Below are 144,179 nucleotides of genomic sequence, written 5' to 3'. Positions count from 1 at the left end.
TGACCAGATGTTGGCTCCGTATTTAGTTTCCCGACGCACCAGACGCTGGTATAAGAAGGTGTCTGTATATTTAATTCAATTGGCTCTGTACAATAGTTTTGTTCTCTACAGTAAGGCTGGGAGAACTGGATCCTTCCTCAAATTTCAGGAAGAGATCATCGCGAACCTCCTGTATCCAGGAGGTTCCGTGGCCCCATCCACCAGTGTAGTTCGCCGTCTACACGAGCGACACTTCCCCAGTGTCGTTCCTGGTACCTCAAACCGACCGCCACCCCGAAAAAAATGTCGTGTCTGTAGCAGGAGTGGAATAAGGCGTGACACCCGCTATTTCTGTCCTGACTGTCTGGACCACCCTGCCCTATGCTTTGGAGAGTGTTTCCGGAAGTACCACTCACAGGTACACTATTAGCATAGGGATCATCTCACCAGGATAGGCACACAGGGCTATTAGGGCCCATTCACTCACAGCTGCTGCAAACCTCTCCTTTCACCTGGGACAAAGTGCATAACGCACTTCGCCACATCTTTGGGCGATTTGCGCTTTGCACATTGACCCATGGGGAAGGAGAGGTTTGTTCTATAAAGGTAAAAAAACAAAAAAAAAAAAAAAAAAAAAACACCAGTAAGCAAACACGTTAATGTTTAGTTCAAAAAGTTAAAGTTACATGTTCTGTTCCAAAGTTAATAAAATTATTGCGTTGTGGCCTGGTTTTTTTTTTTTTTTTTTTTTGTCTTTTTACCTTCCAGGTGGACCAACCGATCTACTAGCTGCAGCACCGATGTGCATTCTGACAGAAGCATTGCGCTGCTGTCAGATTACACGCAAGTCGTGATTTTCTCCTCTGCAGTGACAGATACGTTTGCCGAGGCATACGAGCTGAGGAGGAGGCGGCGTTCCTATGCTTTGGCAAACACTTTGTATATATATAAAAAAAAATAAAAAAATCCCGGCAATGATTTATTCATCCACATCGATTGATGCGAATGGAGAAATCTGGTTTGCCAGGGCATACGAGCTAAGTGGGTATGGATGTAGGGCGGAGCTCCTATGTCCTGGCAGACGCCTTTCCCCTCCATTTTTTTTTTTGGGCAGAGATTTTTTCATCCACATTGATCAATGCGAATGAAGAAATCTGTGCCGTTCATTTTTTTCTTTCAGCCCAGAGGCTGAACGGAAAAAAAAATCTCATTACCTGTATGCTCAATATAAGGAGAATAGCAGAAACTCCTAATGCTGGCAATACATGTAATGATTGCGGAGACCCTCAAATGCTAGGGCAGTACAAACACCTCACAACTGACCCAATTTTGGAAAGAAGACACCCCAAGGTATTTGCTGAGGGGCATATTGAGTCCATGAAAGATTTAAATTTTTGTCCTAAGTTAGCGGAAATTGAGACTTTGTGAGAAAAAACAAAAAAAAAAAAATTTCCGCTAACTTATGCGAAAAAAAAAAAATTCTATGAACTTGCCAGGCCCCTCATTGGATACCTTGGGGTGTCTTCTTTCCAAAGTGGGGTCACATGTGGGGTATTTATACTGCCCTGGATTTTTAGGGGCCCTAAAGCGTGAGAAGAAGTCTGGGATCCAAATGTCTAAAAATGCCCTCCTAAAAGGAATGTGGGCACTTTTGCGCATCTAGGCTGCAAAAAAGTGTCACACATCTGGTATCGCCGTACTCAGGAGAAGTTGGGGAATGTGTTTTGGGGTGTCACTTTACATATACCCATGCTGGGTGAGATAAATATCTTGGTCAAATGCTAACTTTGTATAAAAAAATGGGAAAAGTTGTCTTTTGCCAAGATATTTCTCTCACCCAGCATGGGTATATGTAAAATGACACCCCAAAACACATTCCCCAACTTCTCCTGAGTACGGCGATACCAGATGTGTGACACTTTTTTGATGCCAAGGTGGGCAAAGGGGCACATATTCCAAAGTGCACCTTTCGGATTTCACCGGTCATTTTTTACACATTTTGATTGCAAAGTTCTTCTCACACATTAGGGCCCCTAAATTGCCAGGGCAGTATAACTACGCCACAAGTGACCCCATTTTGGAAAGAAGACACCCCAAGGTATTCTGTGAGGGGCATGGTGAGTTCCTAGAATTTTTTATTTTTGGTCACAAGTTAGCGGAATATGAGACTTTGTAAGAAAAAAAAAAAAAATCATCATCATTTTCCGCTAACTTGTGACAAAAAATAAAAAGTTCTATGAACTCACTATGCCCATCAGCGAATACCTTAGGGTGTCTACTTTCCGAAATGGGGTCATTTGTGGGGTGTTTGTGCTGTCTGGGCATTGTAGAACCTCAGGAATCATGACAGGTGCTCAGAAAATCAGAGCTGTTTCAAAAAGCGGAAATTCACATTTTTGTACCATAGTTTGTAAACGCTATAACTTTTACCCAAACCATTTTTTTTTTTTGCCCAAACATTTTTTTTTTATCAAAGACATGTAGAACAATAAATTTGGCGAAAAATTTATATATGGATGTCGTTTTTTTTGCAAAATTTTACAGCTGAAAGTGAAAAATGTCATTTTTTTGCAAAAAATCGTTACATTTTGATTAATAACAAAAAAAGTAAAAATGTCAGCAGCAATAAAATACCACCAAATGAAAGCTCCATTAGTGAGAAGAAAAGGAGGTAAAATTCATTTGGGTGGTAAGTTGCATGACCGAGCGATAAACGGTGAAAGGAGTGTAGTGCCGAAGTGTAAAAAGTGCTCTGGTCATGAAGGGGGTTTCACCTAGCGGGGCTGAAGTGGTTAAACCACGTTATTTTCAATATATTTCAAAAAGACCCCACTTATTGTAGAGAATAGGACGATTTATAAAACTGGTGTAAAGTAGAACTGGCTTAGTTTCCCATAGCAACCAATCAGATTCCACCTTTTATTTCTCACAGGTTCTTTGGAAAATGAAAGGTGGAATCTGATTGGTTGCTATGGGCAACTACGCCAGTTCTACTTTACACCAGTTTTATAAATCTCCCCCAGTATGTTTTAGAAGAGTTAACGGGTAATACGGCATTCCCTCAAGTTCAACTATTGAATGGTTCTAGGGTGCCCGTTGTAAGTAAAAAAATATAACCTTAATGAGACCATAACTCTTTGAAAAACAAGAAATTGGTTCCAAAATGTCACCTAAAATAAGAAAAAAAAAATGAGGATAATGGAAAGTAAGCAGATAACTAATACAAATAAGGAAAAGTAATTACATATAAATGTCAGACAACTGCTGGAAACTGTCAATCACTTTCTGTGCTGAGGATAGGAGTTTCCTCAGGGTCTTTTATCTCACACAGTGTACCAAAAAAATACATTTAAGCCATCATCAAAAGGAGCAGCTCATCCTGGCACATGTAAAGAGCTGTGCAGTACACATGGTATAGATAGATACTCCCCCCCCCCCCCCCCCACCTTCCAAGACCCATAACTCACCTATACAGCACTGATATATTCTGCAATGCTTTACAGACAATACCATTCGCTGTCCCCAGTGGAGAGTAGACCACTATTACTATGAGCTAAAAATGACATGACAACCTTCTTCTTCCGGTCAGTATGATTTTGATGATACCAAATGTATATACAGTAATTTTAATTTTGTTTTACCGCTTTTAAAAAAAACATAAAAACCTTTGAAAAAATAATTTTCTTGGCATTGCCATATTCGGATGCTAAGAACTTGTTTTATGTTTTTGTCTACATAGCAGTGTCAGGGCTTGATGTTTGCAGGGCGAGCTCTAATTTTTATTTGTGCAAATTTGTGGTACATATCACTTTATGATTTTTTGGGAGGGGCACGGTGACCAATAATGGCGAATAACAATCACTGCACAGGAAAAATATTTCTATATGTTAATAGTGCAGACATTTTCAGACATATATTTATTTGTATATGTAAATGGGTGATTTGAATTTTTAATATGTTTGTCCCTTTAAGTTGTGGTAGATTTACCGTATGCACTGGTATCGAGAGGCAGGTGGTGGTAAGGCAAGTAGGAGGGGGTTGGCTGCACGGGGATATGCTGGGGCAGGTGTCCTGTTATATTACAAGGGGATTCTCACTATTTTAAAGCTATTGATATTCATGTAAAGTGATTTAATACATAGCTGACTTTTTTTTTTTTGTAATTCTCATTTTTATTCTGAAAAAACACAATAATACAATGAAGTGGTCGGGTACATAGCTGACTTTTTAACGCAATAATTAAAGCCTACATTTAGTTTCATAACCGAAATATATTAATACAACCCACAAACAGCCAAACAGCATATACATCTCAAGCAGGAAATGCTTTGCAGATTTACCATAGTTTCTGAGTTGCTGAATTTAAGTTTTAGAATATAATTTTTCTGTTGAATTCAATATGCCATAAATGTGTTTAGTGAGAGACTGCCTTGTATTCAGTTTTCTTAGAAGGCTTCAGGTGCCATAACTGTTACACCTTAACAACTTAAGCTCAGCCTCAGCAACCCAAGAGCTGCAGCATTTCCTGTTTGCAATAGCTGTATACTCTCTGCGGCTTACATTGTTATATTTAGTTCTGAAACTACATGTGGGATGCATAAAGCTAAATATTAGTTCTCAGTCACGTTACTGAACATGGACAGATTCTGGGTGTTCATTGACATGTCCACCGAAATAACTTGAACAAACTGGCAGAGGCAATTGATTTAACCTGAACAGATATATAGCTCTGAAATGCAGTTTGAGATAAAGTTAGAGATAGAAAATTGGCAATATGATTTCAAATGCATTTTTCCATTTGTCACGAGGTAATACGCTGTACCGAAAAAAAAAGTATTAGGCAGCTCCTCTTAAACACTGAATTCAGGTGTTCCATTCAATCCCGTTGCCACAGGTGTATAAAATCCAGCCCCTAGTCTGCATTTACAAACATTTGCGAAAGAATGGATAGTTCTAAAGAGCTCACTAAATTCCACTGTAACAGGTATGGCACAGTTGCTATAAGTCAGTTCATGACATTTCTTCCCTCTTAGACATTCAACGATGAGCTGGAGTCATATTATTGCAAAGTGGAACTGTTTAGGAACCACAACAACTCAGTAGACCATGTAGAGTTACAGAGTGTGCTCACATGGTGCTGAATAGCCTAGTGCAGGGCTGGTCAAACTACAATTCCCACCATGCCCTGCTGTAGGCTAATAGCTGTAGGCTGCCTGGGCATGCTGGGAGTTGTAGTTTTGCAACAGCTGGAGAGCCGCAGGTTGGCCAGCCCTGCACTAGGCTATTCAGCACCATGTGAGCACACTCTGTAACTCTACATGGTCTACTGAGTTGTTGTGGTTCCTAAACATTTCCACTTTGCAATAATATGACTCCAGCTCATCGTTGAATGTCTAAGAGGGAAGAAATGTCATGAACTGACTTATGGCAACTGTGCCATACCTGTTACAGTGGAATTTAGTGATCTCTTTAGAACTATCCATTCTTTCGCAAATGTTTGTAAATGCAGACTAGGGGCTGGATTTTATACACCTGTGGCAACGGGATTGAATGGAACACCTGAATTCAGTGTTTAAGAGGAGCTGCCTAATCCTTTTTTTTTTCCCTGACGATCAAAGTGTTTAGCCTGTTGCTAACGCAATTTTTAAGCAGCCTCCCCTATTGTTGTTGTTTTTTCTTTTTTTCTTTCTTTTTTTCTTTTTAGAGATTTTTACATTAATAATTTACTAATAGTCCTATACCGTTGGCGCCTTTTGAGTGGGATATTCCTTGTCTAAAGGTCTTCCTAACCTCCTCCTTTATTGTTTTGTTTTACTTTTACTAGTGCCTGAATGCCACCAATATTCTGCTAACTCCATAATTGCAGAGTTCAAAACTTCTCTGGTATTATCAGCACAAAAACTGTGCACTAGGATCTTCATGGCATGAGTTTACATGGACGAGCAGCTGCATGCGAACCCTACATCATGAAATACAATGCCAAAAGTTGGATGGATTGGTGTAAAGAACGCTGACACTGGACACTAGACGCTTTTCTATCTGGCAGTCTGATGGGCAAGTCTGGGTTTGGAGAATGCCTGGAGAATGTTACCTGCCCGACTGCATTGTGTCAACTGTAAACTTTGGTGGAGGAGGGATAATGCTATAGGAAAAGAAAGAGAAATCTTATGCTTCAGCACACCAAGATAGTTTGGACAATTGTCAGATTTCAACTTTGTAGGAGCAGTTGGGGGAAGGCCCCTTTCTGTTCCAGCGTGACTGTTCCCCAGTCCATAAAGCAAGGTATGGTTGGGTGAGTTTGTTGTGGAAGAGTTTGGCTTACACAGAGCCCTGAGCTTAAACATCCTTGGTATGAAGTAGAGTGGAGATTGCGAGCCAGGTCTTCTCATTAGGGTTCAGCAAATTGGGTTCGGATTGCTGTACCCAAATCCAATTCATTTAAAAACGTTGTTAATAATATGGGCTCCGTGTTACTGGAAAATGTACAGTATGTCCTCCGCGGAGGTCTTTCCTTCGTTTCTGCAAATTTTGCGAGACCTACTTTGTTTCGCTTCTATCACATGTCAGTTCGTTTATTACCATAAACTACTGTATCAAAATACTAAGCCGAACTCATTAATAAATCCTAGTTCTGCTCCGTGTTTTGATGCAGTAATTTATGCCAATAAATGAACTGACATGTGATAGAAGCGACACAAAGAAAGTCTTGCGACATTTGCAGAATCTTCGGAAAGACCTCGTAGAGGAGATACATTTTACAGTAAGACATAGCCCATATTATTAAGGTAGTTTTTAAAAGAATCGGGTTCAGATACAGCAATCCGATCCAGATTTGCTCAACACTACTTCTTATTCATCATCAATGTCTGACCTCACAAATGCTCTTCTGGATGAATAGACAAAAATTCCCATAGACACCCTCCAAAATCTTGTAGAAAACCTTCACAGAACAGTAGAGGCAAAAGGTGGGGGGGGGGGGGGGTCATGTCACTTGTCTATGAAAACAGTGATCATTTCTGGGTGCTAAATAGGGAGTGAATAAAGATGAAGTATACAGGCCTACTGCCTTTCTTCCTAATTTCAACAACCAACAAGTAGCCCTTCATGTTGACATTTACCCAATATAATAAAGCAAAAAAACAGCAGTCTGTATGTGCAGCAACTTAGACAGAATACAGGCTTCCATAATTCTGCTGACAGACTATAGTTGAGAATATGATTTATCTGCAAACTTTCATATGCCAAATAGATCTATATCACTATGAAGATCTAGAGATTATCTGCAGTGACCGGGCCGCAGGGGCAACACGTGAGCTACGGTGGGCCGATGGGGGTAGTAGTTGGTTTACTGAGGGTTAGCAGAGCTCCCTGGGCCAGCGTGCAGTGAAGGGAAGGACAGCACCAATTCCTTCGGGGGACACTCTGTTGTCAAAGAATTCCCATCAGATGGTGGTTGAGGTGCCCCTGGTGGTGTGAGTTTTTGTTAAGGTGCCTTGGCGGCAGGGTCCTGGTGTTCGTGACGCCAGCACCGTAAGGTGCGTTAAGAGATGGTATAGAATAAGGAGAGAGTTGAACCAGAAGTTGAACCAACAAGAATTTTACTTGAAATATTTGCCTTGAGGTAGACAGCATCCATGCAAATAATGCCTTGGCACAGAATAAGGAGGAGCTGCAACTCCAAACAACAGGCACAGTGTGACAGTGGTGTGCAGGCTCCAACTCAATCTGAGAGAGGGGGTGATACTTTCCTTTCTTCCTTAACCCTTAGGCTACCAGCGCCGTACATGTACAGCACTGGTGCGATATGTAAACATGATGCCCACTCGCACGTGCAGCGGGCGTCATGGCCAGCAGATCTCTGCTATTTCATATAGCAGAGACCTGCGGCTAATTACTGTGACTGGCAATAATACTGATCACGGTAATTAAATGCTTTAGATGCCGTGATCAAGTGAGATCACGGCACCTAAATGCGCAAAAACCGAGATGCTTGCGCTTTCGGGCTTCCTGCCTATGCCCCGTGTGTCCTATCCAGGCATAGGTAGTTGCGCTGAATACTGTAAACCTTACTGAGTAGGCTAACAAGATTTAAACTGCAATTATTATTTTGGCCTTAAGAAATGAGCAATAGTGAGCAAAATAAGTTAATAATAAATTCCTGATAAACCCAAATAAATAAAAAAAATGTAATAAGCTCATATATGAGGCACATAATGATCACAACAAATCAAAAAAAGTAAAAATATATATAAAAAATATATAAAAGTTTAAATCACCCCTCTTTCCGTATAATTAAAAAATAAATACCTAAATAACAATAAATATAAACATCATGGGTATCACTGCAACCAAAAATGCCCATACTATTAAAATATAAAAAAATTGCAATATGGCGAATGGCGTAACAGAAAAAGGTTCAAAATAGCCGATTTGCCATTTTTTTCATTGCTTCTCTTACCCCAAAAAATGTAATAAAATGTGATAAAAAAAAGTCACGCATATTCCAAAATTGTATTAATTAAAAGTACAGATAGTTCTGCAAAAAATGAGCCCCTAAACAGCTCAGTAGACATAAGTATAAAAATGTTATGGGAGTCAGAATATGGTGATATATTTTTTTTTTCTCAGTTTAGCTTTATTTTTACACTATTTAGGCATAAAGAACCTATACATATGGAGTATCATTGTAATCATACTGACCAAGAGAATGATGGGCATGGGTCAGTTTTGAAATAAACAAAACGCTGTGGGAACAAAACACGCAAAACGATAGAGGGATTGCTGTTTTTTTTACAATTCCACCCTATTTTGAATTTTTTTATTGCTTCCCACAACATTTTATGCCATGATTAATGGTTGCATTAGAAAGTACAACTTGTTCCACAAAAAATAAGCCCTCATACAGCTATGTGACCGGAAAAATAAAAAAGTTATGGCTCACGGAAAATCGAGAAGAAAAATGAAAACGTAAAAACAAAAAAACATCCAGTAGCCAAAGGGTTAACTTGCTCTGACAACCCAGTACTTTGGATCTTCTATCACTAAGATTCGGCAACCAACAGGGCGGTCTCCCTAGCAGCAGGCATTAGTCTTCTGCTCCATTATTTGAACAGGTTGGTTCCGTAGATCCACTCACTTTCTGGCTAGTGGTTCTATAACACGGGATCCAATAAGTCCTGGGTCTGGCTTCTTACATAAATATCTGTTTCGCCCCCTGGAATGCGCCCAGGGCACAGAGCAGTATCTACATGCTCTCCTTTACTAACCTCTCAACTAACTTGCTGTGGCTGCCTTATACTATATAAATGATGTGATAGCTCCACCTAGTGATGACTGTGTGTAAATGCAGTTACCAGCCTGTTGTGAGGAGTTTGCAGCTATTACAGAGGAAATAGACAATGGCATAAGATGACATATACAAAGGTTTGAAGTGTCCCCTTTTAGAATATAGTGGGACACTGCACATCTACCAGCCATCTTCTAAATGGATATGCACTGATCCTGAAAAGGAAGTCCGCCTTGATAATGCTACAGTCATGGACGGCAGAGATTGAAGGGTAAACAGCGAGGATTGTCACTTTCTCCAAACCTGGCTGTAAAGCCAGAAGCTGCTCTGTGAATCAGAATAACATGCCCAGGGACATATTTATCCCACCACCACCATCACCACTGCAGCAATGCCAAAAGATATCGTTGCAGATTGAGGACCTGCAAGTCCCACCATCGAGAGACAGGGAGCAACATTAAAGGGGTTAATGGTTTGTTTTGACGCCATTCCAATTTCTCTTGTAGTATCAATAGTCACCTATCATATTTTCCACTTGCAAATAGCTTCTGTACCACTTTTCATGGACAGGTAATTCTTCTTGAAGTAACCTAGAGAGGCAAAACTCATTTATCCAGTCATATGTTAACATTTAAAGTGTCATTTAAAGCTTTTAAGACAAATATGACATAACGACATATCAAAAGTTTTGATCAGTGAGGGTGTAAGTCCTGAGACCACCACTAGTCAATGGAACAGGAAGAGAGAAGTCCTCACGTAACATTCTCTCTGTCTTCACTGCAGAAGACGGAATCAAGATAGACTTTCTATTGAGTCTATTTCCTGCAGCAAGGAGAGTGTTATGCAATGCTTCTCTCTCCTCATTTTAGTGACTGGTGATGGTCTCAGCACTTAAACCATAAGCAATATGTCACTATTAGGCCTCGTTCACACTTCAGTGTTTGGTCAGTGATTTCCATCAGTGATTTGTGAGCCAAAACCAGAAGTGGAGCCTCCACAGACATGAGGTAGAAGGGAAAGATCTGCTCCTGTTCTGTGTTTAGAGTTGTACCTGGTTTTGGCTCACAAATCACTGATGGAAATCACTGACTAAACACTGAAGTGTGAACGAGGCCTTAGTGTTGGGCGAGCATGCGCGGCCAAACACTAATTTTACTCAAGCATCGTGATGCTCGGCACATCGCGGTGTTCGTACGAATAACGCGTGTGTTCGAGTGCGATGCTCGAGTCTCCTCCCCGCACATTTGTTGCTACGCAGCCAATAATCGTGCAGGTAAGTTCTGCCATTCACTGTAATGCCGTAGCCATGTTGGCTACTGCCATTACAGTGATTGGCTGGCCGGAACGCGTCACCGTGTTCGGCTCAGTCTTAGTCAGGGAGAGCTGGAGAGCAGAAGGGAGGGATAGTGTAGGGAGTGAAATAGGAATATTTTAGCTTTTATACTTGTTATAGACCCAAAAGTCCTTTTAAGGACTATTGTTGTGTGTGGCAGCAATATATATTTTTAGCGCAACCTGCGCTAAATTGCTAAAAATTGTTAGAGACCCAAAAGTCCTTTTAAGGACCATAGTTGTATCTGGCAGCAATAAATATTTTTAGCACAACCTGCGCTAAGGAGCTTGCAATTGTTTGGCCACTGCAGACAGCAACATTATCTGCGCTACATCTCCTGTGTAACGTGTGCGCAGCCTAAAAATATCTGTGACATCCAGTGTACTTTTTCTGAAGACGGTGTCTGCTGCGGACAGTTACAGTACCTGCGCTAAATCTCCTGTATAACGTTTGCGTGTCCGAAATATTAGTGATATTCAGTCAAATTTTTTTGCTGCTGGTGGCAGCGACAGTACCTGCGCTATACCTCCTGTGCAGTGTGGATGGGCAGAAGAGAAGGAAGAGGATGAGGAGAATGAGAGTCATCCTCCTGATGAGGACAGCGAAGTCTTGTCTGTTGGGACTCTAGCACACATGGCTGACTTTATGTTAGGCTGCCTTTCCCGTGACCCTCGCGTTGTACGCTTTTTGGCCAACACCGATTACTGGTTGTTCACCCTTCTCGACCCCCGCTACAAAGAGAACTTCTCATCTCTCATCCCTGTGGTGGAGAGGACGAGCAAAATGGTGCAATACTAGAAGGTCCTTGTGGAAAAATTGCTCCAAAAATTTCCAGCTGACAACGCTGGCTGCAGAGTACGTATTTCCTTGGCCAACCGAGGAGGGGAGACGAGTTGAACACACAGCAGTTCCAACACAGGCAGGACAGCACTCTAGAAAGCCTGGGACAGTTTAATGACACCCCGCCAGCACCCTCACCCTGATGCGCAGCCTGGTGCCACAAGGAGGGAAACATTTTGGAAGATGGTGAAGGAGTACATGGCAGACCGTGTCAGCGTCCTCAGTGATCCCTGTGTGCCTTACAACTATTTGGTGTCCAAGCTGGATACGTGGCACAAACTGGCGCTCTACGCCTTGGAGGTGTTGGCCTGCCCCGCCACCAGCGTTTTGTCAGAGTGGGTATTTAGTGCTGCTGGTGGCATAATAACCGATAAGCACATCCGCCTGTCAACTGAAAATGCTGACAGGTTGACTCTTATAAAAATGAATAAGGCCTGGATTGCCCCTGACTTCTCTACTCCACCAGAGGAAAACAGCTGAACATAAGGCACTCTAAATGTGGCTTTTATGGTGTATTAAATACACTGTATTCCCATGCACCCCTTCCACCACTAAAATGGGTATAGGGTTCAATATCCCTTTTCTCCTCCTCCTCCTCCTCCATCATATCAACATGCTTTTTAGGCTGCCCTCGCTCCTAATGTTTTAGAGGGTCAGCTCAGCAGCGGGACCTCACCCATAATGTTTTAGAGGGTCACCAGCAGGCCCTCAACCATAATGTTTTTGAGGGTCTCCAGCAGGCCCTTAAAGGGGTTGTCCGGGTATAGAGCTGAACCCGGACATATCCCCATTTTCACCCAGGCAGCCCTGAACCCGAACAACCCCTTTAACCATAATGTTTTAGAGGATCAGCTCAGCAGCAGACCCTCACCCATAAATTTTTAGATGGTCAGCTCAGCAGCAGGCCCTCACACACAAAATTTTAAAGATGGTCAGCTCGGCAGCAGGCCCTCGCCCACACAATTTTTTAGATGGTCAGCTAGGCAGCAGGCCCTCGCGCACAATTTTTTTTAGATAGTCAGCTTGGCAGCAGAACCTTTGCAAACAATTTTTTTTAGATGGTCAGTTCGGCAGCAGGCCCTCGCCCACAAAATATTTTAGATGGTCAGCTCGGCAGCAGGCCCTCGCTCATAATGTTTTAGATGGTCAGCTCAGCAGCAGACCCTTACCCCTAATGTTTTAGATGGTCAGATCAGCAGCAGGCCCTCGCACCTAAAGTTTTAGAGGGTCACCAGCAGGCCCTTGCTCCTGTTTTGAGGGTCACCAGGATGTGTAATAAAGGGTGTTTTGGAGTGCCCTTTCCCTTAGTGCATTGGCTTTATGAGTGTAGGACTCCCACTACCTGAACAATTGTACCACAATGTGAATGATGCCCTCCTTTATGTGATATACAGATTGTATCGGAGTGCCTCTTCCTTGTCATTTTTGGCAGCACTTGCACTTTAAATACAAGTAAATATACAGGAAAGAATGTTTCCTTACAATTTTTCCTCTAAAATCGATTTTATCTTTGGTTTGGTGCATATTATTGTCAGTCTGTAAAAGTGGCGTACTACTCGGACAACATCATTCCCAGCAGTGACCTGGGAGTCCAAGATGCATCGAGACATCTTCCCCATGCTGTTTCCGAACCATTTCAGTGGTGTTTCCATCAATTTCTGACCTTTTACTATGAACCAGACCCCCCCCCCCCCCCTTTAGAGCAGGGGGTGCCTGGTTTAATGCTTGGGTTCTCCCATTGACTTCCATTGTGATAGGATGCTTAGTAGAGCACCCGAGCATTCCGACGTGTTCTACTCGAGCACCTGAGCATTTTGGTGCTCGACCAAACTAGTCACTATGACATATTAAGAGTTTTTTGAAAGCTCGGGGATACTTTAGGTTTTTGCAGATTCAGATCTTGCAGCATAACTTTACTCAAAACCTAAAAATTCTGGTGTTACTGAAATTAACACAAATATCACATAGTAACATAGTACATAAGGCCGAAAAAAGACATTTGTCCATCCAGTTCGGCCTGTTATCCTGCAAGTTGATCCAGAGGAAGGCAAAAAAAAACTGTGAGGTAGAAGCCAATTTTCCCCACTTTAGGGGAATAAAAAATTCCTTCCCGACTCCAATCAGGCAATCAGAATAACTCCCTGGATCAACGACCCCTCTCTAGTAGCTATAGCCTGTAATATTATTACGCTCCAGAAATACATCCAGGCCCCTCTTGAATTCCTTTATTGTACTCACCATCACCACCTCCTCAGGCAGAGAGTTCCATAGTCTCACTGCTCTTACCGTAAAGAATCCTCTTCTATGTTTGTGTACAAACCTTCTTTCCTCCAGACGCAGAGGATGTCCCCTCGTCACAGTCACAGTCCTGGGGATAAATAGATGTAGGGAGAGATCTCTGTACTGACCCCTGATATATTTATACATATTAATTAGATCTCCCCTCGCTCGTCTTTTTTCTAAAGTGAATAACCCTAATTTTGATAATCTTTCAGGGTACTGTAGTTGCCCCATTCCAGTTATTACTTTAGTTGCCCTCCTCTGGACCTTCTCCAGCTCTGCTATGTCTGCCTTGTTTACAGTTGCCCAGAACTGTACACAGTACTCCATGTGTGGTCTGACTAGCGATTTGTAAAGTGGTAGGACTATGTTCTTATCACGGGCATCTATGCCCCTTCTGATGCAACCGATTATCTTATTGGCCTTGGCAGCAGCTGCCTGACACTGGTTTTTGCAGCTTAGTTTGCAGTTTATTAAAATTCCTAGATCCTTTTCCATGTCAGTAAGAGAGAAAGAGTTTCTATGGCCATCCTCTGCCAGCTCATTATATGGATGGAGCGCTGTGGTTGGAGGTGATTTTGTTTTCCTGACTAGTAAAATGATTGCTGTGTAAAGAAAGAATTCCGTTTTTAAATAATGACCCTGCCAAGCCACCCTTTTGTCTGTCAAGACAAGTAAATCACAGGAGGCCAAACATCATCAGTAACCACAGGGACAGCTATAAGCACCTCTACAATGTAGAATACATCATATATCAGGTTCCTGGACCCTTGTTAGTGAGGCAGTAGAGACAATTAGAGACAATGTATATTTGTGTCAACTATGTTCAACCCTGAGTATACACTACTCACAAAAAGTTCACCAGCTCATCAAGGTCAAATCATAAGGGAACGTCTGCTGGAGACTGGGGTACCTCAAATGGCCTGCACTTTCTCCAGACTAGAATCCCATTGAAAAACCTATGGGACCAGCTAAGTTGCCATGTAATGGCTCGTAACTCTGTACCCCAGAACCTCAAAGACCTGAGGGTCGGCCTTCAAGAATATTGGGATGCCATGCCTCAGCAAACAAAAAGTCGACTTGTGAACAGCATGAGGAGTCCTTGTCAATCGCTAACTGATGCTCAAGGCCATGTGACAAGTTACTGAGACATTGACTTTTTTGTGGGGGTATACCCACCACTGGTGTTGGCTTTTGTTTCAATAAATAGTTTGAGATGAGAAAATCACCATTGCATTTTTCCTACTTTCATGATATAATATCACTGTAGAATGAACTTTTTACCTTTTTGTATAAATTTCACGATGGATGGGATTGCTCCTCAGCCTCATTCCTTCAGCCAATGATTTCCTGAGCAGCATTCACAGCCATTTCCTGATGTGCACCAGTACCGTCAGAATGGCAGAATGGATAGGAGAGGTGAGTATAAGTTCTTTCACTTTTTCCCACCATGTTCAGCCTAGAGAAAAGTTTTTTTGTGTGCTGGTATACCCCTTTAAAGGGGTTTTCTGGGAGTTCCATGTTAATGGGTTATCTTTGGGATAGGTCAACAATATCTGATCGGTGAGGGTTCGATTCCAGGCAACTACACTTAGCTGTTTGAAAAGGCCTACAGCCTCTTCCTAGGCCAGTGACATCATGAACATCAGTCACATAGCCTTTTTAAAGCTCAATCCCATTCAAGTTCCAAGCACAGCCGCTATACAAAGTACAGTGCTGTGCTTAGCCTGAGAAGGCCGTAGTCTTCGCTGGAGTGCCGCCGCCTCATCTGCAAACAGCTAGTCAGTGGTGGTGCTGTAAGATGGACCCACATCGACCAGATATTGATGACCTATCCTGAGCATAGGTCATTAAAAAGGTATTTTGGTTTCATGAAACTGATGACCTATCCTAAGTATATGAACAGTAAAGCCAACTAAAAAGATCACTGGAACCCACCCATGATCCAATAAAAGCAGTCCTTATTGAAGTGATAATAGAAAGGCCATAGATAAAACAAATTTTGGGGTCCTGCCCCTTCTTCAATTACAAAGGAAAATCCTATCCTCAGAATAGGTCATCAATAGCAGATTGCTGGAGATCTGACTCTTGGAATAGGTCTTCTTTAAGCAACCATATGGTGACTGTGTACAATTGTACCAGGGCTGTGCACATGGTCTTTAGACCTTAGGCTGCGGTTTTGCTGCATTGACATGTAGAACATTTTTCTTAGGGCTTGTTCACACGAACGTGCAGCATTTTGCGGTCCCTAAATCGCGGATATGCAAAACACGATCCTGCCTGTCTGCCTTCCGCAATTTGCGGAACGGAACTGACGGCCCTTTATAGAAATGCCTATACTTGTCCGCAAAATGGACAAGAATAGGACATGACTTGCGGGGCCATGGAACGGAGCAACGGATGCAGACAGCACATGGAGTGCTTTCCGCATGTTTTGCGGCCCCATTGAAGTGAATGGGTCCGCATCTAAGCTGCAAAAAATTTTTTTTATAAACCTCTGACATTACTGCCAAACCAGCATGCATTTATGTGTGTTTCTGTGGTGCAGTAGTTGTGCAGTTTTCTACCGGTACATGTGAAAATACAACCAGGAGTGTATCTATATTTATCTGTTGCATCTGGGTCCTGGTGTCTATGGCAGAATATCTCTTTGCTTCCCAGGCATCAGGACCCAGATGCAATTTTGTGCTTTTCTCCTGTCCCACTACAGTTTTCTTTCCTACTATACACAACATAAAACTATACACAAAAACGTCACGTTAAGGAAGCATCAACCATAAAGATAATCCAGTAATAAAACAGTAAGGTAGATGCTTCATAGCCATTTCTCTGCAGAATTATTTGAGATGTAATGCTTCATAGCCATTTCTCTGCAGAATTATTTGAGATGTAATCCATTTTTAAGACACTAGCCAGGTGGAGACACTCATTGGAACGTCTTTCGACAATTGGCAATGCGGTCAACATATCTTTTAAAGGGTGTAACGCACTTGACAAGCTCTAGTTATTGACAACTAGCTGATTGCAAAGTGTCCCCTTGACTGTTATTTTAGGGAAAAATTATAGTAACTGTTAAATTTGCCTGCAGAGCCACCACAGGGGAAATTAAACATTGCACAGTGCCCATTCAAATCAATGAGCTGTCTATCTGATGCAGAACAATACAGGTCCTCCAGATCAAGAAACTCTCTTTGTAAGCTCTCTCCACTCTAGCCAAGAGATGATGCTCCTGAAGAGGGACCCCCCTCTGCTCACTCTATGGATCATAGACTGAGGACTCAAATACAGGAAATACTAAGTCTTTTCCTCTTTATGAGTCCACTCATGGCTTTGTCTTAAAAAACTGAACATGGATACACAACCTTATGCAGGGCCGGCTCTATCATAAGGCAGCCCAAGCGCCTGCTTGAGGGCGCATAGAAGGGGGGGCGGAAAACAATTAACTTACCCCCCTGGTGTATTTAAATCTCATTTAGCATGTCTTTCAGAAAAGTTTCTACTGGGATTCGAACTCGCGACCTTTCACCTCGGAGGCAAGGAACTTACCCACACAGCAATGAGAGCTGTATAGCCAATTACTTAAAATATATATATATATATATAAGACTTCTACTGTCTACACCCAGCTCTGCTACATCCATACACAGTGTACTGGGGCAGCTATCATGTGTATGGATGTACACTAGGTATCAAAGTTATCTACAGTAGAAGTTTTTTTTCTAAGTAACTGGCTATACAGCTCTCATAGCTGTGTGGGTAAGTGCTTTGCCTCTGATGCAGAAGGTCATGGGTTTGAATCCCAGCATAAACTTTTCTGAAATACAGGCTAATTATCTTATTTAGCATAAGAACATGAGCACCAAATCTTCAACACTAGAGGCTGGTGGGAACACAGGCCGGAAGAGGCCTGCATCGCTGACATGGAGGTAAGTATAAAAGTTTTTAGTTTTTTTTTTAAATACCGGACTGTTACTTTACTGCCATGGGGGAGGGAGGGGGGCTATTGGCGCCATGATACTGGCACATGGAGGGGGGAGGAGAGAGGCACTTGATACTGGCACATTAGGAGGCAGGGGGAGAGGATGGCACTATGATATTAGCACATGGGGGGGCAAGAAATGGACATGAATCATTAGGGGCAGAAATGTGAAATGAAGGGGGGGGGGGCAAGAAATGAACATGAATCATGAAGGGTAGAAATGTGAAATGATGGGGGGGGGGGGGGCAAGAAATGGACATGAATCATGAGGGGCAGAAATGTGAAATGATGAATCGCTTGTGTTGACAAAAATCCTTGCACCGGCCCTGACCTTATGGAATCATCCAAGCAGGTCCTTCTGAAAGTGTTTCTGAAAACGGTTTCAGTTTTCTCCTTTCTTCTATGACTGCATGGACACTATCAATATTAATGATGATCAAGCACCAAAGTGTTCATGTGTTCGGGTGTTTGGTCCTAACACATCGCGATATTTGTGCTCTCGGCCGAGCACCCGAGTATAATGGAAGTCAATGGGAGGCGACCAGGCACCCCCTGCTCGGATGAGGGGAGGGTGCCTGGTTTATAGGAAAAGGTCTGAAAGTGATGGAAACACCTCTAAAATCGATCAGGAACAGCAGGGGGACCATGTCTGGATGCATCTTGGACACTAATGCCGCTGCTAGGAACCATGTTGCCACTTTTATAGACTGACAAAAAAAAGCCCAAAACTCCGCCCCCACAAAAAAAAATCCTTTTTAGAGGAAAAATTGTTAGGAAACATTCTTTCCTGTAGATTCAATTGTATATACAGTGTAAGCGCTGCCAAAAATTACAAGGAAAAAGAGATACAGCCTCTATATCACATAAAGGAGGGCCTCATTCACATGGTGCTACAATTGTTCAGGTAGTGGGACTCCTACACTCATACAGCCCATGCACTAAGTAAAAGGCCTGCCAAAAATTACAAGGAATAGGCACTCTAATGTACCTTTTATTACACATAAAGGAAGGCATCATACACTCCCTTTAAAAATGATTAATAATAGCCTGCTGCTGACCCTCAACAAACATTAGGAGCAAGGGCCTGCTGGTTACCCTCTAAAACATTACGGGTGAGGGCCTGCTGCTCAGCTGACCCTTTTAAACATTATGGCAAGCTGACCCTGGAAAACATTGGAGGTGAGGGCCTGAAGGTGAGCGAACCCCATAAAACATTGTAATGAGGGCCTACAGGTGAGCAGATCGTATGAAACATTGGAGGCGAGGGCCTACAGCTGAGCAGACCGTATGAAACATTGGAGATGAGGGCCTACAGCAAAGCGAACCCAATAAAAAATTGTAGTGAGGGCCTACAGCTGAGCAGAACCCATAAAACATTGAAGGTGAGGGCCTAAAGCTGAGCAGACTGTATGAAACATTGGAGGTGAGGGCCTACAGCTGAGCAGATCGTATGAAACATTGGAGGTGAGGGCCTACAGGTGAGCGAACCCCATAAAACATTTTAGTGAGGGCTTATAGCTGAGCAGACCGTATGAAACATTGGAGGTGAGGGCCTGAAGGTGAGCGAACCCCATAAAACATTGTAGTGAGGGCCTATAACTGAGCAGACTGTATGAAACATTGGAGGTGAGGGCCTGAAGGTAAGCAAACCCCATAAAACATTTTAGTAAGGGCCTACAGCTGAGCAGACATATGAAACATTGGAGGTGAGGGTCTACAGCTGAGCAGACCGTATGAAACATTGGAGGTGAGGGCCTACAGCTGAGCAGACCGTTTTAAACATTGGAGGTGAGGGTCTACAGGTGAGCAGACCATATGAAACATTGGAGGTGAGGGCCTACAGGTGAGCAAACCCCATAAAACATTGTAGTGAGGGCCTACAGCTGAACAGACCTATGAAACATTGGAGGTGAGGGCCTGAAGATGAGCAAACCCCATAAAACATTGTAGTGAGGGCCTACAGCTGAGCAGACCTATGAAACATTGGAGGTGAGGGCCTACAGCTAAGCAGACCGTATAAAAACATTGGAGGTGAGGGCCTACAGCTGAGCAGACCGTATGAAACATTGGAGGTGAGGGCCTGAAGATGAGCAAACCCCATAAAACATTGTAGTGAGGGCCTACAGCTGAGCAGACGTATGAAACATTGGAGGTGAGGGCCTACAGCTGAGCAGACCGTATGAAACATTGTAGTGAGGGTCTACAGCTGAGCAAACCTATGAAACATTGGAGGGGAGGGCCTACAGCTGAGCAGACCGTATGAAACTTTGGAGGTGAGGGGCTACAGTTGAGGGACCGTATGAAACATTGGAGGTGAGGGCCTGAAGGTGAGAAAACCCCATAAAACATTGTAGTGAGGGCCTACAGCTGAGCAGAACCCATAAAACATTGAAGGTGAGGGCCTAAAGCTGAGCAGACCATATGAAACATTGGAGGTGAGGGCCTACAGCTGAGCAGACCGTATGAAACATTGGAGGTGAGGGCCTACAGGTGAGCGAACCCCATAAAACATTTTAGTGAGGGCTTATAGCTGAGCAGACCGTATGAAACATTGGAGGTGAGGGCCTGAAGGTGAGCGAACCCCATAAAACATTGTAGTGAGGGCCTATAACTGAGCAGACTGTATGAAACATTGGAGGTGAGGGCCTGAACGTAAGCAAACCCCATAAAACATTTTAGTAGGGGCCTACAGCTGAGCAGACATATGAAACATTGGAGGTGAGGGCCTACAGCTGAGCAGACCGTATGAAACATTGGAGGTGAGGGCCTACAGCTGAGCAGACCGTTTTAAACATTAAAGGTGAGGGCCTACAGGTGAGCAGACCATATGAAACATTGGAGGTGAGGGCCTACAGGTGAGCAAACCCCATAAAACATTGTAGTGAGGGCCTACAGCTGAACAGACCTATGAAACATTGGAGGTGAGGGCCTGAAGATGAGCAAACCCCATAAAACATTGTAGTGAGGGCCTACAGCTGAGCAGACCTATGAAACATTGGAGGTGAGGGCCTACAGCTAAGCAGACCGTATAAAAACATTGGAGGTGAGGGCCTACAGCTGAGCAGACCGTATGAAACATTGGAGGTGAGGGCCTGAAGATGAGCAAACCCCATAAAACATTGTAGTGAGGGCCTGAAGATGAGCAGACAGATGAAACATTGGAGGTGAGGGCCTGAAGATGAGCAAACCCCATAAAACATTGTAGTGAGGGCCTACAGCTGAGCAGACGTATGAAACATTGGAGGTGAGGGCCTACAGCTGAGCAGACCGTATGAAACATTGTAGTGAGGGTCTACAGCTGAGCAAACCTATGAAACATTGGAGGGGAGGGCCTACAGCTGAGCAGACCGTATAAAACTTTGGAGGTGAGGGGCTACAGTTGAGGGACCATATGAACCATTGGAGGTGAGGGCCTGAAGGTGAGAAAACCCCATAAAACATTGTAGTGAGGGCCTACAGCTAAACAGATGTATGAAACATTGGAGGTGAGGGCCTACAGCTGAGCAGACCGTATGAAACATTGAGGTGAGTGCCTAAAGCTGAGCAGACCGAATGAAACATTGGAGGTGAGGGCCTACAGGTGAGCGAACCCCATAAAACATTGTAGTGAGGGCCTACAACTGAGCAGACCATATGAAACATTGGAGGTGAGGGCCTGAAGGTAAGCAAACCCCATAAAACATTTTAGTAAGGGCCTACAGCTAAGCAGACCATATGAAACATTGGAGGTGAGGGCCTACAGCTGAGCAGACCGTATTAAAAATTGGAGGTAAAGGCCTACAGGTGAGCAGACCGTATGAAACATTGGAGGTGAGGGCCTACAGGTGAGCAAACCCCATAAAACATTGTAGTGAGGGCCTACAGCTGAACAGACCTATGAAACATTGGAGTTGAGGGCCTGAAGATGAGCAAACCCCATAAAACATTGCAGTGAGGGCCTACAGCTGAGCAGACCTATGAAACATTGGAGGTGAGGGCCTACAGCTAAGCAGACCGTATAAAAACATTGGAGGTGAGGGCCTACAGCTGAGCAGACCGTATGAAACATTGGAGGTGAGGGCCTGAAGATGAGCAAACCCCATAAAACATTGTAGTGAGGGCCTGAAGATGAGCAAACCCCATAAAACATTGTAGTGAGGGCCTACAGCTGAGCAGACAGATGAAACATTGGAGGTGAGGGCCTGAAGATGAGCAAACCCCATAAAACATTGTAGTGAGGGCCTACAGCTGAGCAGACGTATGAAACATTGGAGGTGAGGGCCTACAGCTGAGCAGACCGTATGAAACATTGTAGTGAGGGTCTACAGCTGAGCAAACCTATGAAACATTGGAGGGGAGGGCCTACAGCTGAGCAGACCGTATGAAACTTTGGAGGTGAGGGGGCTACAGTTGAGGGACCGTATGAAACATTGGAGGTGAGGGCCTGAAGGTGAGAAAACCCCATAAAACATTGTAGTGAGGGCCTACAGTTAAACAGATGTATGAAACATTGGAGGTGAGGGCCTACAGCTGAGCAGACCGTATGAAACATTGAGGTGAGTGCCTAAAGCTGAGCAGACCGAATGAAACATTGGAGGTGAGAGCCTACAGGTGAGCGAACCCCATAAAACATTGTAGTGAGGGCCTACAACTGAGCAGACCGTATGAAACATTGGAGGTGAGGGCCTGAAGGTGAGCGAACCCCATAAAACATTGTAGTGAGGGCCTATAACTGAGCAGACTGTATGAAACATTGGAGGTGAGGGCCTGAACGTAAGCAAACCCCATAAAACATTTTAGTAGGGGCCTACAGCTGAGCAGACATATGAAACATTGGAGGTGAGGGCCTACAGCTGAGCAGACCGTATGAAACATTGGAGGTGAGGGCCTACAGCTGAGCAGACCGTTTTAAACATTGGAGGTGAGGGCCTACAGGTGAGCAGACCATATGAAACATTGTAGTGAGGGCCTGAAGATGAGCAGACAGATGAAACATTGGAGGTGAGGGCCTGAAGATGAGCAAACCCCATAAAACATTGTAGTGAGGGACTACAGCTGAGCAGACATATGAAACATTGGAGGTGAGGGCCTACAGCTGAGCAGACCGTATAAAAACATTGGAGGTGAGGGCCTACAGCTGAGCAGACCGTATGAAACATTGGAGGTGAGGGCCTGAAGATGAGCAAACCCCATAAAACATTGTAGTGAGGGCCTGAAGATGAGCAGACAGATGAAACATTGGAGGTGAGGGCCTGAAGATGAGCAAACCCCATAAAACATTGTAGTGAGGGACTACAGCTGAGCAGACGTATGAAACATTGGAGGTGAGGGCCTACAGCTGAGCAGACCGTATGAAACATTGTAGTGAGGGTCTACAGCTGAGCAAACCTATGAAACATTGGAGGGGAGGGCCTACAGCTGAGCAGACCGTATGAAACTTTGGAGGTGAGGGGCTACAGTTGAGGGACCATATGAACCATTGGAGGTGAGGGCCTGAAGGTGAGAAAACCCCATAAAACATTGTAGTGAGGGCCTACAGCTAAACAGATGTATGAAACATTGGAGGTGAGGGTCTACAGCTGAGCAGACCGAATGAAACATTGGAGGTGAGGGCCTACAGGTGAGCGAACCCCATAAAACATTGTAGTGAGGGCCTACAACTGAGCAGACCATATGAAACATTGAAGGTGAGGGCCTGAAGGTAAGCAAACCCCATAAAACATTTTAGTAAGGGCCTACAGCTAAGCAGACCATATGAAACATTGGAGGTGAGGGCCTGCAGCTGAGCAGACCGTATTAAAAATTGGAGGTGAAGGCCTACAGGTGAGCAGACCGTATGAAACATTGGAGGTGAGGGCCTACAGGTGAGCAAACCCCATAAAACATTGTAGTGAGGGCCTACAGCTGAACAGACCTATGAAACATTGGAGTTGAGGGCCTGAAGATGAGCAAACCCCATAAAACATTGCAGTGAGGGCCTACAGCTGAGCAGACCTATGAAACATTGGAGGTGAGGGCCTACAGCTAAGCAGACCGTATAAAAACATTGGAGGTGAGGGCCTACAGCTGAGCAGACCGTATGAAACATTGGAGGTGAGGGCCTGAAGATGAGAAAACCCCATAAAACATTGTAGTGAGGGCCTGAAGATGAGCAAACCCCATAAAACATTGTAGTGAGGGCCTACAGCTGAGCAGACAGATGAAACATTGAAGGTGAGGGCCTGAAGATGAGCAAACCCCATAAAACATTGTAGTGAGGGCCTACAGCTGAGCAGACGTATGAAACATTGGAGGTGAGGGCCTACAGCTGAGCAGACCGTATGAAACATTGTAGTGAGGGTCTACAGCTGAGCAAACCTATGAAACATTGGAGGGGAGGGCCTACAGCTGAGCAGACCGTATGAAACTTTGGAGGTGAGGGGGCTACAGTTGAGGGACCGTATGAAACATTGGAGGTGAGGGCCTGAAGGTGAGAAAACCCCATAAAACATTGTAGTGAGGGCCTACAGTTAAACAGATGTATGAAACATTGGAGGTGAGGGCCTACAGCTGAGCAGACCGTATGAAACATTGAGGTGAGTGCCTAAAGCTGAGCAGACCGAATGAAACATTGGAGGTGAGAGCCTACAGGTGAGCGAACCCCATAAAACATTGTAGTGAGGGCCTACAACTGAGCAGACCGTATGAAACATTGGAGGTGAGGGCCTGAAGGTAAGCAAACCCCATAAAACATTTTAGTAAGGGCCTACAGCTAAGCAGACCATATGAAACATTGGAGGTGAGGGCCTACAGCTGAGCAGACCGTATTAAAAATTGGAGGTGAGGGCCTACAGGTGAGCAGACCGTATGAAACATTGGAGGCGAGGGCCTACAGGTGAGCAAACCCCATAAAACATTGTAGTGAGGGCCTACAGCTGAACAGACCTATGAAACATTGGAGGTGAGGGCCTGAAGGTGAGAAAACCCCATAAAACATTGTAGTGAGTGTCTACAGCTGAGCAGACCTATGAAACATTGGAGATGAGGGCCTACAGCTAAGCAGACCGTATAAAAAAAATTGGAGGTGAGGGCCTACAGCTGAGCAGACCGTATGAAACATTGGAGGTGAGGGCCTGAAGATGAGCAAACCCCATAAAACATTGTAGTGAGGGCCTACAGCTGAGCAGATGTATGAAACATTGGAAGTGAGGGCCTACAGCTGAGCAGACCGTATGAAAGATTGTAGTGAGGGCCTACAGCTGAGCAGACCTATGAAACATTGGAGGTGAGGGTCTACAGCTGAGCAGACCGTATGAAACTTTGGAGGTGAGGGGCTACAGTTGAGGGACTGTATGAAACATTGGAGGTGAGGGCCTGAAGGTGAGAAAACCCCATAAAACATTGCAGTGAGGGCCTACAGCTGAGCAGATGTATGAAACATTGGAAGTGAGGGCCTACAGCTGAGCAGACCGTATGAAAGATTGTAGTGAGTGCCTAAAGCTGAGCAGACCGAATGAAACATTGGAGGTGAGAGCCTACAGGTGAGCGAACCCCATAAAACATTGTAGTGAGGGCCTACAACTGAGCAGACCGTATGAAACATTGGAGGTGAGGGCCTGAAGGTAAGCAAACCCCATAAAACATTTTAGTAAGGGCCTACAGCTAAGCAGACCATATGAAACATTGGAGGTGAGGGCCTACAGCTGAGCAGACCGTATTAAAAATTGGAGGTGAGGGCCTACAGGTGAGCAGACCGTATGAAACATTGGAGGCGAGGGCCTACAGGTGAGCAAACCCCATAAAACATTGTAGTGAGGGCCTACAGCTGAACAGACCTATGAAACATTGGAGGTGAGGGCCTGAAGGTGAGCAAACCCCATAAAACATTGTAGTGAGTGTCTACAGCTGAGCAGACCTATGAAACATTGGAGATGAGGGCCTACAGCTAAGCAGACCGTATAAAAAAAATTGGAGGTGAGGGCCTACAGCTGAGCAGACCGTATGAAACATTGGAGGTGAGGGCCTGAAGATGAGCAAACCCCATAAAACATTGTAGTGAGGGCCTACAGCTGAGCAGATGTATGAAACATTGGAAGTGAGGGCCTACAGCTGAGCAGACCGTATGAAAGATTGTAGTGAGGGCCTACAGCTGAGCAGACCTATGAAACATTGGAGGTGAGGGTCTACAGCTGAGCAGACCGTATGAAACTTTGGAGGTGAGGGGCTACAGTTGAGGGACTGTATGAAACATTGGAGGTGAGGGCCTGAAGGTGAGAAAACCCCATAAAACATTGCAGTGAGGGCCTACAGCTGAGCAGATGTATGAAACATTGGAAGTGAGGGCCTACAGCTGAGCAGACCGTATGAAAGATTGTAGTGAGGGCCTACAGCTGAGCAGACCTATGAAACATTGGAGGTGAGGGTCTACAGCTGAGCAGACCGTATGAAACTTTGGAGGTGAGGGGCTACAGTTGAGGGACTGTATGAAACATTGGAGGTGAGGGCCTGAAGGTGAGAAAACCCCATAAAACATTGCAGTGAGGGCCTACAGCTGAGCAGATGTATGAAACATTGGAGGTGACTGCCTACAGCTGAGCATACCGTATGAAACATTGAGGTGAGTGCCTAAAGCTGAGCAGACCGCATGAAACATTGGAGGTGAGGGCCTACAGGTGCGCGAACCCCATAAAACATTGTAGTGAGGGTCTACAGCTGAGCAGACTGTATGAAACATTGGAGGTGAAGCCCTGAAGGTAAGCAAACCCCATGAAACATTGCAGTGAGGGCCTACAGATGAGCAGACCGTATGAAACATTGGAGTGAGGGCCTACAGGTGAGCAAACTGTATGAAACATTGTACTGAGGGCATATATACTGTATGGAACAGGAGGAGGAGGAGGAGTAAACAAGATTCAAACACATACCCTTTTTTGAAGGTGAAAGGGGTGCATCTGAATCTTGTGGATTGAGTACATTGTAAAGCATACATTTAAATTGTGTGTTTGTTCCTCATTAACTTAGCATTTCTCTGGTGGTGTGGAGAAGTCAGGGGCAATCCAGGCCTTGTTCATTTTTATCTGAGTCAGCCTGTCAGCATTGCCATCTGTTATGATGCCACCAGCAGCACTAAATACAGGCTCAGACAAAACGCTGGCAGCAGGGCAGGCCAACACCTCCAAGGAGTAGAGCGCAAGTTCGTGCCACGTGTCCAGCTTGGACACCCAGTAGTTCTAAGGCACTGAGGGATCATTTAGGACGCTGACACGGTCTGCTATGTATTCCTTCACCATTTTCCAAAACTTTTCCCTCCTTGTACCACTAGGCCGCGCTTCAGGGTGAGGTTGCTGGCGGGGAGTCATGAAAGTGTCCCATGCCTTGGAGAGTGTTGCCCTGCCTTTGTTGGAACTGCTGTGTGTTCCCATTGTCTCCCTTCCCCGGTTGACTAAGGAAGTACGGACTCTGCCTTCAGCGATGTCAGATGGAAAATTCCAGAGCAATTTCTCAACAAGTACCTTCTGGTATTGCACCATTTTACTCGTCCTTTCCACCACAGGAATGAGAGATGAGAAGTTTTCTTTGTAGCGGGGGTCGAGAAGGGTGAACACCCAGTAATCCGTGTTATCTAAAATGCGTAGAACGCAAGGGTCGCGGGTAAGGCAGCCTAACATGAATTCAGCCATGTGTGCCACAGTACCAACAGGTGAGATGTCGACATCAGGATGACTCTCCATCTCCTCCTCCTCCTCTTCGGCCCATCCACGCTGAACAGATGGAATTAAAGTTCCATGGGTACTAGCCTCAGTAGCAGAGGCAACAGTCTCCATCTCTTCCTCCTCCTCCTCTTCACGGTCCAATTCGTGCTGAGAAGACGAACTGTGGGTGGTCTAGGTATCACCTTGTGAGATGTCCTCCCCCAGTTCCTCATCTGTCACATTCAGAGCGTCGTCCTTAATTGTGAGCAGCGATCGTTTGAGTAGACACAGCAGTGGGATGGTTACGCTGATAATAGCGTTATCGCCACTAACCATCTGTGTGGATTCTTTAAAGTGCTGATTCAGTGAAATTTGTATATATATTGATTTTCACTTTTTCCCAATATATGGGATTGTAGCACTCACATGGTATAGAAATGCAATGCGCTGTGATAATTGGTTTCTAGCACAGACAAGAAAACTGTGTGCAGAATCTGTGAAATTTGTATATACAGGTCCTTCTCAAATAATTAGCATATTATGATAAAGTTCATTATTTTCTGTAATGTACTGATAAACATTAGACTTTCATATATTTTAGATTCATTACACACAACTGAAGTAGTTCAAGCCTTTTATTGTTTTAATATTGATGATTTTGGCATACAGCTCATGAAAACCCAAATTTCCTATCTAAAAAAATTTGCATATTTCATCCGACCAATAAAAGAAAAGTGTTTTTAATACAAAAAAAGTCAACCTTCAAATAATTATGTTCAGTTATGCACTCAATACTTGGTCGGGAATCCTTTTGCAGAAATGACTGCTTCAATGCGGCATGGCATGGAGGCAATCAGCCTGTGGCCCTGCTGAGGTGTTATGGAGGCCCAGGATGCTTCGATAGCGGCCTTAAGCTCATCCAGAGTGTTGGGTCTTGCGTCTCTCAACTTTCTCTTCCCAATAACCCACACATTCTCTATGGGGTTCAGGTCAGGAGAGTTGGCAGGCCAATTGAGCACAGTAATACCATGGTCAGTAAACCATTTACCAGTGGTTTTGGCACTGTGAGCAGGTGCCAGGTCGTGCTGAAAAATGAAATCTTCATCTCCATAAAGCTTTTCAGCAGATGGAAGCATGAAGTGCTCCAAAATCTGCTGATAGCTAGCTGCATTGACCCTGCCCTTGATAAAACACAGTGGACCAACACCAGCAGCTGACATGGCACCCCAGACCATCACTGACTGTGGGTACTTGACACTGGACTTCAGGCATTTTGGCATTTCCCTCTCCCCAGTCTTCCTCCAGACTCTGGCACCTTGATTTCCGAATGACATGCAACAGTCCAGTGCTGCTTCTCTGTAGCCCAGGTCAGGCGCTTCTGCCGCTGTTTCTGGTTCAAAAGTGGCTTGACCTGGGGAATGCGGCACCTGTAGCCCATTTCCTGCACACGCCTGTACACGGTGGCTCTGGATGTTTCTACTCCAGACTCAGTCCACTGCTTCCGCAGGTCCCCCAAGGTCTGGAATCGGTACTTGTCCACAATCTTCCTCAGGGTCCGGTCACCTCTTCTCGTTGTGCAGCGTTTTATGCCACACTTTCCTTCCCACAGACTTCCCACTGAGGTGCCTTGATACAGCACTCTGGGAACAGCCTATTCGTTCAGAAATTTCTTTCTGTGTCTTACCCTCTTGCTTGAGGGTGTCAATGATGGCCTTCTGGACAGCAGTCAGGTCGGCAGTCTTACCCATGATTGCGGTTTTGAGTAATGAACCAGGCTGGGAGTTTTTAAAAGCCTCAGGAATCTTTTGCAGGTGTTTAGAGTTAATTAGTTGATTCAGATGATTAGGTTAATAGCTCGTTTAGAGAACCTTTTCATGATATGCAAATTTTTTTAGATAGGAATTTTGGGTTTTCATGAGCTGTATGCCAAAATCATCAATATTAAAACAATAAAAGGCTTGAACTACTTCAGTTGGTGTGTAATGAATCTAAAATATATGAAAGTCTAATGTTTATCAGTACATTACAGAAAATAATGAACTTTATCACAATATGCTAATTTTTTTAAAAGGACCTGTATATAGATTTTTACTTTTTCCCAATAAAAAAACGGTTTCTAGCACAGACAAGAAAACTGTGTGCAGAATCAGTGAAATTTGTATATTTATTGATTTTCACTTTTTCCCAATATATGGGATTGAAGCACTCAGACGGTATAGAAATGCAATGCGCTGCGATAAAGGGGTTCTGCTGCAGACAAAAAAAAATGGGTGCTGTTTTCACTGATATTCTTCCTATCTATGCCTCTGATACACAGAAGGTATTGCACAGATGTCAGAAGTCACTGCAGATACCTTCTATTAAGATAGCCAATGAAGCAATTTTTTTTGTAAAAAAAAAGAAAGTGCAAATCTGTACTTTAAATTGCTGCCAACACACACAGTAGTCCTTAAAAGGACTTTTGGGTCTTTGAAACGTCTTGAGAAAGAGTAATTTGCTCACAATTTCCCTACACTGTTTGTCCCTTCCTAACAGCAGCTCTCCCTGACTCGCAATGAGCCGAACCCGCGCTATATAGCCCCCGATGACCTGTTCCGGCCAGCCAATCACTGTAATGCCAGTAGAAAACATGGCTAATGGCATTACAGTGATGGCAGTACTTACCAGCATGTTTATTGGCTGCTTAGAAGGCGCCAAACGTGCGGGGAGGAGACTCGAGCATGGCGCTCGAGCACATGTGGTACTCGGCCGAGCGCTCGGATCTGCCGAGCATAGCGATGCTCGAGCCGAACCGGTACTCGGCCGAGCGTAGTGATGCTCGAGCCGACCCGGTACTCAGCCGAGCATGCTTGCTCATCACTAATCAATATACGTAGATGAAGATAACATTTTTCTAATCTTCAGAAGTATTTAAAGTAATCTCAAGAGAGTTCTTCAGAGGAGAGCACTGGACTTGTGATAATCAGAGCATATGGTACTTAAATTCTTCCATGTAATCACAACTATATTTTGACTATTGCTCCTGATGAAAATGTAGGACAAGCTAGTAGTTATTTTACAGATGAGGATTTTCTAAGCTTGAGTACATATAAACATATGGCAACTGACATTTCTGTAATCCTCAGCAGAAGTAATGGTCACATCAAATTTCTTCTTTATATAACATTACAAAGAAAGCACTTTGTAATAGTATATGGACAGTGATGGTGATAATACACGTCAAACTCCTTCCACTCTCCATAATGATAATGGTCCCATGTAGGCACTCCATTCACACAATCCTTCTCCAAACTCAGTTGTGGTCCATTTACATTTGCTTCTTTAATTAAGCAGCAGGTGGTTTGACATAGAAGTTCATCTATAATCTATGTAATGAACTACGTAGGCACTCTATTCACATAACCCTTTTCCAAACTCAGTTGTGGTCCATTTATATTTGCTTCTTTTGACTTGCAAATCAGTTATGTTATTAAGCAGCAGGTGGTCTGACATTAAAGTTCATTTATAATCTATGTAATGAACTACAAGATTCAATTTTTGGTGTTTTGCAGCAGAAGATATTGTGTCCTTTCTTGGTAATGTCTGGTTAAAGCTGTTTTGGACCCTGCCATTTTCTTTAATATGTAGGTCTTTGGAGTGTCTTGAGTTTACTGTGAGGTCAGTGTCATGTAGTTCTGATGTACATTTCAAGAGAGATAAAAGACACCTGTAAAACTGAAATACAAAGATAAAGAAAATCAGGAAGATGAAAAACAACATCAAAAACATTAAACTGAGGTACAAAATGCTATGTGTGAGTTATATAAAGTGATGCAGTCAGCACACATTCATCGACTTGTGAGGCTTAGGGACAGTAGGAAAACATTCTCATTAGAAGACAAATCCTGGTTCGAGGAAACCACTTTTTACCAACCCAAAGGGTTCACCGAAAATAGGCTCATCACAGGAGGATCACAGGAAATCCCAGCAATCAGCTGTAATATGTAGGGGGCCTTGGTAACATTTCCTCGGCAATGCTACCACTGGAGAAATTGAGAAATTTGGCATTACTCAGTACCCATGGCTATGCTGTGTACTCCAGGGAGGGTAGTCTTTGTAGGTGCTCATTGCTGTGGATAATACATGAGAGTCCTGAACTGGGGGCCACTCTCTATTCATTAAAAGGGTATACTGGGAATAATTAACTATTAACTGAAGGCCCCTTGTCTACATTGCCTACTGAAAAATTCATACGTACAAGCTCCCTGATGCTCCGGTCCTGCAGGCTGGCTCTTTTCCCTCCATCTTCCAGTCCCCAGCTTGTTTTCTTCCAGCTTGGGCATGGACATGGCTACCTGAGTTGCTGACGCCAATGAAAGGATTCAGCATGGTGACATGTTGCTTGGGGAAATGTAACTTCTGAAGCCAGAGTTTTTTAACCTCTTGCCTACCGTCACATGACTTTATATGTCAGGCTCTTATCTGTAACTTGACAGCGTTGGGTTGCGTCGCGATCTGCTGGATCTCTGTGGCACTGCAGATTGCTGTGACCGCTCTGTCGTTAGACAGCTGCGGTCACAATGAGGAGCGCTGAGACCAGCAGAAGTGGTCTGGCTGCGTGGCATCCTTGTAGCACCATGCTGCAAGGATCCATTGCCATGTACAAGCCAGAGGGGAGTGCGCTTCTTGATGCGAGTGCTGGATGCAAGATGAGATGAGCAAATTTTTCCAAAAATTCAATTTTTTTTTTCAAGAAGTTTGCTTTGTACTGCATTAATTTGACACGAAGCACATTAAATTTGCTATATACCGGCCTACAGGTAGAGTGTATCTTGGTGTACATCATTGTGCATTGCAGCAACATGCATAGCTAGTTCTTTCTGGTAGTGAAACAGATACTGTGCTTCAGTATAGTAGGCAGGTCTCATATAGTATATGGACATGTTCATCGTCATGCAGGCCACCAACAGTCCTAGCGAACGCCTAGCTAAACCAAAACAAAAGCATACAGCAGTCTTTAGTAAAATGAAAGAAACACTGTGCAAGACCTGTGTCCCAACGAAGGCAGTGCCAATAAAGTAGTGGAGAAAAAAAAACATTCTTTTAAACCATGTTGTGGCAGTGCAAACAAATGCTTTTGACGCTCTTCTGTTAGCTGTAAAATGACTATGCGTCACTTTTAGGCTCAGTTCACACTTCACTTATTTGGTCAGTTACGGGTCAAAAACACAAAACAGGTGCAGATTTTTCCAGAATACCTTATCTGAGAGTAGGATTGACTCGTGATTTTGGCTCACCATACAGTAACTGCAGGAATTAACTGACCATATAAATGAAGTGTGAACTCAGCCTTACAGGTCAATGTTAGCATCAGGTATAATGTACTTAACCATGAAGTGGCCAAAGATTCTACTATAGAGTGAAAGAGTGAAGAGTCTCATTTTACACCATCTGCTGTTTTAGCCACTGATTCTACTAAAGTGGAAATAAGCTGTCTCATTTCCCTTTTTGCTAGGTGTCCACATTGATTGCTAGATAACCTATTCTGTTAGCCACTGATTCTACTATAGTGGGAAAACTGTCTCATTTTACACCATCTGCTGCTTCCACATAGATTAATAGATAACCTATTTTGTTAGCTACTGATACAAGAAGTGGCCCAGTCACAGAGTGGGGCGGGTGTCAGCAATAAGTTTGTGTTGATATCACTGTTTATTTTTCCCTTCTTTTGACCCGCGAGAAGAACAATCCCCCCAAAAAAATATCTTGTCTTTTGAGCATCCACCTTCACGTAGTCAGTATTTGGTCAGTAATTGATCAGTATTTGTGAGGCAAAAACATAAATGGATCTAAAACATAGTCGACATGTGAAGGAAATATTTGCATGTCTTCAGTGTTTTGGACCCACTCCTGCTTTTGGCCACCACCTGCTGGTTCAGGTTCTGCTCCATGTCCTGCTGCTGCTGGCTCATTTCTTCAGTAGGCAGGTAAAGAAATGTGCTCCTCAGAGATTCAAGACTGAAGTTGCTCCTCCAGCAGTCATGGCAGTGGTGCGTGTCCCCCTGGTCAGACCTTCGTGAGGGTGGGCAATGGCGCACATAGGCAGCAACCAAACGACTTCATAGGATGTCTTGATAGTAATTGAGTTTATCATACCTCTCAAAAGGTGAAAAAAGGCTCCCATTTTTACCCAGTAGCGAGGGTCTTACATTGTAGAGAGCCAGTCATCCCTCTAAATGGACATTTGTGCAAGGAAATCGGAGGATCTCCTTGTCTCCATCTCCACTGCATACTGCCATGGTCTTCCTCATCGCCCTCCAGCTCCTCATGCTTCTGCTGTTCCTCTCCTGTCACTTGTGCAGATAAACCACCTACTTCTGTATACAATTCTAGGTGTTAATGTCCTCCTCCTCGTCCTCATCCTGCTCCTTCTCTAGTTCAGCCCCTACAGGAGATGTAGGTGCTATGTCTTCTGTCCCCTAGCCAGACAGATTTATTAGCATCTGCTCCAGGACATGAAGAAGTGGAATGACATCATTCATCCTGTAGACCTGGCAACTGACAAATAAAGTGGCCTCTTCAAAGGGCCTGAGCAAACGGAAGGTGTCAAGCATCAGCTGCCACTGGCTAATGTCGAAGTTACATGGGGAGTACTTCTGTCTGCCTGCATCATCACCATTCTGCCTTTGCACCTCAAGTAGGGTGTGTTTTGCACGGTAATAGTGGCTGAAGTGCATGCACAGTTTCCTGGCCAATTGCAAGACATCTTGCAGTTGGGTGGAAGACTTCAGGAACCGGGTTACAAGCAGATTAAAGTCGTGCGTGCACCATGCAGGCCACATTAGTCAGACCTCCTGGACGCACCACTGACAGAATGTTCTTCCCGTTATCAGAGACCATGATTCCAATATTCAGTTGGTGATAAGACTGGCCAGGATCAAATTTTCTTGATGAAGAACATGGAGCAGTTCCTCCCCGGTGTGGCTTAGTTAGCCCAGGCTGGCCAGGTGCAGAACAGTGTGACACTGCCGTGCTCTGCATAGGTGGTATGCTGGAGGACCACTCAGTGCCTACTGTGCCTACAGTGGAGGTTGAGAACAAGTTGGAGGATGAGGAGGCAGAGGATGACATTGACACAGAAATCCCACAATTATGATGCGGAGGCAGCATTGCCATCACCTGGCCAAGTTGCTGGTGTGACTGGGCAGGAACCACATAAAGCCAGTGGACCATAAAGGACATATATTGTCCTTGACTATAGTTATAGATTCACACGTCGGTGATGCCATGAACTGTACCAGACACAGACAGAATTAAGGACAGAAAATATACTGCATATAAATTGAGGATGCTCACCGTCTTATTGGAGACTGGCAGTTCCCAAAAATTGCCAAATAAGTACAAAATGGCTGGCTCACAATATTCTGCAAGTATTTTTACTCATACATATAAATAAAAAAAACATTTAATCACACAATATACCAATAAATCATAAATCCCAAATTAAAATATATTCACAATAAGTTAATAGAACTGGTCCCTTTATAATGCGGAGCTCATGCATAAAAATAAAAAAATGAAAAATAAATCAAAAAGTGCGGTTATTCACTTGTGTTTGAGTGTGTGGTTCAAGGTTTGGTGATTTACTTTCAAGTAGTTCAATCATCTAATCTAGACAGACAAGGTAACATCCATATCTCTTATTGCGGTCTATTCACATCAATGCGATTTATCACTGTTAGTGCACGTTCATGTGTTAAGATTGTGCTATTAGTCACAATCGGCTTTTCAGATGGTTAGAATAATCCAAATTTGCTGATTATAATATATGGCTGTTAGTGTTCACATTTATATTCAACAATGTTGCGTGTTACTCACAACCTCCTGCAGATTATCAGCTGACTTTGGCTCCGTTCTCTCACTCAGCGCAAATGTCCCCTGTATCACTCACAACCTCCTGCGGATTACTAAAATTCCAAATAAAAATAAAATGTAAAACGGGGACCATTTTAAACCAATTCATATTCATGTCAAGATATAAAACATGGACCAGATCTTCCCATCGTGGTTTCAGGACCTGCATATATGCCAGCTGCGCTGCGTGAACCTTGATTGAATTCATGCAGATAACTCATAATTCACACAGTGCGTTTTTACAACTAAATATGTCACTGATAGAGTAAAATACAATAAAATAAAATTCAATATGGCCTCTTTCTTATAGCGTGTGAGATCTAATGGTTGGCAAGATAATACAAACTTGCCATATATTTTATAACTTATATGGCACTCTTTGCAAATTGGTTAATATCAGATAGTAATTTATATACATTTAACCTTCACATCATAGATCCCTCAGGTTCTGTATATCACACACTACGCTTTGTACATAACCTCATAAGAATTAATTTTTTTATGTGTTTTTATATAATATTTTTAAGTTTTATCCGACACCTTTCACATGGTGCGTTTTTTTTTATTATTAAATAACTTCCTATATCTCAATCTGCCAATTAACGAAATTAAGAAATATAAACCAAAAATTTTAATTTTAAATTAAAATTAAAAGTAAAAAACTGATGTGTATGGATACCTTCATGAAGGTGTCCATATAGATCATTTTTTTACTTTTAATTTTTAAATTTTTGTTTATATTTATTAATTTCGTTAATTGGCACTAAAGGCCATATATTATAATCTGCAAATTTGGATTATTCTAACCATCTGAAAAGCCGATTGTGACTAATAGCACAATCTTAACACATGAATGTGCACTAACAGATATAAATCGCATTAATGTGAATAGATGTAACGAGGGGCAGGCAGCACGTGCTTCCTTCTCGCAGCACCGCCGGCAACCAGCGCAAGGAGAGGAGCAAGGATGTAGCCCGCGTCCTCGTCTCCATGGCAGCAGGCGATCAGCAGGGGAGCCGAGCTCCGATAATGATGATCGGTGCTCGGCTGAGTTGGGCTGCTTTGAGTCACGTGACGCTGGCCACGTCATGTGACTCACCAGCCAGGCCGATTTAAAGAGGCAGCCTGCTGGCCACAAGTTGCCTGTGATTAAGGTCTTTTTACACTCCTGTATTCCTGGCATTGTGTTCCTGAATACTGACCTCGGCTCTGCTCGTTTGACCTCGCTTCTGTCCATCCCCTGTTGCTTGTCGTGTTCTCCTGGAACTGACTTATGGCTTGTTGCTCCCTTATACTGATTTGACTTCCTGGTATTTGACTTTGGCTAGTTTTACTTGCTTTGAGTTCTGTTTTTCCTGTCTTTTGTTTTCCCCTGCACTTACTTAAGTTAGGGACTGCCGTCCAGTTGCGCCCCATTACCTAGGATGGATCGTGCAAGTAGGTAGGGGCAGAGGCGTCAGTCAGGGGTGCACGCTTCCCTACCCCCGTTTGTGACAATAGACCGCAATAAGAGATATGGATGTTACCTTGTTTGTCTACATTAGATAACTGAACTATTTGAAAGTAAATCACCAAACCTTGAACCACACGCTCAAACACAAGCAAATAACTGCACTTTTTGATTTATTTTTTATTTTTATGCGTGAGCTCCGCATTATAAAGGGACCAGTTCTATTAACTTATTGTAAATATATTTTAATTGGGGATTTATGATTTATTGGTATATTGTGTGATTAGAGTTGAGCGAACACCTGGATGTTCGGGTTCGAGAAGTTCGGCCGAACATCCCGGAAATGTTCGGGTTCGGGATCCGAACCCGATCCGAACTTCGTCCCGAACCCGAACCCCATTGAAGTCAATGGGGACCCGAACTTTTCGGCACTAAAAAGGCTGTAAAACAGCCCAGGAAAGAGCTAGAGGGCTGCAAAAGGCAGCAACATGTAGGTAAATCCCCTGCAAACAAATGTGGATAGGGAAATGAATTAAAATAAAAATTAAATAAATAAAAATTAACCAAAATCAATTGGAGAGAGGTTCCATAGCAGAGAATCTGGCTTCCCGTCACCCACCACTGGAACAGTCCATTCTCAGATATTTAGGCCCCGGCACCCAGGCAGAGGAGAGAGGTCCCGTAACAGAGAATCTGTCTTCATGTCAGCAGAGAATTAGTCTGCATGTCATAGCAGAGAATGAGGCTTCACGTCAGCCACCACTGCAACAGTCCATTGGCATATATTTAGGCCCAGCACCCAGGCAGAGGAGGGAGGTCCCGTAACAGAGAATCTGTCTTCATGTCAGCAGAGAATTAGTCTGCATGTCATAGCAGAGAATGAGGCTTCACGTCAGCCACCACTGCAACAGTCCATTGGCATATATTTAGGCCCAGCACACACACAGGCAGAGGAGAGAGGTCCCGTAACAGAGAATCTGGCTTCATGTCAGCAGAGAATCAGTCTGCATGTCATAGCAGAGAATGAGGCTTCACGTCAGCCACCACTGCAACAGTCCATTGGCATATATTTAGGCCCAGCACACACACAGGCAGAGGAGAGAGGTCCCGTAACAGAGAATCTGGCTTCATGTCAGCAGAGAATCAGTCTGCATGTCATAGCAGAGAATGAGGCTTCACGTCAGCCACCACTGCAACAGTCCATTGGCATATATTTAGGCCCAGCACCCAGGCAGAGGAGGGAGGTCCCGTAACAGAGAATCTGTCTTCATGTCAGCAGAGAATTAGTCTGCATGTCATAGCAGAGAATGAGGCTTCACGTCAGCCACCACTGCAACAGTCCATTGGCATATATTTAGGCCCAGCACACACACAGGCAGAGGAGAGAGGTCCCGTAACAGAGAATCTGGCTTCATGTCAGCAGAGAATCAGTCTGCATGTCATAGCAGAGAATGAGGCTTCACGTCAGCCACCACTGCAACAGTCCATTGGCATATATTTAGGCCCAGCACACACACAGGCAGAGGAGAGAGGTCCCGTAACAGAGAATCTGGCTTCATGTCAGCAGAGAATCAGTCTGCATGTCATAGCAGAGAATGAGGCTTCACGTCAGCCACCACTGCAACAGTCCATTGGCATATATTTAGGCCCAGCACCCAGGCAGAGGAGGGAGGTCCCGTAACAGAGAATCTGTCTTCATGTCAGCAGAGAATTAGTCTGCATGTCATAGCAGAGAATGAGGCTTCACGTCAGCCACCACTGCAACAGTCCATTGGCATATATTTAGGCCCAGCACCCAGGCAGAGGAGGGAGGTCCCGTAACAGAGAATCTGTCTTCATGTCAGCAGAGAATTAGTCTGCATGTCATAGCAGAGAATGAGGCTTCACGTCAGCCACCACTGGAACAGTCCATTCTCAGATATTTAGGCCCCGGCACCCAGGCAGAGGAGAGAGGTCCCGTAACAGAGAATCTGTCTTCATGTCAGCAGAGAATTAGTCTGCATGTCATAGCAGAGAATGAGGCTTCACGTCAGCCACCACTGCAACAGTCCATTGGCATATATTTAGGCCCAGCACCCAGGCAGAGGAGAGAGGTCCCGTAACAGACAATCTGGCTTCATGTCAGCAGAGAATCAGTCTGCATGTCATAGCAGAGAATCAGGCTTCACGTCACCCACCACTGCAACAGTCCATTGTCATAAATTTAGGCCCAGCACTAGTGTTGAGCGGCATGTCCCATATTCGAATTCGCGAAATTTTGTGAATATTCGAAAGAATATTCGTAAAATATTCGCGATTATTCAAATTCGTTATTATTTCGCATATGCGATAATTCGAATTATCGCATAATACATATGCTATGCAAAATTCACATGTGCGCTAATGAAATCGCCTTACGAAGATTCGCAACTCAATTCAATCACTAATGTATGAATGCAATGCCCTTTGCCTCTGTTCTGGGACAAGTGTAGATATTCGCATGTGCGCTAATAAAATCGCCTTACGAAGATTCGCACCTCAATCACTTTCTAGGGAATGTGAGACTTTTGGGAATCAATCGAGATACAGTGGGGGGTGATGACAGTAGTTGACAGAGTACAGATCAATGTAATCTGTAAGGTGGAAAGTAAAATAAAAAATACGAATATTCGTAAATCGAATTTTACGAAGTTCTACGTATTCGCGAATATGGTGCTATACTATATGAATGCACAGGCCTTTGCCTCTCTGTTCTGGGGACAAGTGTAGATATTTGCATTTGCGTTAATAAAATCGCCTTACGAAGATTCGCAGCTCAATTCAATCACTAATGTATGAATGCAAAGCCCTTTGCCTCTGTTCTGGGACAAGTGTAGATATTCGCATGTGCGCTAATAAAATCGCCTTACGAAGATTCGCAACTCAATTCACTAATGTATGAATGCAAAGCCCTTTGCCTCTGTTCTGGGACGTGCCGATATTCGCATGTGCGCTAATAAAATCGCCTTACGAAGATTCGCAGCTCAATTCAATCACTAATGTATGAATGCAAAGCCCTTTGCCTCTGTTCTGGGACAAGTGTAGATATTCGCATGTGCGCTAATAAAATCGCCTTACGAAGATTCGCAACTCAATTCACTAATGTATGAATGCAAAGCCCTTTGCCTCTGTTCTGGGACGTGCCGATATTCGCATGTGCGCTAATAAAATCGCCTTACGAAGATTCGCGCCTCAATCACTTTCTAGGCAATGTGAGTAAGATCTGAGCTGTTGGACCTTTGGGAAACAATCAATTATATGTGTACTGTAATTTTGTGGGGGGGGGGGGGAAACAAAAAACGAATATTCGTTTTTACGAATATATAGCACTATATTCGAAATATTCGCGAAATCGCGAAGTTGCGATATTCGCGAAAAAAATTTGCTTTTCGAATATTCGCGCTCAACACTACCCAGCACCCAGGCAGAGGAGAGAGGTCCCGTAACAGAGAATCTGGCTTCATGTCAGCAGAGAATCAGTCTTCATATCATAGCAGAGAATCAGGCTTCACGTCACCCACCACTGTAAGAGTCAATTTTCATAAATTTAGGCCCAGAACCCAGGCAGAGGAGAAAGGTCCCGTAACAGACAATCTGGCTTCATGTCAGCAGAGAATCAGTCTTCATATCATAGCAGAGAATCAGGCTTCACGTCACCCACCACTGCAACAGTCAATTGTCATAAATTTAGGCCCAGCACCCAGGCAGAGGAGAGAGCTCCCGTAACAGAGGATCTGGCTTCATGTCAGCAGAGAATCAGTCTGCATGTCATAGCAGAGAATGAGGCTTCACGTCACCCACCACTGCAACAGTCCATTGGCATATATTTAGGCCTAGCACACAGGCAGAGCAGAGAGGTCCCGTAACAGACAATCTGGCTTCATGTCAGCAGAGAATCAGTCTGCATGTCATAGCAGAGAATGAGGCTTCACGTCACCCACCACTGCAACAGTCCATTGGCATATATTTAGGCCTAGCACACAGGCAGAGCAGAGAGGTCCCGTAACAGACAATCTGGCTTCATGTCAGCAGAGAATCAGTCTGCATGTCATAGCAGAGAATGAGGCTTCACGTCACCCACCACTGCAACAGTCCATTGGCATATATTTAGGCCTAGCACACAGGCAGAGCAGAGAGGTCCCGTAACAGACAATCTGGCTTCATGTCAGCAGAGAATCAGTCTGCATGTCATAGCAGAGAATGAGGCTTCACGTCACCCACCACTGCAACAGTCCATTGGCATATATTTAGGCCTAGCACACAGGCAGAGCAGAGAGGTCCCGTAACAGACAATCTGGCTTCATGACAGCAGAGAATTAGTCTGCATGTCATAGCAGAGAATGAGGCTTCACGTCAGCCACCACTGCAACAGTCCATTGGCATATATTTAGGCCCAGCACCCAGGCAGAGGAGAGAGGTCCCGTAACAGACAATCTGGCTTCATGTCAGCAGAGAATTAGTCTGCATGTCATAGCAGAGAATCAGGCTTCACGTCAGCCACCACTGCAACAGTCCATTGTCATAAATTTAGGCCCAGCACCCAGGCAGAGGAGAGAGGTCCCGTAACAGACAATCTGGCTTCATGTCAGCAGAGAATTAGTCTGCATGTCATAGCAGAGAATGAGGCTTCACGTCAGCCACCACTGCAACAGTCCATTGGCATATATTTAGGCCTAGCACACAGGCAGAGCAGAGAGGTCCCGTAACAGACAATCTGGCTTCATGACAGCAGAGAATCAGTCTGCATGTCATAGCAGAGAATCAGGCTTCACGTCAGCCACCACTGCAACAGTCCATTGTCATAAATTTAGGCCCAGAACCCAGGCAGAGGAGAAAGGTCCCGTAACAGACAATCTGGCTTCATGTCAGCAGAGAATCAGTCTTCATATCATAGCAGAGAATCAGGCTTCACGTCACCCACCACTGCAACAGTCAATTTTCATAAATTTAGGCCCAGAACCCAGGCAGAGGAGAAAGGTCCCGTAACAGACAATCTGGCTTCATGTCAGCAGAGAATCAGTCTTCATATCATAGCAGAGAATCAGGCTTCACGTCACCCACCACTGCAACAGTCAATTGTCATAAATTTAGGCCCAGCACCCAGGCAGAGGAGAGAGCTCCCGTAACAGAGGATCTGGCTTCATGTCAGCAGAGAATCAGTCTGCATGTCATAGCAGAGAATGAGGCTTCACGTCACCCACCACTGCAACAGTCCATTGGCATATATTTAGGCCTAGCACACAGGCAGAGGAGAGGTTCATTCAACTTTGGGTAGCCTCGCAATATAATGGTAAAATGAAAATAAAAATAGGATTGAATGAGGAAGTGCCCTGGAGTCCAATAATATATGGTTATGGGGAGGTAGTTAATGTCTAATCTGGACAAGGGACGGACAGGTCCTGTGGGATCCATGCCTGGTTCATTTTTATGAACGTCAGCTTGTCCACATTGGCTGTAGACAGGCGGCTGCGTTTGTCTGTAATGACGCCCCCTGCCGTGCTGAATACACGTTCAGACAAAACGCTGGCTGCCGGGCAGGCCAGCACCTCCAAGGCATAAAAGGCTAGCTCTGGCCACGTGGACAATTTAGAGACCCAGAAGTTGAATGGGGCCGAACCATCAGTCAGTACGTGGAGGGGTGTGCACACGTACTGTTCCACCATGTTAGTGAAATGTTGCCTCCTGCTAACACGTTGCGTATCAGGTGGTGGTGCAGTTAGCTGTGGCGTGTTGACAAAAGTTTTCCACATCTCTGCCATGCTAACCCTGCCCTCAGAGGAGCTGGCCGTGACACAGCTGCCTTGGCGACCTCTTGCTCCTCCTCTGCCTTGGCCTTGGGCTTCCACTTGTTCCCCTGTGACATTTGGGAATGCTCTCAGTAGCGCTGTCTACCAACGTGCGCTTGTACTCGCGCATCTTCCTATCACGCTCCAGTGCAGGAAGTAAGGTGGGCACATTGTCTTTGTAGCGTGGATCCAGCAGGGTGGCAACCCAGTAGTCCGCACAGGTTAAAATGTGGGCAACTCTGCTGTCGTTGCGCAGGCACTGCAGCATGTAGTCGCTCATGTGTGCCAGGCTGCCCAGGGTAAGGACAAGCTGTCCTCTGTGGGAGGCGTATCGTCATCGTCCTGCCTTTCCCCCCAGCCACGCACCAGTGATGGACCCGAGCTGCGTTGGGTGCCACCCCGCTGTGACCATGCTTCATCCTCATCCTCCTCCACCTCCTCCTCATCCTCGTCCTCCTCGTCCTCCAGTAGTGGGCCCTGGCTGGCCACATTTGTACCTGGCCTCTGCTGTTGCCAAAAACCTCCCTCTGAGTCACTTCGAAGAGACTGGCCTGAAAGTGCTAAAAATGACCCCTCTTCCTCCTCCTCCTCCTCCTCCTCCTGGGCCACCTCCTCTTCCATCATCGCCCTAAGTGTTTTCTCAAGGAGACATAGAAGTGGTATTGTAACGCTGATAACGGTGTCATCGCCACTGGCCATGTTGGTGGAGTACTCGAAACAGCGCAACAGGGCACACAGGTCTCGCATGGAGGCCCAGTCATTGGTGGTGAAGTGGTGCTGTTCTGTAGTGCGACTGACCCGTGCGTGCTGCAGCTGAAACTCCACTATGGCCTGCTGCTGCTCGCACAGTCTGTCCAGCATGTGCAAGGTGGAGTTCCACCTGGTGGGCACGTCGCATATGAGGCGGTGAGCGGGAAGGCCGAAGTTACGCTGTAGCGCAGACAGGCGAGCAGCAGGCAGGATGTGAACGCCGGAAGCGCGAACAGACGGCCCGCACTTTATGCAGCAGCTCTGACATGTCGGGGTAGTTGTGAATGAACTTCTGCACCACCAAATTCAGCACATGCGCCAAGCAAGGGATGTGCGTCAAATTGGCTAGTCCCAGAGCTGCAACGAGATTTCGCCCATTATCACACACCACCAGGCCGGGCTTGAGGCTCACCGGCAGCAACCACTCGTCGGTCTGTTGTTCTATACCCCGCCACAACTCCTGTGCGGTGTGGGGCCTGTCCCCCAAACATATGAGTTTCAGAATGGCCTGCTGACGTTTACCCCGGGCTGTGCTGAAGTTGGTGGTGAAGGTGTGTGGCTGACTGGATGAGCAGGTGGAAGAAGAGGAGGAGGAAGCCGAGAAGGAGGAGGTGGCAACAGGAGGCAAAGAATGTTGCCCTGCGATCCTTGGCGGCGGAAGGACGTGCGCCAAACAGCTCTCCGCCTGGGGCCCAGCTGCCACTACATTTACCCAGTGTGCAGTTAGGGAGATATAGCGTCCCTGGCCGTGCTTACTGGTCCACGTATCTGTGGTTAGGTGGACCTTGCTACAGATGGCGTTGCGCAGTGCACACTTGATTTTATCGGATACTTGGTTGTGCAGGGAAGGCACGGCTCTCTTGGAGAAGTAGTGCCGGCTGGGAACAACATACTGTGGGACAGCAAGCGACATGAGCTGTTTGAAGCTGTCTGTGTCCACCAGCCTAAATGACAGCATTTCATAGGCCAGTAGTTTAGAAATGCTGGCATTCAGGGCCAGGGATCGAGGGTGGCTAGGTGGGAATTTACGCTTTCTATCAAATGTTTGTGAGATGGAGAGCTGAACGCTGGCGTGTGACATGGTTGAGACGCTTGGTGACGGAGGTGGTGGTGGTGGTGTTGGTGGTACATCCCCTGTTTGCTGGGCGGCAGGTGCCAACGTTCCTCCAGAGGCGGAGGAAGAGGCCGAGGCGGCAGCAGCAGAATAGGCCGAGGCGGCAGCAGCAGAAGAGGTAGCAGGGGGAGCCTGAGTGACTTCCTTGGTTTTAAGGTGTTTACTCCACTGCAGTTCATGCTTTGCATGCAGGTGCCTGGTCATGCAGGTTGTGCTCAGGTTCAGAACGTTAATGCCTCGCTTCAGGCTCTGATGGCACAGCGTGCAAACCACTCGGGTCTTGTCGTCAGCACATTGTTTGAAGAAGTGCCATGCCAGGGAACTCCTTGAAGCTGCCTTTGGGGTGCTCGGTCCCAGATGGCGGCGGTCAGTAGCAGGCGGAGTCTCTTGGCGGCGGGTGTTCTGCTTTTGCCCACTGCTCCCTCTTTTGCTACGCTGTTGGCTCGGTCTCACCACTGCCTCTTCCTCCGAACTGTGAAAGTCAGTGGCACGACCTTCATTCCATGTGGGGTCTAGGACCTCATCGTCCCCTGCATCGTCTTCCACCCAGTCTTGATCCCTGACCTCCTGTTCAGTCTGCACACTGCAGAAAGACGCAGCAGTTGGCACCTGTGTTTCGTCATCATCAGAGACATGCTGAGGTGGTATTCCCATGTCCTCATCATCAGGAAACATAAGTGGTTGTGCGTCAGTGCATTCTATGTCTTTCACCGCTGGGGAAGGGCTAGGTGGATGCCCTTGGGAAACCCTGCCAGCGGAGTCTTCAAACAGCATAAGAGACTGCTGCATAACTTGAGGCTGAGACAGTTTCCCTGGTATGCATGGGGGTGATGTGACAGACTGATGGGGTTGGTTTTCAGGCGCCATCTGTGCGCTTTCTGCAGAAGACTGGGTGGGAGATAATGTGAACGTGCTGGATCCACTGTCGGCCACCCAATTGACTAATGCCTGTACCTGCTCAGGCCTTACCATCCTTAGAACGGCATTGGGCCCCACCATATATCGCTGTAAATTCTGGCGGCTACTGGGACCTGAGGTAGTTGGTACACTAGGACGTGTGGATGTGGCAGAACGGCCACGTCCTCTCCCAGCACCAGAGGGTCCACTAACACCACCACGACCATGTCCACGTCCGCGTCCCTTACTAGATGTTTTTCTCATTGTTATGGTTCACCACAACAACAAATATATTATTTGGCCCAATGTATTGTATTCAAATTCAGCGGGATATAAATTTGAGGCCTAGTATTTAGGCGCTGGGTGACCGGTATGGATTTAGTGACAGAATTAGACTTGGAAATGCACAGAAGCGTGTGTGTGAAGTTATTCTGAATGACCCAATGTGCACCTTGAATATTATATACCCTTTTAGGGATAGATTTCAAATAGCTCTGATATAGCAGGAACCACTAAATTATGAAATTGCTAAATTGGGAATTGTACTTCAACCCAGAACAAAAAATGTGCTTTGACGGACACTAAATAACTTTCCCAGCTACAACAGGACAGCGGTAACGAGAGATTTAGAGGGATATAAATTTGAGGCCTAGTATTTAGGCGCTGGGTGACCGGTATGGATTTAGTGACAGAATTAGACTTGGAAATGCACAGTAGCGGTGTGTGTGAAGTTATTCTGAATGACCCTATGTGCACCTTCAATATTATATACCCTTTTAGGGATAGATTTCAAATAGCTCTGATATAGCAGAAACCACTAAATTATGAAATTGCTAAATTGGGAATTGTACTTCAACCCAGAACAAAAAATGTGCTTTGACGGACACTAAATAACTTTCCCAGCACAACAGGACAGCGGTAACGAGAGATTTAGAGGGATATAAATTTGAGGCCTAGTATTTAGGCGCTGGGTGCACCGGTATGGATTTAGTGACAGAATTAGACTTGGAAATGCACAGTAGCGTGTGTGTGAAGTTATTCTGAATGACCCTATGTGCACCTTCAATATTATATACCCTTTTAGGGATAGATTTCAAATAGCTCTGATATAGCAGAAACCACTAAATTATGAAATTGCTAAATTGGGAATTGTACTTCAACCCAGAACAAAAAATGTGCTTTGACGGACACTAAATAACTTTCCCAGCTACAACAGGACAGCGGTAACGAGAGATTTAGAGGGATTATAAATTTGAGGCCTAGTATTTAGGCGCTGGGTGACAGGTATGGGTTTAGTGACAGAATTAGACTTGGAAATACACAGTAGCGGGTGTGTGTGAAGTTATTCTGAATGACCCTATGTGCACCTTCAATATTATATACCCTTTTAGGGATAGATTTCAAATAGCTCTGATATAGCAGAAACCACTAAATTATGAAATTGCTAAATTGGGAATTGTACTTCAACCCAGAACAAAAAATGTGCTTTGACGGACACTAAATATCTTGCCCAGCAACAACAGTACAGCGGTAACGAGAGATTTAGAGGGATTAAATTTGAGGCCTAGTATTTAGGCGCTGGGTGACAGGTATGGGTTTAGTGACAGAATTAGACTTGGAAATACACAGTAGCGGGTGTGTGTGAAGTTATTCTGAATGACCCTATGTGCACCTTCAATATTATATACCCTTTTAGGGATAGATTTCAAATAGCTCTGATATAGCAGAAACCACTAAATTATGAAATTGCTAAATTGGGAATTGTACTTCAACCCAGAACAAAAAATGTGCTTTGACGGACACTAAATAACTTTCCCAGCTACAACAGGACAGCGGTAACGAGAGATTTAGAGGGATTTAAATTTGAGGCCTAGTATTTAGGCGCTGGGTGACAGGTATGGGTTTAGTGACAGAATTAGACTTGGAAATACACAGTAGCGGGTGTGTGTGAAGTTATTCTGAATGACCCTATGTGCACCTTCAATATTATATACCCTTTTAGGGATAGATTTCAAATAGCTCTGATATAGCAGAAACCACTAAATTATGAAATTGCTAAATTGGGAATTGTACTTCAACCCAGAACAAAAAATGTGCTTTGACGGACACTAAATATCTTGCCCAGCAACAACAGTACAGCGGTAACGAGAGATTTAGAGGGATTAAATTTGAGGCCTAGTATTTAGGCGCTGGGTGACAGGTATGGATTTAGTGACAGAATTAGACTTGGAAATACACAGTAAGCGGTGTGTGTGAAGTTATTCTGAATGACCCAATGTGCACCTTCAATATTATATACCCTTTTAGGGATAGATTTCAAATAGCTCTGATATAGCAGAAACCACTAAATTATGAAATTGCTAAATTGGGAATTGTACTTCAACCCAGAACAAAAAATGTGCTTTGACGGACACTAAATATCTTGCCCAGCAACAACAGTACAGCGGTGGGTAACGAGAGATTTAGAGGGATTTAAATTTGAGGCCTAGTATTTAGGCGCTGGGTCACAGGTATGGATTTAGTGACAGAATTAGACTTGGAAATACACAGTAGCGGTGTGTGTGAAGTTATTCTGAATGACCCAATGTGCACCTTCAATATTATATACCCTTTTAGGGATAGATTTCAAATAGCTCTGATATAGCAGAAACCACTAAATTATGAAATTGCTAAATTGGGAATTGTACTTCAACCCAGAACAAAAAATGTGCTTTGACGGACACTAAATATCTTGCCCAGCAACAACAGTACAGCGGTAACGAGAGATTTAGAGGGATTTAAATTTGAGGCCTAGTATTTAGGCGCTGGGTGACAGGTATGGGTTTAGTGACAGAATTAGACTTGGAAATACACAGTAGCGGGTGTGTGTGAAGTTATTCTGAATGACCCTATGTGCACCTTCAATATTATATACCCTTTTAGGGATAGATTTCAAATAGCTCTGATATAGCAGGAACCACTAAATTATGAAATTGCTAAATTGGGAATTGTACTTCAACCCAGAACAAAAATGTGCTTTGACGGACACTAAATATCTTGCCCAGCAACAACAGTACAGCGGTAACGAGAGATTTAGAGGGATTAAATTTGAGGCCTAGTATTTAGGCGCTGGGTGACCGGTATGGTTTTAGTGACAGAATTAGACTTGGAAATACACAGTAGCGGGTGTGTGTGAAGTTACTCTGAATGACCCTATGTGCACCTTCAATATTATATACCCTTTTTGGGATAGATTTCAAAGAGCTCTAATATAGCAGGAACCACTAAATTATGAAATTGCTAAATTGGGAATTGTATTTCAACCCAGAACAAGAAATGTGCTTGAACGGACACTAAATAACTCGCCCAGCTACAGCACTAGGGACAGATTTAGCTGGATATAAATTTGAGGCCTAGTATTTAGGCGCTGGGTGACCGGTATGGATTTAGTGACAGAATTAGACTGGGATATGGCCAAAAAATGAACAGACTATTGCTGGTTAAATGCACTTGGTGTGACAGCTTCACCCTGATGTAGGCTTTAGCCAAAAAACAACCACACCATTGAGGGTTAAATGCACTTGGTGACAGGCGCAGCTTGCCCCTGATTTTGTATATGGCCAAAAAATGAACAGACTATTGCTGGTTAAATGCACTTGGTGTGACAGCTTCACCCTGATGTAGGCTTTAGCCAAAAAACAACCACACCATTGAGGGTTAAATGCACTTGGTCGCAGCTTGTGCTGGCGCACCACAAGACACAAAATGGCCGCCGATCACCCCAGAAAAATGAGACTGACAAACGGTCTGTGCAGCCTAAAAACAGTGAGCAATTGAGGATCAGCAGCTCAATGATCCACAGCTGCAGATCGATCAGTTAATCAAGTCCTTTGGAGGAGTTAATCTGCCTAATCTCGCCCTACTGTCGCAGCCGCAACCTCTCCCTACGCTAATCAGAGCAGAGTGACGGGCGGCGCTATGTGACTCCAGCTTAAATAGAGGCTGGGTCACATGGTGCTCTGGCCAATCACAGCCATGCCAATAGTAGGCATGGCTGTGATGGCCTCTTGGGGCAAGTAGTATGACGCTTGTTGATTGGCTGCTTTGCAGCCTTTCAAAAAGCGCCAAGAAAGCGTCACAAAAGCGCGAAGAAAGCGACGAACACCGAACCCGAACCCGGACTTTTACGAAAATGTCCGGGTTCGGGTCCGTGTCACGGACACCCCAAAATTCGGTACGAACCCGAACTATACAGTTCGAGTTCGCTCATCCCTATGTGTGATTAAATGTTTTTTATTTATATGTATGAGTAAAAATACTTGCAGAATATTGTGAGCCAGCCATTTTGTAGACATTTGATAATTTTTGGAAACTGGGGTTGGCCAGTGGGCCAGGCTCCAATAAGACGGTGAGCATCCTCAATTTATATTAATTTTTAGTTTTAAAGTGATTTACCCATAGAGGAAAGTCTCCCAGCTGTTTGCAAGTATAAATTTTAGGTAGTTTTTTTTTTTGCAATTATTGACTCAAATGGAAACGTACATATAAAAGATCAAATATGGATATTTGGAAATACATGGCAGAAAAAAAAAGAAAAAGGTTAAAAATTTCACTTTTATAAATGGAAATGGAGAGAACAATCCACAAAGAATAAATACACAAGATAAAGTATCAGAGACATTCAAAGAGCTGAAAAACAGCTATTTAAACAAATATGCTAACAATGGGAAACAATATTTTAAAGCAGGCATCACCCCACAAGGTTTAACCCTTTATAAAACACCTGCAAGTGACCTATGTAGGAATGAGTTTGATTCCCAATGGGAGTGTTTTTTCAAACTTCAGACCACAGCATTGGTCCAATTAGTGGTCCAGAGAAGACAACAATTGTTAAATGAAATAGAACAAAAATTCAGTCAAATTAAATTAACAATGAACACGTTCATAAATGAGATTTCTAAAGAAAATGATAGACACAAAGGAACACAACCACAGATACACACTAATTTTAATCTAGAGGCTAAAAATAAATATCAACCTTTATCGAGTCCTTTTTTAGGCAAGAAAATCTATGAGCAACACCAATACCCAAAAGGAAACAAGAAAAATTATACAAAAACACAGTCACAAATCACAATATACGCCAACACATGGGACCTCAAAAACACAAACTAAAGTAGGGACCCAATTTCACACACCATGGACTTTTTCCTTTCCCAAACCACCACTGAACCCTCACCCAACACATCAAACACTGGAAACACCGACACCAATGTTCGGACAAGTATCACTGAAACCAGCACTCAATCAACCAACACCAACTTCATTGCAAGTTATACAACCAATCCACTTCAGCAGAAAAAGAGAACACAAAGAGTAGGCGCTCATACAAGGCCCAAGCCACGAATTGGGGAAAAAATAACAGATAATATAATCAATTTAAGTTCAATTGTATTGACAGACAATCACAAAAAATTGCTCAACAAAGGTCATAAGTTTGCACCAAGCACTCAGTTGAATAAATTCGATACATATAATGGGTTGGAGAAGTAAATCAAGAAATTATGTTGCAAAAAATATTTTATAAAAAATGCAATAATGAGTAATAGTGGAATTGTATCAAGCTATCATCATGTAGATGTTAAATTAAAGTCTAAACCATACCCACGTTATGAAATTGGAAGAGAAATAGTTGCCTTCAGAGGAGCAGTAGAGTAGAGGTCATAAAGTAACAGCAAGAAATTTGACTAATACTGAGATGAAAATAATGTAGGAACTTCAATATAATCAGGAGATAACAATACGCCTGGCCGACAAATGAGGGGCTATTGCCATCAAAGATACAGTAAAGTATGAAGCAGAATGCCTGAGACAACTGGCATACACTAGTACTTATATTTTACTTGAAAAAGACCCTATGGAAGATTATCATAACGAATTGACAAATATGTGTGAAAAGGCCTATTATAGTGGAATACTTGACAAATCTAAGTTCGATTTTATTTTGGGGACCCCATGTACACTCCCAGTGTTTTACTGTATTCCTAAAGTCCACAAGGATCCTTTGAATCTCCCAGGGAGACTGTTTGTTTCCAGCATAGGGTCAGTTACATCCAATCGGTCCTAATATTTGGACAGATTTTTATAAGACACTATAGCAGTAATCAATTTACTGGGAAAAAAATGGTTTGTCAACCACACTGGATATTAGCAACATTGGATGTAAGTGCACTCTACACAAGTATTAACCACAAACAAGGTATTGAGGCTGTGTCAAAAATTCTCAGGCAAGCAAATAAGCTACCGACCAGAAAGACTTCATACTGGATGGGATTGATTTTGTATTGCGCCACAATTATTTTTATTGAACTCAAAATATTATTTGCAGATTACCGGTACTGCCATGGGCACCAGGTTTGCCCCCAGCTACTCTAATTTATTTATGGCGGCATGCGAACAGGATTACAAAAAACTGCCCGGGGCTGGGGGCAGACCTGGTGCTATTGCGTAGGTATATAGACGATATCTTTCTCATTTGGGAGGGTGGATCATGCCAACCAGTATAACCTAAAATTCACTCCCAATATTAATACCAAAACTGTGGAGTTTTTAGATCTAAGAATAGAGATGGAAGCTGAATCATTTAAATGTAGTACCTATCAAAAGGAGGTAGCAAAGAACAGTTTCATTTTAAAATCTAGTTGCCATCTGCCAAGATGGCTACTAAATGTGCCAAAAAGTCAATTTCGCCGTATGAAAAGAAATTGCACTAAAGTTGAGCAATTCGGAAAAAAAAAGAAGCAGAACAATTAACTACCCAGTTTCTGGAGAAAAATTATCCACCACATATACAGTACTGGATAAATCTCTAAATGAAGTAAAACACTTGGATAGAAACACATTTTTTTTACCCAAAATCTATAAAGGATAAAAGTACAAAGACAGATGATCTCAAATTGGTATTACTAATCATTTCAAAACACATCACAACACTAATCCATGTGGCTTAAGATTTATAGCACTTGAAACAGTCACTGAAAATTGGAGAGGAAGTAATTTTGTCTCCCAAATGTCCAGGTGCGAATCAAAGAAAATATAAGATTTTGGGTCTTTACCACCAAAGGGCCTTAACTCAGAATTGGAAATTTTGGGATTTTTGTAAGACAGGGTAGGGGTGTGAGACATATTGGCCATGGGTGTCATGTTCTGCGACCACACCCTCACCTCATACTTCAATGAAGGTATCCATATAGATCAGTTTTTTACTTTTTATTTTCATTTTTTATTTTTGTTTATAATTCTTAATATAGTTAATTGGCAGATTGAGATATAGAAAGTTATTTAATAATAAAAAACGCACCATGTGTCGGATAAAACGTAAAAATATTATATAAAAACACATTAAAAAAATTAATTACTATGAGGTTATGTACAAAGTGTAGTGCGTGATATACAAAACCTGAGGGATCTATGATGTCGTGTTCCTTTTAAAGGATAAAAGAGCTGTGATTGCTGGTGGATATTGAGACCGAGGAGCTAGAATTGGTTGGAATCGAGATAAAATCGTCTTGCGGATGTGTTGCTGTGTGTGAACTGTTCCTTACTGATAAAGTTCAAGCGCGGACCCTGAATTGCAGTTTATTTTGGTTAAGAAAGGAGAAGAGACCTACTTCTGTTGTTTGGGACTGCTGCTGATTGTGCGGCTTGGAAGACCACACAAAATATCCTTTGTTTTTTTCAAACTTGGCCAGGAGCATGTTCAGCTCCTGCGCAGTTGGATGAGTGCACGCATACTGTTGTTTCTTTCCAATTGCCTCAGTGATCGATTGCTGGCTAAACGCGTGACGGGGAGTAGGAGGAGCATCAAGAGCACTAGATGATGGGAAGGAAACACAGCTTCCTGCTGCTGAGTTGGTGGAGTCTTGACTACTGGAGAAGGGGTGTGGGCTGCTGGGAGATGCATCAGGCTGTACCACTACATTAGCGAAACAGTTTTCCCAGGCCACTTTATGGTGATGCTCCATGGGTTGATGCAGGGCCATGGTGCCAACATTGGCACCCTGACTGCTGTTCACCTTCTGCCTAGAGATCCTACATACGGCCACGCTGATGTCCTCAAGTGACTTGACGATAAATTCTCACACTGGCAAGTATAGCATTTTACCCCCACCACTCCATGCTGACTGCCTGCCACTGCCTTTATGAAGCCATGCCCCGCTAGTTGTTTCCAGACAGGTAAGCGCCTGAGTAGCATACGGTCCACCCTAAGCATGTTTGGCTCCAGATCTAACACTGCTGCCACCCGCTGGCTCACAGCCACGCTTGCACCCTGTTGGCTCAGCCCCACACTGCCACCCTGCCACTGTCTCAAGGGCAAGCGGCCACCATCACCCCCTGATGATGATGAAGCCCGCTCTTCACCCGGCTCCCACGTGCAATCGGCTACATCATCATCCACCATTGTCTGCTCGTCACTTATGTCACCCTCACCAGTCCCATGGCTGCGTTCCTGACCACTTGCAACACCTGTTCCCACGCAACTGTCATTGTCGCTACTTTCACGCCTATAGGAGGAAGCAGTGGACCTCTCCTCCAAATTTGGGCTGGCCAGTAGCTCCTGACTGTCATCAATAATATCTTCCTTGCTGAAAAGTGGAGCAGAGCTGGCGGCATATGTAACTTGCCTGGCTGAAGGAGCAACAAAGGAAAGAGGTAGGTTCTGGACAGATGAGGGCACAGAGCTTGTTCCTGGGCCATGCCAACTAAGTGTGGTGTCATTGGAACCGACCAACTCCTGGCTGTGGGTGTCTGATGTCAGCTGAGATGATGTTGAAGACCGAGGACAGCAGGATTTGTCGTTAAAACGTGACTGCTGGATGACAGTGGCAGCTCTGGCCTGTTGTTGTGGCTGCTGCTACCACTCCCCCCCCCCCCCCACACACTTCTTCTGCTTCTACTTTAGTGGCTCCAGCAATACTTTTGCCCCTGTCCGTTCCTTTGGACAGTAGAAGTAGACAGGTTATTCACCTCAATTTGACAATCAAGGCCTAAGAGAATTATTTATATCATAAACAAGGAGGACACCCCAATAACAGTAGAAGTAGACAGGTTATTCACCCCTTTTTCAGAATCAAGGCCTAATAGCATTGCTTATGTAATAAACAAGATGGACACCCCTCTAACAGTAGAACAAGACAGGTTATTCATCCCAATTTGAGAATCAAGGCCTAATAGAATTGCTTATCTTTTAAACAAGGTGGACACCACAATAACAGTAGAATTAGATGGCTTATTCACTCCAATTTGAGAATCCCCCCTTTTTCAGTCATAAAAAATAATAATAAATATATTAGTTTTAGCAATAGTATAGTGGAATTTGTGTGTGCAAATATACAAACATACACACATTGTTTCATCATTTTCACAGTTTCTCCTTAAATATTTTAAAAAAATATTATGCCTGTCATCTAATGGCACAAAAGAAATGTCTAAGGTGTTCCATGAAAAATAATATCAAATACATGTTGGTTGGCTCAGAAATGAATTAGTTATTTGCAGTTAGATTGGTCCATTGCTACAACTGAAACATTGGCCTAAAAAGGAAGGGGGATATACAATCCGGTAATGAAGTGGTTAAAGGTTTCTTGACTGCAGTAATTAGTTGGTTATTTCCTTTGTGCCTGATTCAGAGGTCAGTAATTTCCATCATGTGATATCCAGACCGCATTGCATAGCATGCCCACCCATTTAAGTAAATGGTTCTTGTCTGTTTTCAGTCGGAGGCTCATTCCTTCAATGGACGCGCCAATTAAATCATGCAGATGTCCAGATAACTCTGTTTTGGGGATGCAAATCAGAACAGCTGTCTGAATTCAGCCTTAGAACCCACAATAAATCTACCTTGCAAACAGTCCAGCTGTAGGGTATCTAAATCACAGAAGAATTAGAGGCATATCTGTTGCAAAAAAATAGTCTATATGCAATGTAAAATAATATACAATAATATAATATAGACAAATAAATATACAAATAAATATATCAATACATATATAAATAAAAAAAATGTGTAATAGCCTCAATAACCCTCCAATTTCTTACCTGTTTATTCATAAAAATATAAATTAGGGGATTAATAAAAGTGCTGCTCTTGGCAAGAATAGATGGTATGATGCTAATTGTGGGTGAAACTGCTCCAGGCTTTCCAAATGTTGTGATCAAGGACACTAATCCATATGGTAACCAGCAGAACAAATAACAAGTGATCATGCATACCACCATGAATAATAAATGGTGTTCCCTCTTCTGAGCTGTTGTTAGGTTAATCCTGCACATCTGCAAAAAAAAAGAAGACAAAAAAACTGTAAAGACAACTAAATCAAATGTGTAACCCCCAGAAATATAGTCATGCTGCCTTCAATTTCTGACAGAGTACCACCAGTGACAGGGAAAGTCCTAATTGTGTTACCAATACAGAGGAATTTTTACAGCTCTCAGTGAATTAATAAACCTTCCATAAGCTCCCTCTAGTGGCGGCTGAAGGTAGCCAAAATGTGATAATTGAACTATAAAGATGTTGTAAAGGAAACCATAAAGATGGGGCTCTGTACAAAAAAAAATGAGTACACTTCCTATAATCAAATTAATCTACATAGATGTCTGGATTTATCTTAATAAAAAGAGACAACTACTGCATCGCAGCAAGCTTAAAGTAGACCTAGAAATGTATAAAGTTATAACTGGGTGTTACCATGCTCCTTGTCAAAGAGTGTACAGGGGCACAACCCCAACTGGTAACATCCAATTGTCAAATTATTCCGAAATTTCTCGAAAGAATATCAGAGGAACTGCATAATTTACAGGTGCCAGATATCAGAAGAAGGGTGACCTCAGAAAATGCATACGTGAAGTCACCTTATATCCACTAAGATCTTAAAAACTTTCATGAACAATAGAGCTTTATGAGCAGCAGGATTAGAAGTGTTTTCTCCTTACAATTTTTTTTCTGGGTTATAGATGATCTATGCTTAGGATAAGTAATCGATCTCAAAATGGTGGGGTCCAACATCTGGCACTACCACCGATCAGCTGTACTCAGTGAGAACGGAGCTGGAAGCACAGCGCCATCAATTGTGTAGTGGCCATGCTGGGTTACTGCAGCTACGCTCCCATTCAGCCAGCTTTCACCACTAATGGATTTAAAGTGGTATTCCTAACCTGTGGATAGGGGATAGCTTGTTATAACCGGAATACCCATTTAATCCCTAAACACTTGTACATGGCTCCTGTTGACCAGAATAAAAGCCATATGCAAATGCATACATTTCCGATCCCTAGTATTAGAAGCTGGAAGTGTAAAAAGAATGGTGCTTAAATGGAGCCCCGGATACGAATACAAAGTCTATGTTATAGCATTTTACTGGTGTGTAGTACAGCGATTTCCCATGTAAGTTATAATGTTCTTAATTTTATAAGAAATTGAGTGTTATTACAAAAATCCATCTCTTTAAAAATAAATTATACCTTTGTGAAACCAATGTAAAAAAACAAACATCTTTTACTGCTGTGCAGGCCAGATGAAGGTAACGAAGGACAAGAGCTTGACGTACTTCACACATTTAAGTGTTAACGCCTGAGGATATTTCTGCCTCTGGAGGTGAGGAGCAGCACATCTGTGGGTTACCAGAGTGTGGAAACCATACTTCTGCCCCCTGCTGGCTGTTCAGTTCAATATAATTATTCACAAATAAAAGCACAGCATGCAACTTTGCTAATAATGTGTTTTGGAGCAATTTCCGAGAAATAAAATGCAGTGTAATCCAGTCCACAGATTTATATCATTTAATTAATCGTTTCACAAGTATATATAAAGTTTACTGACCGTAGAAATGAAAAGTTCTACAGCTTTCTGATACACTTTGTGTCAATGCATCAGCATTTTCAAGATATGTTTGCTGTCAGTGAATGAAAGCACTCTTCCTTACGTTCCCAGAATGCAACCCCCACATATTTAGTCCAGCTCTTAGGCTGGGTTCAGACCTGAGCGTTTCTGAGACGCGCGTTTTACGCGCGTTTTTATGTGTGAGTTTTTATGCGCGTTTTTTGCAATAGTAAACGCGCGTTTGACGCGCGTTTCTGTGATTGACTGCAGTGTTGTGCAATCAGCAAATATCCCTGTGTATATGAAGTTTGGCCAATCCTAGGGCATTGTAGGTGTGAAATTCCATGTGTGTTGGTAGAGTGTGTGGTTTGTAGTCATCATGGAATGCTATAGACGGCGACGTGTTGCGGCACTTGTTGCAGCTATCCACCTGGAACGCTTGAGGAGAAGGCGGGACAGCAGGCGACGTTTCTGGGTCCATCCTGTGATTGCGAATAGACAGGAGAGGGGCCAGTTCTGGGCACTGTATGCCAACCTCCGTGCCCATGAGGACAAGTTTTTGGACTACACCAGGATGTCCATCCACAGGTTAGTACGTATACGTGGTTGCAATGTTTTTGCAATGGTTAAGCTAAGTGTTTTGTGCTTTTTGTATAGTTAACCATGAACATTTTATTGTTTCCCAGCTTTGACGAGCTCCTGGTGCTGTTGTCTCCTCATTTGCAGTGTCAGGACACCTTCATGCGGGACTGCATCCCACCAGAGGAAAGACTGGTCATTACTTTGCGGTAAGCAGCCTATTGTGGCCATTTAAACCATTTGCAGTGTGTTGTGCCATGATCTGAGTTTCGCCCTGTTTCTCTTGCTGTTTGTGACGTATGAGTGTTTGTGCGGGGGGTATGTGATGTGTATGTTGTCAACGTGTGGCATAGATATCCCATACATGCATCATGTATCCACATTTGGCCATGTTTTACCCCTCACTTTCCAAAAATAGTCCAAACAGTTGTTTCAATTTTTTTAACTTTGGTGAATGTATTCACATCATACATTTCCAAATAAAATGTGTTTAAACTGTTTTACAAACAAAGGAGCAATGTAGTATAAATAACATCAAAATATTACAAGCATTTTTCTATATAAGTGCCCTTTTTGGCTACCAAACCCTTGAGCCGGAGAATTTCCCTCTTCTAAGTTTCTCAAAGGGTTTCATATTGCGGCCCAGAAAACTCTGCCTCGGGATCCCGCCGTGTCTCTCTGGCTCCGCGAGACTGATTGGCGGGTGGCATTTCAGTGGTGGTGATGGTGGAGGTGCTTGGGCCCGTGCTTGAAGAGGGATATGGGTATGATGTGTGTTGTGTCTGCCATGTCTCAAGAGGGTGTTGTATGTTACTTTGTGTGTATGTGTGTGCTGGGTATGTGTGAGGGTGTTGTTGTGCATGTTGGGGATGTAGTGGGCCATATTGTGGGCAATATTGTGGCCCATATTGTTGCCCATATTGTGCTGGCTGCTGTGGTGGCTGCTGTGGGGGCTGCTGTGGGGGCTGCTGTGGGGGCTGCTGTGGGGCACTGCTAGACGTTGCTAGCTCATAAGGAGGCAATACTTATCAATGGTGTTGGTCACCTCCTCCCTTACTTTTGTGACCAGATGTCTCGGCACATGTAGCATTTTCTCCTCTAGACTGAGGAGAAAATATGCATCGCTGCTAAGTTTTGGCACAGGATGTGCCAGGGCATCCAGGCAGCCGATTAGCCTGTCCTCCTGCCTCTCGGTTCTCCTCCTTTTATGTCGGGGCTGCCGACTTGCCTCTGGTACGGCTTGGACAGTCTGCATGGGGCTGACGAAAGTCGGAGTGTGGGGGGGGGGGGGGGGCTGGAGGACTCATTGGCCCCATAGATGGTCCGGGCTCACTGTCGATGATTGTGCCCTCGTCCTCTTCCTCATCAGCTTGCGCCTGGCTGTGTTCCCAGCTACTATCGGTGCTGTGAAGTGGAAAATATAGGTAAGTATGTTCCCCATATGAAATTGAATGTATGTAATGTCATACCACATCCTCTCCTCAATGTGTATGCCCTTGACTCACCTCCGCATTTCGGTGCACGGTATCAAAAATGACATTTGGGCTGCATGCACATAACTGGAGCGTGCGCCTGGGGACGATCCGCTCCTCTGCTCCTTTTGTTTGCGGCGATGGCGGATAAAGGCGTCTTTCAGGCTTTTCCATTTGCCTTTGATAGTGTTGACTATGAAAAACGAAATAAAAAGCATCCGTTCATGTCTCTTTATTTTCTTACATTTGTTTCAGGTATTTAGCTACCGGACAGTCATTGGCCAGTCTACACTTCGCCTTTCTCATTGGGAAGTCCACAGCCAGTATGATCATCCCTGAAACCTGCGTGGCAATTTGGGACGTCCTTCATCCTGCTGTGATGGCCCAACCACAGAAGGAGGACTGGCTGCAAATTGCGGATCAGTTTTTAGAATCCTGCAATTTCCCAAACTGTGTCGGCGCAATAGACGGCAAACACATCCGCTTTCAGAAGCCCATAAGGAGCGGGAGTCAATTTTTTAATTATAAAAAATATTTTTCATTTGTTCTTTTTGCGGTGTGTGATGCAAACTATTGCTTCAGATACATTGATGTGGGGTCCTACGGCAGCAGCAGTTTTCGGGCATTCTGCCTTTGGGCAAATGCTCAATAATAATGAGCTGGACCTCCCGGGGAACACCACACTGCCTGGGACCACTTTTCCGGCTATGCCCTTTGTTTTTGTGGCGGACGAGGCCTTTGCGCTGGGGGAGCATCTGATGAGGCCGTACTCCAGCCGGGGACTCTCCATTGCAAGGCGGGTATTTAATTACCGGCTGACAAGGGCACGCAGGGTGGTGGAGTGCGCCTTCGGGATTTTAGCTAACAAATGGCGCTTTCTCCATTCTCCCATTTATTTAAAATTGGAGACCGCTATCTCGGCCGTGAAGGCAGCGTGTGCTCTGCATAATTTTGTCCGTCTACGGGATGGCTTTAATTTAGAAGATTCCCTCAGCCATTCCTTTGAGAGTCATAATCAGAGCGGTGTGCGTGGGACCCGGCACGGTGCAGCTGTCCGGGACCACTTCAACGCATATTTTTTGACACCACATGGGGCGTTACCCTGGCAATTGGAAGCCATCTAAGTTTATGTTCATTTATATTTTTTGTCAGAAAAGAGTGTTTAGATATTATTTGATGTTCAAATTTGGTTGATTATTACTAGGGCTAAATGATAAATTTGGAAACGATCTTTTGTGCATTTGGTTTTTTTTAACCTATATAGTGCCCCTTGAGGATGCCCCTATAGTGGCCATCAATAGTCGCCCATTAACAAGGGTTATAAATATGGGCGAAATCATGTGTCCCATTTAAGTGGCCAATACTCGGCCAGTAGAATATAAGCCAAGGAGGGTGAAATAACGGATCCCATCAAGGTGCCCAATACTGGCACGTTAGAAACCGAAGCACCTAAAATATGCCTTGCCACCCATAGCCCACAAACAGTCTAATTCTAAAAAGTACACAATATCAATAACAACTTAGGATTCAAATCCCTCAACTCAAACTTAGGCCTACATTTCAAAATGCCACTACATTTGCGGATTGAAAGAGCGCAGTCTGGCACAAGATAGTGGAACCACTGCAAATTGAACATACTGGGCCATTGCATTGTACCAGAATGTGGGGGAGGGTGAACCAGGACAGTACTAAAAACTAAAGGGGCGAGGGGACACTATTACAACATGTAATGTGCACATCATTCTTTGTAAACTAAGGCCACTGAGTGCCCATATACAAGAACAGGGATGGCGATGCTGCGTCCCTCAAGCTGTTGCTAAAATCCCACTCCATGCATGCCTGCACAGGCTCCAGCAAGTAAAATACAGGCCAGCATTTGTGGAGGTGGCGTTTGACAACAGCTGGAGGGCTGCAGGTAGAGCTGGCCAGGGCTATTACATATAGTTGGTACACTGTAGTGTACAGGAGCGAAATGCCCGTCACTACAGAAGGGTCACTTGGGTATTGTCGTTCCCCCTGTATTTATGGGGAGGTTGGTATAGAATATCTTGTCAATGTCATGCTATGTATTTTCCTGTTACTGTGAAACGTGCATATGCAGGCCGGCTAGGGTGTCATTCCAGCTCTGAGTCACTAGAGGGAGCTAGGGAACCCTAGGTTATATAAGGCCCAGTCAGGAAGTAGTAGCAGGAGTCAGACAGTGGGAGCAGAGGTCAGAAATGATCCTGTGTCTGAGAGAAGGCCAGGCTATGGGCCTGTGAGAGCATAGCAGGCCTGAAGCCTGCCGACTAGGAGAGGGTAGTAAAGGCCCTGTAACCGGGTTCCGGATCCAAGGAGAAGGTTCCCCTCCTGAGTCATCATCCGGTTAGCTGAGACAGCATAAGCAAGTCACCAAGCCAAGACACAGAATACCACAGAGGCCGATCAGATAAAGCAAGAGGTACTCAAGATAACAGAGGAGGTACTAGATAAGGACAGCTTCAAGGGTACGCCAGATAAAGGGCATTAGACCTTGGAGAGAAAGTCACATGTGTCAGGACCAGTCAGGAATAGTGTGCAAGCCGCCTGTACTGCATCTCCTGCAATCAACACTCTGTATTAAACATTGCTAGTGACCGGCCATTCTGTAATCCCAAGAACCACCTGTATTCTTATGGAAAACCAACCTGTCTTTCATGGAACTGCGCTTCCAACTGCTGTCCATGTATTATACTCGACTGATATTCAGTAAAAGTTCCAGTTTTGGTTGGCTATCCTGTGCTTGCTTCATTCTTTCACCATATCCTACACGGCGTGTCACCGTTTAATTGACACTGGCGTCACGAACTTTTAATACCTGCCTGTTCCAGTATTTGACCAAAATTGAAGACGACAGTGGATCCCAGGTTAGTGGTCAATCTGCACTACAAAGCCCAGCATACACTACTGACCCCCTGGGACACTGCATCGCTCTTTTTGGCGTCACGAACAGGATCCGCATACTTCTACAGTGCAGAGAAGTGTGAACTGTGTGCTTTAACTATTCCACCACCGTATTGCGAAGACTGTAACCTTTATTTCTAAAATCTGTGGATTACAATTGTGCCTGGGAGGAATCAGAGACGCTGTACTGTGTTGCGCTACCCCCAGAGAGAAAATCGCATTTGTGGAGAGTGTTTTATTGGACTTTTCATCATCCTGCTTGCTGTCAGTGAATTGCGGCATCAGGACACTTAAAATGGCCGCCGACGCCATGAGGCTTTTTACTGCGCCATCAGGATGTGCAGAGGCGCGAATATTTGGCGCCGAAACCTTCCAAGAAGAAGGAGGAGACGATTGCCCTGGAGCGCCACCCACCTTGAGGAGTGACGACATGGCTGATTGCTTTGAAGAGTTACGCCTGGGAGGCGGGGCTCAGATGGAGATAGACTGGCCCAGTGCGTGGGAGGAGTCAGTGTCGACTCTGCACCCAGTGAGTGAAGAGATGGCGTATGCGGAAGAGCCGGAGTTCGATACCACGTGCACCGAGGCCTCGTGCGAGTGGGGCGCCACTCCTCCGGACTTTCCTGAGTTGGGGCCATGGGACCCTCTAGCCTGGACGGCCACCCCCTGGGCCCAGGCCATGGACTTAAGTATCACCCGACCTGAGTCCCCACCGATCCGTCGCCAGCACGCAGAATGGCCGGCTATTATGGAGGAGTTGAGAGCCGCGGTGGCGAAAAAGAACACCAGCCGGAAAAAGCGGTTTGAAGAGATGGCCAAGTCCATACAAGGAGACTCCTTCCCGGGTAAGCCCCAGCTGGAAAGGCGCCGCGGGATCGTGGTGTCCTTTGATAAAGAGAAAGGCTACGGGTTTATCCAGGAGTTGGGGACTGGCCGGGACTTCTATGTAAACCGGCGATCGGTGAAGCGGCACTATCTCCCGGAGCATCTCCATAATTTAACTGTGGGAGAGATCGTTGAGTACACCCCCGCCGAAAGTCTAAGGGGCCCCTACGCTACCGCAGTGACTCGCCCGAAGGCGCCGGCTGAGAACTGGGACTCTGAGAAAGAGAGGACAGAGCCAGTTGAGACAGAGAGAGAACACGTGGAACAGGCCCGAACCACCCATCTGCATGGCCAGGCGTACCTCAGTCCCGACGTTTTCTGGGAGCCCATCGTGCTGCAGGGGCTGGAAGAGCGATATCCCCCTCCGGATGCGGTGAGACGGGAGGAAGAGAAGGAGCGGCAAGACAGCTGCCGGCGGGCAGAGGAATGTGTTGAGGCCCGGCGTCAAGCAGCAGCTGCCATCGTTACCCCAGCGGTCACAGCCCCTGAACCTCCGGTAGCCCCGCTCACCTGCACGAAAGCTGAACTAGAGGCCCTACGCAAGAGGGTGTATTGGGTGGCGGACCTCGGCTGCGCAGGAGGCGTGCGGTGGTTCCCGTTTCCGAGGACGGAGGCCGAAATGGAGGCCGTGAAAGACAAGCCTCCCCCTCTAAAGATTGTCAGGGGTGACGGTTTCCAAATGTGGCCGGCCTTGCCAGAACAACTGCTGCAGGTTCCCTACGTTGACTCGTCATCCGAGGAAGAACATGACACTCGCCTGTGAGTACTCTTTCCCTCATGTCCATCTCCTTAAATGGCCGTTTAGTCCCTCCGGTTGGCAGAGCTGGTCAAGCTTGCTGCCAGTTACACACGGCCGGTGGCATCCTAGTTGAATGGTGTGCCACTGTATACCACTGCTTCCAGCTGCCCTTGTTATGTTTGGGACATCCGGTCTGCTGCTATTATCCCAGTTGTGCCTTAAAGTGTTGCACCATTTTACCCCTTTTTTACCCCCATTTCAGGTTGAAAAGACATTTTTATGTCAGCACTGTTTTAAAGGGTAAACAGGACTTGCCAGGATAACATGGCCCTGGTATTGTCAGAGTCCTGTATTGTCATTTTATATATGTGCTGCTGACAGTATTTAATAACCGGTTTCCTTATTCAAGTATATGTGCCCAGAGATGGACTTCCTATGTGCAAGCCTCTGAGAGGTTAATTTTATTATGGACTTATTTATTGTCATGGTCTATCCTGGTTCTTTCAACATCCGCTGTGCCAGGTCAGCGCCCCCGTTCCACTCACTATCCTGTGAAAAAGAGAACGACGCCCCTTGTCACCAGACTTCACCTTTGCCAATTGGGTCTGATAAGAGTGTAAATGACATATATGTATGCATGCATGTGTCTTCCTCTATTTCAGGTCATGATTCCAGTTGGGCGGGCCCTGATGGAGTACGAGGTCGTACTCAGCTTAAAGCAGCGGGGTATGTAGTGTACAGGAGCGAAATGCCCGTCACTACAGAAGGGTCACTTGGGTATTGTCGTTCCCCCTGTATTTATGGGGAGGTTGGTATAGAATATCTTGTCAATGTCATGCTATGTATTTTCCTGTTACTGTGAAACGTGCATATGCAGGCCGGCTAGGGTGTCATTCCAGCTCTGAGTCACTAGAGGGAGCTAGGGAACCCTAGGTTATATAAGGCCCAGTCAGGAAGTAGTAGCAGGAGTCAGACAGTGGGAGCAGAGGTCAGAAATGATCCTGTGTCTGAGAGAAGGCCAGGCTATGGGCCTGTGAGAGCATAGCAGGCCTGAAGCCTGCCGACTAGGAGAGGGTAGTAAAGGACCTGTAACCGGGTTCCGGATCCAAGGAAAAGGTTCCCCTCCTGAGTCATCATCCGGTTAGCTGAAGCAGCATAAGCAAGTCACCAACCAAGACACAGATGACCACAGAGGCCGATCAGATAAAGCAAGAGGTACTCAAGATAACAGAGGAGGTACTAGATAAGGACAGCTTCAAGGGTACGCCAGATAAAGGGCATTAGACCTTGGAAGGAAAGTCACATGTGTCAGGACCAGTCAGGAATAGTGTGCAAGCCGCCTGTACTGCATCTCCTGCAATCAACACTCTGTATTATACATTGCTAAGACCGGCCATTCTGTAATTCCCAAGAACCACCTGTATCTTTATGGAAAACCAACCGTCTTTCATGGAACTGTGCTCTACCTGTGTCCATGTATTATCCTGACTGATATTCAGTAAAAGTTCCAGTTTTTGTTGGCTATCCTGTGCTTGCTTCATTCTTTTACCATACCCTACACGGCGTGTCACCGTTTAATTGACACTGGCGTCACGAACTTTTAATACCTGCCTGTTCCAGTATTTGACCAAAATTGAAGACGACAGTGGATCCCAGGTTAGTGGTCAATCTGCACTACAAAGCCCAGCATACACTACTGACCCCCTGGGACACTGCAACACCACTGCACACAAGGAGTTTACTTTTCACATTACAACACACATGGAAATACCTTTTTCCTGTTTCACTGTCTTGGTTAAACTGCTCCAATCTGGCCAGATGCTTTTGCCAATATCCTCCCAGGCCTGCTGCCTGCTCCTCCTGTTTTTGTAGTTGGCATCCTGTGTGTCATACAGGCAGCGTTTTCCTTGCACCAGCCTGATGAGGTTCTCGGTGTCACAGAGAGACTCCTCCATGCTGGATTCTCTCCAAAACTGTGCTTTGCACCTGGTGTTGGGCCTTTTCCTGCATGTTGCAAAATCCAAGACGCGCGTTCGAACGCGCGTTTTATGTGTCAAAAACGCGCGAAAATCAAGCGTTGCGCGTTCCCATTGAAGTCTATGGGACAAAACGCGCGACAAACGCCCCAAAAAAAGCTCAAGAACTTGTTTATGCGTCGGGCGTTTTACAGCGCGTTCAAACGCGCAGTAAAACGCTCAAGTGTGAATCAGGTCCATAGGGAAGCATTGGTTTTCCAGTGTTGTGCGTTTTACAGCGCGTAGGAACGCGCTGTAAAACGCTCAGGTGTGAACCCAGCCTTAGGTCAGAAGTGGATACAGCTGTATCGAATTTAGGCAAAGCTCTGTGGGCTAAATACACTCATTGACAGAAATGTTGGTTTGCTGCAAAACTCAGCATGTATTTATGCCTCATGCAGATATTTAAATGATTAAAGGTTTCCTGAATTGTAAATACTGATCGTGGGGATCTGACACCATGGACCTCCGCTGATCAGCTGTTTGAGAAGGCACTGGCGCTCCTGTGAGAAGAGAAGACCTCCATGCTTACCATGCACAGCGCCGTACACCGTATAGTGGCTGTGCTTGGTATCGCGCTCAGCCCCATTCACTTCAATAAAAAAAAATTCAAACCCAGTTTAAGACAACTAAACTAAATGTCCACAAATGTGGGTCATTTTGTATAACCTCTTCAGATTTTGTCTAGCTAAAGGAAAGTTCACATCTCCATTTCATTTTCTGTTCTTCTGATCCATCAGAAGAAGTCAACAAAAAAACAAAAACAGGATCCTGTAAAAAAACGGATCCTTTTGCATCAGTTGGCATCTGCTTGAGCCATTTCCATCTGAGATAGTTTTTTTTAGATGGGAAAAAAAATACTGCATGCATTGCATCTAAAAAAAAAGGATGTCAGACGGAAATAGCTCAAACAGATGCCCACTCCTGTTTATTTTTTTGTTCTTCTGACAGATCCATTCAAGTCAATGGGGCTGAAAAAAAAAAAGAACGGATACGGAATGCATCCGTATGTCTTCCATATCCGTTTCGTTTTCGCAGAACCATCTATTGAAAATGTTATGCCCAGCCCAATTTTTCGATGTCATTACCGTACACTGTATATGCGATGATTCAGTTTTCATTTGCGATCCACAAAAAAACGGAAACCAAACGGAAAAATGGAACGGCAAAACGGAACGGAAACGGACACAACTACTGAAAGAAAAAACTGAAAAACTTTTAAAAAGGACTGCAAAACACTGAAAAGGCCATACGGTCGCGTGCAGGAGGCCTAACACACAGACATGTCTGCACCAGAACTAGACACACTAAAAAGGTTGCCTAGTCTGGTGACCCCCGCTACATTAGGTAACATGCTGATAGGTCAGAACTTAATATAGGGCCTCATGTACACGGCCGTTGTTGTGGTCCGCATCCGAGCCGCAGTTTTGCTCGGATGCGGACCAAGAATAGGCATTTCTACAATGGGCCACCCGTTCCGCAAATGGCGGCTTCCGTTTTTTGCGGATCTGCGGTTTGCGGACAGCAAAAAATGGAACGGTCGTGTGCATGAGGCCTAAATGAGAACAATTCCCCACATCTTAAAAGGAATGTCAACATGGAATAGTTCCAAGAACATGACAACTTCATCAATTCATGGTCCGTAAACTTCCCAAAATACCTTATTATCTGCGGAAAATCAACAATCCTAGATACATTACACCTACTCCAGATTTCAAAACATTTGTAGCATCCATACCATAAGAAAATCAGTGAAAATAATAATAAAATAAGAAATAAGTGAAATCACACAGTTTAATCAAACTTTGTAATTCGTTTCAAATGTATTATTTAGTAGAGATGATGAATCAGCTGATCACCATGGGCCTGCGTCCTGGCACCTAGGCAAACAGTGGCCGCTACAGGGGAAATGTAGTATTACATGGTGACCATTATGCTGAATTGTTGTCCATGCAATACAGTCAATGACCAGTGATGGCCAGTTCGCATTGTTCGCCCGCGAACATTTGCGGGCTGCCATCTCTTTTGACAAGTCCGGCGAGGCACAGGTAAGCCCTTACCTGTGCCGCGAGCCGGTCTGAAAACAAATGCGGTCACCGGGAGCAGGCAGTTCCGAGAACAGCCCGATGAAGGCCCCCGGTGGCTGTTCTCAGAACTGCCTGCTCCCGCTGACCGCACTTGTTTTCAGACCGGCTCGCGCACAGGTAGAGGTAAGGGCTTACCTGTGTCTCGCCAGACTTGTGAAAAAAGATGAGAACTGGCCATCACTGTCAATGACATTCATATACCCTAACAGGGGATATACACAGGGGTAGACTTAATGAAACAACTTATTTAATTACATCGCGGAACAATGACTTTTCTGCTGAGAGAAAAACATGTGATTTATACTAAAATGAGCGCGCTGATTCCAAATATGAACTCGGAATTTGCCTGACATGTCTAGATTTTAACCCCTTAAGGACCCTGCGATTTTCCATTTTTGCGTTTTTGTTTTTCACTCTCCGCCTTCCCATAGTGTTAACTTTTTTATTTTTCAATTCACAAAGCCTTATGAGGGCTTATTTTTTGCGGGACAAGTTGTAAATTCTAATGGCACAATTTACAGTTGCATACCATGTAGTAGGATACGGGGAAAAAATTCCAAATGGGGTAGAATTGGGAAAAAAACGCAATTCTGATAAAGGTTTATATTTTATTTTTTACACTGTATAATATGCAGAAAAATTGACCTGTTATCTTCATTCTCCAGGTCAGTACGGTTACAACGATACCACACTTGTATAAGTTTTCTTGCGCTTTAATACTGACATTTTTTTTAAAACCTTTGAGGAAAAAAAAATGTTTTTTTCATAACCATGTTCTGACCCCTATAACTTTTGTGTAGTTATGTGTATGGGGCACATAACTAATTTTTTGCAGGACGATATGTTCTTTTTAGTGATACCAATTTGAAGTGTGCACGACTTTTTGATCACTTGTTATAACAAAAAATGCGTAGTTGAAGTGACAAAAAATTGCAAATTTTTTGAACTTTTTTTAAGTCACCTTGGGTGGCAATAACTTGCAATCATTAGATTGCCTATTGTGTTCATTGATGTCTATATAAACACCATTGAACACTTAATTTGCACTATACCAATACAATGCTGCCACCTAGTGGCCTGTATTGGTATAGTCATCTAATAGGCACCGAAGCCTGCTACAGCCTATTAGATCAATGTAACAGGTTCCCCGATCTCAGCCAGGGAGCGCTGTTACCGGAGCGTAAGTGCGCGACTTCTGCTTCCGGACTGTGCAGATGCCGTGACCACAGCATCTGAAAGGGAAAATGTATGCAACCAGCCTTATGTCTGATCACATACATGTGCCGCAGGTCTCTGCTATTTAAAATAGCAGAAACCCGGTGGCTATGGCGCTAGGGTTGCCACCTTTCCCAACAAAAAGTACCAGGCAAGTTAAGCCACACCCAAAAGAGTGTGTGGTTGTGGGGGCATGGTTTAACATGGGTTGTGAAGTCGCTGTCATACTGTGGCTCCCCAGGAATATTAAAGCCCCATTAGCGCCCCCAGTAATAGTAATGCACCCATTAATAGTAATGCCCCATTAGTGCCCCCTCAGTAATAATAATGCCCCCATTAGTGTGCCCCAGTAAGAGTAATGGCCCTATTAGGGCTCCCCAGAATGAATAATGCCCCCTATTAGTGTCCCCCAGTAAGAATAATGCCCTCAGTAAGAGTAATGCCCCCATTAGTGCCACCTATTAAGAATAATGCACCCATTAGTGACCCCCAGTTCGAGTAAGGTGGCCCTCATCCCCAGGAACTGTCACTTGGGGCCGGCACACTGACTGTAGAGTGATGTGTGAGAGTCCGGCAACTTTCCTGGTCCCGGTAACGGAGACCGTGGGAGAGGGGAGGTGTCGTGGTAGGAAAGGAGTGCAGCAGAAGAGCTGGGGGCGGGAGGAGCGCAGGCCCGCAGCTCGTCTCATTGTTATCTGGCCAGATCTGGGAGTGAGAGCGGCTCAGTCGCCATGCTGTGGGGCGAGGGTTTGCTGCTCTCCTTCAGCAGTGTCTTCGTGCTCCTGCTCCTTACCACACGCAGCCCCCAGCTCTCCGGCTTCGAATCCATCCTGACCGGCAGCCTCGTCCTCTTCAGGTTCGAGCCGGTCCCGGAGTTCTGGCCGCTCACAGCTCGCCGCCGCTCACTCACCGCCAGCTGTCAGGACCGTGAGCGAGCAAGTCAGACAGTCTGCACTGCAGTTTGAAATTAATCCTGTGCCCGTGTCTGAGAAAGGCTTGTACCCGGGCAGAGGATTACAAACCCGGACTGTTCGGGTCATTCCCGTACAGGGGGTAACCCTATATGGCGCCTGCTGCACGTGCGAGCGGGCGCCATGCTTGGGGACCAGACTTCCGCCTTACATGTATGGTGGAGATCCATAAAGGGTTAAGTTATGCATGTAAAGCCTATTCAGTTATAATACTAATACATTATACTGGCGATATTCCAATGGACATGTGCAGACCTGTTCGGACGCACTCAGGCTGATGTCAGTAGTAAGTATATAAGGCAAGCTGGACAGATTTTGATAAAGTGATCTGTTATAGTGCTATCAGTTTTGAAACTTAAGATAGAAAAACGCAAATGTGTTAACGATCCAGACAATTTCTGCTACATATGGGATATGTGGCAAATACACTACTTATGATCAGCGCAAAAATCTGACAAAGCGAGTGCGTCTTGCAGCTTGGGATGCATTTGTGCTAGTAGTGCAGAACTTCCTTGGGAACAAACGAGCTGCAAACTATGCTGAATTAGTAGACAACATGCTTACAGCATATGAACAAAGTGACTGCCAAATGTCATTGAAAGTGCATTTCATACAGTACATTCCCATCTTGACTTTTTCCCACCCAATTTGGGACACGTAAGTGACGAACATGGTGAGCGGTTTCATAAAGATATTTTTACAATGGAGAACAGGTATCAAGGCCTCTGGAATCCCAACATGATGGGGGCTGCAATGGGAAAACATGACCGTTCACAAACGCAAAAGCAGATGCCTGAAGAACTTTTAACAGTACTGGGCCTTGGTCAAGTAAGACTTTTAAACTGAAAAACTAGACTTTTTGAAATGTTGTTATTCTAATGCATTTGCATACACTGTTTCAAACTTTAATGTAGATCAGGTAATTGTTGGAGTAAAACTCGTTCTGTTCAAATTTATTCAATACTTTCCAAGTGCTTAATTCATTTAGGCATACTTATACATAGCAAAATTTTGTGACGTGGTACAACAATTCTGACTTCAGATTTGTAATCCGCACACTCGATTAACTATAGGGCAAATGGTTTTTGCCTAGTAGCAGACGAAAAAAATATTGGGGTTGCGTGGTGTTATTTGCTTCCTTTTGAAAAGTAACCAAAAGTATGAATTTGGGTAATTACCGTAAATAAGCAAAGTGTAAAGAAACTTACCCCTCGGATTGTTCGAACAATGTGACCATAGCTAAATATCATGACGAGCAGGGGTAAGACCAGGCAGAATAGGAAGAGGCACACGATGTATGATACGTTGTTGTGTGATCTTGAGTGCCATACTACTGAACAGGTGGTACCTGAGCTTTCAAGTCCATAACTACTCCAGCCAAAAAGGGGAGGTGTCGTCCAGAAGAAAGAATAGAGCCAAGATCCAACAATACAAATCCAGGCATTTTTGTAGTTAGTGGCATCAACTTTTGTGTACTTCAGCACTGTAAGGTAGCGTTCATAGGATAACATGGAGAGAGAGACCAGGGAGACGATTCCTATAAAAAAAAACACAATAAAACTTATGAGGATAAAAGGAGAAATTTCATGATAATGCAGCTACTTAGCATTTACAGTAATGTTTATCTTCAATTTAATATTGTGGTTGCTAAGACCCTATTTTCTCTGATACATTTGGTTTCTACTTCAGACACAGAACACAATCCAGATCTCACGGCTAAGACTCCAGGATCTGCGTTTGAAACAGAAAATAGTATTAGCTCTAAACAGTTTATCCTCTGAGATGTAATATATCGGGTAAATAGAGACGAGGGAATTTTCGGGTCCAATTAAAAAGAATAAGCTATTTAGCGCCAAGACAGCAATAATAATGTCAGTGTCAGCTACAAATATGGCTAGGGGTAAACGGATGGCAGCCGGTGGTAACAAAAAGACTGTTTGATAGGTGTTGGGTTTGTTATGGTTTTTAAAGTAAATAATGGTTAAAAAATTATCAATTTTTGGGTGCAGATGTCTCCTTGTGTTTATATACAGAATATGCTTGCTGTTATTAAACATATAATAAGAATACCCGCTGGCCAAAGCATGCAATTATTTAACCATAAAGTGAGTCTCATACTTGCCCTTGGTCATATAGTTAAAGTCCTGTTTGCTGTTAGGTGATGCTGGCGGAGTTTGAATGTTCAACCTCCACCCTCAGACACGCGCAGCCACGACCAGCAGCTTGTGCGCACAAGGGGAAGCCCGGCAAGTAATCCTTGGGAACGGACCTTCAGTGTGACGTCACACGGTTCCACAGATGCCTCCTAGGTCCACACTTTCTGCCGGCGCGTTTTGGAATACACGTATTCATTCTTCTTGAGAAAGGCTCTATTGTTGATCTGAAACGCAGCTGTTACCAAATGGGTGAATAAAGGACTTACGCTTTCTTTTTAAGAGTGCTGCCCTCTTTTATTTTTTGTATTTTGGGTAATAGCGTACACCCCTTGGGCTTGCACCTGTTTGTTTTGTTTTAGTGCTAGTGCTGCCATTTTTTGTTATATATATAAAAACTCCTACACATTGAAATTGCAACAACACAACCTAAAAGACATAGAATTATGGAGATCACAGGATGGACTGACAACATGCTAATGATAGAAAAATGGAAGCTAAATATTCACAACATGCAGTTGGGCACACAAATGAGCAAGATCCAATGCTAGTATCTCCCTTTGAAATTGCTGACCCATGACGTCCCAGATGTACTTGATGGGAGATAAATCCAGAGACACTGCAGGCCATGGTAGCATGTTTAGACCAGGCAGGCTGCTCACAGTAGCACGAACAACCTACGGTCTGGTGGTGAATTGTTAAAAAACGGCTCCTGGGACACTTTGGAGAAATGGCTGCACCAAATTAATTTAATGCTGAGTTGTTAGTATGCCTGAAATGAAGACTAGAGGGGTGAAACAACAATACATTATACTACCCCACACCATAATCTCCGGAGTAGGACCGGTGTGAAGGCTTCTTCACGGCGTTGCCCATGTGGTGTACAGACCAATCTTTGGCTATTATTGCATCCGAGAGAAAAGCGGGACTCATGCTCCACTCCAGCATCTATTGCTGTCTTGCTGTGCATCATGATATCTTTTGAGAGCAGTGGCGTGAGGTTAATGGAACACCTGTAGCTGGACATCTGGCTTGTACTCCATCGTCATGCAAATGTCTTCTAATGGTTTGTGTAGACACTGTTTGCCACCCTAGGCTTGGGATGTGATGTCCAATTTCCTTTGCAGTACAGAATGGATCACTACACGCCATTCTTCTAATTAGATGATCTGTCCATGCAGAGGTTCACCTCTGTGGACCTCTTACTGTCATTCCACTTTGTCTTTGTTCTCCCAACCACTGGGAGATGCAATGTTAAACAGTGCTGACATCTTGGCCTAGACGTATAGCGATCTGCTGGAGTGATAAACCAAGGTCTCTCATTTAAAGGATTCTATCCCTCTTCATTTGTGACAAGTGGCAATAACTGGCATGTTGACGAACAGGAGGCATCGCACAATCATCCCACACCACTTGATGTGATTTTTGTAGGTTTCATGTGTCTAAAAAAGTTTTCTTTCAATCAGGCTTTTATGCTCCTCCCTCATGCCACCGATTTGAGTTATGTGATTGAAAATTTGCTTATCCGCAGATAAAACCTGCTACTTCTTCGATTTGATTAGCCTTATGGTTTGTCCTTGGTATTGCAATTTCAATGTTGAGGAGTATACATATTTATTGTCATCCAATGACAGGAAAAGTGGTTGGAGATCATTATATTTCCCTGAGATTCCTCTCATATGTGTACTAGGCTCCAGGAAAGCTGAGTATACTGTGCCAATCTGTAAAATTTCCTGGCCAGAAATCAGCTATGGTGACAAAGGTCAGGAGCTTCTTCAAGTCAATTTATAAAAGGTCATAGAGATCATGTTATAAGCCAGGACTAAGGAGAAAGGAAAGAAGAGATCAACCCATAAAGTAGGTGAGATTACACGTTCACACATGTGTATAGTTAAGATTCTACTGCTGATAAGAGATGTAGAGGCTGAGAGAACTAAAAGCCATAGTATTTTTTGCCAAGCAAGTGTGAATGTTGCCTTGCGGTTGTTGCATTTTTTTTTTTTTTTTTTTTTTACTTGTGCAGAAAACTTTGCAAGGCGAGAATTGTAGCTGGAACAGTGGCGTAACTACCGGGGAAGCAGGGGAAGCAGCTGCTTCGGGGCCCGGGCTGCCAAGGGGGCCCGGCGCCCCAGCAGCCTGTGTGACAGTTTATTTTCAAGTTAGTTAAATATCGTGTTTAGGGCCCCTTCACAGCAGCCGCTAGTGTGATCAAATTTTACTGTCTGCTAAAGTCTCCTGGTCTGGGATTCAAACCCACAACCTCCAATCTATTAGTGAATCAGTGGCAAAGCATTTACCCTCACAGCCATAAAGGCTGCATTACAACTGACTGGGGAAAAAAAAATAAAAAATACATCTATACACATGACAGCTGCCCAAACACACCTAGCACTGCTATATCTGTATATGACAGCTGTCCCTGCACACTCATCTCTGCTATATCTCTATATATGACAGCTGCCCCAGCAAACCCAGCTCTACTACATCTATACACATGACAGCTGCCAAAACACAGCCAGCTCTGCTACATCTATACACATGACAGCTGCCCCCAACACACCAGGCACTGCTATATCTCTATATGACAGCTGTCCCAGCACACTCAGCTCTGCTATATCTCTATATATGACAGCTGCCCCAGCAAACCCAGCTCTACTACATCTATACACATGACAGCTGCCGAAACACAGCCAGCTCTGCTACATCTATACACATGACAGCTGCCCCCAACACACCAGCACTGCTATATATCTATATGACAGCTGTCCCAGCACACTCAGCTCTGCTATATCTCTATATATGACAGCTGCCCCAGCAAACCCAGCTCTACTACATCTATACACATGACAGATGCCTAAACACACCCAGCTCTGCTACATCTATACACATGACAGCTGCACCAGCACACTCATTATTTTTTTTTAATACCCGACTGTTACTGCCATGGGGGAGCGGAAGGCACCTGATACTGGCACATGGGGGGGAGTGGGGTTGGCACCTGATACTGGCATGGGGGGGGGAGAGGCACCTGATACTGGCATGGGGGGGGGGGAGGGAGAGAGGCACTTGATACTGGCATGGGGGGGGGGGGAAGGGAGAGAGGCACTTGATACTGGCACTTTTTTTGTGGTGGTGGTGGGGGGGGAAGATGGCACTATGATACTGGGACATGGGGGGGGGGGAGGCACCTGATACTGGCTGGCACATGGGGAGGGGCGTCAATACCGGCGTTTCCAGCATCTCTCTCTCTTTGTGCTCCAACCAGTCTGAGATCTCCTTTTTGGATGTCTGCCTGAAGGTAAGGGATAAAGCCATCACCACTGATTTATACACGAAACCCACTGACAGAAACAGCTTACTTAGGTATATTAGCTTCCATCCCCCAGGCCTTATTCGATCCCTACCACAATCCCAGCTGATGAGGGTTAAACGGATCGTATCCGACCCATTAATATTGGACCACAGACTCCGCGAGATGTCATCTAAATTTTTGGCAAGGGGCTTTCCATCCTATATTCTTGACTCACACACCTTAAAAATAGCTGAGATCCCAAGAAACAATCTACTGACACCAAAGGCGCGTTCGAAATCTTCCGGCCAAAAACGTATCCCATGCGTCACCACATTCTCACACCAAAGTAGGGAGATCAAAAAAATCATCAATAAACACTGGCACATCCTTGCCGGTAATTTTCCCAATGTTTTCAAAGAAGTGCCACTCATGTCCTATAAAAGAGCAAAAAACATCAGAGATTTATTAGTTAAATCTGACATCGGGAGCAACAAGGGCTCCGGGATCCAGACCACCATCACTGGTTCACCTATTAGTGGCACGTACCCGTGCCTGTCATGTGCCCAATGCAGCAGCGTCACGAAAGGTCCCACCTTCACTCACCCTACATCAGGGAAGACGTTTAAGATTGTAGGCCACTTCTCGTGTCAGACAAACTTCGTGGTGTACCTCATCAAATGCCCATGCGGCCTCGGCTATGTTGGCCAGACCATTCAAAAAATCAAAGAACGAATCTGCCAACACAAATCGAACATCCGTACCAAAAAAACGGATGCCCCTCTTGTCGAACACTTTCTACAACACAAACACGCCATCAGCCAATTACGTTTCCAGGTAATTGACTGGATCCCTCCCCTTAGACGAGGGGGGGACCGCCAAGCGGTGCTCCAAGAGAGAGAGATGTCCTGGATCCGTCGGTTAAATACCCTACAACCGGTCGGGTTAAACAAGGATTATTTGTAAGCCAATTGTTTATTCAGTCCTTCATAATGTATCTTAAATCTGTTTTATGTGCTTCTATTACAGGACCAGAACTGTTCAGTAGCGGATGGTGACTTCCGCAAAGCACACTTTACGGTCCCAAGATACCTTTGCAGAGCATCTCAAGGGTGTAGTCAAGATTAGGGATGAGCGAACTCGAACTGTATAGTTCGGGTTCGTACCGAATTTTGGGGTGTCCGTGACACGGACCCGAACCCGGACATTTTCGTAAAAGTCCGGGTTCGGGTTCGGTGTTCGTCGCTTTCTTCGCGCTTTTGTGACGCTTTCTTGGCGCTTTTTGAAAGGCTGCAAAGCAGCCAATCAACAAGCGTCATACTACTTGCCCCAAGAGGCCATCACAGCCATGCCTACTATTGGCATGGCTGTGATTGGCCAGAGCACCATGTGACCCAGCCTCTATTTAAGCTGGAGTCACATAGCGCCGCCCGTCACTCTGCTCTGATTAGCGTAGGGAGAGGTTGCGGCTGCGACAGTAGGGCGAGATTAGGCAGATTAACTCCTCCAAAGGACTTGATTAACTGATCGATCTGCAGCTGTGGATCATTGAGCTGCTGATCCTCAATTGCTCACTGTTTTTAGGCTGCCCAGACCGTTTGTCAGTCACATTTTTCTGGGGTGATCGGCGGCCATTTTGTGTCTTGTGGTGCGCCAGCACAAGCTGCGACCAAGTGCATTTAACCCTCAATGGTGTGGTTGTTTTTTGGCTAAAGCCTACATCAGGGTGAAGCTGTCACACCAAGTGCATTTAACCAGCAATAGTCTGTTCATTTTTTGGCCATATACAAAATCAGGGGCAAGCTGCGCCTGTCACCAAGTGCATTTAACCCTCAATGGTGTGGTTGTTTTTTGGCTAAAGCCTACATCAGGGTGAAGCTGTCACACCAAGTGCATTTAACCAGCAATAGTCTGTTCATTTTTTGGCCATATACTAAATCAGGGGCAAGCTGCGCCTGTCACCAAGTGCATTTAACCCTCAATGGTGTGGTTGTTTTTTGGCTAAAGCCTACATCAGGGTGAAGCTGTCACACCAAGTGCATTTAACCAGCAATAGTCTGTTTATTTTTTGGCCATATCCCAGTCTAATTCTGTCACTAAATCCATACCGGTCACCCAGCGCCTAAATACTAGGCCTCAAATTTATATCCCGCTAAATCTCTCGTTACCGCTGTCCTGTTGTGGCTGGGAAAGTTATTTAGTGTCCGTCAAAGCACATTTTTTGTTCTGGGTTGAAATACAATTCCCAATTTAGCAATTTCATAATTTAGTCGTTTCTGCTATATCAGAGCTATTTGAAATCTATCCCTAAAAGGGTAGATCATATTGAAGGTGCACATAGGGTCATTCAGAATAACTTCACACACACGCTTCTGTGCATTTCCAAGTCTAATTCTGTCACTAAATCCATACCGGTCACCCAGCGCCTAAATACTAGGCCTCAAATTTATATCCCGCTGAATTTGAATACAATACATTGGGCCAAATAATATATTTGTTGTTGTGGTGAACCATAACAATGAGAAAAACATCTAGTAAGGGACGCGGACGTGGACATGGTCGTGGTGGTGTTAGTGGACCCTCTGGTGCTGGGAGAGGACGTGGCCGTTCTGCCACATCCACACGTCCTAGTGTACCAACTACCTCAGGTCCCAGTAGCCGCCAGAATTTACAGCGATATATGGTGGGGCCCAATGCCGTTCTAAGGATGGTAAGGCCTGAGCAGGTACAGGCATTAGTCAATTGGGTGGCCGACAGTGGATCCAGCACGTTCACATTATCTCCCACCCAGTCTTCTGCAGAAAGCGCACAGATGGCGCCTGAAAACCAACCCCATCAGTCTGTCACATCACCCCCATGCATACCAGGGAAACTGTCTCAGCCTCAAGTTATGCAGCAGTCTCTTATGCTGTTTGAAGACTCCGCTGGCAGGGTTTCCCAAGGGCATCCACCTAGCCCTTCCCCAGCGGTGAAAGACATAGAATGCACTGACGCACAACCACTTATGTTTCCTGATGATGAGGACATGGGAATACCACCTCAGCATGTCTCTGATGATGACGAAACACAGGTGCCAACTGCTGCGTCTTTCTGCAGTGTGCAGACTGAACAGGAGGTCAGGGATCAAGACTGGGTGGAAGACGATGCAGGGGACGATGAGGTCCTAGACCCCACATGGAATGAAGGTCGTGCCACTGACTTTCACAGTTCGGAGGAAGAGGCAGTGGTGAGACCGAGCCAACAGCGTAGCAAAAGAGGGAGCAGTGGGCAAAAGCAGAACACCCGCCGCCAAGAGACTCCGCCTGCTACTGACCGCCGCCATCTGGGACCGAGCACCCCAAAGGCAGCTTCAAGGAGTTCCCTGGCATGGCACTTCTTCAAACAATGTGCTGACGACAAGACCCGAGTGGTTTGCACGCTGTGCCATCAGAGCCTGAAGCGAGGCATTAACGTTCTGAACCTGAGCACAACCTGCATGACCAGGCACCTGCATGCAAAGCATGAACTGCAGTGGAGTAAACACCTTAAAACCAAGGAAGTCACTCAGGCTCCCCCTGCTACCTCTTCTGCTGCTGCCGCCTCGGCCTATTCTGCTGCTGCCGCCTCGGCCTCTTCCTCCGCCTCTGGAGGAACGTTGGCACCTGCCGCCCAGCAAACAGGGGATGTACCACCAACACCACCACCACCACCTCCGTCACCAAGCGTCTCAACCATGTCACACGCCAGCGTTCAGCTCTCCATCTCACAAACATTTGATAGAAAGCGTAAATTCCCACCTAGCCACCCTCGATCCCTGGCCCTGAATGCCAGCATTTCTAAACTACTGGCCTATGAAATGCTGTCATTTAGGCTGGTGGACACAGACAGCTTCAAACAGCTCATGTCGCTTGCTGTCCCACAGTATGTTGTTCCCAGCCGGCACTACTTCTCCAAGAGAGCCGTGCCTTCCCTGCACAACCAAGTATCCGATAAAATCAAGTGTGCACTGCGCAACGCCATCTGTGGCAAGGTCCACCTAACCACAGATACGTGGACCAGTAAGCACGGCCAGGGACGCTATATCTCCCTAACTGCACACTGGGTAAATGTAGTGGCAGCTGGGCCCCAGGCGGAGAGCTGTTTGGCGCACGTCCTTCCGCCGCCAAGGATCGCAGGGCAACATTCTTTGCCTCCTGTTGCCACCTCCTCCTTCTCGGCTTCCTCCTCCTCTTCTTCCACCTGCTCATCCAGTCAGCCACACACCTTCACCACCAACTTCAGCACAGCCCGGGGTAAACGTCAGCAGGCCATTCTGAAACTCATATGTTTGGGGGACAGGCCCCACACCGCACAGGAGTTGTGGCGGGGTATAGAACAACAGACCGACGAGTGGTTGCTGCCGGTGAGCCTCAAGCCCGGCCTGGTGGTGTGTGATAATGGGCGAAATCTCGTTGCAGCTCTGGGACTAGCCAATTTGACGCACATCCCTTGCTTGGCGCATGTGCTGAATTTGGTGGTGCAGAAGTTCATTCACAACTACCCCGACATGTCAGAGCTGCTGCATAAAGTGCGGGCCGTCTGTTCGCGCTTCCGGCGTTCACATCCTGCTGCTGCTCGCCTGTCTGCGCTACAGCGTAACTTCGGCCTTCCCGCTCACCGCCTCATATGCGACGTGCCCACCAGGTGGAACTCCACCTTGCACATGCTGGACAGACTGTGCGAGCAGCAGCAGGCCATAGTGGAGTTTCAGCTGCAGCACGCACGGGTCAGTCGCACTACAGAACAGCACCACTTCACCACCAATGACTGGGCCTCCATGCGAGACCTGTGTGCCCTGTTGCGCTGTTTCGAGTACTCCACCAACATGGCCAGTGGCGATGACACCGTTATCAGCGTTACAATACCACTTCTATGTCTCCTTGAGAAAACACTTAGGGCGATGATGGAAGAGGAGGTGGCCCAGGAGGAGGAGGAGGAGGAGGAGGAAGAGGGGTCATTTTTAGCACTTTCAGGCCAGTCTCTTCGAAGTGACTCAGAGGGAGGTTTTTGGCAACAGCAGAGGCCAGGTACAAATGTGGCCAGCCAGGGCCCACTACTGGAGGACGAGGAGGACGAGGATGAGGAGGAGGTGGAGGAGGATGAGGATGAAGCATGGTCACAGCGGGGTGGCACCCAACGCAGCTCGGGTCCATCACTGGTGCGTGGCTGGGGGGAAAGGCAGGACGATGACGATACGCCTCCCACAGAGGACAGCTTGTCCTTACCCCTGGGCAGCCTGGCACACATGAGCGACTACATGCTGCAGTGCCTGCGCAACGACAGCAGAGTTGCCCACATTTTAACCTGTGCGGACTACTGGGTTGCCACCCTGCTGGATCCACGCTACAAAGACAATGTGCCCACCTTACTTCCTGCACTGGAGCGTGATAGGAAGATGCGCGAGTACAAGCGCACGTTGGTAGACGCGCTACTGAGAGCATTCCCAAATGTCACAGGGGAACAAGTGGAAGCCCAAGGCCAAGGCAGAGGAGGAGCAAGAGGTCGCCAAGGCAGCTGTGTCACGGCCAGCTCCTCTGAGGGCAGGGTTAGCATGGCAGAGATGTGGAAAACTTTTGTCAACACGCCACAGCTAACTGCACCACCACCTGATACGCAACGTGTTAGCAGGAGGCAACATTTCACTAACATGGTGGAACAGTACGTGTGCACACCCCTCCACGTACTGACTGATGGTTCGGCCCCATTCAACTTCTGGGTCTCTAAATTGTCCACGTGGCCAGAGCTAGCCTTTTATGCCTTGGAGGTGCTGGCCTGCCCGGCAGCCAGCGTTTTGTCTGAACGTGTATTCAGCACGGCAGGCGGCGTCATTACAGACAAACGCAGCCGCCTGTCTACAGCCAATGTGGACAAGCTGACGTTCATAAAAATGAACCAGGCATGGATCCCACAGGACCTGTCCGTCCCTTGTCCAGATTAGACATTAACTACCTCCCCATAACCATATATTATTGGACTCCAGGGCACTTCCTCATTCAATCCTATTTTTATTTTCATTTTACCATTATATTGCGAGGCTACCCAAAGTTGAATGAACCTCTCCTCTGCCTGTGTGCTAGGCCTAAATATATGCCAATGGACTGTTGCAGTGGTGGCTGACGTGAAGCCTCATTCTCTGCTATGACATGCAGACTGATTCTCTGCTGACATGAAGCCAGATTGTCTGTTACGGGACCTCTCTGCTCTGCCTGTGTGCTAGGCCTAAATATATGCCAATGGACTGTTGCAGTGGTGGGTGACGTGAAGCCTCATTCTCTGCTATGACATGCAGACTGATTCTCTGCTGACATGAAGCCAGATTCTCTGTTACGGGACCTCTCTCCTCTGCCTGTGTGTGTGCTGGGCCTAAATATATGCCAATGGACTGTTGCAGTGGTGGCTGACGTGAAGCCTGATTCTCTGCTATGACATGCAGACTGATTCTCTGCTGACATAAAGCCAGATTGTCTGTTACGGGACCTCTCTCCTCTGCCTGTGTGTGTGCTGGGCCTAAATATATGCCAATGGACTGTTGCAGTGGTGGCTGACGTGAAGCCTCATTCTCTGCTATGACATGCAGACTAATTCTCTGCTGACATGAAGACAGATTCTCTGTTACGGGACCTCTCTCCTCTGCCTGGGTGCCGGGGCCTAAATATCTGAGAATGGACTGTTCCAGTGGTGGGTGACGGGAAGCCAGATTCTCTGCTATGGAACCTCTCTCCAATTGATTTTGGTTAATTTTTATTTATTTAATTTTTATTTTAATTCATTTCCCTATCCACATTTGTTTGCAGGGGATTTACCTACATGTTGCTGCCTTTTGCAGCCCTCTAGCTCTTTCCTGGGCTGTTTTACAGCCTTTTTAGTGCCGAAAAGTTCGGGTCCCCATTGACTTCAATGGGGTTCGGGTTCGGGACGAAGTTCGGATCGGGTTCGGATCCCGAACCCGAACATTTCCGGGATGTTCGGCCGAACTTCTCGAACCCGAACATCCAGGTGTTCGCTCAACTCTAGTCAAGATCTACCATCTCGTTGTCCAACCGTGCCCCACTATCTTGTGGTGCTATTTCCACCCATCTTCAGAACACGGTGCTACCTTGATTTTCTGTTCATGTTCATGTGTGGACGCGTGAGTGTTCATTCCTTCCAACCCGGCCCGATCTGCTTGGTTCCACGCTCTTCCCTCCGCGATGTAGCTTGGAGCTAAACAACCGGGCAAAACAATTAAGTGGGTATACCTGTGACAGTTCTCTGTCACCCAGTATGTCATGAATTGTACCTATTGGATTTAAATGTATCTTCTATGCAGACAGTCTGATGTTTTGTATCCTAATATTATATGGTCACATATGGGCTCATGACTTGGATGTCCTATGGATATGTACATATACCTCTGATTCAGACGATTACCGATCATCCACACAGGCACCCCTCTGGGCCGCCACCCCATAACTGGCCACGTATGATCTCATTTCACATATCTGAGCAGGGATATATATACATATATATAGATATGTACTTGATGCCTCTTGTCCTGATGCTATCTACAGGGACACTGTGCCTGCGCCCCAGCATCACCTTCCGACGCATGCAGGCACTTCCTAGTGGACATTCCCCCATCCCAACACCCATGCAGGCCAAGGGGTAGGGACATTACTTATTCTAGTTGTCCTAAATATCGCCCCCCTATTTGCGCAAGGCTATTTCACCACTCCGATTCCCTGTAGTTTCGACAGGGACAGTGCAATCATGTGACCAGGTCACATGACTACACATCCACGGTGACACGCACAGGACTACCGGAAGTGACATGCCGGAAGTGACATGCCGGAAGTGACATACCGGAAGTGACATACCGGAAGTGACGCATCGGCATACTCGCACTTCGGTATGCAATTTGCACTCCAGGCCCTGCTTCAACAACCAGGCCCGCCCATCCCTGGCATCACATGACTCCCACCCACCTACCACAACACACCAGGGTACTTTTAAAGATGGCGCACCCCATGTGCAAACAAGCGCCGGCTGTATACTTAGTGTGGTCCTCAGAGTGGTGAGTCCTTCTACCGATACCTGTATACCTTGATATTATGTCCTGGTTCTTGTATTCTAGATAGCCTTGTATCCTATAAGCCTGTTTTACCTCTGGACATTCCATTGTACAAAGGTTTATTATGCACTCCTAGGAGTTTATTCCCCTTATATCTCTACTATGCACTGTTTCATGTTGCCTCAGCCCTATTTGAGTGGTGTGACGCTTGGGACTAACCGGTGACAGCCCCTCTGCCGCAGGTGCGCCCCGACTGCCCCACCATGCAAATTTAACCATTTATATGTAGCTATATGGCTCGCTGCCATAAACAGGAAGTATGAATTTTTCTATGCAATTATAGATGTCTCCATGTATATGCTGTTGTGCTCTGGGGCAATCGTCTTTTTCCGATTGGCCACGGTGCACACCACGTACATAACCAGGAATCTTGTTTCTAGCACTTTAACACCCAGTGCTATTTTGTTAAATGGAACGCCCAGGAATATATATGGCATATGTGATGTTAACTATGCCCATTGGGCCCGCCTCCTTCGCATGTGATTCTTAGCAGTACAATCATGTATTTATGCTATCATGTATTTTTGATTTATATGATTATCATATGAATTTTTTGGTACATCTATGTACACTATTATGTATTTTTTTGATCACTGTATGAACCTTTTTTTGATCACTGTATGAACTTCTCTTTCTGTACATTATGTCTTGTTAGCCTGATGAAGGGCGATTTATTACGCCTGAAACGTTGCAACTGACAAAAAAAAACACCTATTCCGGCTGAAATAACATGAAATAAAATCATTTAATTATCACTAAAAAAAAGGAGTGCTGTCTAAATATTTGTGACACATGGGGAGGGGGGAGGGAGAGAGGCACTTGATATTGGCACTTTTTAGTGGGGGGGGGGAGATGGCACTATGATACTGGGACATGGGGGGGAGGAGCGAGGCACTTGATACTGGCATGTGGGGGGGGGGTGGCACTATGATACTGGCACATGGGGGGAGAGGCACTTAATACTGGCACTTTTTTGCGGGGGAGATGGCACTATGATACTGGCACATGGGGGGAAGAGAGAGGCACTTGATACTGGCACATGGGGGGTGGGAAGGAGAGAGGCACTTGATACTGGCACATGGGGGGAGATGGCACTATGATACTGGGACATGTGGGGGGGGGGAGGCACTTGATACTGGCACATTATTGGGGGGCATTATGAGGGACACTAGGCCGGCAGCCTATCAGAGGCCGGACACTGAGGGGCATCTACTGGGGCACTATATATGGGGCATTTTATACTGGTACATTTTGGGGGGCACTAGCAGGAAGGGGGGAGAGGAGCACTATGGGGGAATTTACTGGGGGCACTATATAGGGGTATTTTATACTGGCACTTTATGGGGGCACTATGGGGACATTAGCTCAACTGGGGGCATTACAAGGGTGTATTTTTTGCACTGTCACATTATAAGGAGAATTATTACTACTGGGGGGGGGGCATTATGGTGGGTTTTATTACTGCCCCATGGTATGACCCCCTAGTAGCAGCACCGGCCTCTCCCTGCTTTGCTATGCCTCTGCCCCTTCTCCAAATCCTTATTATAAAATCTTTCTCATTAGGATAAAACACAACATCAGCTCCGCCGAGCCCCCGGCCAAAGTGTGGAAGTGGCGTCCGAGATCCCCAAGGGCCGAGCCAAGTAACTGTAAGTGTTCATGTGGAGTATGTTTATGTTATGCACATATAGCCTACACTGTGCCCCACAATATACAGTATACCGCTACACTGTGCCCCACAATGTACAGTATACCTCTATACTGTGCCCCACAATGTACAGTATACCTCTATACTGTGCCCCACAATGTACAGTATACTGCTACACTGTGCCCCACAATATACAGTATACCTCTACACTGTGCCTCACAATATACAGTATACTGCTACTGTGCCACACAATATACAGTATACCTCTACACTGTGCCCCACAATATACAGTATACCGCTACACTGTGCCTCACAATATACAGTATACCTCTACACTGTGCCTCACAATATACCGCTACACTGTGCCACACAATATACAGTATACCGCTACACTGTGCCTCACAATATACCTCAACACTGTGCCACACAATATACAGTATACCGCTACACTGTGCCTCACAATATACCTCTACACTGTGCCACACAATATACAGTATACCTCTACACTGTGCCTCACAATATACCGCTACACTGTGCCTCACAATATACAGTATACCTCTACACTGTGCCTCACAATATACCGCTACACTGTGCCACACAATATACAGTATACCGCTACACTGTGCCTCACAATATACCTCAACACTGTGCCACACAATATACAGTATACCGCTACACTGTGCCTCACAATATACCTCTACACTGTGCCACACAATATACAGTATACCGCTACACTGTGCCACACAATATACAGTATACCTCTATACTGTGCCACACAATATACAGTATACCGCTACACTGTGCCAAAGGAGTGGGGTTTACACAGGAGGAGGGAGGTGCGAAGCGCGCTGAGGGGGGCCCTTACAAATATTTGCTGTGGGGCCCAGTCACTTCTAGTTACGCCCCTGAGCTGGAAGAAGTCCTTGGGCAACCTGGGCCAGATGGAGAAGATGGGGAAAGCAGTATTTTATTATTTTGTCCTTTCTGCAGCATAGTGCCCACTATATGATCACTGTACTTAGTGTCAGTATATTGGTAATATGCACATACAGTGGTAATTGGGGTATTCCTGCGGTGTTCTTTATTCAGCAACAGTATGGAAGTATAATATTATTCATTTACTGTATTATTATGGTATTATCCAGTAACAGTATAGTGGTGTTATCCAGTCATAGTATAGTAGTGTTATCCATTATGCTCTGGTGAAGTCATCCATTCACTGTATATTGGGGTTATCCAGTCAAATCATAGTGGTGTTTAATAATAGTATGGCAGTTGTATTTAGTCACATTATGGTGGTGTTATCCAGTCACAGTGTGGTAGTGTTATCCAGACATGGTATGGAGGTGTAATCCATCCACAGTATGAAGGTGTAATCCAGTCTTGGTATGGGGGTGTTATCCACTCACCGTATGGTGGTGTTATATAGGTGCAGCATTTATTACTATTTTTGGGTAGCAATAATCTCTTCTAGGTTCTAGATTGTGGGTAGAGCATAGTATCGCCCTGCAATTCCCAGTTACGCACATAAGTCTTGGGAGACACAGTCCAAGCCACTGAACCATGACCTGGCTGTGAGGTCTGTAGCAGTGCTTTGAGTCACACTTATATTTACCAATGATAAACATTTTTACTGCATCTCAGATGACCTGCATCTTTTTATTATAAAAACATGGCTAATTTCTTCCAAAAACAGGTTACGTATGGTATTGCAACTTAGCCCTATTCACTTCAAATGAGTTGTGCTGCAATACCTGATAGAACTCATGGACAGGTGTTGAACTATATGTTGAAGAAAGCAGACATGATTTTTTTTTTATTCTGTATAACCCATTAAAAAGTCCCTGGAGTGCAGACATGAGTGATGATCATACATTGCATTATACAGAAATCAGTTTTCATTTCCCCCAGGTCAATTTCCACAAGTGCTCAGGAGGCAGCACTATGTAATATTATATAATGGTCAAAATTACAGATAAACAAGTTGAAGATGAAATGATCTCCAAAAGGCATACAATTAAAGATGTCACATTCCCTTCATATTTTAAGCCAAAACTAATTTTTAATTTCATCTTTTACATAAAAAAAGGAACAAAAAATTAAAAGGGGCAGAAGCAAAAGTTTGGACACCCTGCATTGTTAGTACTAGTAGTACCCCCTTTGGCAAGTATCACAGCTTGTAAATGCCTGTTATAGCCAGCCAAGAGTCTTTCAATCCTTGTTTGAGGGATTTTCATCCATTCTTCCTTGCAAAAATCTTCCAGTTCTGTGAGATTCCTGGGCCGTCTTGCATATACTGCTCTTTTGAGGTCTGTCTATAGATTTTCAATAATGTTCAGGGGGACTGTGAGGGCCACTGTAAAACCTTCAGCTTCTGCCTTTTGAAGTAGTCTATTGTGGATTTTGAGATGTGTTTAGGATCCTTATCCATTTGTGTAAGCCATCCTCCTTCAACTTCAGCTTTTTTTTTTATAGTTGTTTTTTTGATTTCCTTCTACTTGTGAAATGTTACCTGTGCCATTGGCTGCAACACAACCCCAAAGCATGACTAATCGACCCCCATGCTTAATGGTTGGAGAGGTGTTCTTTTCATTAAATTCTGTGATTTTTTTGGGTGAAGATGAACAAGAGGTTATCTTCTGATGACTCTTCCATGAAGGCCATATTTGTACAGGTGTTGCTGAACAGTAGAACAATGTATCACAACTTCAGAGTCTGCTAAATCTTCCTAAAGGTCTTTTGCAGTCAATCAGGGGTGTATAAAGCTTTGAAATTTGCATAATTTAACCTTTCCTAATGATTGTGAGCAAGCCTTAACCATAACAGACTATTTAACCCTTTAAGGACCCATGACGTAGCTGTATGTCATGGGTTCAATCCCTAAACATGGCGCCCGCTCGCGTGTGCAGCGGGCCCCTTAGCTGCAGGGTCACTGCTATTTTAAATAGCAGAGACCCGCGGCACATGTATGCCATAAGGCTGATTTCATACATCTTACCTTTCAGATGCCGTGGTCAAATGTGACCACAGCATCTGCACAGACCAGAACAGCACTTCCGGTCCGGGGGGACCTGTTACCTCAATCTAATTGACCGAAACCTCAAGCCGACTTCAGAGTCAATTAGATGTATATATCAATACAGGCCACTAGGTGGCAGCCTTGTATTGATATAATGCAAATGAAGTCTTCAATGATGGCCATTTAGCCATCACTGAATACTATGGGCAATCGAATGATTGCCAGTTATTGTCCCCCAAGGTGACTTAGAAAAAGATGTAAAAAAATGTAAAAAGAAGTTTTTACAAATATAATTTTTTTTTAAAAAACTAAAAGTTCAAATCACCTCTCTTTCCTTAAAATAAAAATACTTAACCAATAAAAAAAATAAACATCATGGGAATTTCTGCATGCAAAAATGCCCATACTATTAAAACATAACAATATTAATGGCATACAGAAAATGGCGTAGCGGGGGGGAAAAATTAAAACAGCCAATTTGCCATTTTTTTATCACTTCAACTACCCAATAATGTTTTAATAAAAAGCGATCAAAAAGTTGCAGTCACTTAAAATTGGTATCACTGAAAAGAACAGATTGTCCCGCAAAAAATTTGCCCTCACACAGCCACGAAAAAGTTATAGGGGTCAAAATATAGTTATGAAAAAAACATTTTTTTTTCCTCAAAGGATTTAATATTTTTTTAAGTATTAAAACGCAAGACAAATTATACAAGTGTGGTATCATTGAAACCGTACTGACCTGGAGAATGAAGATTACAGGTCAATTTTACAGCATAGTATAAAAAAATAAAATAAAAACCTTGATCGGAATTACGTTTTTTCCCAATTCTACCCCATTTGGAATTTTTTTCCCGCTCCCTACTACATGGTATGCAAAAGTAAATGGTGCCATTAGAAAGTACAACTTGTCCTGCAAAAAATAAGCCCTCATAAGGCTATGTGAATGGAAAAGTAAAAAAGTTAGGACTATGGGAAGGCGGGGAGTGAAAAACTAAAATGCTAAAATGGAAAATTCCAGAGTCCTTAACCACCTCCCGACTGCATAACGCAGGGATGCGTCCTGCGGGCGGCCGGGTTACTCCTCCATCACGCATCAATGCGTCATCTCGCGAGAGGCGAAATGACGCGCATATCCGGCCCGCACATGCGCAGTGCGGGTTGGCAAAAGTCGCAGAAGGAGTTGGTCACCAGCCTGCCAGCCAATGATCAGCGCTGGCAGGTTGGTGACTTTTAAAATAACGAACCACCAGCCATATAACACATTATATTTATAAATATAATGTGTTAAATGGCTTCTGTGCTCTCTGCTGGGTCCTTTTCGTCGGTTGGTCCCAGCAGAGAGCACAGATCACAGTGAGTACACCAAGCACTACATATTTAGCCCCAGATCACCCCCCCCATCACCCCAATTAAACCCCTTGATCACCCTGTTAATCACTAGTGAAAGGGAAAAAAGTGATCAGTGTAAACTGTCCCTTTTTTTCCCACCAGTATTGACTGTTAGGTTTAGGTTAGTTTAGGCCCCTTTGGTAGGTAGTTAGCTTCAGTTAGCGCCCAGCCCACCGCATTGCAGTCACTGATTCGCTCATTAGCATATCGCTAATCAGCATTGGTACTTTATAGTATCTGTAAGTGATCAGAACTGATCACAGTCAGATCTATAATAGTATTAGTGTCACCTTAGCTCGCCCTCCAACCAAAAAGCAGTGTTTGCCCGATCAGGCCTGATTGGTCGCCCACACGTGCGTTCACCGACGCCCCGCCCCGCCGCAGTGACAATTTTTTAAAATCTTTTTTATCACTGCACAATCACTACACAAGCGCTGCGGCGATAAAAAAAATATCCGTTTTGATATTTTTTATCAATTGCAGCGGCTTCCTGTACTTCGTTAGCCTCCCATTTGTAAGACAGGCTTGCTTTTTTTCTTGGGTAGTTTCAGGGAATACCCCCTAAATTTAGTTGACCAAATGGCAAGGAAGGGGTATTCTTCTGAAGAGGCCTACAGTCTTCTGACCCAGTCAGATGAGGAATGGGAACCCTCATCTGACGAATCCAGCGGGTCAGAATACGAACCTGTAGAAAGCAGTGGCAGTCTGACCCAAAGTTCGGACGATGAGATTGAGGTCCCTGATACCACCAAGCGTACCCGGCCCAGTTTTGCTAGACCACAGGTTGCGCAGGATCCGCTTCAAGGGCAGCAGAGTGGGGCTGGCGCTGTCGGACTACGTGGTGAGGCATACACCAGCAGCGCAGCCCATCCTGGACCTAGTACCAACACTGCCGTAGAACATGGTGAAGTGGCGAGCACCAGAAGGGCAGTTGAAGCTGGTACGGTGGCACACGCAGTAGTTCCCCCATCGCAGCCACCGCACAGACAGGCCCGTAGACCCCCTAGAGTCCCTGAGGTGCTGGAAAACCCTGATTGGCAACCCCTCATCTTCAGCCGCACCAGTAGTTCCCCCTTTCACCGCCAAGTCTGAAGTTCGGGTTGAGACAGCTCAGATCGGATCGGCACTGGGGTTTTTTGAGCTGTTCTTCACTGCGGAGCTCTTTGACTTAGTCGTGGCATAAACAAACTGGTATGCAACTCAATTTATAGCCACCAACCCGGGAAGCTTTTATGCCCAGTCTTTCCAAGTTTCCCAATTTAAGACTTTTCTGGGCCTTCTCCTCAACATGGGCCTGACAAAAAAGCATGAATTGCGGTCATATTGGTCTACGGACCCAATTCATCACATGCCCATGTTCTCTGCTGCCATGTCCAGGACACGATTTGAGACCATCCTGCGTTTCCTGCACTCTAGTGATAACAGCACCTCTTGTCCCAGAGGCCACCCAGCTTTTGACCGGCTCCACAAAATTCGGCCCCTTATAGACCACTTTACCACCAAATTTGCAGATTTGTATACCCCTGAGCAAAACATCTGCATAGACAAGTCCCTGATACATTTTACCGGGCGCCTTGGCTTCAAACAATACACCCCAAGCAAGCGCGCCCGGTATGGGGTCAAATTGTATAAGCTCTGTGAAAGGGCCAAAGGCTATACGCACAAATTTCGTGTCTATGAGGGTAAAGATCAGAGCCTGGAGCCGGTCGGTTTCCCTGACTACCTGGGGAGCAGTGGGAAGACAGTCTGGGACTTGGTGTCACCCTTATTTGGCAAGGGGTACCACCTTTATATGGACAATTTCTACACAAGTGTGCCCCTCTTCAGGCATTTGTTTCTAGAACAGATTGGCTGCTGTGGCACCGCGCGACCTAGTCCCCGGGACTTCCCCAACAGCTCGTTACCACCTGTCTTGCAAAGGGGGAGAGGGCTGCCTTGTGTAACGAAGAACTGCTTGCGGTGAAATGGAGAGACAAGCGTGATGTTTACATGCTCTCCTCCATTCACGCAGACACGACAATCCAAATTGAACGGGCAACCAGTGTCATTGAAAAGCCTCTCTCGGTCCACGACTATAATTTGCTTATGGGAGGGGTGGACTTTAATGATCAGATGTTGGCTCCTTATTTACTCTCCCGCACCAGACGCTGGTATAAGAAGGTGTCTGTATACCTAATTCAATTGGCTATGTACAATAGTTTTGTTCTCTACAGTAAGGCTGGGAGAACAGGATCCTTCCTCAAATTTCAGGAAGAGATCATCGAGAACCTCCTGTATCCAGGAGGTTCCGTGGCCCCAACAATCAGTGTAGTGAGCCGTCTACACGAGCGACATTTCCCCAATGTCGTTGCTGGTACCTCAAACCAAGCGTCACCCCGAAAAAGATGTCGTGTCTGTAGCAGGAGTGGAATAAGGCGTGACACCCGCTATTTCTGTCCTGACAACCCTGCCCTATGCTTAGGGGAGTGTTTCCGGAAGTACCACACACAGGTACACTTAGTATAGGGATTGCGTGACACGGGACAGGCACACAGGGGTCTTAGGGCCCTTTCACACAGAGCTGCTGCAAACCTCTCCTTTCACCTGGGACAAAGTGAATAATGTACTTCGCCACATCTCTGGGCGATTTGCGCTTTGCACATTGTCCCATGGGGAAGGAGAGGTTTGTCCTCTAAAGGTAAAAAAAAAAAAAAAATCACAGGTAAGCAAAAAGGTTAATGTTCCAAAAGTTCAATGAAGGTTATAAAAGTTAATGTTCTGTTTCAAATGTTATATAAAGTTAATGCTAATAAATTTATTGCGTTGCTGCATGTTTTTTGTTTTTTTTTACCTTCTAGGTGGACCAAGCGATTAACCAGCTGCAGCACTGATGTGCATTCTGACAGAAGCATTGCACTGCTGTCAGATTACACAAAAGTCGGTGTATGCGGCGCTGAAAGACAAGATTTCTCCTCTGCAGTAAAAAAGATATGTTTGCCAAGGCTTATGAGCTGAGGGGCGGTGTTCATATGCTTTGGCAAACACTTTGTATATAAAAAATAAATAAAAAAATTCCGCCAATGATTTATTCATCCACATCGATTGATGTGAATGGAGAAATCGGGTTTGCCAGGGCATATGAGCTTGGATGTTGGGCGGAGTTCCTATGTCCTGGCAGACACATTTCCCCTCCTTTTTTTTTTTTTGCACATTTTTGGGCAGAGATTTTTTCATCCACATTGATCGAAGCGAATGAAGAAATCTGTGCCATTCATTTTTTCTTTCAGCCCAGAGGCTGAATGGAAAAAAAAAATCTCATTACCCGTATGCTCAATATAAGGAGAATAGCAGAAACTCCTAATGCTGGCCAAACATGTAATGATTGTGGATACCCTCAAATGCCAGGGCAGTACAAACACCCCACAAATAACCCCATTTTGGAAAGAAGACACCCCAAGGTATTCGCTGAGGAGCATATTGAGTCCATGAAAGATTAAACTTTTTGTCCCAAGTTAGCGGAAAGGGAGACTTTGTGAGAAAAAAAAAATCAATTTCCGCTAACTTGTGCCAAAAAAAAAACTTCTATGAACTCGCCATGCCCCTCACGGAATACCTTGGGGTGTCTTCTTTCCAAAATGGGGTCACATGTGGGGTATTTATACTGCCCTGGCATTTTAGGGGCCCTAAAGCGTGAGAAGAAGTCTGGAATCCAAATGTCTAAAAATGCCCTCCTAAAAGGTACTCATTTGAATTTGGGCCCCTTTGCGCACCTAGGCTGCAAAAAAATTTCACACATGTGGTATCGCCGTTATCAGGAGAAGTAGGGCAATGTGTTTTGGGGTATATTTTTACTTATACCCATGCTGGGTGAGAGAAATATCTCTGTAAAATGACAACTTTGTATAAAAAAAATGGGAAAAGTTGTCTTTTACAGAAATATTTCTCTCACCCAGCATGGGTATATGTAAAAATACACCCCAAAACACATTGCCCTACTTCTCCTGAGTATGGCGATACCACATCTGTGACACTTTTTTGCAGCCTAGGTGCGCAAAGGGGCCCAAATTCCAATGAGTACCTTTACGATTTCACAGGGCCTTTTTTACGCATTTGGATTCCAAACTACTTCTCACGCTTTAGGTCCCCTAAAATGCTAGGGCCGTATAAATTCCCCACAAGTCACCCCATTTTGGAAAGAAGACACCCCAAGGTATTTCGTGAGGGGCATGGCGAGTTCATGTAAAATTTTATTTTTTGACACAAGTTAGTGGAATATGAGACTTTGTAAGAAAAAAAGAAAAAAAATAAAAAAAAATCATTTTCCGCTAACTTGTGCCAGAAAAAAAAATATTCTAGGAACTCGCCATGGCCCTCACGGAATACCTTGGGGTGTCTTCTTTCCAAAATGGGGTCACTTGTGGAGTATTTAAAATACCCTGCCATTTTAGGGGCCCTAAAGCGTGAGAAGTAGTTTGAAATCCAAATGCGTAAAAAATGCCCTGTGAAATCCTAAAGATACTCATTGGAATTTGGGCCCCTTTGTGCACCTAGGCTGCAAAAAAGTGTCACACATGTGGTATCGCCGTACTCAGGAGAAGTAGGGCAATGTGTTTTGGGGTGTATTTTTACATATACTCATGCTGGGTGAGAGAAATAGCTCTGTAAAATGACAACTTTGTATAAAAAAAATGGGAAAAGTTGTAATTTTACAGAGATATTTATCTCACCCAGCATGGGTATATGTAAAAATACACCCCAAAACACATTGCCCTACTTCTTCTGAGTACGGCGATACCACATGTGTGACACTTTTTTGCAGCCTAGGTGCGTAAAGGGGCCCAAATTCCAATGAGTACTTTTAGGAATTCACAGGGCATTTTTACGCATTTGGATTCCAAACTACTTCTCACGCTTTAGGGCCCCTAAAATGCAAGGGCAGTATAAATACCACACAAGTGACCCACTTTTAGAAAGACACCCCAAGGTATTCCGTGAGCGGTATGGTGAGTTCATGTAAAATTTTATTTTTTTGTCACAAGTTAGTGGAATATGAGACTTTGTAAGAAGAAAAAAAATGCAATTTCCGCTAACTTGTGACAAAAAATAAAAACTTCCATGAACTCACTATGCCCATCAGCGAATACTTTAGGGTGTCGTAGGGTGTCTACTTTCCAAAATGGGGTCATTTGTGGGGTGTTTCTACTGTCTGGGCATTGTAGAACCTCAGGAAACATGACAGGTGCTCAGAAAGTCAAAGTGCGTAAATTAATTTTTTTGCACCATAGTTTGTAAACGCTATAACTTTTACCCAAACCAATAAATATACACTTATTGCATTTTTTTTTATCAAAGACATGTAGAACAATAAATTTAGATAAAAATGTATATAAAAATTTAGTTTTATTTGAAAAATTGTACAACAGAAAGTAAAAAAAATTAATTTTTTGCAAAAATTTCGGTCAATTTTGATTAATATCAAAAAAGTTAAAATGTCAGCAGCAATGAAATACCACCAAATGAAAGCTCTTTTAGTGAGTAGAAAAGGAGGTAGAATTCATTTGGGTGGTAAGTTGTATGACCGAGCAATGAACCGTGAAAGTAGTGTAGTGCAGAATTGTAAAAAGTGTTCTGGTCATTAAGGGGGTTTAAGCTAAGGGGGCTGAGGTGGTTAAGGGGTTAAGGTCTGACACCACTTATCTAAGCGCTCAAATCTCCTTAGTTTAGCATACTTTTGCAAGGTATTCCTTTCCTTTATTTGACTCTAAGGGCTCGTTCACACGAACTTTTTTTGCGTTCCGTTTACGGGCCGTTTTTTTTGTTCTGTATACGGTCCGTATACAGAACCATTCATTTTAATGGTTCCGCAAAAAAACTGAATGTACTCTGTATGCATTCCATTTCTGTATTTCCGTTTTTTCATTCCGTTCAAAGATAGAATATGTCCAATTATTGCCCACAAATCTTGTTCCGTGGCTCCATTTAAGTCAATGGGTCTGCAACAAAAACAGAACAGAATGTGTATGTCTTCCATATCTGTTCCGTTTTTGTGGAACCATCTATTGAAAATGTTATGCCAAGTCCAATTGTTTCTATGCAATTACTGTATACTGTATATGCCATACGGAAAAACGAAACAGAACCGGAAACACTACTGAAACAAAAAACTGAAAAACGGATCTGTGAAAAACGGACTGCAAAATACTGAAAAAGCCATACAGTCGTGTGAAAGAGGCCAAAGCCATATGGTCGTGTAAACAAGCCCTAAGGCCTCTTTCACATGGGCATCGTGTGTGAGGGCCGGACAAGATGCGAGTGCATTGTGGGAAAAGGTATGATTTTTCCACACGAGTGCAAAGCATTTTAATGCGTTTTGCATGCGCGTGAGAAACATCGGCATGTTTGGTACCCAGACCCGAACCCGGACTTCTTCACAGATCGGTGTTCTGTAGATTTTATTATTTTCCCCTATAACATGGTTATAAGGAAAAACAATAGCATTCTTAATGCAGAATGCTTAGTAAAATGTCCATTGAGGCGTTAAAAATAATAAACAAATTTAACTCACCTCATCCACTTGCATGTGATGGACCATGTGATGAGCGCAGTGATGTCATCAAAGGTCCTTTAGCCAGGTCCTGAAGAAAGTAGAAAGAGGAGGAGATCCGCTACGCGAGCAAGTAGATGGGGTGAGTTAAATTTGTTTATTATTTTTAACCACTCAATGGATATTTTACTAAGCATTCTTTATTAAGAATGCTATTATGTTCCCTTATAACCATGTTATAAGGGAAAATAATAAAGATCGGGTCCCCATCCCGATCGTCTCCTAGCAACCATGCATGAAAATCACACCGCCTCGGATGCTTGCGATTTTAACGCAGCCCCATTCACTTCTATGGGGCCTGCGTTGCGTGAAAAACGCACAATATAGAGCTTGCTGCGATTTTCACGCAACGCACAAGTGATGCGTGAAAATCACCGCTCATGTACACAGCCCCATTAAAGTGAATGGGTCCGGATTCAGTGCTGGTGCAATGTGTTCACCTTACGCATTGCACCCGCGCAGAATTCTCGCCAGTGTGAAAGGGGCCTTTTTCACACTACCATTTTTTTTTACGTTTACGGGCTGTTTTTTGTGTTCCGTATATGGCCCATATACAGAACCATTCATTTCAATGGTTCCACAAAAAAACGGAATGTACTCCGTATGCATTCCGTTTCCATATTTCTGTTTTTCCGTTCCTTTGAAAGATAGAAAATGTCCTATTATTGCCCGCAAATTACGGTCCGTGGCTCTATTCAAGTCAATGTGTCTGCAAAAAAAACGCAACACATACGGAAACGTATCCGTTCCGTTTTTGCGGAACCATCTATTGAACATTTTATGCCCAGCCTAATTTTTTCTATGTAAATACTGTATACTGTATATGCCATACAGAAAAACGGAACGGAAACACAACGGAGACAAAAAAAAACGGAACAACGGATCTGTAAAAAATGGACCGCAAAACACTGAAAAAGCCATATGGTCGCGTGAAGAGGCCTAAAATTGTTCAAAACCAAAACAATACACTGATATTGTCTAAAATGTTGAAAAGTGTGTTAACTTTATGCCTTTTTGAGATGATTTCATCTTCAACTTACTTAACTGTTCACAGCAACAGTAATATTGACCAGGGGTGCCGAAACTTGCATGTCACTGTATATACTTTTATGTTCCTATCCCAAACCCTCCCCTCTGATTGATAGTTTTAGCGGTCACCTCATTGGATGCCTAAGCTGTTATTTACAGCAGAGCGGATTCAGTACAACTATCCCATCGCACTGAACCTAAAAGGACCACTTGGTATTGCAGTGCCAAGGGGATTTACATTTTAGTCCTCTGCCATGCAACCTGCACTTCTGTCCATGGTATATGCACTGAGATTTCAGCCTGTATGGCGATAGTCTTGTTTAACGCTACAATGCTTAATCTACAAATGCATAATAAAAACAGAATTAGCAATGAATGACCAGTAGGTTGACCAGGTCAGGCATGTAATCCTTTATGGCATTTTTAGCTGATTCAGCTGCATTACATAACATTTTTAATAGATTTCAAGCTGAGAATATTTTCATATGATTTATGTAAGACTTCTCCCAACAGGATCCTGCTTTGTGCTCTGATACTGTAGTTTTTTTTACAATATAAACAGGCTTCACATGAGATATTACTTAGAAGTAGAACTTTAGTTTTTTTTATGCCTACACTTTATAGATTGTGAGAAATGAATTAATCAATTAAACACATGACAGTTTGTTAGGAATGTATATTGCAGGGATCAGCAACCTCTGGTGCTCCAGCTGTTGTGAAACTACAACTCCCAGCATGCTCCACTCACTTATATGGGAGTTCTGAGAACAGCCAAGCAAGTGTGCATGCTGGGAGTTGCAGTTTCACCACATCTGGAGTGCCGGAGGTTGCTGACCTCTGGTATATTGTCTATCGCCAAGCAAATAAATTAGAGATGAGTGAGCTTCTTGAAAAAAAAAATTTGATTTGACCCCAACTCGATCTTACATGAATCAAAAGTGAATTGCTCTGGATGTCTCCAAGGATTTTTTTTTTATCGTTCTTTTTTTTTTTTTCTAATTTTTGAACTCTCCCTCCCCCCTCCCTTTTAATCTCTTTAAAACAATGACAGCACTAGCAATTAATGTCAGAGTAACACTGACATACAACGCTATGGGTAAACACGGGGTTGACAGTGTTAACAAATGTGCTTAAAAATACACTGTACTGTGTTATTCTTTTTCATATTATAAACATTCCAAAAATTGTCAGATTTTGTGTAAACACACATAGTGTTATGGGAATTAAAATAGGGACTTGATAGGAACAATCATCCAAAAAATGATGCTTTAACGGGGATGAATGCTTATCAGAAGAACCAGTGGCTTGTTCTGCACAAGCCTGGAGAAAAAAATTCTCCCTTTAGGCCCCTTTCACACGGGCGAGATTTCCGTGCGGGTGCGATGCGTGAGTTGAACGCATTGCACCCGCACTGAATCCTGACCCATTCATTTCTATGGGGCTGTTCACATGAGCGGTGATTTTCACGCATCACTTATGCGTTGCGTGAAAATCGCAGCATGTTCTATATTCTGCGTTTTTCACGTAACGCAGGCCCCATAGAAATGAATGGGGTTGCGTGAAAATCGCAAGCATCCGCAAGCAAGTGCGGATGCGGTGCGATTTTCACGCATGGGTTCTAGGTGACAGTCTATTCACTGTATTATTTTCCCTTATAACATGGTTATAAGGGAAAATAATAGCATTCTGACTACAGAATGCTTAGTATAATGGTGCTGGGAGGGTTAAAAAAAATAAAAAAGTTAACTCACCTTATCCCCATGATCGCCTAGTTCCCGGTCGGTCTCTTCTTTAGCTGTGGCTAAAGGACCTTTGGTGATGTCAGATCACATGCTCCATCACCATGGTGATGGACCATGTGATTGGAGCATGTGATCTGACATCACCAAAGGTCATTCAGCCCAAGCCCACAGCTAAAGAAGAGACCGACCGGGAACTACACGATCATGGGGATAAGGTGAGTTAACGTTTTTTTTTTTTTTTAACCCTTCCAGCACTATTATACTAAGCATTCTGTATTCAGAATGCTATTATTTTCCCTTATAACCATGTTATAAGGGAAAATAATAGAATCTTCAGAACATCAATCCCAAGCCCGAACTTCTGTGAAGAAGTTCGGGTTTGGGTACCAAACATGCGCGATTTTTCTCACGCGAGTGCAAAACGCATTACAATGTTTTGCACTCGCGCGGAAAAATCGCGGGTGTTTCCGCAACGCACCCGCACATTTTTCCGCAACGCCCGTGTGAAAGGGGCCTTACAGTGTGGATGTGGAAATGGTAGAGTAATAGTAGCTCGTGTCTGCAATAGTAGCGGCAACAGAAGCAGCCTATTATGTAACGTACTGTCATGGTGAGGTTCACTGTGACAGTTTGGCTGTGTAGGCTGGCTGCATGCCCTCTCGCGTACTGGCTGCAGGTTGTCTCCTGTGTATGGTGTTTGCTTGGGGCTGCGTGCTGGCTGTGGTGTTTTATGGAACTGCTGCCATTGTATGTTTGCTTTCGCCGTGCCTGTTTCTCTGTGCAGTTCTTATCACTGTTGCTGTGCATGCTGGCTGCAGGCTCCCTCATGTACTGGCTGCAGGCTGACACCTGTATATGCTGGTTGCTTGGAACCGCATGCTGGCTGCGGTGTAGTGTGTGAACTTTGGCCTGTGTTTGTGGATTCCTGTGTCTGCATCTCTGTGTCTCATGTCTCTGGTGCAGTGCAGGCTGGCTGCATGCGCTTTGTGTACTGGCTGTGGGTATCCCTATGCATTCTGCGATGCGTGCTGGCTGCAGCCTTGTGTGTAAACATGGTCATGTATGGATGCATTTCTGTTGTGTCATGGGTTTTTTATGCTCTGGCGTACTGGCTACGGTGGACTCTGTGTATGCTGGTTGCCAGGGGCAATGTTCTGTACTGCAGCCTGTGTGTTCACTTCCCTGTTCATGCAGGCTCCCCTCCATGCTTGGTTCTAATAGGGTTAACTTCCCGTGGTGCGTTCCTAGGTGTGGCTTATCAGTTCCATCATTAAGCAGCTATATCTACCTATGACCTGTGGGGCTTGGGGGCAGTCTATCTTTTGTCCAGTGCCTTCTGGGTGTAGCCCCTTGCTGCTGACCCAGTTTTTTTTTCCTATCTGGCCTTGTTTGTGGTGTCACCTGTTAATGCATTGTTGCTGCTTTGTCTGATGTTGTTGGTACCTGTTCTGTGATGGTGTTTCATGTTATGTCCTTGACTGATCTGTACCTGTCCTGTATGATGTTTTTGCTATCCTTGTTTGTTCCTTGTTAGCCTAGCAGTGCCCTACTGCATCTGAAAGCCTAGCAGTGCTAAACTGCTTTTGATTGTAGTCCTGTCCCATGTCCTGCCTGGCAGTGCCTACTGCTTCTGATCCTTGTCTGTTCTTGTCTGACTGTAGTTCCTTTCTGCCTCTGTTTCTATTCCATGTTTGTCCTGCCTTCGTGAGAGGGCTCCTGGGTTCTCCGGAGCGAGGATCTCTTGTCTGTGTGGATCTCTTGTCTGCGTGGATCTCTAGTCTGTGTGAATCTCTAGTCTGTGTGCAGCTCTGCTTGAGACTGCTATGCTTCCATTCCGCTTAGGGTCCAAGCATCTGCTTTTGTGCTGGTTCCCATTCGTCTTGTTGTCTGTTCCATGTCCTGTGTTTGCTTGGGTTACAGTTTTGCTGTCTTTCCGCTGGTGGTTTCACCAGCCTGGTTCTCTGCAGGTAGTGGCCGAGTGTACCGGGATCTTCTTGGAGGTGCGACCAGGGAGCCCTCGGCCCAGTTTATCCCCATCACCAGGGGCTCTGTGAAGAACGGGGCTCACTGGCTCTCTGGATTTGCCAGTGCACTTGGCTCTGTGGTAGTGCTACCACTATTGCCTAACCTGCTTACTGTCATGTGCTTTTATTATACCTGTAATAAAGTTCTCTGTGGGTTCTTGGTCTGTTTTGCCTGTGTCCTGTTTGCATAATGTCCCGGAGGTCTGCGTTGGGCCTCCGGCACGTGACACGTACAAGGCATTAGATGTGTGCGTAGCTGTGTTGTAGAGTTGTAGTGGCGGCTGGTAGTGACAGTCGGGGTAATGGAAGTGGTGGCTGGTAGTGACAGTTGGGGTAATGGAAGTGGCGACTGGTAGCGATGGTTGGGGTAATGGAAGTGGCGGTAGGGGGATTAGCAGCAGGGAGTAGCAGCTGTGATAGTGACAGCAGCAGCAATTGTATGGTACAGTACATGATATTGTAGTCAGGCAGACAGTGTCAATGGCATGATTGAGCTGGCGATAAATAGCCACTGACAGCAATGGTAGATCTATTCATCAGTCTCAGCTGGTGGTGTTTGAAAATCCTCACAGATTCATGCCTCATTCATTTTGACAAAAGCAATGCTTTCTACACTGGTGAAGGACACTTTTGGCACAATACCCCATGTTGCACTGAAAATCAGTTCCAGCTACTGTTCCAATCTGTCTGCCCAGAAGTCCACGGAATCGGGGAACACGGAATGTGCTAGAGAAAGGCCAGAGTCCAGGTAGGACTGCACTGTGACCCCAAGGCATTGTGTAGAACTCCAATGTGACATTGAAATCATTCTGCTCTGACTAAGAGGAGGAATGAGCCATCCAGTCTAAAATCTCTTCCTCAATAATAATGTGGCACATATAGAAAGCAAGAAAGAACTGTGGCCTTCTACTACTACTACCTCTACTACTGCTGGCTGGATGGCTGCTACTGCTGTTTTCACCACTACAGCCACCCACATTTTGACTCTCAGATGATGAGGCATGAGTCTTTCATTTTTTACTCTTAGATTTACTAGTAATTTCATTATGAGGCATATAAATGAAAAGTCTGGGGTTTGGCACACAGAATATTAAATGTTACTAGTAGGGATGAGCGAACTCGAACTGTATAGTTCGGGTTCGTACCGAATTTTGGGGTGTCCGTGACACGGACCCGAACCCGGACATTTTCGTAAAAGTCCGGGTTCGGGTTCGGTGTTCGTCGCTTTCTTCGCGCTTTTGTGACGCTTTCTTGGCGCTTTTTGAAAGGCTGCAAAGCAGCCAATCAACAAGCGTCATACTACTTGCCCCAAGAGGCCATCACAGCCATGCCTACTATTGGCATGGCTGTGATTGGCCAGAGCACCATGTGACCCAGCCTCTATTTAAGCTGGAGTCACATAGCGCCGCCCGTCACTCTGCTCTGATTAGCGTAGGGAGAGGTTGCGGCTGCGACAGTAGGGCGAGATTAGGCAGATTAACTCCTCCAAAGGACTTGATTAACTGATCGATCTGCAGCTGTGGATCATTGAGCTGCTGATCCTCAATTGCTCACTGTTTTTAGGCTGCACAGACCGTTTGTCAGTCTCATTTTTCTGGGGTGATCGGCGGCCATTTTGTGTCTTGTGGTGCGCCAGCACAAGCTGCGACCAAGTGCATTTAACCCTCAATGGTGTGGTTGTTTTTTGGCTAAAGCCTACATCAGGGTGAAGCTGTCACACCAAGTGCATTTAACCAGCAATAGTCTGTTCATTTTTTGGCCATATACAAAATCAGGGGCAAGCTGCGCCTGTCACCAAGTGCATTTAACCCTCAATGGTGTGGTTGTTTTTTGGCTAAAGCCTACATCAGGGTGAAGCTGTCACACCAAGTGCATTTAACCAGCAATAGTCTGTTCATTTTTTGGCCATATACAAAATCAGGGGCAAGCTGCGCCTGTCACCAAGTGCATTTAACCCTCAATGGTGTGGTTGTTTTTTGGCTAAAGCCTACATCAGGGTGAAGCTGTCACACCAAGTGCATTTAACCAGCAATAGTCTGTTCATTTTTTGGCCATATACAAAATCAGGGGCAAGCTGCGCCTGTCACCAAGTGCATTTAACCCTCAATGGTGTGGTTGTTTTTTGGCTAAAGCCTACATCAGGGTGAAGCTGTCACACCAAGTGCATTTAACCAGCAATAGTCTGTTCATTTTTTGGCCATATCCCAGTCTAATTCTGTCACTAAATCCATACCGGTCACCCAGCGCCTAAATACTAGGCCTCAAATTTATATCCAGCTAAATCTGTCCCTAGTGCTGTAGCTGGGCGAGTTATTTAGTGTCCGTTCAAGCACATTTCTTGTTCTGGGTTGAAATACAATTCTCAATTTAGCAATTTCATAATTTAGTGGTTCCTGCTATATCAGAGCTCTTTGAAATCTATCCCAAAAAGGGTATATAATATTGAAGGTGCACATAGGGTCATTCAGAGTAACTTCACACACACCCGCTACTGTGTATTTCCAAGTCTAATTCTGTCACTAAATCCATACCGGTGACCCAGCGCCTAAATACTAGGCCTCAAATTTAATTCCCTCTAAATCTCTCGTTACCCACCGCTGTACTGTTGTTGCTGGGCAAGATATTTAGTGTCCGTCAAAGCACATTTTTTGTTCTGGGTTGAAGTACAATTCCCAATTTAGCAATTTCATAATTTAGTGGTTTCTGCTATATCAGAGCTATTTGAAATCTATCCCAAAAAGGGTATATAATATTGAAGGTGCACATAGGGTCATTCAGAATAACTTCACACACACCCGCTACTGTGTATTTCCAAGTCTAATTCTGTCACTAAACCCATACCTGTCACCCAGCGCCTAAATACTAGGCCTCAAATTTAAATCCCTCTAAATCTCTCGTTACCGTTGTCCTGTTGTAGCTGGGAAAGTTATTTAGTGTCCGTCAAAGCACATTTTTTGTTCTGGGTTGAAGTACAATTCCCAATTTAGCAATTTCATAATTTAGTGGTTTCTGCTATATCAGAGCTATTTGAAATCTATCCCAAAAAGGGTATATAATATTGAAGGTGCACATAGGGTCATTCAGAATAACTTCACACACACCCGCTACTGTGTATTTCCAAGTCTAATTCTGTCACTAAACCCATACCTGTCACCCAGCGCCTAAATACTAGGCCTCAAATTTAAATCCCTCTAAATCTCTCGTTACCGTTGTCCTGTTGTAGCTGGGAAAGTTATTTAGTGCCCGTCAAAGCACATTTTTTGTTCTGGGTTGAAGTACAATTCCCAATTTAGCAATTTCATAATTTAGTGGTTCCTGCTATATCAGAGCTATTTGAAATCTATCCCAAAAAGGGTATATAATATTGAAGGTGCACATAGGGTCATTCAGAATAACTTCACACACACCCGCTACTGTGTATTTCCAAGTCTAATTCTGTCACTAAATCCATACCGGTGACCCAGCGCCTAAATACTAGGCCTCAAATTTAATTCCCTCTAAATCTCTCGTTACCCACCGGTGTACTGTTGTTGCTGGGCAAGATATTTAGTGTCCGTCAAAGCACATTTTTTGTTCTGGGTTGAAGTACAATTCCCAATTTAGCAATTTCATAATTTAGTGGTTTCTGCTATATCAGAGCTATTTGAAATCTATCCCTAAAAGGGTATATAATATTGAAGGTGCACATAGGGTCATTCAGAATAACTTCACACACACCCGCTACTGTGTATTTCCAAGTCTAATTCTGTCACTAAACCCATACCTGTCACCCAGCGCCTAAATACTAGGCCTCAAATTTAAATCCCTCTAAATCTCTCGTTACCCACCACTGTACTGTTGTTGCTGGGCAAGATATTTAGTGTCCGTCAAAGCACATTTTTTGTTCTGGGTTGAAGTACAATTCCCAATTTAGCAATTTCATAATTTAGTGGTTTCTGCTATATCAGAGCTATTTGAAATCTATCCCTAAAAGGGTATATAATATTGAAGGTGCACATAGGGTCATTCAGAATAACTTCACACACACGCTTCTGTGCATTTCCAAGTCTAATTCTGTCACTAAATCCATACCGGTGACCCAGCGCCTAAATACTAGGCCTCAAATTTAAATCCCTCTAAATCTCTCGTTACCCACCGCTGTACTGTTGTTGCTGGGCAAGATATTTAGTGTCCGTCAAAGCACATTTTTTGTTCTGGGTTGAAGTACAATTCCCAATTTAGCAATTTCATAATTTAGTGGTTCCTGCTATATCAGAGCTATTTGAAATCTATCCCAAAAAGGGTATATAATATTGAAGGTGCACATTGGGTCATTCAGAATAACTTCACACACACCCGCTACTGTGTATTTTCAAGTCTAATTCTGTCACTAAACCCATACCTGTCACCCAGCGCCTAAATACTAGGCCTCAAATTTAAATCCCTCTAAATCTCTCGTTACCCACCGCTGTACTGTTGTTGGTGGGCAAGATATTTAGTGTCCGTCAAAGCACATTTTTTGTTCTGGGTTGAAGTACAATTCCCAATTTAGCAATTTCATAATTTAGTGGTTTCTGCTATATCAGAGCTATTTGAAATCTATCCCTAAAAGGGTATATAATATTGAAGGTGCACATAGGGTCATTCAGAATAACTTCACACACACGCTTCTGTGCATTTCCAAGTCTAATTCTGTCACTAAATCCATACCGGTGACCCAGCGCCTAAATACTAGGCCTCAAATTTATATCCCGCTGAATTTGAATACAATACATTGGGCCAAATAATATATTTGTTGTTGTGGTGAACCATAACAATGAGAAAAACATCTAGTAAGGGACGCGGACGTGGACATGGTCGTGGTGGTGTTAGTGGACCCTCTGGTGCTGGGAGAGGACGTGGCCGTTCTGCCACATCCACACGTCCTAGTGTACCAACTACCTCAGGTCCCAGTAGCCGCCAGAATTTACAGCGATATATGGTGGGGCCCAATGCCGTTCTAAGGATGGTAAGGCCTGAGCAGGTACAGGCATTAGTCAATTGGGTGGCCGACAGTGGATCCAGCACGTTCACATTATCTCCCACCCAGTCTTCTGCAGAAAGCGCACAGATGGCGCCTGAAAACCAACCCCATCAGTCTGTCACATCACCCCCATGCATACCAGGGAAACTGTCTCAGCCTCAAGTTATGCAGCAGTCTCTTATGCTGTTTGAAGACTCCGCTGGCAGGGTTTCCCAAGGGCATCCACCTAGCCCTTCCCCAGCGGTGAAAGACATAGAATGCACTGACGCACAACCACTTATGTTTCCTGATGATGAGGACATGGGAATACCACCTCAGCATGTCTCTGATGATGACGAAACACAGGTGCCAACTGCTGCGTCTTTCTGCAGTGTGCAGACTGAACAGGAGGTCAGGGATCAAGACTGGGTGGAAGACGATGCAGGGGACGATGAGGTCCTAGACCCCACATGGAATGAAGGTCGTGCCACTGACTTTCACAGTTCGGAGGAAGAGGCAGTGGTGAGACCGAGCCAACAGCGTAGCAAAAGAGGGAGCAGTGGGCAAAAGCAGAACACCCGCCGCCAAGAGACTCCGCCTGCTACTGACCGCCGCCATCTGGGACCGAGCACCCCAAAGGCAGCTTCAAGGAGTTCCCTGGCATGGCACTTCTTCAAACAATGTGCTGACGACAAGACCCGAGTGGTTTGCACGCTGTGCCATCAGAGCCTGAAGCGAGGCATTAACGTTCTGAACCTGAGCACAACCTGCATGACCAGGCACCTGCATGCAAAGCATGAACTGCAGTGGAGTAAACACCTTAAAACCAAGGAAGTCACTCAGGCTCCCCCTGCTACCTCTTCTGCTGCTGCCGCCTCGGCCTATTCTGCTGCTGCCGCCTCGGCCTCTTCCTCCGCCTCTGGAGGAACGTTGGCACCTGCCGCCCAGCAAACAGGGGATGTACCACCAACACCACCACCACCACCTCCGTCACCAAGCGTCTCAACCATGTCACACGCCAGCGTTCAGCTCTCCATCTCACAAACATTTGATAGAAAGCGTAAATTCCCACCTAGCCACCCTCGATCCCTGGCCCTGAATGCCAGCATTTCTAAACTACTGGCCTATGAAATGCTGTCATTTAGGCTGGTGGACACAGACAGCTTCAAACAGCTCATGTCGCTTGCTGTCCCACAGTATGTTGTTCCCAGCCGGCACTACTTCTCCAAGAGAGCCGTGCCTTCCCTGCACAACCAAGTATCCGATAAAATCAAGTGTGCACTGCGCAACGCCATCTGTAGCAAGGTCCACCTAACCACAGATACGTGGACCAGTAAGCACGGCCAGGGACGCTATATCTCCCTAACTGCACACTGGGTAAATGTAGTGGCAGCTGGGCCCCAGGCGGAGAGCTGTTTGGCGCACGTCCTGCCGCCGCCAAGGATCGCAGGGCAACATTCTTTGCCTCCTGTTGCCACCTCCTCCTTCTCGGCTTCCTCCTCCTCTTCTTCCACCTGCTCATCCAGTCAGCCACACACCTTCACCACCAACTTCAGCACAGCCCGGGGTAAACGTCAGCAGGCCATTCTGAAACTCATATGTTTGGGGGACAGGCCCCACACCGCACAGGAGTTGTGGCGGGGTATTGAACAACAGACCGACGAGTGGTTGCTGCCGGTGAGCCTCAAGCCCGGCCTGGTGGTGTGTGATAATGGGCGAAATCTCGTTGCAGCTCTGGGACTAGCCAATTTGACGCACATCCCTTGCTTGGCGCATGTGCTGAATTTGGTGGTGCAGAAGTTCATTCACAACTACCCCGACATGTCAGAGCTGCTGCATAAAGTGCGGGCCGTCTGTTCGCGCTTCCGGCGTTCACATCCTGCCGCTGCTCGCCTGTCTGCGCTACAGCGTAACTTCGGCCTTCCCGCTCACCGCCTCATATGCGACGTGCCCACCAGGTGGAACTCCACCTTGCACATGCTGGACAGACTGTGCGAGCAGCAGCAGGCCATAGTGGAGTTTCAGCTGCAGCACGCACGGGTCAGTCGCACTACAGAACAGCACCACTTCACCACCAATGACTGGGCCTCCATGCGAGACCTGTGTGCCCTGTTGCGCTGTTTCGAGTACTCCACCAACATGGCCAGTGGCGATGACACCGTTATCAGCGTTACAATACCACTTCTATGTCTCCTTGAGAAAACACTTAGGGCGATGATGGAACAGGAGGTGGCCCAGGAGGAGGAGGAGGAGGATGAGGAAGAGGGGTCATTTTTAGCACTTTCAGGCCAGTCTCTTCGAAGTGACTCAGAGGGAGGTTTTTTGCAACAGCAGAGGCCAGGTACAAATGTGGCCAGCCAGGGCCCACTACTGGAGGACGAGGAGGACGAGGATGAGGAGGAGGTGGAGGAGGATGAGGATGAAGCATGGTCACAGCGGGGTGGCACCCAACGCAGCTCGGGTCCATCACTGGTGCGTGGCTGGGGGGAAAGGCAGGACGATGACGATACGCCTCCCACAGAGGACAGCTTGTCCTTACCCCTGGGCAGCCTGGCACACATGAGCGACTACATGCTGCAGTGCCTGCGCAACGACAGCAGAGTTGCCCACATTTTAACCTGTGCGGACTACTGGGTTGCCACCCTGCTGGATCCACGCTACAAAGACAATGTGCCCACCTTACTTCCTGCACTGGAGCGTGATAGGAAGATGCGCGAGTACAAGCGCACGTTGGTAGACGCGCTACTGAGAGCATTCCCAAATGTCACAGGGGAACAAGTGGAAGCCCAAGGCCAAGGCAGAGGAGGAGCAAGAGGTCGCCAAGGCAGCTGTGTCACGGCCAGCTCCTCTGAGGGCAGGGTTAGCATGGCAGAGATGTGGAAAACTTTTGTCAACACGCCACAGCTAACTGCACCACCACCTGATACGCAACGTGTTAGCAGGAGGCAACATTTCACTAACATGGTGGAACAGTACGTGTGCACACCCCTCCACGTACTGACTGATGGTTCGGCCCCATTCAACTTCTGGGTCTCTAAATTGTCCACGTGGCCAGAGCTAGCCTTTTATGCCTTGGAGGTGCTGGCCTGCCCGGCAGCCAGCGTTTTGTCTGAACGTGTATTCAGCACGGCAGGGGGCGTCATTACAGACAAACGCAGCCGCCTGTCTACAGCCAATGTTGACAAGCTGACGTTCATAAAAATGAACCAGGCATGGATCCCACAGGACCTGTCCGTCCCTTGTCCAGATTAGACATTAACTACCTCCCCATAACCATATATTATTGGACTCCAGGGCACTTCCTCATTCAATCCTATTTTTATTTTCATTTTACCATTATATTGCGATGCTACCCAAAGTTGAATGAACCTCTCCTCTGCCTGTGTGCTAGGCCTAAATATATGCCAATGGACTGTTGCAGTGGTGGCTGACATGAAGCCTGATTCTCTGCTATGACATGCAGACTAATTCTCTGCTGACATGAAGCCAGATTGTCTGTTACGGGACCTCTCTCCTCTGCCTGGGTGCTGGGCCTAAATTTATGACCATGGACTGTTGCAGTGGTGGCTGACGTGAAGCCTGATTCTCTGCTATGACATGCAGACTGATTCTCTGCTGACATGAAGCCAGATCGTCTGTTACGGGACCTCTCTGCTCTGCCTGTGTGCTAGGCCTAAATATATGCCAATGGACTGTTGCAGTGGTGGGTGACGTGAAGCCTCATTCTCTGCTATGACATGCAGACTGATTCTCTGCTGACATGAAGCCAGATTGTCTGTTACGGGACCTCTCTGCTCTGCCTGTGTGCTAGGCCTAAATATATGCCAATGGACTGTTGCAGTGGTGGGTGACGTGAAGCCTCATTCTCTGCTATGACATGCAGACTGATTCTCTGCTGACATGAAGCCAGATCCTCTGTTACGGGAGCTCTCTCCTCTGCCTGGGTGCTGGGCCTAAATTTATGACAATTGACTGTTGCAGTGGTGGGTGACGTGAAGCCTGATTCTCTGCTATGATATGAAGACTGATTCTCTGCTGACATGAAGCCAGATTGTCTGTTACGGGACCTTTCTCCTCTGCCTGGGTTCTGGGCCTAAATTTATGAAAATTGACTCTTACAGTGGTGGGTGACGTGAAGCCTGATTCTAGGCTATGATATGAAGACTGATTCTCTGCTGACATGAAGCCAGATTGTCTGTTACGGGACCTTTCTCCTCTGCCTGGGTTCTGGGCCTAAATTTATGAAAATTGACTCTTACAGTGGTGGGTGACGTGAAGCCTGATTCTCTGCTATGATATGAAGACTGATTCTCTGCTGACATGAAGCCAGATTGTCTGTTACGGGACCTCTCTCCTCTGCCTGGGTGCTGGGCCTAAATTTATGACAATGGACTGTTGCAGTGGTGGCTGACGTGAAGCCTGATTCTCTGCTATGACATGCAGACTGATTCTCTGCTGTCATGAAGCCAGATTGTCTGTTACGGGACCTCTCTGCTCTGCCTGTGTGCTAGGCCTAAATATATGCCAATGGACTGTTGCAGTGGTGGCTGACGTGAAGCCTCATTCTCTGCTATGACATGCAGACTAATTCTCTGCTGACATGAAGCCAGATTGTCTGTTACGGGACCTCTCTCCTCTGCCTGGGTGCTGGGCCTAAATTTATGACAATGGACTGTTGCAGTGGTGGCTGACGTGAAGCCTGATTCTCTGCTATGACATGCAGACTAATTCTCTGCTGACATGAAGCCAGATTGTCTGTTACGGGACCTCTCTCCTCTGCCTGGGTGCTGGGCCTAAATATATGCCAATGGACTGTTGCAGTGGTGGCTGACGTGAAGCCTCATTCTCTGCTATGACATGCAGACTAATTCTCTGCTGTCATGAAGCCAGATTGTCTGTTACGGGACCTCTCTGCTCTGCCTGTGTGCTAGGCCTAAATATATGCCAATGGACTGTTGCAGTGGTGGGTGACGTGAAGCCTCATTCTCTGCTATGACATGCAGACTGATTCTCTGCTGACATGAAGCCAGATTGTCTGTTACGGGACCTCTCTGCTCTGCCTGTGTGCTAGGCCTAAATATATGCCAATGGACTGTTGCAGTGGTGGGTGACGTGAAGCCTCATTCTCTGCTATGACATGCAGACTGATTCTCTGCTGACATGAAGCCAGATTCTCTGTTACGGGACCTCTCTCCTCTGCCTGTGTGTGTGCTGGGCCTAAATATATGCCAATGGACTGTTGCAGTGGTGGCTGACGTGAAGCCTCATTCTCTGCTATGACATGCAGACTAATTCTCTGCTGACATGAAGACAGATTCTCTGTTACGGGACCTCCCTCCTCTGCCTGGGTGCTGGGCCTAAATATATGCCAATGGACTGTTGCAGTGGTGGCTGACGTGAAGCCTCATTCTCTGCTATGACATGCAGACTGATTCTCTGCTGACATGAAGCCAGATTCTCTGTTACGGGACCTCTCTCCTCTGCCTGTGTGTGTGCTGGGCCTAAATATATGCCAATGGACTGTTGCAGTGGTGGCTGACGTGAAGCCTCATTCTCTGCTATGACATGCAGACTGATTCTCTGCTGACATGAAGCCAGATTCTCTGTTACGGGACCTCTCTCCTCTGCCTGTGTGTGTGCTGGGCCTAAATATATGCCAATGGACTGTTGCAGTGGTGGCTGACGTGAAGCCTCATTCTCTGCTATGACATGCAGACTAATTCTCTGCTGACATGAAGACAGATTCTCTGTTACGGGACCTCCCTCCTCTGCCTGGGTGCTGGGCCTAAATATATGCCAATGGACTGTTGCAGTGGTGGCTGACGTGAAGCCTCATTCTCTGCTATGACATGCAGACTAATTCTCTGCTGACATGAAGACAGATTCTCTGTTACGGGACCTCTCTCCTCTGCCTGGGTGCCGGGGCCTAAATATCTGAGAATGGACTGTTCCAGTGGTGGGTGACGGGAAGCCAGATTCTCTGCTATGGAACCTCTCTCCAATTGATTTTGGTTAATTTTTATTTATTTAATTTTTATTTTAATTCATTTCCCTATCCACATTTGTTTGCAGGGGATTTACCTACATGTTGCTGCCTTTTGCAGCCCTCTAGCTCTTTCCTGGGCTGTTTTACAGCCTTTTTAGTGCCGAAAAGTTCGGGTCCCCATTGACTTCAATGGGGTTCGGGTTCGGGACGAAGTTCGGATCGGGTTCGGATCCCGAACCCGAACATTTCCGGGATGTTCGGCCGAACTTCTCGAACCCGAACATCCAGGTGTTCGCTCAACTCTAGTTACTAGCAAAATTGCAAGTGTTTGTTCTTTAATTTAAAGATGGAAGAGCAATTAAATGTCTCTTCCCTTCTACAAGCACACTGCACACTGGTATTGACAATTTACAATCGTAATAATGTAGCTTTTGCTGTTAATTAACTAGTAGATAAATTCGTTTCATCATGAAGTACAGTAATGCAGTTTTTGCAGTAAAACATGTTTGTGTATAACATTACATAACATTTAATAACATTACATTATAAAACAAACCATTTACAGATATCAACTGCTCTGGGATGTTCCACCACTATATTAGCATTTACCATAGTAATTCCAGAAAACCCCTTTAAAAGGGATTGCCCAGAATTAAAAAAAAAAAATCACTAAAAGCATGGAATATAATAAATTGAATTTTTAACCTGATAAGTCGACCCCTTATCATGTGTCACTTCTCTGTTTGTCTCTATCAGTCTTTGTTTACATGTCCTGCAATGATGACATCATGTACAACCATGTGACTGCTACGGCTAATCACTGAACTCAGGTGTCTCACGCCAGATATGCAGCAGTGGCGTCGCCAGGGGGGGGGGGCCAGAGGGGGCCATGGCCCCCCTACATCAAGCTGTGCCCCCCCATGTGCCCCCTCAACTAAAATGTCCCCCATTCATTTTGGTGGTGGATGGTCTATGCTGCGCTGCTGTGCACTGTGTAGGCACTAGGCAGCCCTACCGGACATCTTCTTCACATCTGATGATCTGACTGAAGTCTCGGACTTGGTGCCGTTGCGGTCTCACTCTCTAGTCTCCACCCACCGCTGCCGCGTCCCCGGCCCCGCCCCAGCCCCGCCCCCAGCTCCGCCCCCGGCCCCAAGACCTGACAAGTTGAGTCAGACTCAGTCAAACTCAGTGGCAGTGCTGTGCATAAAAATCAGCATGCCGCTAGTCGAGACTAGCTGATTCTGATTCATTCAACTACTGGCAGCAGCTGCTTAACCTCCTCAGGACCGCCGTACGCAGGATTGCGTCCTGCCGGCGGTCCTGCTCTTCTGGGTGGACGCATATACGCGTCCTCCCGCGAGAGCCGAGATTTCCTGTGAACGCGCGCGCTCACAGGAACGGAAGGTAAGCGAGTGGATCTCCAGCCTGCCAGCGGCGATCGCTCGCTGGCAGGCTGGAGATCCGAATTTTTTAACCCCTAACAGGTATATTAGACGCTGTTTTCATAACAGCGTCTAATATACCTCCTACCTGGTCCTCTGGTGGTCCCTTTTGTTAGGATCGACCACCAGAGGACTCAGGTAGGTCAGTACAGTCCCACCAAACACCACACTACACTACACTACACCCCCCCGTCACTTATTAACCCCTTATAAACCCCTGATCACCCCATATAAACTCCCTGATCACCCCCCTGTCATTGATCACCGCCCTGTCATTGATCACCCCCCTGTCAGGCTCCGTTCAGACGTCCGCATGATTTTTACGGATCCGATCCATGTATCCATGGATCCGTAAAAATCATGCGGATGTCTGAATGGAGCCTTACAGGGGGGGTGATCAGTGACAGGGGGGTGATCACCCTGATCACCCCCTGTCATTGATAACCCCCCTGTAAGGCTCCATTCAGACGTCCGCATGCGTTTTGTGGATCCGATCCATGTATCCGTAAAAAATCATGCGGATGTCTGAATGGAGCCTTACAGGGGGGGGGTGATCAGTGACAGGGGGGTGATTACCCTGATCACCCCCTGTCATTGATAACCCCCCTGTAAGGCTCCATTCAGACGTCCGCATGCGTTCTGTGGATCCGATCCATGTATCCATGGATCCGTAAAAAATCATGCGGATGTCTGAATGGAGCCTTACAGGGGGGGTGATCAGTGACAGGGGGGTGATCACCCTGATTACCCTGATCACCCCCTGTCATTGATAACCCCCCTGTAAGGCTCCATTCAGACGTCCGCATGCGTTCTGTGGATCCGATCCATGGATCCGTAAAAAATCATGCGGATGTCTGAATGGAGCCTTACAGGGGGGGTGATCAGTGACAGGGGGGTGATCACCCTGATTACCCTGATCACCCCCCTGTAAGGCTCCATTCAGACGTCCGCATGCGTTCTGTGGATCCGATCCATGGATCCGTAAAAAATCATGCGGATGTCTGAATGGAGCCTTACAGGGGGGGTGATCAGTGACAGGGGGGTGATCACCCTGATTACCCTGATCACCCCCTGTCATTGATCACCCCCCTGTAAGGCTCCATTCAGACGTCCGCATGCGTTCTGTGGATCCGATCCATGTATCCGTAAAAAATCATGCGGATGTCTGAATGGAGCCTTACAGGGGGGGTGATCAATGACAGGGGGGTGATCAGGGAGTCTATATGGGTGATCACCCCCCTGTCATTGATCACCCCCCTGTCATTGATCACCCCCCTGTCATTGATCACCCCCTGTAAGGCTCCATTCAGCCATTTTTTTGGCACAAGTTAGCGGACATTTTTTGTTTGTTTTTGTTTTTTCTTACAAAGTCTCATATTCCACTAACTTGTGTCAAAAAATAAAATCTCACATGGACGCACCATACCCCTCACGGAATCCAAATGCGTAAACATTTTTAGACATTTATATTCCAGACTTCTTCTCACGCTTTAGGGCCCCTAAAAAGCCAGGGCAGTATAAATACCCCACATGTGACCCCATTTCGGAAAGAAGACACCCCAAGGTATTCCGTGAGGGGCATATTGAGTCCATGAAAGATTGAAATTTTTGTCCTAAGTTAGCGGAAAGTGAGACTTTGTGAGAAAAAAAACAAAAAAAAATCAATATCCGCTAACTTATGCAAAAAAATAAAAAATTCTAGGAACTCGCCATGCCCCTCATTGAATACCTTGGGGTGTCTTCTTTCCAAAGTGGGGTCACATGTGGGGTATTTATACTGCCCTGGCTTTTTAGGGGCCCGAAAGCGTGAGAAGAAGTCTGGAATATAAATGTCTAAAAATGCCCTCCTAAAAGGAATTTGGGCCCCTTTGCGCATCTAGGCTGCAAAAAAGTGTCACACATGTGGTATCGCCGTTCTCAGGAGAAGTTGGAAAATGTGTTTTGGGGTGTCATTTTACATATACCCATGCTGGGTGAGATAAATATCTTGGTCAAATGCCAACTTTGTATAAAAAAATGGGAAAAGTTGTCTTTTGCCAAGATATTTCTCTCACCCAGCATGGGTATATGTAAAATGACCCCCCAAAACACATTGCCCAACTTCTCCTGAGTACGGCGATACCAGATGTGTGACACTTTTTTGCAGCCAAGGTGGGCAAAGGGGCACCTTTCGGATTTCGCAGGCCATTTTTTACACATTTTGATTGCAAGGTACTTCTTACACATTTGGGCCCCTAAATTGCCAGGGCAGTATAACTACGCCACAAGTGACCCCATTTTGGAAAGAAGACACCCCAAGGTATTCCGTGGGGGGCACGGCGAGTTCCTAGAATTTTTTATTTTTTGTCACAATTTAGCGGAAAATGATGATTTTTCTTTTTTTTTCTTTTTTCCTTACAAAGTCTCATATTCTACTAACTTGCGACAAAAAATAAAAAATTCGAGGAACTCGCCATGCCCCTCACGGAATACCTTGGGGTGTCTTCTTTCCAAAATGGGGTCACTTGTGGGGTAGTTATACTGCCCTGGCAATTTAGGGGCCCAAATGTGTGAGAAGAACTTTGCAATCAAAATGTGTAAAAAATGCCCTGCAAAATCCGAAAGGTGCACTTTGGAATATGTGCCCCTTTGCCCACCTTGGCAGCAAAAAAGTGTGACACATCTGGTATCGCCGTACTCAGGAGAAGTTGGGCAATGTGTTTTGGGGTGTCATTTTACATATACCCATGCTGGGTGAGAAAAATATCTTGGTCAAATGCCAACTTTGTATAAGAAAATGGGAAAAGTTGTCTTTTCCCAAGATATTTCTCTCACCCAGCATGGGTATATGTAAAATGACACCCCAAAACACATTCCCCAGCTTCTCCTGAGTACGGCGATACCAGATGTGTGACACTTTTTTGATGCCAAGGTGGGCAAAGGGGCACATATTCCAAAGTGCACCTTTCGGATTTCACCGGTCATTTTTTACAGATTTTGATTGCAAAGTACTTCTCACACATATGGGCCCCTAAATTGCCAGGGCAGTATAACTACGCCACAAGTGACCCCATTTTGGAAAGAAGACACCCCAAGGTATTCCGTGAGGGGCATGGCGAGTTCCTAGAATTTTTTATTTTTTGTCGCAAGTTAGTGGAATATGAGACTTTGTAAGGAAAAAAGAGAAAAAAATAAAAATCATCATTTTCCGCTAACTTGTGACAAAAAATAAAAAATTCTAGGAACTCGCAGTGCCCCTCACGGAATACCTTAGGGTGTCTTCTTTCCAAAATGGGGTCACTTGTGGCGTAGTTATACTGCCCTGGCAATTTAGGGGCCCAAATGTGTGAGAAGTACCTTGCAATCAAAATGTGTAAAAAATGGCCTGCAAAATCCGAAAGGTGCACTTTGGAATATGTGCCCCTTTGCCCACCTTGGCAGCAAAAAAGTGTGACACATCTGGTATCGCCGTACTCAGGAGAAGTTGGGGAATGTGTTTTGGGGTGTCATTTTACATATACCCATGCTGGGTGAGAAAAATATCTTGGTCAAATGCCAACTATGTATAAAAAAATGGGAAAAGTTGTCTTTTGCCAAGATATTTCTCTCACCCAGCATGGGTATATGTAAAATGACACCCCAAAACACATTCCCCAACTTCTCCTGAGTACGGCGATACCACATGTGTGACACTTTTTTGCTGCCAAGGTGGGCAAAGGGGCGCATATTCCAAAGTGCACCTTTCGGATTTCACCGGTCATTTCTTAAACATTTTGATTGCAAAGTTCTTCTCACACATTTGGGCCCCTAAATTGCCAGGGCAGTATAACTACCCCACAAGTGACCCCATTTTGGAAAGAAGACACCCCAAGGTATTTTGTGAGGGGCATGGTGAGTTCCTAGAATTTTTTATTTTTTGTCGCAAGTTAGTGGAATATGAGACTTTGTAAGACTTTGTAAGACTTTGTGGGGTTTTTCTACTGTCTGGGCATTGTAGAACCTCAGGAATCATGACAGGTGCTCAGAAAATCAGAGCCGTTTCAAAAAGCGGAAATTCACATTTTTGTACCATAGTTTGTAAATGCTATAACTTTTACCCAAACCATTTTTTTTTTGCCCAAACATTTTTTTTTTATCAAAGACATGTAGAACTATAAATTTAGCGAAAAATTTATATATGGATGTCGTTTTTTTTTGCAAAATTTCACAGCTGAAAGTGAAAAATGTCATTTTTTTGCAAAAAAATCGTTACATTTTGATTAATAACAAAAAAAGTAAAAATGTCAGCAGCAATAAAATACCACCAAATGAAAGCTCCATTAGTGAGAAGAAAAGGAGGTAAAATTCATTTGGGTGGTAAGTTGCATGACCGAGCGATAAACGGTGAAAGGAGTGTAGTGCCGAAGTGTAAAAAGTGGCCTGGTCATGAAGGGGGTTTCACCTAGCGGGGCTGAAGTGGTTAAAGGGCTTCTGTCACCCCACTAAAGTCATTTTTTTTTTTTGGGCAACTTAAATTCCTTATAATGCGATTTATCAATATATAATGCTCTTACTCATTTTGGTTGGGCAGTTTCTTCAAAAAACAGACTTTTATAATATGTAAATGAGCTCTCTACCAGCAAGTAGGGCGGTTACTTGCTCATAGCAGCCGCATCCTCCTTTCATAAAGATGCCCCCTCCTCATGTTGATTGACAGGGCCAGCGAACGCGCTCGTCCTCTGGCTGGCCCTGTCTGCGTTCAAAATCTGGCGCCTGCGCCGTACCGGTCTTCAGTCGGCGCAAGCGCACTGAGAGGAGGACGCTCGCTCGGCCGCTCCTTCCTCAATGCGCCTGCGCCGATGACGTCACATCTATACCTGGTGCAGGTGCACTGAGGAAGGAGCGGCCGAGCGAGCGTCCTCCTCAGTGCGCCTGCGCCGACTGAAGACCGGTACGGCGCAAGCGCCAGATTTTGAATGCAGACAAGGCCAGCCAGAGGACGAGCGCGTTCGCTGGCCCTGTCAATCAACATGAGGAGGGGGCGTCTTTATGAAAGGAGGATGCGGCTGCTATGAGCAAGTAACCGCCCTACTTGCTGGTAGACAGGTAATTTACATATTATGAAAGTCAGTTTTTTGAAGAAACTGCCCAACCAAAATGAGTAAGAGCATTATATATTGATATATCGCATTATAAGGAATTTAAGTTGGCAAAAAAAAAATATGACTTTAGTGGGGTGACAGAAGCCCTTTAAGCCAGCCAGGCCCAGACTAGAGAACAGACAGTGTGTGGCGTGGCGTGACGTGGCCCTACCCTAACCTACCGATACCGAACAGACTGGACTGAGCCTGACCTAGTGGTGACGGTGTGTAGCAGGTTAACTTAATAATAATAAGGTACAACTTACAAGTAGTGACTGAGTGGACTGACCAAGTCTCTTTCTATTCTAACTAGAGAGATTAGATCTGACTCTGACTAAGTCTGAGAGGAGAGCTGGCTGGCGGCTGCCCCAGAATCTTCCTGATTTAAAAGTTAAAGGGGTTCTGCACTTTAATTTAATTGATGATCTATACTCATTCAAGTGAACAGATCTTAGCCGCGCTCAGGCTAGTTGATACTAGTCGTGATGTCAGTCAGTGGGCTGGCGGTAAACAGTGAGAAGGCCGCGGTGCTGCTCGAGCGCCGCTGCCTTTTCAAACAGCTGATCGGCGGGGGTCCCGGGTGTCTGACCCCCACCGATCAGAAGCTGATGATCTATCCAGAGTATAGATCATCAGTTAAATTAAAGTGCAGAACCCCTTTAAAGTTACTGTCAGTGCAGCCTGGATGATTACAGTATTTACTTTACCGTTTAGAGAAATCATGTTCAAATGTGAGCGGTGGGAGGGTGATCTGTGGTCTGTGGATGTCATGAGTCATTACACTGTTATAGGGGGGGAGGGATCTATAGATGATACTCTTATAGTGCTATAGGGAGGAGGATCGGGGGTCTTTGGATGTCATGACACTGTTACTGGGGGGGGGGGGGGAATCTGTAGATGACACTGTTATAGGGAGGGGGATCTGTAGATGACACGGTTATGGGGGGGGGGGGATCTGTCCCACTCTGTGGATGACACTGTTAGGCTCCATTCAGACGTCCGTAACAGCGGAAATGTGGGGGTCCGCATTTTTTTTCGGGAACGGAATTGCGGACCCGGAAGTGCGGGTCCGCATTTCCGTATCCGGCAGCACGCCATGCTGCCCTATAGAAATGAATGGGCCCACAATTCCGTTACGCAAATTTCGGATGTGTGAATGGGGCCTTATAGGGAGAGGGATCCCGATATGACACTGATATGGGGTGGATCTGTGGATGACACATAGCATGAGATGCTATAAAAGGTGTGTGTCATCCACAGATCCCCCTCCATAAGTGTCATCCACAGATCCCCAGGCAGCTAGGAGATGTTGAAATCTGAGTGATTGGGGTTTTTCTTCCCTATTGCGGTTTTAGGTAAAGTATTGCAGCATTTCTAAGCGTACTTGTGTAAATGTATCGTTTTTATAGCTGCCCCCCTACTTTTGTCCTGGCCCCCAGTGTGCCCCCCCAAAATTTGAAAGCTAGAGACGCCACTGATATGCAGGTATCACTGCTGAGGCCAGTGATTAGCCGCCGTGGTCACATACAGTACAGACCAAAAGTTTGGACACACCTTCTCATTCAAAGAGTTTTCTTTATTTTCATGACTATGAAAATTGTAGATTCACACTGAAGGCATCAAAACTATGAATTAACACATGTGGAATTATATACATAACAAAAAAGTGTGAAACAACTGAAAATATGTCATATTCTAGGTTCTTCAAAGTAGCCACCTTTTGCTTTGATTACTACTTTGCACACTCTTGGCATTCTCTTGATGAGCTTCAAGAGGTAGTCACCTATATTCAAATATCACCCTTCCCTCTACGGGGGGCAACTGGTCTATCACACCAAGTAGAAATTGTTTGTTCCAATAGCGTTTGTCACTCTATGTAGCTGCGGTAACACAGCAAAACCGCAAACAAATGCTGCACTACCTAAATGCACTACGTAGAAAGTATATTATTAGTATATATCACCCCTGCTTCAATCATTTTTTTTGGGGGGGGGGGGGGGGGGGCAACTGGTAAATCACACCAGTAGAAATGATTTGGTCCAATAGCGTTTGTCACTCTGTGTATATGCGGTAACGCAGCAGAACCGCACACAACTGCTGCACAATACAAATGCACTATAATATACTTTCTATGTTAGAAAGTATATTATAAGTATATGACAGCCCTCAGTATGTCCCACCTATCGATAGCACACCTATACCAGTCTTTAAAAAGACTTTTGTGGCCCTATTAGCTAGCGTTTGGTGTCCCTAACAGTCTGTCCCTGCTCCACACAGCAACCTCTCCCTACACTGGCAAAGGACTGAATGTAAAATGGCGGCCAGATCGGGTTAATTTATAAGGGGGTATGTCCATGTGCTGAAACGTCTCAATTGGCTGTCCTGTACCACCTGATGGATGTCTCATGGATCAAAGTTCTTCATAATGTAAAATAATATGGTGCCGGTGGACATCGTCATATGTTCGCCCATTCGGCGAACCGCGAACAAGCAAAGTTCGCCACCAAACGACTGCCGGGCGAACCGCAAGGCCATCTTTATATGTTATTATGTTACTACACAGTAACTGTTGGGTCAAGTAAAAGTACCTGCAGGATAGACAGGGTTACATTCCTACTCAATACTATGCCGTTATCAGTATGACTTTTATTTACAGCAAACAAATGTGATATTTCTTGAATAATGTTCCCAAAAAATCAATATGTCAGCTCTACAAGGTCAGCAACCCAGCGAAAACACTAAATGGTGATTTCACAGAACTTACCAGCTAGCTAGAGCAATACTATAGTAAGCATGGGCAAACAGCAATATTACATGTCATATACAGTACTGTCCAAAAGTGTTAGGCAGCTGTTGGAAAAATGCTGCCACGTTAGAATGCTTTCAAACATAGAAGTTAATAGTTTATTTTTATCAATTATCAAAATGCAAAGTGAATGAACAAGATGAAATCTAATCAATATTTGGTATGATCACCCTCTGCCTTAAAGCAGCAGCAATTCTTCATGGTTTTTGAAGGAACTTGGCAGGGAGGTGAATCCAAACATCTTGCATAACTAACAACTGATCTTCTGTGGATGTAGGTTTGCTTAAATCCTTCTGTCTCTTCATGTAATCACAGACAAACTTGATAATGTTGAGATCAGGGCTCTATGGAGGCCATATCAACACCTTCAGGGCTCCTTCTTCTTTACGCTGAAGATAGTTCTTAATGACACTGACTCTATGTTTGGGATAGTTTCATGCTTAGAATAAATGTAAATTTAAACTATTAACACTTCTGTTTTTGAAAGCATTCTTACTTTGCAGCAATTTTCCCACACTAGTCTAAAACTTTCACACAATACTTTAGCGTACCGAAACAGAAGAGCTCATGGCAGATAGCAAAATGGACTTCTGACTACTCCACTAGGCTTGAGGGGTTGTCTAAGATTTTGATATTGCTGGCCTATCCTCAGGACAGGCCATTAACATCAGATCGGCACTCCCACCAATCAGCAATAAACTTGCAGCTCCACTGCCAGAAGTTGGATCGAGAACTACACAGCTACATCCAATGCATACTGGATGGAGGTGGTAACGGCAGCGCTGCTCTACTGAAGTGAACAGGAGCAGCTCTGTAGTTACCAGTTTCATCTGCTAAACAATGAATAGAGCTCCTGTGACTACTTCCACCACCAGAGCTACAACCAAAGATCTGATTGGCAAGGGTGTGGGGTCATCTGATATTGATGGCCTATCCCGAGACATCCTGGACAACTCCTTTAATGATAGTGATCCACATACTCAATCTAGTTATGTACAATAAATTGTTCACTGACCCAAAATTTTAAATTTGTAAACAGTTCTAAAGATGACAATAGACACTTTCATACACACACTCCATACTCCACACCAGAGAGGTACTCACCTCTCCTCTTTCCTGCTACCTTCCTTCCTCTCAAAATCCCTTTGTTTGCTCTTCTGGGAGTCCTGGAGATCTCCCTTTTTTTGTGCGGGTCTCCCCGACATTCCTGCACTAAATGCAGCAAAAATCTAAATTAAAAAGAAAGCAAAGAACACTAGCGACACTCATCAGAATACACTTCTCTTCCTCATCCCGTCCTCCATGACAATCCATAGTGCTGTCTCCATTTGGAGCCTTATCTCACTGGTTCTCTTTAATCATTATCAGAACTAGGACAACATTTTGTGCGATTTTCACATGATATTGCTACAAAAAAAAAAAGTTACAACCTTTTCAATGAATCCTTATGCTGATTTTTCGAAGACTTAACCCTCTTTCACACTTGCGTTGTCAGGATCCGGCGTGTACTCCACTTGCCGGAATTACACGCCGGATCCGGAAAAACGCAAGTAAACTGAAAGCATTTGAAGACGGATCCGTCTTCAAAATGCGTTCAGTGTTACTATGGCACCCAGGAAGCTATTAAAGTCCTGGTTGCCATAGTAGTAGTGGGGAGCGGGGGAGCAGTATACTTACAGTCCGTGCGGCTCCCGGGGCGCTCCAGAATGACGTCAGAGCGCCCCATGCGCATGGATGACGTGCCCTGACGTCACTCTGGAGCGCCCCGGGAGCCGCACGGACGGTAAGTATACTGCTCCCCCGCTCCCCGCTACACTTTACCATAGCAGCCAGGACTTTAGTGTCCCGGCAGCCATGGTAACCATTCAGAAAAAGCTAAACGTCGGATCCGGCAATGCGCCGAAACGACGTTTAGCTTAAGGCCGGATCCGGATCAATGCCTTTCAATGGGCATTCATTCCGGATCCGGCCTTGCGGCAAGTGTTCAGGATTTTTGGCCGGAGCAAAAAGCGCAGCATGCTGCGGTATTTTCTCCGGCCAAAAAACGTTCCGGTCCGGAACTGAAGACATCCTGATGCATCCTGAACGGATTTCACTCCATTCAGAATGCATTAGGATAAAACTGATCAGGATTCTTCCGGCATAGAGCCCCGACGACGGAACTCTATGCCGGAACAAAAGAACGCAAGTGTGAAAGAGCCCTAACTTCAGTCTGGTAAATAGTCTGAAATTATTCTTTATAATAGAAGGAAGTCCCAATGCTGTGGTATCTAGCCTTGCCTACACTGCTAGGAGACATCAGGCAATTAGATGAGGATTATAATTGTATCTTTGCTTCTTCAACTATGGGGCTGATGTATAAATACTGCATCAGGAAAAGTGACCTAATTGCATTGCTTATTCCGGAGGTAGTTTAGGAAGTGAAAACTCATCATCGATGGAGTATCTTTCTTCTGAGATAGTTTTCATCTATAAACCACTATGTATGAAGATACCAAGCACTGTATACAGAAGATACCTGCAATTTTTTTTTGCATTTTTGAAAGTGGCAACTGGGGGCATGCATACTATAGAGATAGACCTGCTATGGTGCCCTTGGAGAGTGTAGGCTCAGCCCTAGCTGGTCCTATCTCCTTGACTACTAGGTGGTAAAATGTCCATATGGACCCAGTATAGTATATTGTTCTGTTCAAATTGCACAAGAGGGACATTTTGGATGCACAGAGGGACCTAGGTAAAAATACGGATTGTCCTTTGGAAAGAGGGGTTCTTGGTAGGAATTTACAATGATCTGATATTAATGAGGATGCTGTGGTGTGCATTTAGCTGGCCATACAAGAAGAAGATGATCTGGTCTAGTCTATTAAATTATCTTTTAAAGAGGACCCATGTAACTTAGCATGAGATGAGCCCAATCCATGCTTTTCTGCTTTAAATCAACCCACTAGTCACACTTACCTGCGGCAACCTGCGGTTGCGACTCCCAACTCTCCACGTAGTGGAACCTCTCTAAAAGATTTCTGCCCCTTCATATACAGTAAAATCTTGCCAAAAGAGCACGTCTTTAAAGGAGGCCTCCAGTTTGCAAAAACATCCTTTAAAATAACTATTTATGAAGGCAGCTATGATTTTGTAATGTATTTATTTTACTGCTTTTACCTTTATCGCTCCTATATCCAATTGTGGGCTTTGGTCATACAGTTCTTTCTTATTTCCTGTGATGTTGTGTCAATGAGCGGGGCAGCGATAGGGGAGTGTGTATGTAACTAGCTGGGTGGGAGGAGCGATAAACTAGCTGGGAGATGCTAGAGGCAGTGGCAAGTGCATTATGGGTTTGGCTGGATACAGCAACTGGAAAATGTACATGAGGTAAGCAACTACATGATTATATCTTTAAAAACCATAGTAAGACTGGAAAACCCCTTTAACCACTTCAGCCCCGCTAGGTGAAACCCCCTTCATGACCAGGCCACTTTTTACACTTCGGCACTACACTCCTTTCACCGTTTATCGCTCGGTCATGCAACTTACCACCCAAATGAATTTTACCTCCTTTTCTTCTCACTAATGGAGCTTTCATTTGGTGGTATTTTATTGCTGCTGACATTTTTACTTTTTTTGTTATTAATCAAAATGTAACGATTTTTTTGCAAAAAAATGACATTTTTCACTTTCAGCTGTGAAATTTTGCAAAAAAAAACGACATCCATATATAAATTTTTCGCTAAATTTATAGTTCTACATGTCTTTGATAAAAAAAAAATGTTTGGGCAAAAAAAAAATGGTTTGGGTAAAAGTTATAGCATTTACAAACTATGGTACAAAAATGTGAATTTCCGCTTTTTGAAACGGCTCTGATTTTCTGAGCACCTGTCATGTTTCCTGAGGTTCTACAATGCCCAAACAGTAGAAAAACCCCACAAATGACCCCATTTCGGAAAGTAGACACCCTAAGGTATTCGCTGATGGGCATAGTGAGTTCATAGAACTTTTTATTTTTTGTCACAAGTTAGCGGAAAATGATGATGATTTTTTTTAAATTTTTTTCTTCTTACAAAGTCTCATATTCCACTAACTTGCGACAAAAAATAAAAAATTCTAGGAACTCACCATGCCCCTCACAGAATACCTTGGGGTGTCTTCTTTCCAAAATGGGGTCACTTGTGGCGTAGTTATACTGCCCTGGCAATTTAGGGGCCCAAATGTGTGAGAAGAACTTTGCAATCAAAATGTGTAAGAAATGACTGGTGAAATCCGAAAGGTGCACTTTGGAATATGCGCCCCTTTGCCCACCTTGGCAGCAAAAAAGTGTCACACATGTGGTATCGCCGTACTCAGGAGAAGTTGGGGAATGTGTTTTGGGGTGTCATTTTACATATACCCATGCTGGGTGAGAGAAATATCTTGGCAAAAGACAACTTTTCCCATTTTTTTATACAAAGTTGGCATTTGACCAAGATATTTTTCTCACCCAGCATGGGTATATGTAAAATGACACCCCAAAACACATTCCCCAACTTCTCCTGAGTATGGCGATACCAGATGTGTCACACTTTTTTGCTGCCAAGGTGGGCAAAGGGGCACATATTCCAAAGTGCACCTTTCGGATTTTGCAGGGCATTTTTTACACATTTTGATTGCAAAGTTCTTCTCACACATTTGGGCCCCTAAATTGCCAGGGCAGTATAACTACGCCACAAGTGACCCCATTTTGGAAAGAAGACACCCCAAGGTATTCCGTGAGGGGCATGGCGAGTTCCTAGAATTTTTTATTTTTTGTCGCAAGTTAGTGGAATATGAGACTTTGTAAGGAAAAAAGAAAAAAAAATGAAAAATCATCATTTTCCGCTAAATTGTGACAAAAAATAAAAAATTCTAGGAACTCGCCATGCCCCTCACGGAATACCTTGGGGTGTCTTCTTTCCAAAATGGGGTCACTTGTGGCGTAGTTATACTGCCCTGGCAATTTAGGGGCCCAAATGTGTAAGAAGTACCTTGAAATCAAAATGTGTAAAAAATGGCCTGCGAAATCCGAAAGGTGCCCCTTTGCCCACCTTGGCTGCAAAAAAGTGTCACACATCTGGTATCGCCGTACTCAGGAGAAGTTGGGCAATGTGTTTTGGGGGGTCATTTTACATATACCCATGCTGGGTGAGAGAAATATCTTGGCAAAAGACAACTTTTCCCATTTTTTTATACAAAGTTGGCATTTGACCAAGATGTTTTTCTCACCCAGCATGGGTATATGTAAAATGACACCCCAAAACACATTCCCCAACTTCTCCTGAGTACGGCGATACCACATGTGTGACACTTTTTTGCAGCCTAGATGCGCAAAGGGGCCCAAATTCCTTTTAGGAGGGCATTTTTAGACATTTGGATCCCAGACTTCTTCTCACACTTTCGGGCCCCTAAAAAGCCAGGGCAGTATAAATACCCCACATGTGACCCCACTTTGGAAAGAAGACACCCCGAGGTATTCAATGAGGGGCATGGCGAGTTCCTAGAATTTTTTTTTTTTTTGCATAAGTTAGCGGATATTGATTTTTTTTGTTTTTTTTCTCACAAAGTCTCACTTTCCGCTAACTTAGGACAAAAATTTCAATCTTTCATGGACTCAATATGCCCCTCACGGAATACCTTGGGGTGTCTTCTTTCCGAAATGGGGTCACATGTGGGGTATTTATACTGCCCTGGCTTTTTAGGGGCCCTAAAGCGTGAGAAGAAGTCTGGAATATAAATGTCTAAAAATGTTTACGCATTTGGATTCCGTGAGGGGTATGGTGCGTCCATGTGAGATTTTATTTTTTGACACAAGTTAGTGGAATATGAGACTTTGTAAGAAAAAACAAAAACAAACAAAAAATGTCCGCTAACTTGTGCCAAAAAAAAATGGCTGAATGGAGCCTTACCAGGGGGGGAGTGATCAATGACAGGGGGGTGATCACCCATATAGACTCCCTGATCAACCCCCTGTCATTGATCACCCCCCCTGTAAGGCTCCATTCAGACGTCCGCATGATTTTTACGGATCCATGGATACATGGATCGGATCCACAGAACGCATGCGGACGTCTGAATGGAGCCTTACAGGGGGGTTATCAATGACAGGGGGTGATCAGGGTAATCAGGGTGATCACCCCCCTGTCACTGATCACCCCCCCTGTAGGGCTCCATTCAGACATCCGCATGATTTTTTACGGATCCATGGATACATAGATCGGATCCACAGAACGCATGCGGACGTCTGAATGGAGCCTTACAGGGGGGTTATCAATGACAGGGGGTGATCAGGGTAATCAGGGTGATCACCCCCCTGTCATTGATCACCCCCCTGTAAGGCTCCATTCAGACATCCGCATGATTTTTTACGGATCCATGGATACATGGATCGGATCCACAGAACGCATGCGTACGTCTGAATGGAGCCTTACAGGGGGGTTATCAATGACAGGGGGTGATCAGGGTAATCAGGGTGATCACCCCCCTGTCACTGATCACCCCCCCTGTAAGGCTCCATTCAGACGTCCGCATGATTTTTACGGATCCATGGATACATGGATCGGATCCGTAAAAATCATGCGGACGTCTGAATGGAGCCTGACAGGGGGGTGATCAATGACAGGGGGGTTATCAATGACAGGGGGTGATCAGGGTAATCAGGGTGATCACCCCCCTGTCACTGATCACCCCCCCTGTAAGGCTCCATTCAGACGTCCGCATGATTTTTACGGATCCATGGATACATGGATCGGATCCGTAAAAATCATGCGGACGTCTGAATGGAGCCTGACAGGGCGGTGATCAATGACAGGGGGTGATCAGGGAGTGTATATGGGTGATCACCCGCCTGTCATTGATCACCCCCCTGTAAGGCTCCATTCAGACGTCCACATGATTTTTACGGATACATGGATCGGATCCGTAAAAATCATGCGGACGTCTGAATGGAGCCTGACATGGCGGTGATCAATGACAGGGGGTGATCAGGGAGTGTATATGGGTGATCACCCGCCTGTCATTGATCACCCCCCTGTAAGGCTCCATTCAGACGTCCGCATGATTTTTACGGATCCATAAAAATCATGCGGACGTCTGAACGGAGCCTGACAGGGGGGTGATCAATGACAGGGCGGTGATCAATGACAGGGGGGTGATCAGGGAGTTTATATGGGGTGATCAGGGGTTTATATGGGGTGATCAGGGGTTTATAAGGGGTTAATAAGTGACGGGGGGGGGGTGTAGTGTAGTGTAGTGTGGTGTTTGGTGGGACTGTACTGACCTACCTGAGTCCTCTGGTGGTCGATCCTAACAAAAGGGACCACCAGAGGACCAGGTAGGAGGTATATTAGACGCTGTTATGAAAACAGCGTCTAATATACCTGTTAGGGGTTAAAAAATTCGGATCTCCAGCCTGCCAGCGAGCGATCGCCGCTGGCAGGCTGGAGATCCACTCGCTTACCTTCTGTTCCTGTGACAGGAAATCTCGCGTCTCGCGAGAAGACGCGTATATGCGTCCAGGAGGAATAAAGCAACCACCTCCCGGACGCATATACGCGTACGGCGGTCGGGAGGTGGTTAAGAAGACTTCCCACCATCTACCCACCACGTGGTTTCAGATTGTAGCGCAGTGGGGGAAGGGTTGTTTCGGGTATCGAATTTTCGATACCCAATCAATACTTTTGCCTGGTATCAACCTCGATACCAGGATTTGCCTTTTTTTCGATACTAGGCTTCACTATTGCGCAGTCTAATATCAGAGAACAATGAGCGCGCTCATTGTTCTCCTCAGCAGCACAGGGGAGAAGGAAGCAGTCTCTCCCTCCCCCTGTGCTGCTGCTGCCGCTGCCACCAGTGATGAGAGAGGGGCGGGTGCACTGCGCCACCAATAAAAGTAAATGAACCTTTTATCTGGCAAAAATATCTGTACTCAGTATCATGATATGTACAGCGGCGCCCTGGGATCTCACTGCACTTACTATTATGCCTGGGTGCCACTCTGTTCTCCTGCTATGCCCTTCGGTATCTTCGGGGACTTGGTTATACTGGGCGGAGACTGCCCTTGTTCTCCTGGGCGTCTCCTTCTCCTAGGCTGTTAGCTCTGCGCTGCGATTGGCCAGTGCTACAGCCTGGGAGAAGGCAACGCCCAGGGGTAATAGTAAGTGCAGTAAGATCCCTGAGCGCCGCTGTACATATCATGATACCTAGTTCTGAATTTTTTGCCAGATGAGAGGTCCTCTTTAATACAAATCCCGGAGGCGGGTGCTGGCGGGGAGCTGCGATTAGCAGCAGTAAACCCCTCAGGTGCCGCCTCCTGTATTAAATGTTAATTATATTGTCATTGGTGTAGCAGTGCGCCCTCCCCCCTCGTCCCCAGTATTAAAATCATTGGTGGCGCAGTGCTCCCCCCCAACCTCCCAGAATTAAAATCATTTGTGGCAGTGGCCACAGGGTCCCCTTCCCTCCTCCTCATTGGTGGCAGTGGCAGTTCTGATCGGAGCCCCAGCAGTGTAATCCTGGGGCTCCGATCGGTTACCATGGCAGCCAGGACGCTACTAAAGCCCTGGCTGCCATGGTAATCTCCCTGCTGCTGTGTGCACTATGCACAGGGCAACAGGGAGAGTGTAAGATCCTATTCACCCTGATAGAGCTCTATCAGGGCGAATAGGGCAAGGTATTAAAAGATCCCACGTTCTGGCTCCTAAGGGGGAAAATAGTTATTAAATAAAAAGTAAAAAAAAACATCAAAATATTAAGTATAAATCACCCCCTTTCCCAGTTTTACATACAAAAAATATATAAACAATAAATCAACATATTACATATTGTCATGTCTGAAAAGTCCAAACTATTAAAATGTAAAAAAAATGTCCTATGCGGTGAGCACCGTAACAGAAAAAAATAAAATAAAAACTGCGCGATTCGCCTTTTTTTTTTTTAGTCAATAGGATTGGACTGTTCTATTATGGACCAGACGTTCCATAAAATGCGGAATGCACGCAGCTTATTTTTTTTGTGTGGTATCCAATGGTAACAAGTATTGCAATACTTTTTTATGGTATCGAAACAACCCTAAGTGGAGGACAGGGGCAGCAGCTCTCCTAATGAAGATCAAATAAATGCACAGTTTGTGTTTGGTGGTGGAAGTGGCGGATCCAAAGCCTGGTCTCGGGAGGGGCACCTCCAGATTATTTTCTGTCCGCCGCCACAAAACAATGGTGCTTACAAAACAGACTACACAGTGTAGAGGTATACTGTATATTGTGTGGCACAGTGTAGGCTATATGTGTATAACAAACATATTTCACATGAAAACTTACAATTACTTGGCTTCGCCCTTGGGGATCTCGGACACCACTTCAACACTTTGGCCGGGGGCTCGGTGGAGCCGATGTGTTTTATCCTAATGAGAAAGATTTCATAATAAGGATTTGGAGAAGGGGCAGAGGTATAGCAGAGCAGGGAGAGGCTGGTGCTGCTACTAGGGGGTCATACCATGTGGGAGTAATAAAGCCCACCGTAATGCGACCCCCCAGTAGAAGTAATTCTCCTTATAATGTGACAGTGCAAAAAATACCCCCTTGTAATACCCCCAGTTGAGCTAATGTCCCCATAGTGCCCCCATAATGTGCCAGTATAAAATACCCCTTCTTAGTGCCCCCCATAGATGACCCCATAGTACTCCTCTCCCCCCTTCCCCATAGTACCCACCATAATTTGTCCCCAGTATAAAATGCTACTGTACAGAGACCCCCATATAAAATACACCTTGTTTGTGGCCTCAGTATATGCCCCTATAGTGCCCCCAATAATGTGCCAGTAATAAGTGCCCCCAATAATATCCCAATAAAATGTGCCCCCAATAATGTGCCAGTAAAATGTGCCCCCAATCATGTGCCAGTAAAATGTGCCCCCATAGATGCCCCCCAATCATGTGCCGGTAATAAAAGCATCCCCCCATCATGTGCTAGTAATAAGAGCCTCCCCATAATGTGCCAGTAATAAGAGCCCCCCATCAGGTGCCAGTAATAAGAGCACCCCCCATCATGTGCCAGCAATAAGAGCACCCCCCATCATGTGCCAGCAACAAGAACCCCCCCCCCCCCCAATGTGCCAGTAAAAGTATTGTACATATAAAAAAAAAAAAAAAGAATGTTATACTTACCTCAATGTCAGAGATGCGATGCAGGCCTCTTCCGGGCCTGTGTCCCGCGCTGTATGGCTCAGGTGGCGCGATGATGTCATTGCGCCGCCTACCTCTGCAGCCTGCCTGCAGCCTATCAGAGGAAGGGGAAGGGACACGCCTCTCCCTCCCATGCCCCGCCGCAGCACAGCCATCTGTATCGCTGTCCTGAGGACGGCGATACAGATGACTATGGAGATGAACGCTTCCACAATGGAAGCGCTCATCTCCCTGTGCCCTGCCGCTGCCGCCCCCCACTTGTGAGCAGGGCCGTGCCGCCAGCTTGGGGGGGAGGATCCACCAGTGGGTGGTGGCTTGGGTGGCTATAGGCCCCTCTCAGGCATCAAGCCCTGGGAGATCGCCCGAAACGCCTATATTAGGATCCATCACTGACTGCAGGGGAAGCATTGAAGGCAATCATAATATTATAAGATGCACTAAACTTTTGGCCCAAAACGTTTTGCGACAAAAAAGTACATTTCATACTGTAATTTTGGGTGGTCATCTAAAAGAGGTTTCTCTGCATTGGGCTAGCAGGAAAAAGTTGACTCCCATCCAAATATTAATTTGTGTTGCTTGAGATAAACTCCTACAGAAAACTCCTCTGCCCAATGTCCCCCCATTTTACCTCTACCCATCTAGCATCGCGGGTGACGCAAGTGAAGCTTATCCCCGTCCCTGTCTGCCATTGGCTGCTCCCACTGACACCGGATGTTTTCATCCGCGCATGGGGAGAAGCAGCAGCGGCAGTGCGGGGGACCAGGAGCAGTGCAGGGAGCGGGGAGCCAGATAAGTATATTTAGTGTGAGGGGCCTGGGCATATGGCGGACATTTTTTAGTCTTGGATAACCCCTTTAATCATCTTATACAGGCCATTCACATACTTCACTGAACACAGATCACATCACAGGTCATACACCTCAAGATTTTATACATCATTGCTGTCATTGTTTTTTCAATGTGTCTTCTGATATTATCTGTGTACTGAAAATGTTCTAAAATACTTTCCCCTCGTTCCTTTGCAGATTTATAAGATCTCTCCTGGCTGTTGGTAAATGGAGGCAGCCCCACGGCAGTGTAGGTTATCAGATCTCTCTCCTATAATTTGCTGTGCACCTGTGCGACCAAGATGTGATCAAGATGGGTTTTAGGCTGTGGAGGTAAAAAATTCCCTGACAACAGCGGGAGATCTTAAAAACTGTGATATTTTGAAATGCAAAGTATATTAAAGAGTTGTATATTAAAACCTCTTGAAGAATAATGTTAATCTTTAACTACGAAGACATCAATATGATTCATGGCTACATGTGGAACAAAACCTTGAAAAATATCCACTTGAAACATTGCAGGAGATAATGGATCTGAAGTGCTCCGATAAGAGTGAGAATGGAAAAATGTAAAAACTTGAAATATTAACGTATACCTCCATGTTCAGGTGACTTTTCAGGATAAACTGTCAAGTGGGTGTATATAAGGACACAACTATTTAATTATATCACTCGTATCAGTCATTTTTCACCAGTTTTTCTCCTTCGCAGCCTCTATTTCTAATTGTCAGTCATCCTGAGCCAGTATGTTGGAGTATGTTCAGCCAGTAGCCTCCATAATGTCTCCCACAGAATACAAATGGATGAGAACAGGAGATTCTGGTCCCAAACTGCTATAATCCAATCCCTCAGTGAGCTGACAGTCCGTTTTTGTCTCTCAAGACGGATTCAGCAGAGAATTCAAACTGAATGTTAGTTAAGGGGGTGGGAGAGATAAAGAGCTGATCAGAGGAGAAAGAGGCATTTTTCACTGATAAGGCATTTTACAAGGTTTCTGATATTCACCTGTACTATTGAGTTATGCAAAGTTGTGTGAAAAGTTAGTAACCATTTAAGAACTGTATAGTCATAGAATGGGAGGGGAAATGTACACAGGAAAAAAGCTGAAGCCAATACAAACTGAGATTACTTACCTCTAATTAACTACATGTGAGTGCTGCTGTCCATAACTATCTACAACAGGTCACCACTGCAGCCAGTGACTGACTGCAGTGGTCACATACAGAATCCATTGGGGGATCTCAGAAGTGTTGGAATGGAAGTGGCCGGCAATCCGTAATATTACTTCTATTATATTATACACAATTCTTAGTAGTTTTAAAAAAAAATGTAAGTGTTCAGAAAACTCATTTAACTGAGCCTGTGCACAGAGCTGTGTGCTATCCGTGTAGTCAAATATATCATCTTTAGATCCCAATATCCCAGATCCAAGCAGGAAAAACTCCTAATTATCAAGCTCACAGCATTATAACAGAAGGAAAGGACATAGCTAAACATAACTATGCACCTACATAGCATGCTAATAGTCCCTATTAATTATCACATACACAGTGTGCATAAAAACATATAGGGGTTCATTTATCAAACTGGAGTAAAGTAGAACTGGCTTAGTTGCCCATAGCAACCAATCAGATCCCCTCTTTCATTTTCCAAAGGAGCTGTGAAAAATGAACAATGGAATCAGATTGGTTGCTATGAGCAACAAGGCCATTTCTACTTTACACCAGTTTGATAAAAGATCCCCATAGTTTATTGAGATAAATACACATAATATACTAGTGACAGAATGGGGCAAGATGGACAAAAGCCCCACATTACTGCTGCAAGTAGGGAAGCTAACCAACTGGACCACCTGGACCATATATTAATAAAACCTATATTGGTATGTAAATATGTGCCACTTTAACAGAAAAAATCTTCCAAAGATATACACACCAAATATATAAGTATTGAGCGACACAAATAGCCCCTGCTGCACAATAAATGGGCACTATCTATATAGTATAGGATGGTGCCGCCTGTCTCTGGAGGACACAAACAATGTGTATGTGTATAATAAACCTAATAATAATAATAATAATAAAGCTAGCAAAGGCTCACAAAAGCTTCAAAATACAATCAAAATAATAGGGCTTATGTCAATCTGATGTCTCCTCTATTCAAACACACTGCACCTACTCTAAACTCTTAACAGGAGAAGTGCAGAATAGAGGAGACATCACATGGACATGATCTGCCTGGTCACATGACCCTCCATCAGAAGCCATTTTATGGACAGGAATTCCAGGTGGACTGCACAGAAGACTTTGTAAACAAATAATAACTTAAATATAGAAAATAATGCAGACTAACAAGCAAAGCTACATTAGTATTTGTTATATAATCATCTTACATACACATTGGTCAACAATAACCAGAAAGTTGCCAACCCCTGGCCTTTAAGCAAGTTGAAGATGAAATGATTTCCAATAAGGCATAACGTTAAAGATGACCCATTCCCTTTGTATTTAAAAAAAAAAAAAGAGCAAAAAAAAAAGAGGGAATGAAGCAAAGCTTTGGGCACCCTGCATGATTACTACCTAATAGCACCCCCTTCGGCAAGTATCATAGCTTGTAAAAGCTTTTTGTAGCCAGTCAAGAGTCTTTCAATTCTTGTTTCAGAGATTTTCATCTATTCTTCCTTGCAAAAGTCTTCCAGTTTATTTTATACATTTTATATAGCGCTACTATATTCCGCAGCGCTTTACAGATATTATCATCCAACTGTCCCCAATGGAGCTCACAATCTAAGTTCCCTATCAGTATGACTTTGGAGTGTAGGAAGAAACCGAAGAACCCGGAGGAAACCCACGCAAACACGGGGAGAACATACAAACAGTTCTGCAAGATTCCTGGGCCATCTTGCACACAGTACTCTTTGATCATCTTCAATAATGTTCAGATCAGGGGATTGTGAGGGCAATGGTCAAACCTTCGGCTTGCACATTTAAAAATAATTTCTAAATGCCATTTCCTTAGTTTTAAATATAATGGCAGTTAACAAGAACAAAGGTAGTCAAGAGAAGGTCTAAGAAAAATTTCAAAGACAGCTGGTTAGGGTTACTAGAAAGGGAAATAAGAACCCCTGGTAAACTGCATAAAGAAGACCTTCAAGAAGATTTAGCAGACTCTGGAGTTGTGGTAGATTGTCTAACTGTTCAGCGACACCTGCACAAATATGGCCTTCATGGAAGAGTCCTCAGAAGAAAACCTCTTGTGCGTCCTCACCACAAATTTCAGCATCAGAGGTTGTCAAAAGAACATTTTGACAAGCCTAATGCATTTTGGAAAGAAGTCCTATGGACCAATGAGGTAAATAGAACTCTTTGGCTGCAATGAGGAAAGGTATGTTTGGAGAAAAAAGGGTACATAATTTCACGAAAAGAACAACTCTCCGACCATTAGGGGTGGATCAATCATGCTTTGGGGTTGTGTTGCAGCCAATGACATGGGGAACAATTCACGGGTAGAGGGAAGAATGGATTCAATGAAATTCCAGAAAATTCTGGAAGCAAACATATCACCACCTGTAAAAAAGCTGAATCTGAAAAGAGAATGGCTTTTACAAATGCATACTGATGCTTTAAACACCTAAAAATCCACAATATATTACCTCAAAAGGCACAAGCTGAAGGTTTTACCAAGGTCCCTCAGAGTCCCCTGATCTGAACATCATTGAAAATCTGTGGATAGACCTCAAAAGAGCAGCGCATACAAGACAGCCCAGGAACCTCACAGAACTGGAAGACTTTTGCAAGGAAGAATGAATGAAAGTCCATCAAACAAGAACTGAAAGACTCTTGGCTGGCTACAAAAAGTGTTTACAAGCAGTGATTCTTGCGAAATGGGGTGCTATAGGGTAGCAAAAAAAGAAAAAGAAAACAGTTCTACCACTTGCACTGCCAAAAAGTTACATGAAAGAAGCCAAAAAGCAGCAATATGTAAGAAAAGTAGGGAAAATGTCCATTACAGCCCAGCAAACAGCTTCAGACTTCCTACTATATGGGAGACTTGCCTGCTCTGCCAGAAGTAAGGAGGTCTCCTTTTAAAGGGGCTGTTTCGGGGACATTTAAAACAAATAAAAAAGAAAGTCATTTGCTAAAATAACATTAAAATTACACTGCCACTCCAGTGGCACTGCTCCGGTCTCTGGCTGTATTGTAGACAGTCACGAGCTGCAGCAGCAACAGTCAGGTAGTCACAATGTCATCACTGCAGGGCACAGCAACTGAGACTGTCCGGAGCACCGGAGCAGGTAAGTAATATCTATCCCCTTCTTTTTCTATGATTTTTAACCCCTGAAGGACCCTGAGATTTTCCATTTTTGTGTTTTTGTTTTTCACTCCCCGCCTTCCCATAGTACTAACTTTTTAATTTTTCCATTCACATAGCCTTATGAGGGCTTATTTTTTACGGCACCATTTACAGTTACATACCATGTAGTAGGAAGCACAATTCCAAATGGGGTAGAATTGGGAAAAAATGCAATTCTACATGTTACAGTATGCAGTAAAATTGCCACGTTACAGTATGCGGTAACATTTTTACACGTTACAGTATGCAGTAAAATTGACCTGCTATCTTTATTCTCCAGGTCAGTACAGTTAGAACGATACCACACTTATATAATTTTCTTGCGTTTTAATACTGAAAAAAAAAAAAAAACTTTGAGAAAAAACAAGAATGCCCATGTTTGTTTTTTTATTCTTTAAGTATTTTTATTTTAAGGAAAGAGGGGGTGATTTGAACTTTTATATTTGTAAAAACTTTTAAAAACTTTTTTTAAGTCACCTTGGGTGACAATAACTGGCAATCATTAGATTGCCCATTGTGTTCATTGATGGCTAAATACTAGATAGCCATCATTGAAAACATCATTTACACTATACCAATACAATGCTGCCACCTAGTGGCCTGTATTGGTATATTCCTGAAATAGACATGTAACAGGTTCCCCAATCTCAGTCGGGGAACGCTGTTAGCGGAGGGGAAGTGCGCGACTTCCGCTTCCGGCTGATCAGATGCCGTGGTCACATTTGACCAAGGCATCTGAAGGGAAAAATGTATGCGATCAGCCTTATGGCTGATTGCATACATGTGCCGCTGGTTTCTGCTATTTAAAAAAGCAGAAACCCCGGGGCTATGGCGCCCGCACCACGCGCAACCGGGCGCAATGTTTGGGGACCAGACTTCTGCCATACATATACAGTGGTGGTCCTTAAAGGGAACCTGTTACCAGGATTTTGTGTATAGAGCTGAGGACATGGGTTGCTAGATCACCGCTAGCACATCCGCAATACCCAGTCCCCATAGCTCGGTGTGCTTTTATTGTGTAAAAAAAACGATTTGATACATATGCAAATTACCCTGAGATGAGTCCTGTAGGTGAGATGAGTCAGGGACAGGACTCATTTCGGGTTAATTTGCATATGTATCAAATAGTTTTATTTTACACAATAAAAGCACACAGAGCTATGGGGACTGGGTATTGCAGATGTGCTAGCGACCATCTAGCAACCCATGTCCTCAGTTCTATACACAAAATCCCGGTGACAGGTTCCCTTTAAGGAGTTAAAGGGGTTATTCCATTTTTTTTATTACTCACATGTATGGAAGACATCTTCCCTTACTGTAGGTGGGCAGCAGCTCATCAAGCATTTACATCTCCCAGAACCCTGCAATTAGCTCTTGTTAACCCTTTCCTCCCCGCAGAAAAAACAGACCCTCAAATATAGCCCCATAGATGAATAGGTTATGTAATGCCCCTACAATTTCCTTCTCCATGGTCTAGAGAGAGATATGGCTTTGCATTGTTTTGATTGTGGAAGTAAAGATGAATGAATGAAAGGCATCTGGAGCACTTCTCTATGAACTGAGGGAGAGTAGAAGGAAGCAGGGAAGCTACTGAGCATGTTAGTCCACCTCTGAATGCAGGAGAAGGTGGACCAAAAGGATGAACAGCAGGGGGCGCTAGCAGAGAAAAAAATGTAATGTACATAAAAAAAAGCTATATTTTTATTGCATGTATATTGCAATAATACGTCATTTGCAATGCATTATCCGTGTATGTGTACTCATACTTTTTATGCTAAATCTCGCAGGACAAAGGCATTTTTTTTCCCGATCCGGTGATGTACCGGGGCTCTCCATGGGGCTGCCAGGAAGCCCGGTGACATCACTGGCACTGATGGGCGGGATTTAGCGCTGCCCTAGCCAGTAAAATGGCTAGGGCAGCGCTAAAGCCTGCCCATCAGAGCCGGTGATGTCACCAAACACACTGCCGGGCGGAAGTTTCCGCCCGGCAGTGTGTTATTGAAAACAAAAGAGCCCGTGCCCTGCATGATTTAGCGCAGGGCAAGGGAGCGCATCGGAGCATGAGATGTTCCGATGCTAGCCTCAGTGGGGCTGCCTGGGTGAAAATTAGGTTATGTCCGGGTTCAGCTCTGAAACCGGACAACCCCTTTAAAGGGATTCTGTCACCTCGTTTTCGGTTATAGAGCTGCGGACATGCACGGCTAGATCGCCGCTAGCATGTCCACAATATACCGGTCCTATAAGGCTGTGTGCTTTTATTTAGTTAAAAAAAATATTTTAGAGATATGTAAACACAGGGGGCCGTGGCTGGGCACCAAGAAGATTAGTACAGCCCCTTGGGCACCTTACAAGGCTTATTTACATATCTCTAAAATCATTTTTTAAACAAAATAAAACCACACAGCGCTATAGGACCCGTATATTGCGGACAAGCTAGCGTTGATCTAGCCGTGCATATCTGCAGCTCTATAACGGAAAACGAGGTGACAGAATCCCTTTAAGTGTCCTAGGCAGCTCTTTTGAGGGCATTCTAGGAGATTAGGTTGGGTATACTGCAAATTAAATCCTAGATTACTCATAAAAAAAAAAAAATCTCACTTTCTCACTCAGAAAAATAGTAACGGGATGTAACAGAGCTGAATTTACCATCAAACTTGTTTCCAAATGAGCACCTAACAGAAAGTAGGTCCACAAGGTGTCCAGTGTAAAATCACCCATGAGATCTGATGTTAGTACAAGTGGTCCTTCAAGATACAATACTAATCGGTTCCAGGACGACCATTGTATGATGAAACCATTGTAACTTGATTAATTGGTTCCAAAGCCCCAAAATGTCATCCAAGATAAGAGAAAATGAAGATTTAGTAAAAATAAGCAGATAAAACAGTCCGGAATAGCTGCTAACTGGCAACTAATACAGATATTTTACCAGAGAAGTGACCTTGATTGTTGGATCAGAGTCTGAGGCATTGTATGTTGAGTCTAGTTTAAACTTATGATGGGTCAGAAAGAAACATTTTATGTTGAAAATATTGTATCCTGAGGGAGCGCTGTACAGGTAGTCACAAAGTGCATCAACAATGGTACCATTTACAAACTCAGCTCTCCTACATCTGCAAATAAAAACCTACATTACTCACCAAACAAGGAGTTGCAGAAGCCATACCACTTACATCCCTGCGGTCCTATGAGCCACTTGCCGGATACACTGGCCGCAAAGCTGAAGGGGGTCCCAAAGATACAGACCAGCAAGTCACTGACGCTGATGTTCAGCAGGATCATATTAATAGGCGTCCTCACCGCCTCAAACTTCACAAAGATCAGCAGCACCAGAAAGTTATACAGTGATCCCAGAAGCAGGATGAAGCCCAGGCACACTGCCACAGCACTGTGAGCAGTCCTGCTTAGACCAGGCATCGGGAAGTCCCTGCTGTCCTCAAGGCTGGCGTTATGCAGTACAGAGTCATTCAGTGTGCTGAGGACATACACCATCTCTGCTGATCATCAACCTCCGCTCCTTGCAGCCTATTGTGAGGAGCCCAAGGATAAAGCTGCAGCCAGGATTCCAAGATGTGCACCAGCGCCACCTGCTGGCAGCTATCCGTCTGCCTAGTAACATTGTATCAGCAGGGACTTTGTCATTGGATTTACTGTAGATCAGCAGTTAGATTAGAAGGTAGATGATAGATATAGACAGACATAGAAGACTGACATCAGAAAAAGACCACATGATCCATCTAGTCTGCGCTTACATTATTATTTATCATAGGATAGACGTGTATATCCCAGGCATGTTTATATTCACTTACTGTAGATTTGCCAACCACATCTTCAAACGAAAATCTTCAACTATTCTTTCAGTGTAAAAATATTTTTTCCTGATCTGCCCCCAAATTAATAGATTGTGTCCCATTAATAAACAACACATCCTTCCTGAACCTTATTTATGCCTTTATTATAGTTAAAGGTTTTGATTCCCCCTTTCCTTTCTTTCCTCAAGGATATACTTTAAGTCTCTGTTTTATGATTCAGACCCTCAGATAAATAGATAGAAGGAATGGATAGATAGATAGATAGATAGATAGATATAGTCCACTGTGGAGATCGCTGCCCAATATGTTTCAACCTGTCATCAACTGAGAGGAAGATGAGACACCATGGGCTATTATACCCCCATACTGCCCCTTTAGCCCAACATCCACCACTTTAATTCCCACATCAACCCCCCCCCCCACCACCACCACCACAATACCTATTATTTATTTTGCTTTGGCCGTACCCAATGTTATACTTGGACATGCCAATAAAGCTTTTTTGAATTTGATAGATAGATAGATATGTGATAGATATATAGATAGATAGATAGGTGCATAGTTATTAGATAGATAATAGATCTATATGGGATAGAATCTAGTTGATAGATAGATCCCACTCCCAGCCCCCCACACTGATTAGCTTTTTGAAAGAGACACAGATAGTGCCCCCTTCAATAATTATTGGCACACAGTGCCCTAAAATTAACTGCGCCAAGCAAATAGTGTCCCTGCCACTAAAAGTGTTTGTAAATATGATGTCTCTCAAAAATAATTGTGAATAGCTGAAACTCTGCAAGGGTGTCTCCCACAATAATAGCATTCCCAAAAGTCCCACTAACAGTAATAATTCTTTGCCTGCATGCACTTAGTAGTGTGAGGCAGTGACAGGCCTCATATATGAAGGACGGTATGTATCTCCGAGAATGGGGCAAGAAACGTACTAGGGAGATGCATATCGTGGTTTGCTGTGGTGCACCTGAGACCTGCCACCAATGTACTCCGCCTTGGTGGAGTGGAAGCCAGTAGCTAGTGTGTCCAACTAAGATAGATAGTGGACGCTGTTGCTACTTAGTATAGCTGGTATTAGCTAATCCGGGCCTGGCTTTCACTAGGAGTAAGCAAAGAGCTGGGTGGGTGCTTACTCCCCACGGTTCACTCTGGGTTTTGTACGTGGCTCATGTCCATGATTCTGTTTAAAAGTGAGCAGCAGGAAGCAGGGTGTGTCCTTATGGGTGAGAAGGCTACAGATACAAACTGAAAAGAATGGCCTCATGCTCCTGTAATTTGCCCACTGGCTCCTGGTATTGCCCATACGGCTCAGGTAGGTGAGTGTTAGGTCCCGGGCTACTTGAGAAACCGTGGCGTGGTGCTCGGGCTCAGACATGTCCTACACCGTAGGACATGTTGGCTAATCTCTCAATTTTAAAATCAGTTTGAGGGTTTAGTGAGACTGCAGAGTGCACCTGTCTTTGCTATTATTTTGTTATATTGCTATATTGATTATCACATCCACATAATTGCTATCTTGTGTAGGATGTCTATTGTGGTACTTGTGGTTCACTGCGGGCATCCTCCACCGTATGCATTTTTGCTGGGGATCGTCATTAGCAACGGGCCACAAGTGCAGGATTTGCTCCCCTATATATATGCACAACTGCATGTGGGTTTGAGCACTTCCTGCTTGTTTAATACCACACCATTCTTTTCAGTTTGTATATATAGATTCCTGGAGGTGTATAAACTCCAATTTAAATGTTCCTGTTTTCCATCTACAGGCCACATTTAGGTGCACCTATGAGGCCTGGGCTATATCAGCCAGTCTTGAGTGGGACTCGCAGACTCCTCCCCTCTCCCATTGCAAGCATGGTTACGTGCTGGCGGTAACTGGTGAGCTGTTTGTGAGTCGGCCTCATGCTCCTGTAATTTGCCCACTGGCTCCTGGTATTGCCCATACGGCTTAGGTAGGTGAGTGTTAGGTCCCGGGCTACTTGAGAAACCTTGGCGTGGTGCTCGGGCTCAGACATGTCCTACACCATAGGACATGTTGGCTAATCTCTCAATTTTAAAATCAGTTTGAGGGTTTAGTAAGACCGCAGAGTGCACCTGTCTTTGCTATTATTTTGTTATAGTGAGAAGGCTACAGATCACACACTTCAAGGCGCGTTTGTCAACACTGGCCTGTGGACAGTTCTAGAGGAGACCCGAACCTGCAGTACTTTATTTTGGATGTCTTGGACTGATTACCTGATCTGAATGTAACTGAACTGTAAGTTGGCTGGAACAAGCAATACACTGTATTGAAGTGACTTTCTTATGTCCCTGCCTGTCTTTAAAACTGGTCATAGGAGCATACGGCATTACATATGGTGGAGGATGTGGGAAGAACAGTAAGGCAAACACAGTGTTCACATGTCCTGGATTAAACCAGTAAAGTTCTGGGGGTTCAGAGCCTGGCAGCGGAGCTAAATGCAAGCAGTTAAGTGAGCTCTGCTGTGGACTGATAAAGAAGGGGCAATTATAAGCTTTCCAAGTGAGACAAAATGGGGAAACACCCCAGGATCCCTGAAAACAGGCACTGGACATGGGGACTTGGATAGATTTGTTAAAAAGACGGGATCCATCTCCTCAAGGCGCGGTGGACAAAATGGCGCCGAGAGGTAATGCACCAACTCAGCCTGAAGCCATGGAAGATTCAAAGGGAGAAGAGGACAGCGATGCAGCGTTCCTGGCACCACAAGACAACTTACATGTGTCCAGAGCCTTCATGAGACAACTACTAGCTGAAGCGCTAGATCCCCTGGTGCAGGAGCTAAAAGATTTCAAGCAGGAATTCCAGCAGTTAAGTGATAGTGGAGGCAGTGGAAACATCACAGGCCGCCATTGCCACATTTGAATCAGCTGTCTCCAATACCCTGGAATACTCACAAGCCCATTTAAACTACCTCTACAACCTAGTAGAGGACCAGGACAACCGCCACCGAAGGAACAACCTGAGACTCAAAGGCTTCCCGGAGTCTATTCCACCCGACTCGATAATGGAAACTGTAATGCGGTTCTTTGCAGATCTACTGGGCACAGACCTAGCGACTGACATAGTATTAGACAGAGCGCACAGGGCCCTCAGACCCCCTCCACTGCCCTCCAAACCACCAAGGGATATTATTTGCAGGTTCTCCAGCTTCCAGCTCAAGGAGCAGATCTTAAACAAGGCTAGGTCTGCATCAAATCTTAACTATGCAGGTACCAAAATTACTATATACCAAGACTTATGACCAATGACACTTAAGAAAAGGCGAGCTTTGAAGCCTTTATTATATGTCCTAAGAGACCATAAGCTGACATATTGATGGCTTTTCCCTTCGAAAAGAGTCTACGACTACTTGAACATTGAAGATCGCAAGATAGCTGATTGGAACCCAATCCTGACTATGACTGACCTGCCACCAATACCTGTTATACCAACATGGCCCCCAGCAGATTAAGGGAGGCCTCCACAACAAAAGAGGAAGGCAAGCAAGCTTACTCTGCGTAAAATGCCTATGGACAATGTCTGAAGAGATGCTGGTGGCAGTAATTTACTAACCATACTTATTGGAAGTGATGAGAGTTTTGATTTTGTTTTGTTATGTTAAGTCTGCATCATCTCGACTATAATGTTCTTAACATTTAGAGCCTGTTGC

At 44.9% G+C, this 144,179-nt stretch overlaps 1 protein-coding gene across 1 annotated transcript; it reads right to left on the bottom strand.

Moving 5' to 3' along the window:
- Positions 1–30,749: 30,749 nt before the first annotated feature.
- LOC122919395 (pinopsin-like) lies at positions 30,750–140,176 on the bottom strand. Its single transcript, XM_044268399.1, has 4 exons — positions 139,825–140,176; positions 71,206–71,534; positions 55,333–55,566; positions 30,750–31,061 (listed from the first exon to the last, which is right to left on the bottom strand). Exons 1-4 carry the CDS (start codon positions 140,174–140,176, stop codon positions 30,846–30,848), a joined length of 1,131 nt encoding a protein of 376 aa, XP_044124334.1. The 3' UTR covers positions 30,750–30,845.
- Between the last annotated feature and the right edge of the window lie 4,003 nt (positions 140,177–144,179).

The sequence above is a fragment of the Bufo gargarizans genome, chromosome 9, assembly GCF_014858855.1.
Source record: "Bufo gargarizans isolate SCDJY-AF-19 chromosome 9, ASM1485885v1, whole genome shotgun sequence".
Taxonomy (NCBI): Eukaryota; Metazoa; Chordata; class Amphibia; order Anura; family Bufonidae; genus Bufo; species Bufo gargarizans.
This window is presented reverse-complemented; position numbering and strand designations above follow the sequence as displayed.

Excerpts from the sequence above, each read along its gene's own strand:
- LOC122919395 (XM_044268399.1), bottom strand. The coding sequence starts at position 140,176 with ATGGTGTATGTCCTCAGCACACTGAATGACTCTGTACTGCATAACGCC. Across the intron at positions 71,535-139,824 it reads CTTCTGCAACTCCTTGTTTG|GAATCGTCTCCCTGGTCTCT; the intron begins GTGAGTAATGTA and ends TTTTTTTTATAG. Across the intron at positions 31,062-55,332 it reads ATATTTTTATGAATAAACAG|TTTTACAGGTGTCTTTTATC; the intron begins GTAAGAAATTGG and ends TTTGTATTTCAG.